Source organism: Thamnophis elegans, chromosome 9 (genome assembly GCF_009769535.1).
Source record: "Thamnophis elegans isolate rThaEle1 chromosome 9, rThaEle1.pri, whole genome shotgun sequence".
Lineage (NCBI taxonomy): Eukaryota > Metazoa > Chordata > Lepidosauria > Squamata > Colubridae > Thamnophis > Thamnophis elegans.
Window position 1 is genome coordinate 20315428 of NC_045549.1, and position 108185 is coordinate 20423612.

The 108185-nt window shown below is 39.5% G+C and overlaps 1 protein-coding gene across 1 annotated transcript; it reads right to left on the reverse strand.

Moving 5' to 3' along the window:
• Positions 1–1507: 1507 nt before the first annotated feature.
• On the reverse strand, positions 1508–78772 carry TSPAN5 (tetraspanin 5). Its single transcript, XM_032223864.1, has 8 exons — positions 78306–78772; positions 20921–20971; positions 15232–15378; positions 13391–13561; positions 11669–11794; positions 11089–11136; positions 10887–11003; positions 1508–9518 (listed from the first exon to the last, which is right to left on the reverse strand). The coding sequence occupies exons 1-8, from the start codon at positions 78384–78386 to the stop codon at positions 9453–9455; spliced, it is 807 nt and encodes a 268-aa protein (XP_032079755.1). The 5' UTR covers positions 78387–78772; the 3' UTR covers positions 1508–9452.
• Positions 78773–108185: the final 29413 nt, after the last annotated feature.

Consider the following 108185-nt stretch of genomic DNA (forward strand, 5'->3'; position numbering starts at 1 on the left):
TACTGTATCATACAAAAGCAATGCATTTATGTATGTATTGCTTTCTCATGGTTTAATCTTTCTGAAAAAGACTCAGTTTTAGACTATTTCTTTTTCTTGTTACGAAGGTAAGCAGAGAAAGCACTCACAATGCTGGCTATACCACTCACATACCCGGGCATTTTTCCATGGCAAATGACTGTAACTGAATTATCAAATGACTTGACATCATCCTCTTTCAGAATATCTGCAATTTCTGTGTCGTCCTTACTTAATTCTTCTGTTTCATCAGTTGCTTCCAGCACTTTTCCACTGGGTTCTACCTTGGTCAATATTGATTGGAAAATTGTTTATTTTCATTATCATCATTAGGGTCAGGCCCTGGATTGGGGTCTGGGTTAGAATTTTGCTTCTAAAGATGGACCATAGGTTTGTACTTTAGCAATGACTCTGCAGAAGCTGGGCTCGACATTGCATTTTGAATGTTTTTATTAGGCCTTGGTGGAGGGGTTAAATTTTTGATGTAGTGTTTGAAGGCAAAAAAATTGAGTTTCATGTTTGTAAGATGATTCACCTGGGGATGGCTAGGGCCATTTCTTCATTTTTGTTAGTACCTCTTAGCTACTCTTCAAATAGGGCATCAGTCGTCCATGCAGATATGTTATATTCCCAGGTGATGAAAAGATCTTTAGACTGTGTGGCTTTGCCGATTTACCAATCACCAAAGTTTTTAGCTTCTCTCTGGTTAAGCTAGCGCACAACAGAATTGTGAAAGGTTCTTTCCATTCTTACATTTGTCATCCCTTGTAACGAGGCTCCTGTCAGGTATCACCTTGAAAAAGAGTCCACATCAGTCAGCGTTAAAGATGTCATCTTTACTGCCAAATCAGAGTAAAAAGTATTGTATTATTTGATGTTCTTCTTGAAAGAAATTGACTGCTACCAATTCTGCATTTCACTTTTCTTGCCCTTGATGCAGACTGGACTCAAACTGGTCAAGTTATAGAGAGTAAATTAATACGGTAAAGATACAATTTACAGAGGTCAATATAGAGAGGTTGGTTTTCTATTATGTACAGTACATATAGTGTATGTCTGCTCTATGAAAATTAGGTGAATTTAGGCAACTATGGAGGTTTTACTGTACTATATTTTCTTTTGCCTATTTATACATTCAGTACCTCAACAAGCAGGTGATATGACACCTGTCAAATGTTTTTAACTTCAATTCCGGTAGGTTTCAGCCAACAAAGCAACCAACCAAGATTTCTGGGAGTTCTGACCCAAAGCTCTAATGGAATATATTTGCATTTATTGCAAATGAAAACAAAGATTCTTGGATCTAAATTATGTGACTTTTTCTTTACGAGGAGCTTTTATGACACACAGAAGCTCATCAGAGATTCATTAATCACATAAATGCAATATTTTATCACATTCCATCTCAGCATCTCTTTGTTTTCCCAAACACCCCAGTGAAATGTTTTAAGTTGAACTTTCATATATGTGACAACAAGGAACAGAGGCAAAGTGTCACTCCATTTTATTTGTAAAACTAATCATACTAACAAATTGCATATAAAATGATTTATTTCAAGTAAAATACAGAATACTGCACAACTAGTAAAACTATGTTCATAAATGTATTAAAACATTCTGAAAATTTGCTTTATTTAAAAAAAAGACAAAGAGCATGATGCATCCCACTTTCAATACCTTAAAAACTAACACAAAACCGTTGTGTTAATTTCATGTAAAAGTTTCATGCGAAAGCTGCACGGCTACCATATAACCTAGTGTGAAAGAAATGATAAATTAGGCAAAATATATCCACTTTGAGATCAAATAGGAACACGTGGGAGTGAAGATGACAAAATCTCAGTCAAGCTGTACAGGCATGCACTTTCTTTGTAACAGTACTTTCCATTATCAGTAAGTGTAATTGGCATTTACAATCAATTCAGCAATGTACAAGACTTTCCACACAGGTAAAGTACATTCAAATACAGTAAGTAGGGTGGGGGGGAACCACAACGGAAACTACAGTCATTGCCTTCATTGTGACATGCAATGGTTTAGAAGAAAAGGTTGGCAGTTAATACAGCATATCTAAACCTGACTTAAGTTAGAAAGCCCCATCCCCAATTTTCTGAAAATAAAACAGAAATACTTGTTCCAGGTAGATTTCTGCTAGGCACTGCAGTTCTAACTTTTATGGTCAGTTTACATGCTGGGTGAAATTTCTATTCAGGGTACCTCTGGGAATGTTGGAAAGGAATTCTGGGAGTTTAAAGACCAAGGCAACTTGCTAGGGAGGGCTGTTTTATCTTTTGATCTAAATTGATTTCATAAGACCGACTGTGAGATTTAAGTTATGTTCCCAAGGGAGGCCTTTCTGCATTTCTTGCTCTATCACTGCACACATAAGCTACACTAACATTTCCATTCCGACAAGGTGAGTCTGGGATATCCTGTACAATACTTAAGGATGCGTGTTCTCTTTCTGTGTTATATGCAATTAACAGGCATAAAACAAGAAAGCACAGTTACACAAGAATAATGGGCAACACCAGTATATACATACTGAAAAATCCATGTTTTTTTCATCCATGATGTAACCTTCTTACAGTGTTGGAAAAAAAGACACAGGAATAAGAATGGCATCTTCAACCTGGATTAAATTTCTGTAGAGAACCTAAAATTTTCCTGTAATGTTCAAGAGACACAACCTCAAGCGTACAGTCCAGCCATAGATGTTCATATATCATCTAATATAACCCCATTGGGAATAAACATGTAAAATGGGCTGTTTTCCTATCTTTTTTCAAGGATAACACCCCACTCTTCCTTTAAACTGTATCAAATATAGGAATTAGTCTTCCAAATGAAAATGGAGGATACAATTTCTGTAGTCCATTAAAAAAATTCACTGGTATTTTAAAAAAGAAGTGGGCTGCAGAAGAAAAATACGGGCAGGTTTGTGGAATAAAGGTAAGTGTGCCTTAAAATACACCTGCCCTTTGAAAAGATGGTGTGATATTTTTTACCTGTCTCCATGAATCAAACAAGTTGCCTTCCCTGTGACTTTCTCAGTCATAAAATGCACAGAAGAGTTATGTGCCAAAATAAGATAAGGCAGGAATGTGAAAACACCAAAACTGTACTCTATTGACACTTTGCTATAAAAGACTAAGGAAGAACTATAATTTGTCTACAAACATCAATAGCTGACACAACCACTGAAGAAACTGAAATAGCATATCAAGAGAAATCTGCATCCACAATATAAGATTTGGAAAAAACTCGCTAGCAAGACTTTTGTCTTACAGAACTAAGTATCATCAATGGAAAAGAGAAAAGGCACACAATACAGCAACTCCAGCAAAATCTTATGTGGCCCAAGATGAGCCCATGGCTAGACAGATACAAAAAATTAGGCCTCCACTGTTTGAACACTGAATCTCTCCCTACTGAACAAGATTATTGTAGGGGCAGAAAGAGGATAAAAACACAACTGTGGTAAATTGCCATTTTTTGATCATGGTGACCAGTGAAGATTTTTTTTTTTCTGGGTTACTGATTAAGAACAGAAACCATTACATTTGTACCAGTTACAGTTATATTCACTGCAAAAAATAATAATAATAGTCACCTGAAGTATTCAAAGCTGCTGAATTAAAGTAACAACAGTTAAACAATTCTTAATTCATTAAATTGCAGAAGTGCCCAGCAAACACTAGATGGCAGGCTATTAAAGCAGTTTAGGTTTCAACCAATAGATATGCAGAACTTTTTTTTAAGGGATGGGATTTTTCCATTTTCTCAAAATAAATACATATTAATATGTGTAAAGTTTAAACCTATGCAGGAATGATTACAGACATGCTATTATTTATATTTCCGAGATGTACACACCACCATATAATGACTATCTAATAGAAACAGGAATTGGCTCGAAGATGATAACAAACAAAACAAATGGATTTCCAGAGATTCAGACCAGAAGATATAAAACGGGAGTTAGAACATTTCAACCAAGGTGGATTTGGCAACACAAGACAGTTTCTAGACACGGCCGTTTCTTTAGCAAAAGCTTAGACCAATAATAAAAAAACAAAATAATCAACAATCTTTCAGAAAAAAAGATTTACAGAATTTTCTAGCAAAGCCACTCTCCAAAGTTGTTTCTGTTAACATAGGACCAAGCCATTACTATACAAATTTCATGATGTGATATGTAGGGAGATCTAGCAGCAAGCAACACACTGATACACGAATTCTTTAAAACATAATCTATGACATGTGCAATTTGTTAGGCAGGCATGAAGCACAAACTTGCTTGACGTGTACTGGTATCATTTGAAAGGATTCTTTTGACTTCTTGTCAATAACTACAGTACTATTTAGTACAATTATTCTAAAAGTGTGGAAAGGACAGACACGAACAACAGCTACAAACTTTAACTTCTTAACATTTGAGCATTAACATTCAACATTAAGCATTTACATCCAAACTGACACATACCAAAACTTGTAAAGTTCACTCTGGGGGAGTTGCTGCTTTCAAGCATTTTTTGTTCCCAAATACTTTCTTGGTTCTGGTTGCTGGAAACTCTTCTAAACTTCTCCCCATTCTAATAAGCATCTGAAAACTCTGCTGTTATTTGATAATGAATTCTCTTGCTCTTTTAAAAAAAAAACCCTCCTTTCAAAGAGGAAAAGGGGCACCTGAAAACATGAATAGTGTACATCTATTTAATGTAGCAACTTTAAGAACTGTGGACTTCAACTCCCAGAATTCCCCAGCCAGCCATGCTGGCTGGGAAATTCTGGGAATTGAAGTCCACAAGTCTTAAAATTACCAAGGTTGGATACCTCTTGTTTAATGGCAATGACTGTTGCCCTTATTCCATTTTGTTGATTTCTCCATCACTCACTATTTTACAGTGTGTCATTTCTGAGGCCAGCTGATTTGAATTGAGAAATCAGATTCTAACCCAAATTTACCAGTATATCACGTTGTATTGTGGGGCTTGGTCAGAAAATTCCCTCGGGCAAACGTGCTTATTATATGTGCTTATTATGTCATTTAATATGAATTTGCAAAGAAAGCTACAAAATATAGGTAGTCCTCAAGGTACGACAGGCCATTTACTTGTCTGTTTGTAAATTTTATCGGCCGCCCCGTCTTAGCTTTGGGTGGCTTACCAACTTTAAAAAAAAATAAAAACTACGCAAAACCTAAAAGACATAAGTAAAATACAGTAAGGATCCAATTGCTGAGTCCAATTAAAAGAACATTCATTTAATACATTTTCAAAGTTACCACAGCGCCCCCCCCCGCGCCTCCAAAAGGCTACACATGACCCCATGTCAAAGTTACAAGGGTCGCAGCAGCCCTGTGCTTTGGTGCTGTCAACACAAATGTTAATAGTAGTAATAGCAGCCCTGCAATAATTCACCTTGAATGACCCACCACAGGGGCCCTCCAGCATCCTTCCATCTCTCTGTCCTCCCATCCCACCCCACAGTGCTTGGACTTACATGACCCACACTAATCTTCTGAACCTCTCCAGAGCTCACATTGTGAAAGGAAGACACAACCGACCGCATGGCAGTGATCCAAATTGTGGCCGGGGTCAAAATGGCAGCCACCAGACAAACTGCTTCTTTTTACAGCAGACCTTCTTAAGGCGGCACAACAAAGCAGTTTGTCTTTGGGCCATGTAGTGGTGCCCCAAATATGGCTGCCATTTTGTCTTCACCCATTTGTGGGGGGAGACAAAATGGCAGCTGCCAGACAAATCGCTTCATTTCGTTGCCTTAAAGAGAGGTCTGCCGGCGCAGAAGCTTCTGAATGCGACAGAAAGCTTCTCTGGCACTGCATAGACCTAGTTAAAGGGGCAAAAAGCAGCAGCTTGTTTCCCCGGGCCCTGCAGGGGCGACCCAAATACGACTGCCACTTTGGAGGTAGGAGGAAATGACAACAGCTTTCGCAACCAGGTGGCCATGCAAAGAAGGTAGCCATTTCAGTCCTCTGGAAGGCCTCATAGGTCTTCAAAAGGTAAGTGAGGAGAAAAGTATTTGGTCTGGGGTATTTTTTTTTTGGGGGGGGGTCAGGCCGTATGGCCTGGGAGGACTCAGTGGGAATGAGAAAAGGCATGGGAAGTGGAGCAAGGGAGGCCTTGGGAGGGCCAAGGTGGGCCTGGGTCTGTGCTAGGCCTCCAAAGGCTTCCCCCATCCAGGAGGAACCCCACTCCACTTAAAGACCCCCACATTCATTTAATAATTCATTGGGGAGAGCAAGGAAAGGAAGGGGTCATTAGATGAGACATTTCACCTAACGCCTGCCAAAACATACAACTGTAATGGGCAGGCTCCATTATTGTCATACTTTTGAGGACTACCTATCATATTTCAACACTCTCAATAGACATATAATTGGCACCTATTTTATGACTTCAAAAAACTTCACGTTACCGTTGTAAAATTTCCATGATACAAAGACTGTAGCTTTACATTAGTTAGGGCCTATTATTAATTAAATTCTATTTGCCAGATGGAGCATCTCTGAGGTTAATGTTTGACTCTGGGGGATAGAAGTGTGTAGAACATTTCTAATTCAAAATATTTTAAGCTAAAAAAAAATCAGGATGTTTCATGCTTGAAATGGGATCATTTTCAGCTCTGAACCTTTTTGGTAAGATCATAATAATCGATTTCTATCTCTAAACATTTCACATTCAAAATGTTTTCCATTACCTTTTGGAATGAGCATTTGCTATGAGAAAGTTATTTGAAAACTCTCTCAAGCTCACCCTTGTTTTAAAAGCAAATGTGGATTCTGGAAGAAATATGTGAATTTTAATCATGCATAGGCAAATAGAAGGCAAATACATACCCGATCATTAAAATTACATTATCTATTTGCACCTAGGGACACAACCAAGACAAAGTAAGGGAACTAGTTTAAAAAAATAAGAGATCCTGATTTCCTGCAGGACTCCAAGAAATAAACATGCTTTGTATGCAAACAAAATGATTGCCATTTTTCTCTATATATAAAAATGTTATTAAGCTTATTCACCACTGGGACCAAGAAAACAACCTCTTAATGCTGTACAGTCAGTAAGATATTTCAACATCTTTTACCAAAAGATAGAATGATATGCCTAACCACACATAGCTTTGTTTCATTAATAAGAAAACCATATCATAAAATGATGGTCTACCCATTGATCAGTTATAAAACAGCTTGGTAATGGAAGAAAAAAAATATTTGAAAAAGAAAAATGGAAAACAAGTTAAGCATCTTTACTATAGCATTATTATACCTAAGCAAAAACATGGAAATTTTTCAGAAATGTACAACAGCAGCAAAAAGAAGGAATGTTTATTCAGTACATCTTACATCAGCATCTTTCATGTTTGGTTTCTGGAATGTACTACAACTAAGCTATTTAAGTACTAGAGACTCATAAGAATTCATTCAATTTTCATAAAACTGTATGTTTTATTCTGCATTGTTTGTTTCCTTCACTTAATCAATTCATTGACTAAAAACTAACAAGAATCTATTCACTGAATGAGACTAACACAAATATAACTTGCAGAGTTCTGTTTGTGTAAATGAACCTCAGTTACCCATTCTGGAAGCCTGATCAGAACTCAGTTCCCCAGACAAAACGTTGTGTGAAGTCATACTAGATGCAGTTAGAATGTTTAGCCCTGGGTACAAAACTGGAGTGTTGAACAAGACATTTATGCATTTACTTATTTTCCTTCTCAAATTAGGGCAACATTCCTCCACCTGGTGCCTATCAATGCTAGCTGTGAATTCTTGGAATTGTATCCCTAACACTTCTGGTGACACCAGGTTGGGGAAATTAATGTTTCTAAATAGCTACTGCACACCAGTAGAACCCAAATATTTATCTTTTCCACGTTCTACTTCATTTAGCAATAATTTTCAATCACTGCCAAATTTGAAAGGATTGTCATTTCTCCACTGCCAACCCTGAAAAAAAGAGTGGGATTAAGCCCAAACTCATAACTTTGACAGCCAAATTCAGTTTGTTTTTCACAGAAGCAGCATTGTACTTAAATATACATAAACACCTAAAACAGAGGTGTCCAACCTTGGCAATTTCAAAACTTGTGGACTTCAACTCCCAGAATTCCCCAGCCAGAGGTGGCTGGGAATTCTGAGAGTTGAAGTCCACAACTCATAAAGTAGCCAAGATTGAACACCCCTGACAAAAAAACCTAGATGCTCATGCATTTACTGAAAATAACGCACAATGCACTCATTGAAATACACAAGCACACACACTATTGCTGTTCAAATGTTGCTCCTGCTTGAAAAATGAGGGAGAGATACATATTTAATTAAGGATTCTATTTTAACTAGACAGAAAAGGAAATGCAATGGCAACTAAGTGGTAACGAAGTCAGCACAAAACACAAACCAAAGAATGCAAATTGGTCAGCATTTGTTGGAACTGGAAGCCCACTCAAATCGAGCAAATTAAAAACAAGTAGCAATTTTAAAAAGTTTATACCAACTCGAGGAAGAGGGCATAAGATATACTTAGGAAGGGTTATGTGACAAAAAGCATTTGCCCTACTACATGAAGTAAAGATATCAAAAACTATTCCAAACAGATTTGTTTCTTTACAATTCATTTTATCCATGAAACTGAATACACTGTGCTTGTTTCTGCTTCTAAGTTCATCGCATTTGTCAATCTCATCATCAAACCACCCAGCAGGAATATCTTCATCTCTTCATGTACATATTGCTAGCAACTAGTACAGATGGAGAATTATCTCTATTTTATGTCTTTCCTGAAGTTTGCTGATTCCACAGTCCAATGAAAAAAAGATTGCAAGAGGTTGGAAAATAATTAAAGCTGTTGTTATTCGACAGAGGACGTAATAGAACAGAAACTGAATTTCCTGTGGAAGAGTGATGATTTTTTTGCCAGAAAACAAAGCCTATGAGAAGTAGATAAGTAGTTGCCTCTTCGCGGGATTTCTTTCCAAAGAAACAATAGGTCTCTTGGTCTCTTCTTTAATGGCAAAAGGAAATTGCATCATTGAGGATCTGCTGCAACACATACAACAAAAGGATGCATCTACTGAGGTTCCATTGACACAGACCACTCCCCCCCCACACACACACACAAACACAAGAAACGGAAGAAATATCCTCCAGTTTACTCAGTCAAGGATACAGTAGAGACTCGTGGCTCAGTACATTTTGGACTGGCGGTTTTAATAGCATTCATCACAACTAGGTGGCTGGAGCTACTCGTTCTGGAATAAACAAAGGTGTGGTGCTCTCATCAGTTGAGAACTTAAAACTTCTCTGTTCCCCATTTTCACATAGCTCTGAGTCCATGTGGGTCGCATGGAGCTTTCTGAGAACTGTGGTTACCCACAAGCTCTTGCGTAGCTTACGTTAAAGAGTTTTACCAGCTGGCTCGGACAGCTTCAATATCACTAACCAGGTTTTGAGCCAAGCATATGCCAAATATCTGGAAGAAAAGAAATGCACACATTAAGCTGGAACTGACTTTCAAATGCAGTTTGAAATTTGAATTAGCCAGAGTTACCCACAAAATTTAACACAATGGCTAACATTTACCATTAAAGTTGAAATGGTTTTTCCTTGTTAAGCATGTTTCACTCAGGTTTTCTGGGACACATGACACACTTGGCCACAAATTAACAGTAGTGACTGGGTATACACAACACACTGGCCTCAAATATTGTATGGTTGGCCAGTTTGCAGTTGAGTGTACTACGCAAATACAATCACATTTACTGTGAAATATTAAGTATTCCAGCATGTAATAATTGGAGGGAGGAAAATAGTTTTTAATATGTGAGAGAAAAGTACACTATATCAGAATTGTCCTGGGAACAGCAGCTCTGAAAATGCAGATGAAGGTGATATTTTTAAGTTTTTAAAATTAAGTTTTATAGTTACCGTATTTTTCGGAATAAAAAAAAAGGCTGAAAATCTGGGTGCGTCTTATACACTGAAAACAGCATTTTTTTTGCCTCCCTTCACCAAAATGGCTGTGCATAGCTTTTTGGAGGTTTTCAGAGTGCTCCTGGGAGCTGGGGAGGGCAGAAATGAGCGAAAAACAAACGGGTTTTTTTTTGCTCAATTCCCCCCCCCCTCAGCCCCTCGGAGCACTCTAAGCCTCCTATCCATGCCCTTTTTTTTTTTGACAAACAACGGGCCCATTTTTGCAAAAAAACAGGCCATTTTTTGTTCGTTTGGGGGGGGCAGGAGCACTCTATAAGCCTCCTAAAGGCTATTCATGCCCCCTTTTTTTGAAAAAAAAAATGGGCCCGTTTTCACGAAAAACTGGTGGTTTTTGAGAGGTCTGCAGAGTGCAAAAACTTTTTTTTAAATTTGCCTCCTTAGTGCGTCTTATACTCCGAAAAATACAGTACGTTTTAAGAAAAGAGTTTAACTTTCAACAGCACAGGGTTTAAACAACAATCCAAATACCTGGAGCAAAATATTTTCCTACTGCTATGAATAAGAATAGGATACCAAGTCGAGACTATTACTTAAGTTAAAAGGACACTTAATTTGGTCTTTCAGCTTGCTTTGGAAGTGTACTAGAGAAACAGACCCACTATATTTGGGCAATCCAAAAGCAAGCAGCATCAATTCCATCATAATTTCCAGCAAAATATTTATAATTTATTCTGCATTATCCAAGTTCACTACAAGACTGAAATCAATGAGACCCAAATGCACTTTCTTTTTTTCAAAAATTAATAAATCAATTATTCTATACACAGAGATTCAATTTTCATTTCACTCTATGGAGTCTTTCTTGAGGATGGATTATACTCTGCAGTTTTTCAAAAGAACTGGTCACCTGTAATAATGCAATTCCAATGAATATGCCGGCCACTATGGTTAAGTTATCCTGCAGCCATTTTTCAAACTGTGGGACGCAACCTTTTGTGTAAATAACAAGCTGTTGATCAACTTCCTGCAAGAACAATAATAAAAACATTGAACATTTTTCTAGCTCTTCTTTCCCATTTCGTCTCCAAAAAGAAGTCTTGAAAACTTACTGGTTTTTGTCGGGCATCATAACCACACTGAGTATTAATGACATCTTCCTAAAATAAAAATACAGAAACAATTTCCAATAAATGTCTCCTTTTATTCAACAAAAAGTCTATCTCATGACCTTGCCTAGTTACTTCTAATTGAAACTAGAAACTCTGTCGCTTAGCATCACCATTGTAAAGCATAATATCATACAGCCATGCCAACTTACGATGGCAGTTGCAACAATCCCAGTTACTATCGGTACGTGAATCCCACACAATCTCAAAGTTCAAAAATATAGATAAACATATGTTTATTGCCATATTTGGCAATATGTTTCTTTATGGCCTTCAATATGAAAACTAGGCATTCAAAATTAACTTTTTAAACAGATCTCATAATAAAAATCACATACATTCTTCTCCATTCCAAAAGGATGGCCCATGTTTGTCTGCCACAGCACTGCAAAACAACCTTTGTGATACCTTAAAAGCAAATATATTTATGATGGCACTAGCCCAGTATAAGAACAATCCCATTGTGATTTATGGTCTTTTCAGGATGGAAGAGTAGCTTTGCCGGGTTTCTGTTCTGACTTACAGCAGGATCTTTAGTGCAGCAAGAGAAAGGCACTCCACACCGTTCTCGACTAGCATTGGAGTCTGTGCAATTGAAGTAAATGTTGAGGTTCCAGTCATCAGCCCCAAAGGCCCCACAGCACTGCCACTAGGAAGGGGGAAAAACAGAGGCATCACAGTTCTGGCAACTTGGGCCAGGCACAGCTATTCTTCTAAGCTACCATTCCAAATCACTCTATCAATTTATTTTGTACTGGAAATGCATGCAAAAGTTTTCAACTCCTTACTTTAGTGCTAGTTTCCCTATAACGGGTGTCAAACTCACAGCGTCATAACTGTGTCACGTGACATATCACAACTTTTTCCCCCTTCGCTAAACCGGGCGTGGCCAGCATGTGATGCATACAGTCCGCGGGGCGTGAGTTTGACAGCCCTGCCCTGTAACTAGGAATGGTAAAAGCCCCCAAGGCACTGCATCTCCTTCAATGCTCCAAACAGATAGAATTCCCCACCCTCCTTTATCAGTGCTTTTCCTTAACCAAATATTGTGGAAAATATAGAAAATCGCCACCCTTTGTGGCGAAACATCACACATTAATAATGTGCAATAGAGAGAGAATAACTAAAATGTGGAGTCTGTTATTTAATGCAACTTGTTTGTGGTGCTGATTTTGCAGGCCCTAGGCTTGAAATAAGACTTCAGACAGGATCACCTCAAATCACCTTTGCTGTGTATATTAAAAAAGCTTGTTCAAACTTTTCTGGAAATCTGTTCTGCACCATTCAATGGCACATCTTGTTCAAGCTTCTTCAGGGAGAAGATTAACTCAGACACAGCAACTAAATATGTCAGTTCACTTATCCAAAACAGATAGTTTATTATTGTATGTTGGCTGATTCAGCTTATTTTCCAGAGAGCTTCAGCAACAGTTAAAAATACCTTCGAACTCTAAGTGAACACAAAAGCTATGGCCACAAGATTGTTCAAAATGTTGACCATTTCCTCCAATTTTAAGAAAAACCATGTGTATCCATTTGCTGTGAAATCTGCAAAATATTTCTCAACAAATACTGCTGATTTTTACATTAATTACAGTTCAATGAGAAACATGCTTACAATCATCCTGAAAATGCTTTCAGAAAACATTTCAGAAATAAACAGATAAGAAATGAAACACAAAATGGGGAAAACTTCTTAAGTCAAGCTGGGCTTGACTTGTAGTAGCTTCATAATTTCATATACTTTTCTTAACAACAAATATGGTCATTGCCTTCTTCTAAGCATAGCCTGTATTCTAATTTACAACTCTGTATTTACTGAGAATACTTCTTACAACTACTATACTGGTCTGACTTTCTTTGCCTTTCTGAAATCAGCCAAGGTTAATGTTGCCACTGGCTGCAGATGTATAGCAAGAGTCACTGTCAAAGTGGGAAATTTTCTGGCAGATCTGTGGTTCACCGGTTATATATTTAATTTATTATTTATTTATTTATTTATTTATTTATTTATTTATTTATTTATTTATTTATCTATCTATCAAACTCATATGCCACTCATCTCAGTATTCAAATGACTGCGGGCAGAATTATAATGGCCCACCAGATGTTGCAGAATTATAATTCCTAGTCATTCCTATCCAAATGAATAAAATGATGGATGCTAGGGATTGTAGGATTCCACCACATCTAGTGGGCCATGTAGGTTCCACAGTCAAATCTTAAAGAAAGAAGGAGCTCTTACATATTCTTGGGTAAAGTCTATGAGGTTTTGCAAATCAATGTCATCTCTGTATGCTCGGATATTGTTGTTGATAAAGAAATACAGCTGGTCTTTGATCCAGTCTTTGAAAACAAATGCCAGAACTCCCGCTGTGAGTTCCAGGAAGAAGATTATTCCAAGGAAGACGGAGAACTGCAAAGAAGTAAAATAATTTATTGGCTTCAAGAAAACCTTCAGAACGAATGCAATATCAAAGAATCACATGGATAAAAACTGGTAATACTACAGCTATTTTTACTCATTTTACAGCTCATTATTCTCCGTAAGGCTGGCAGAAACAACAAACTATACACATACTTTACGCACAACACTTTTGGGTGTATTTATTTATTTATTTATTTATTTATTTAGTTATTTATTTATTTATTAGACTTATATACTGCTTCATAGGGCTTTCAGCCCTCTCTAAGCGGTTTACAATTTTTTTAGCAAATTGAGTCAGCAACTTGCCCCCACAGTCCGGGTCCTCATTTCACCCACCTCGGAAGGATGGAAGGCTGAGTCGACCTTGAGCTGGTGAGATTTGAACCGCTGAACTGCAGATCACAGTCAGCTAAAGTGGCCTGCAGTACTGCACCCTAACCACTGTGCCACCTCGGCTCTTAAAGTATACATGAGTACAGTTTGTTGTTTTTGCCAGCCTCATTGAGAAACAATTACAGCAAAAACCATATCAGAGGAATAATGAATTACACATGTATTATAGCATGAAGACTACCTTTTCAAATAGTTCCATATTTAATTTCCTTTGGAATTAGTTTCCAAGTTTTCAAACAACCAATGAGACTGTTTTACAGCAATATATTCATCTAAATCATGAGTGGCCAATTGCAGCCTTTGGTATTGCAGGGAACCAGACATGCTTTTCAAATGATAATATGATTAGCAGGAAAATGGACTGCTAAGGTCCTGCGGCCAATTAATGGCAGAAAACTAACTAATCCAGCTAATTGTTTGACCAACTGGTTGATATGAGCCAGACTGAGACCTTTCTGTTGCAGATAATTATTATTACTTTTTAAGTTATCTATCAAATTTATACTCCCTGTAAAGGAAGTCACCAATGACTAAAATAAACATTTACATCTCAGAATTGATGCTGAAACATCCCAAGACTCAAGATTGAGTCTCGAGATTGAGTCTTAGAGCCGAGGTGGCGCAGTGGTTAAATGCAGCACTGCAGGCTACTTCAGCTGACTGCAGTTCTGCAGTTCGGCTGTTCAAATCTCACCGGCTCAGGGTTGACTCAGCCTTCCATCCTTCCGAGGTGGGTAAAATGAGGACCCGGATTGTTGTTGAAAGCCCTATGAAGCGGTATATAAGTCTAACTGCTATTGGTATTGCTATTGCTATTGTAAACACAAAAAGCATGAAGAACATGCATAAATTAATTGGAACTATAGGCAAAGGTTCGATCTTCTCAGTGCCTCAGTGTGTCATAATATTTATTTATTTATTCATAGTTGTTTCTATGTCACTTCTTATAACAATAGATTACTTAAAATGAAGGTTAAATAGTAAGATTTAAAGAAAGAATTACCAGTGGTTCCATTTAAAGAAGTACTTATCAGAAACTCCACTCAGCATTAAGCTGGTGAGGCATGATCATCCCATTCTTTTACTTATGTTTAAACTTCCCATTCAAATTGAACACCTGAACTGGACTTTAAGGTACTTTTTAAAAAGACAAGAATCTCCAAAAAAAAGCTTGAAGTAAATTTTTAAAAGAACTAAAACGATGCACATTTGTACAGGGGGGGAAAGGCTTATTCTCTAAGGAAGAATTTGGTAGAGTTACTTACAAACTTGAGAAGGAAAGTATTCTCCCGCAGAGCACCGATGCATCCTGCAAAGCCCAATATGAACATCACTCCTCCAACCACAAGGAAGAGCCAAACTGGATCAAAGCCACCCAGGTCAGTAATGGAAGAGATGTTGGACAGCACTCCCTTTGGCAGTGAATGTAAAGGAAGAAGAGGTGAGAGAGTGGGAAAACAAGGAATACAAATATATCACAGATGTATCCGGGTTTTTACTGTCACTCCCCCTTCCCTTTCAAGGAAAGAATGAAGGAGCCACTCTAACATTTGCCATTTCTGTCGAGGAGAGATTAATAACATTCTGTACAAACATTCTGATTATTTCCTGTAAATTCTTTCTGGGTTGACATATATTAGTCAACCAATGCAATCAGGCCCACAGCCACATCCTTTGTGAAAAAGTCATGACATGTCCTTTAGCACAAATGACATTCTGACCAAAATGGTTTATTGAAAGGTTAGAAAAGCAATAATGGAGGAGAGACACTAAGAACATGTAGCAAAGCTAATCTTTAGATGCTCAGCCTGCCCTTTTATCTCCTAATTACATCCAAGTATGTCCATACACATTACTAAATCTCAATAAAATGTTAATCTTCTAAAAAACTGAAAAATGAAATAGCTTATCCTTTCAAAACAGACTTGCGTAACCTGAAAGAAGGAATATTTTCTCTCCCTCATTATTACACTACACACAGCAGAAGAGAACCAGGATATGCAATATCTGATAAACAGCCTCATCTGTAGTACTGTATTAATATTAACCCTGTAATATTGGACCTCAGCAAGACAGGAGATATTACCAATTTACATCTTGTGACCTAACCTAATGCAGAAAAACATACGTAATATTTAATGACCACCTTTATTTATTATCCTGGCATTCTAGGAATAAAAGTTGATATTTGAGGCTGAAAGCTGGATTGGCAATTTCCCCATCACACAATAAACAACACACTCTAATATGTTCAGGAATATTAAACTACATTCCAAACAAGAGTACTGGTAGCACAGTGGTTAGGATGCAGTGTTGCAAGCTAGTTCTGCTGACTGCCAGCTGCCAGCAGTTCAGCAGTTCGATTCTCACCGGCTCAAGATTGTCTCAGCCTTCCATTCTTCTGAAGTCGGTAAAATGAGGACCCAGAATGTTGGGGAAAATATGCTGACTCTGTAAATCGCTTGCAGAGGACTATGAAGCGGTAGCTGAGTCTAAGTGCTATTGCTACTGCTATTTGGATATCTATCTATGAAAATCTTTGGATCTACTTGCACCTAAATAATTATATAATCACATGTTTTTGGAAAAACGCTTCTGGACCAGGTGATAAAATATGTACTGGTTGATGAAATGTGTTAATTCTCAGTCTGTAGACTAGACCATCTGAATCTGTGTTTGATTTATTGTACAATATCTGAGTTGTAATTTTCATGTCGCTAAATAATTATTGCTATATTTATTTTTTCTATTCTTGTCTATACTGTGTTTTCATTTGTATTCATCTGTTTTTTTTTTTTCCCTTTTTTAGCTGTATTAATACTATGTAATGTTCTAGCCGAATCCCTTTTCAAAAGCCATTCAAATTGGCTGCCATTACTACATTGCTGGCAGCAAATGCGCTAGATAAAAATGTATTTTATCAGTCCTGATTTCTGCATTTAATTCTAACAAGTGAACGAGATAAAATAACTTTTTTCTGCCTCATTAATGATTTTATGTAGTTCTTTGATTATCCTGCAGTCACCACATAACAAATTCTTAAGACAGCATTTCTCTCCCAAAAGAAAGAAGTGCTTTGCTTAAATTACAGCTACATGAGATAGACCTGAGCGCAAACCAAATCCATTCAAGTGATTTAATGTACTAACTCAGTCTTCCCCAACTGGTTTCTTCCAGTTTTGTTCATGGATGATCTCCTCTAATCCTCAAACAAGAGGACCAAATTCCATGTTGCTAAGGATTACAGAAGGAAGGCCATTCACAGCAGTCTTTTTAAACCTCAACAACTTAGGTATGGTTTAGGTTTAGGTTTAGGTTTATTCGATTATATGCCGCCCTTCTCCCAAGGACTCAGGGCGGCGTACAACATTAAAAGAAACATATAATACAAAAGTTAAGAAGAAATTAAACAGGATATCCCAAACCCAATTAAAATTGACAATGAGAATTCAAATTAAAATTAACAGTAATCAATAATTTGATTTGTTTTGTTCAGGCCAGGCTGGCTTGCTGGAAAAGCCAACTTTTAGGGGCGTGTCGGAAGGACTGGAGGTCGGGGATTATACGAAGCTCCGGGGCAGCTCATTCCAGAGGGAAGGCACTCCCACAGAGAAGGCCCTCCCACTGGGGGTCAGTAGCCGACACTGTCTGGCCAACAGCACCCTGACGAGGCCAACTCTGTGGATCGCACTGGACGATGGAGGCTACCAGTGGCAGTAGGTGGTCTCGCAGGTACCCTGGCCTAAGCCATGGAGCGCTTTAAAGGTCATAATTAGTACCTTGAATCGAACCCGGAAGACAACCGGCAACCAGTGCAGGCCGCCTAAAAGGGGTGTAACATGGGAGTACTGGGTGCCCCCATGGCAGCCCGTGCAGCCCGCATTCTGGACCAGTTGAAGCTTCCGGGTGCTCTTCAAGGGCAGCCCCATGTAAAGAGCGTTACAGTAGTCCAGGCAAGAAAGGGCGAGGGCATGAGTGGACTATGCACAGAGCATCCCGATCCAGAAAGGGGCTCAACAGACGTACCAGGCGAACCTGGTAAAAGGCCCCCTGGTCACGGCCGTCAGGTGTTCTTCTAAACTAAACCGTGTATCCAGGAGGAGGCCCAGATTGTGGGCCCTCTCTGAGGGGGCTAAATTTCTCCCCCTATCATCAAAGATGGAACAAGATGCACAAATTGGGATGACGGAAACCACAGTTACTCCGTCTTGGAGGGATTGAGCTTGAGCATGTTCCTCCCCATCCAGATCTGCACAGCCTCCAGGCATTGGGACATCATGTCGAGGGCATCGTTAGGGTGGTTTGGGGTAGGGATGAAAAGTTGGGTATCATCAGCATATTGATGATACCATACCCCAAAACCACGGATGATCTCACCCAGTGGTTTCATATATATGTTAAACAGGAGGGGTGAGAGAACTGACCCCTGGGGCACCCCACAAGTGACGCGCCTCGGATCGATCCCTGCCCTCCAAATCAACACAAACTGCGATTGATCCGACAGGTAGGAGGAGAACCACCATAAAACGGTGCCCCCAACCCCTCGAGTCGTCGCAGTAGGATACCATGGTCGATGGTATCGAAAGCCGCTGAGAGATCTAATAGACCAGACAGAGGAACAGCCCCTATCCCGGGCCCACCAGAGATCATCGACCAACGTGACCAATGCCGTCTCCATGCTGTATCCGGGCCTGAAACCCGACTGAAACGGATATGGACTTAGTCAGTGCTAATATAGCTACAAAGAATTCTGGGACTTGGGAGTCCATACCTCTGTAAATTGCCAGATTAAGAAACACTAATCTACAAAGACATTAGTGTTTAATCTATTTGGAGATTATCAATTAAATCAGGGATAGACAACACAATCCCAATGTTCTCAATTGCAACAGAGCATCCAACATCAGAAGGCCCACACATTGTCTCCCCTAAATTAAATCAAGCAATCTTTTATAACTACTACAAGCTTTAACATATATAAACAATTCATTGCATAATAAAAGATTTGTGAACTGAACTGAAGAGAGGGATTTCAATGATACATATAATTCTAACAATTCCCTGCAATTCTTACTTTCTTAGGACAAGAACTAGGCTCTTCCCATCTTTAATATGTCTCTTTCAAACTTCATTTTCTCTTATATCTAAGACTGTCATCTCATTTACAGAAAATAAGCCATCCAGGTTTTAATTATCTGAGTCTGAAAACTGCCAAAATAAGGGTAAAGATAAATGCATGTCATTTTTTAACAGTGGAAAAAACAAGTCATAACAACCATCATTTTGAAGACACTCCTTGTTTTATAAAACAGGGCAGAATCACTCCAAGACACTGTCTATTTTAACCAGTTCTTTCATCTATATTAACACTTTAAAAGTATATTGCACAACGTATTTCTGGAAGCAATTCAAGGTGCAGTTTTGATTTTAAAAGCACGCTATCAACAGGATGGGCTCCTCCAACCTGAGTCAACCTGTCCAAGGCAATTCTCTTGGGTTAAGCCGCAGGTGATCCCCCATTTTTTCTGACATGACAGCTGAAGCCAGAAAACCATATGTATGTTGTATGTATGTTTATTCTACTTGTATGCCGCCCTATTCCCGAGGGACTCAGGGCGGCTAACAAACAAAGTGGGGAAGGGGAGATACAAAAACAAACAAGACAGAAACAAGATACAAAAAACAGGTTAAAAGCTACACAACAATCACAACAATTCAAGTGGGGCTGGGAACTCATCAGCCCCAGGCCTGCCGGAACAGCCAGGTCTTGACGGCTTTGTGGAAAGCCTGAAGGGTGGTGAGGGTCCGAATCTCCACGAGGAGATCGTTCCAGAGGGCCGGAGCAGCCACAGAGAAGGCCCTCCCCTGAGGGGTCGACAGTCGACATTGGCCAGCTGATGGTATTCGGAGGAGGCCTAATCTGTGGGATCTAATTGGTCGTAGGGAGGTAATTGGCAGGAGGCGGTCTCTCAAATACCCAGGTCCGATACCATGTAGGGCCAACATCAGAAGGGCCAATATCAGATATATTTTCCTGTGATGTCTTATTTTGTGGAACAGCCATTGTGCTTTTCCAGAACCGAATCCTTGGCATCTTTCATTTTGTACAGCATATTTATAATGTTTATTTATTTTTATTACTGATTTTCTTAGAATACACTATTGTTTTATGTAATATATTTGTTAAATTTATTTATTTTTGTTAGATGTATATCCTACCTTCCTACATGAGTTGAAACCACTATACATAATGGTTTCCCCTGCCATTTATTCCTCAACAATTATTCTGTGGATGGAAAGAATGACTGGACCAAAGTCACCTAATTCTATTATGTCTGTTTTTCATTGCTGTAAACCACCAGGAGTCTAAAAGGATTTACCGTAATAAAGAAATCTAATTAAAAAATAAAGTGAGGATACAATTTGAGTAAGCCCGAGAGTGTATTAAAAGTGCCACTCTACATGCTTCTTCTAACATTTTGGGAGCCCTTTTCCTACTGCCAGGATATGTCAACTGGTTGCTTAGCAACCATTTGAAGTTACAATGGACCTTCCCACTACAAAGATACTTAAAACCAGAATTCAAAGTTCTGGTGGCCATGACCACCCTCCATCATGTGTCCACATTTTGATAGGCAACTTGCTTGCAATTATGGACATTGCAACCATGGTTTGATGATTGCAATTTACAACATTTTGCCAGAACCTAGTGTTTCCTTCTGGTTTCTAGCAAAAAAAATAAATCATAAAATTGGGTGGGGTCATATGAAGACCCATTAATGACCATCATGACCAACAACTCACTGCAATAAATTGAGTACTACTTGCAAACTTTGTGACATGTAGAATGTGTTTAACAAAGTACATTTAAAAAAAAGAAAAAAAAATTTTTTATCAAATATTGGGAGACCTGTTTAAATTTATTTGGCGTACAGATTGCTGTTATTAACTTACTTTTTCATTCCATGCCCAAAGTCCAATTCCAAGAAATGCTATGCCCAGGAACTGCAAGAAAAAATGAAGAAGAAGAGAGAGAGAGAGAAAGCAAGAAGTAAGATTAGTAAGCATTTGAAGAGATTTCCCTGAGTACATCCCCTATGTTCATTTTACAATAAATCCAAACTACATATATAAAACTTGAACCAACTGAAATACATTCTAATAGGCTCCCTAAAGATTAAAAGTGCTTCATAAACAGTTGGACCTTTACTCTTAATTACTGTAGTAAATTCTGATTCTCTCAATGCTCATAACTGGAAGGTGGGGACAATTTTAAAAAACAATATTCTGTTTTGAGTGTACACGAACCATCTTACTACAAATTAAGTTCATTTCACCCTATTGGGACATTTGTGAAAGTGAGACAAGACAACACCCAAGGAAGATCTTATTGCATTCTTTGACAAAGTGACAAAATTAGTGGATCAGAGGAATGCCGTCGATATAGTTTACTTGGACTTCAGTAAGGCATTTGATAAGGTAGACCATAACCTACTACCAGTAGAAGAATGTGGGTTGGACAGCATCACCACCAGATGGATTTGTAAGTGGCTGACCAACTGCACTCAATGTGTAGTCCTCAATGGAACTGCATCTTCATGGAGGGAAGTATGCAGTGGAGTACCCCAAGGCTCTGTTTTGGGCCCAGTGCTCTTCAACATCTTCATCAATGATTTGGATGAGGGAATAATGGAGAACTCATCAAATTTGCAGATGACACCAAGCTGGCAGGAATAGCCAACACTCCAGAAGATAGGCTTAAGATACAGAAGGATCTTGACAAACTTGAACATTGGGCACTATCTAATAAAATGAATTCAATGGTGAAAAGAGTAAGGTTCTACATTTAGGCAACAAAACGAAATGCACAGGTACAGTATAGGTGGTACCTTGCTCAACAGTAGTAATTCTGAAAGGGATCTTGAAGTCCTAGTGGACAACCATTTAATATGAGCCAGCAGTGTGCAGCAGCTACCAAAAAAGCCAACACAGTTCTAGGCTGCAAAACAGAGGGATAGAATCAAGATCACATGAAAGCAGGGGTGGGTTTCTCGCCCGTTCCAACCGGTTTGGTTGGAACGGGGCCGGCGGCGTCCTCGTGCCGCGCGCGGTACACACATGCGTACTAGCGTCTGTGCAATGCTCCAGCTGCTCCTGGAGGATCGCGCAGGCGCTGTATGCGTCCTGCGCATGCGTGGAAGCGCAGAACTCGTCAAAACCGGGTAAGGAGCGCGGGCGGGCGGGTGGGCCCTTTGCCGTTCCCGGACGTTACTTACTTCTGGGTTCGCCGACCAACCGGTTCGCAGGGACCGCCACGAACCGGTTGAAACCCACCCCTGACATGAGTGTTTATACCACTTTATAATGCCTTGGTAAGGCCACACTTGGAATACTGCATTCAGTTTTGGTCACCACAATGTACAAGAGATGTGGAGACTCTAGAAAGAATGCAGAGAAGAGCAACAAATATGTTAGGGGACTGGAGACTAAAACATGAAGAATGGTTGCAGGAACTGGTTATGTCCAGTTTCATGAAAAGAAGGACTAGGGGAGACATGATAGCAGTGTTCCTATATCTCAGGGGGTTGCCACAAAGAAGAGGGGGTCAAACTATTTTCCAAGGCACCTGAGGGTACAACAAGAAGCAATGGGTGGAAACTAATCAAGGAGAGAAGCACTTAGAACTGAGGAGAAATTCCCTGACAGTTAGAACAATTAATCAGTGGAACAGTTTCCCTCCAGAAGTTGTGAATGCCCCAACACTGGAAGTCTTTAAGAAGATGTTGGAGAGCCATTTGTCTGAAACGGTACAGGGTTTCCTGCCTAGGCAAGGGGTTGGACTAGAAGAGCTCCAAGGTCCCTTCCAACTCTGCTATTATATTTTAAGATACAAGGCAGCTCCCCTTCCCCCCAAAATGCACCTAGATTAAGACCAAGATTAATACCAGATTAACAATCAAGCAGTAACAATACCCTAATTGAGGAACTACCAACACAAACAATAAGAAAACAGAAACAACTGTTTATTCAAAGAACCATCTTGCTAGGCAAGCCATTGGTATATAAACAGAGAGCAAACTCCTTTCTAGCACTGATGTTACCTAGTGGCTAATGAAAAATCTGCAAGAAAATACCCAAGTTCAGAGAATACTAAGAACTCCACAGTTCAAATATACTAAGCACAAATATTCTCTTCCAATAATAATTGTAGCTATAGTAATAAAGTACTCTTGTCCATAAAGATTTTGTCACAAAAATTGCCCCAGGGCAGATCCAGATAGGTTTGCTAACAATTTTTTTGCCTAAAATCTTAGGTTTTTCCACAGGGCTGCAAAAATCTGGACAACCACTAGATATTTGTGAATTCAACACACACACACACACACACTTTCTCTTATAGTTCTCCAAATTTTTGCAATCATGGTCTGAAATCTGTTACATGATGTCCCTCAGCAAACAGCATTTACAAGATACCTACACTGAGTGCACTGTTTCCAGCAATAGCCAAAGACGCCTGAAAATAAATTTATACAAATGCAAATTTGCTAGTGAGAATGGCTGTGGAAGGTGCCTTATAGGGATAGCTATCCTGACTGGCCACCCTGCCCTTCCTTACCCCCTTGCTCCTGCCTGCACAAGTTCCCTTGCTAGGGGTTTGAGAGGGACCTGGTCTACCGTCAGGGGAGTCACATGGGCCAGGATGCTTCATGGCCTGATGGCACAGACTTCAGACAAGAGGCCAATTCAGGTGGAGGTCAGGAGAGGAAGGAGACTCTGGTGGCTGGTGCTGGATCAGATGACTGCAGGTATTGTGGAAGCAGGAACAGTTTGTGGAAAAAGGTCCAGAGGAGTAAAACTGGGCTCTGCAATGAGCCGAATGAATCGAGTCAGTGTATGACCACCAGGTGGCCAAGGCGCCAGTGCTGCTAGGGTAAACGCTGTGGGTGGAAATGACCCAGCCGGAGACCCGATCAAGGCCAGCTAACCACCCTGCGGCTATCTGCAGAAACGTGGGTGAGCAGGAACGCCAGTGAGAGAAACAGCGCGAATTTAGGCCCTCCCAATTGGTCACCACTCCGGTGCGAGGGAGAAGGTGGAGGTAAAGATGGCCTCATGAATTGAAGTGGCCACGCACCCCTCCACGGCAGGCTACACCCTCCGAAGGGCAAGAAAATCGCAAAAAAACAACAGTTCCAACCAAAAGAGAAACGCCGGTAGACGCTGGAAGCCTTACCACTCCTGCCACGCTTTAAAGCAAAAGCGGCAGCTCTCTGCTGCCATCCAAAGATGGCGTGGCAAATGGAGCACCCACCACCACCACCACGCCTACCTCCGAGTCCCTAGGAGAATTCAAACAAAGTGAAACAAAAAGGGGAAACAAATGAACTGTTAATTATAGACAAAACAAATTAAGGAAAAAGAAAAGGGAAATACTAGAAGGAGAGTCCAAGCCTAGATAAATTACGCTGGAGCTCACAAATATAAGTCCTGAACGGGCAGACTGAGGAAAATTCTGGCGCCAAGGAACACAAGGAGGCGTGGCCAATGAAAAAGATTCCTCAGTCCCAGGGCAACCAGACTGATTTAACCCGTCGCTTGGACTCTCCAAGCGGTGCACAGGAAAAGCAGACATTTTTCAAACAACTCTAAGCAAAAGACACCAACTTCAATTTTCCTGTTAGCCTGAACAGATTTATAAATGTATTGTCATTAGTGGACTAAGTAGAAGGACAGCTGATCTTTCACATTATGCTCTATTCTTATCTATATTCCATTACCATTATAACATTCTACACACCTATAACTGCTCTCTCCAAAAAGCAAAATAGTAGTGATGAAGCAGTCTTATACAGCTAGTCCTTGACTTATTCCTTGACTTAGACCACAATTGAGCCTAGAATTTCATTGCTAATCAAAACATGGAGTTTTGCCCCCATTTTACGATCTTTCTTGACACATTTGTTAAATAATCACTGCAGTGGTTAAGTTATTCATACGATTATTAAAATGAACCTGGTATCTCCATTAAAACTTTGCTTGTCAGAAGGTGGCAAAAGGTGATCACATGATCTGAGACACTGCAATTGTCATAAATACATACCAATTGCCAAGTGTCCGAATTTTGATCATGTGATCATGGGGATGCCGCAATGGTCATACGTTTCAAAAACAGTCAAGGTCACATTTTTTTCAGCGCTGTTCTAACTTCAAATGGTCACTAAGCAAATAGTAGTAAGTCGAGGACAATCTGAGCTATGCAACATGTCTTTCCAGAGAGGCTGAGAGGTATGGCTCAGCAACATCTAAGACAGTGTTTTCCCAATGTGACCAACCTTCCAAATATGTGAACTGAAGTCATACAATTCTAGCAATGACCATGCTACCTAGAAAATTCTGGGAAGTGAAGTCCATGTATCTGGAGGGCACCTAATTGGGAAAGAGAAATCTTTAAAAAGTTACAGAACTGATTCTCCATAATGGGATCAAAGGTATTTTCAGGATGAATTTACTAAGAATGAGCATCAGTCAGATCAAGAAGTCAAGAACATCTACATGGAATTAGCAACCAAGGAAAAATATACCTTGTTTCCCCGAAAATAAGACAGGGTCTTATTTTCTTTTGACTCCCAAAATAAGCTCTTGGCCTTATTTCGGGGGAGGTCTTATTATTTTGAGGTGCAGGAGGCGCCGAGCGTGGTCACCTCATGGCTGCTGCTATATTGCAATATTTTCAGGGAGGCCTTATTTTCAGGGAACAGGATTAACCTCTAATTTGATTTAAGACTAGTTAGGTATATATTTCTCAGAAACTGTATAAAACCAGTCCTTTGTCTAATCATAAGCTATAGTCCAGCTTCTGGGAGAAAACAGGTATCTTTCTAAATCTTATCCTTCAGACACCTTTTCTGATAATTTAATTGGTTTACCATGAGCCCGATGTAATTTAAATGAATTATTTTTGTTTTGTTTTATATAATGTTTGTAGTTTTTCAACACATGTTTTCTGTCATGTTTTCTTATCCTTTTTTTTAATCAATACCAATTATGTACATTTTATTCCCCAATACAGCATGCTTACAAGCAATTTATATAGGCTTTTTTCTGCTCAATGGGATTTTTAATGTGAGAATTCCACCGGAAAACTCAGAGGAACACAAAAAGCAGAGGTTTTTACTTGTTCCTCTTCATGCACTCCTACCTGCAAACTGCACGTCCTACTTTTAACTAAGGTTAAATAAAAATCAGTACAGTTTAGAGCCTTCAATATCTAGTGTTGGACTGAGAACAAAACTATAGCTTGCAGTAATTTGGAAGCCATCATAAGTTCCAGTTCATCATTAACCAGAAAAGGAAAGGAAAACTATTCTGAGGGATGCTATGAATCCAGGAAGGTGGTTCTAATAAGTATGATATAATTAAAGATGGGTTGGTTTGAGGATCCTCAAGTCCAGGTTGGTTTGGCTACAAAAGCATAACAATGCTAACCTCTAAAACTGTTTCAGTTCACACATCATTCTAAATTAAGTCTGTGTTTCCAAAGCTAGTTTCCCACTTAGTCACAATGCATAATTTCATCAATACATTCTGATAACATAGTGTAGATTCTCCAAATTTCAATAAAAGGTAATAATAACAGAGGACTCCAGAAGTTCAATATAAATCATACATTAATTAATAAGTCTACTATTACATTCAATGCCAGCAGGTAGCCAAGACTGTGAAGATGAGATAATAATGATATTAACTTTCAATCTTTATCTATAATAATATTTTGGAATTAATATTAATCCTGTAATGTAGAGGCTGCATCCATTAGCCCATAATCTACTCTGTCCTAAAAATATATACCTTTTCCTTTTGCAATGTACTGTAAGCTCAGTTTACAATCAATAGCATCTTCCAAGTACTGAAATAAGAGAGGCAGTAAGAACTAAAGAGTACCAAAGTAAACCTAGCACAGATCGCTGTTGGAAAATCTGTGAAAACACTCTAAACTAGGCACCAAAAAGATTTTATATTACACACTCACTGACCTGGTTCACATGTCAAGCAATGGCACAAAATGGCCTTGTTTGGTTTGACTAACTATTGTACAAACTCAGCCAGCTGTGGTTTACTCAGTGAACACAATTATGCTTATTGACCTAATACAATGGCTTTGCATAGTTTTTAAATTCTACAGCGTCATGACCTCATCAACTGACAAGGATATGAATAATGTAGCTCAACAACATCAGGGAGGGCCCTTCATGGTATTGGACCTGGGTACTTGAGAGACCGCCTGCTGCCAATTACCTCCCAAAGACCCATTAGATCACACAGATTAGGCCTCCTCCGTCTACTAGCCAATGTCATCTGGCTACTACCCAGGGGAGGGCCTTCTCTGTGGCGGCTCCGGCCCTTTGGAACGAGCTCCCCGCAGAGATTCGGACCCTCACCTCTCTCCAGGCCTTCCGAAAAGCCGTTAAACCTGGCTGTGTCGGCAGGCCTGGGGTCGATGAGTTCCCTTCCCCTCTCGAATCGTGTGGCTGTTGGTTGTTTTAAATTCCCTGTACTTTTTGTTGTAGTTCTTGTGTTTCCCTTCCCCTCCTTTGGGTTTGTGCGCCACCCTGAGTCCCGCCGGGAATAGGGCGGCATATAAATAAAATGAACCTTGAACCTTGAACCAAGTTTGTGGCTGCTCAACCTGTGAATATGTTATTCTATTCGGGCTAGGAAACATATTGCCCGTTGTCAATAATCAATTTTAAGTGTTCTGGTCTGGACCCCTGCAAGACTACATACCAGCCTTCTCTGTGAAGATCTGACACAAACAGCGGACCTGGCTCCAGATGTGTAGACCACCAGTTTCTACTACTGGACCCCTACAATATTGTACTGTATTATGAGACCTCTCCTCTCTGTGCAAAGAGCAGTCCACTCTGGGCTTCCGTAACTTGTAGGTACAATACATCGGACATTTGCCAAACCATATTTCAACCCTGCAAGGTAAACACTTGGTCAAGCAATGAAGAAATGAGTTATGGCAGTTCAAGCTAAGCCCCAAAACATTGGGCTTAGTCTATTATATGAACCTGAAAATATATTTACAGGCACACACACACATCTCATCTGATAGCTCAGGATCCTCACCACACGGAAGTACTATTTACCCTATTTGGTATCCTACAAATCCTTACACTGCTATAGGAACCAAAAACTGGAGTGTGTTAAGAACTTTGTATTCCCCAATAAAATAGTACTCATATTGTTAGACTGCTAATTATTGGACCATGGACAATTATTTCTTAGAAGATTGATCACAGCTCTCTACCATGAAAAAAACAAGCTGTGCCTGGCATCTCTTGAATTCATAGACATTTACAAGCTATCTTGTAAACATTTTACAGCTAGCTTGGTATCCAATTCTTTGTCCTACCAACAGCTGCCTGTGAGAGGCCTCATTCTAACTATTAGTGAATTAAACACAGTAACTATTTAGTTAAGACTTGCCTGATTTATATCACCAAAGAATTTGCCTAGGAGACTTTAGTTTCTGGATGGTAAATCCCTGATATCATTTAACAGACATTAAAACTAAATAATAATGATTATTAGAAAAAAATGTTCAATGATTTCAATAGCAACGATCCTCAGCTTGCTGGATAGCACTTTTCAAAACCACTTACACAACCATTTAAATAACACAATGTGTTCCAGTTCTGTATAGCAAACCTTGACATAGGGAAAGCACACAGAGCATGACTTCTAAATTCTTTCCTACCCCTTCAACAGTGGTTATACTTTGTGATCATTTGTGCACTGGGAAACAATGTAACCAGGCTGCATAGGCTACGCTCTGGATCACATTGATCCATTTGGCTTAGTTGGTGGAGTTGGTATCATTCTGAGACGCTTCCCATCTTCTTTTTCCATAGGGATGTGTTACAGAAAAAAGGATCTGGAGAATTTTTTCCTATTTACCACTCCAGTAAATGCCAAACAATAGGAGAAGATCTGAACAATCATTTTATTAAGGCAAGTAACACTGAATCCGTGTATCCTGCACCAAAATGGTCTAAGTTCAAACTTCCCTACAGAGATTTTATATAAAATACTGGTCAAAGGCAACCAAAGCCGACGTGGAGCTAATAAACCCTTCCCTTAATTCCAAAGAAAACTATTTACAACTGTATGATAAGGAAAAGAAACATAGCCATTCTACAAAGGCTGAAGAGACACTACAATAATCTTCTTTGAAATGCAAAATAGCAACTTTGAAATAGAAGAGGTGCCAGTGTTGTAATTATTTTATCAGTGACCCTGAATTAACTGCAAGAAGGGACAAGATAAAGAAACAACCTCTACACATCTTTGAGTCTGGTATTTCTCACCAAGGACATACATTCCTTGAAGAATGCAAAGCAATAATAAGATACTTACAAGCCCTGGAATAATTTTTTTTTTACTCAGAATAAATAATTGTGGAAAGCTTATGCTATTGCTGAACTCCCATATAATTCATATAATATTCAAGTTCTCAAAATTCTACAGGCTCTTGGCCTGATCAAGTCCACCTATATGAATTTGTTCCTGTATCTGGGTGACGTTATTTCCAAATTCACTGTCAGAGTCAGGCGATTTCACATGTTCTTCGGGATTCCCCTCTTATTGTGATGGCATATATAATAGAAGAAGAAGAGAAGAAGAAGAAGAAGACGAAGAAGAAGAAGAAGAAGAAAAGAAGAAGAGAAGAGGAAGAGAGAGGAGGAGGAGGAGGAGTAGGAGGAGGGAGGGAGGAGGGGGAGGGGAGGAGGAGGAGGAGGAGGCTAGAAGAGAAAAGGAAGGAAGAAGAAGAAGAAGAAGAAAGAAGAAGAAGAACACAACACACAAAAACAACAAACAACAACAACAAACAGAGGAATCCAAAGACCAACTTCAAGTCCAAGACATTAAAAAGTCTGTATACATTTATATTTAAATTCCTGAATGTCTGATATTAACAGACCACCGGCATTGATACTTTGAAACATGAATAGAGAAGAACACATCTAAAATTGCTCTGAAAACTTTTCTGAAGCATTCAACTTCTCATGCTTTGTTACTATGTCAGATGCACTTATCCAGAGACAGATAGTATATCCATGGTTGGGTGGAGGAGAAAGCAAGAGGGGAAAAAAGAGTAAGTTCAGAGATAAGTGAAGCAGAGAGGCTTGTGGCGACAGACTAAATTCAATTATTCCTCTGGGAACTGATTAAAAACAATCAATTATCCTTTCTTCCTTCTTCCTGTACTATAGATTAAAAACAAGTGAATTATTTAAAAAAGCAATAAAAGTTGAGCAGAGACACGAACATGGATTCTTAATTGTATATAATAAACTTGCATGTAATTTTTTAGGAATAACAAAGAGCGTGCAAAACTGAAGGACATTAAAGTAGATAACTTTGATCGCCATCAGACTTGGCAACATAGCCTGCAGTAAGACGATACTTTAGTAAAAACAAAGACAAAAAAACAGTTTGTCTAGAGACCCCATGGATATTTTTTAAAGTATCAGAGGAATATCTGACGAGCGCAACCATTGGGAGGCTGGCAAGAACAAGGTCTGCTAAGCCAGCAACCCTTTCCAAAGGGGTATTAGAAATTCCTCTCCTGATTTGATCTTTCAATAGGGATGGTCATGTTTCTTCAGGGAGGGAGGGAGGGAGGGAGGGAGGGAGGGAGGGAAGGAAGGAAGGAAGGAAGGAAGGAAGGAAGGAATCTTCTATTTATTTTACATCACATACCATGCAACCGGCAAAAAATTAATTTCTACTAAGTTTCTGTAGGTTAACCTAGAAGGCTCTGGAAGCTAAAGAAACGAGGCTGGATTACACTGCCATCTTTTAAAAAAGGGTAGAACGCTTCATATAGAAATTAGTGTTTAGGGACAATTGCATTCATACATCCAATCACTCAAATAGGGGGATTTGAATATCACTCACGAACCTTCAAGAACAACAGATGGTTCACACTGACAACACAGATGCAAGCTAATGTCCACAACAAGTAACTGGTGTGAGCAAACAAAACAGCAGAAAAGGGGAAATGACCTATAGAAAGTATACATGACCAGGCTGGTGGTAAGCAGTTGGCTGAGCAAATGGTTTTTGACGTTAAGATGGATTACAACAGCGACCTGACTTAATGCAGCAGGTCAATAGCAAGAGTTGGCCTTTGCAACAGCTTCTTTGGGATAGGGCCAAAAGGACTAGCACATATGTCATGTTTTGTACAAGAGCATCAACAGCAAAAATAAGCATTTGGCCTAGCTAATGAGAGGAAAAAGTTACAAGAGAAATAAATGAAAGGGTATCTATTTATTACTTGTGATTTGAAGAAACATTTACTCCAGTTGGATTAGTAACTTTGCACGTGCTCAAAATGGGAAAGCAAAGCAAAGCAAAGGATAATGCTGCATATTGTCCTTTAAGATGAGGGGGTGGAAGGAGAGAGAAATAGAAATGCAATGTCTGCCGTTTGGGGGGAGGCGATCTTGCCTTTCATTCACAAATGAGTGATAAATGCAGCATTCTTTTCTCCATCCTCCCATTTTCTCCATCAATAATTTGGTAATCAACAAAACTTAGTCTGATCTGAGAGAGAGTCATTGGCCCCAAGTCACTGGGGACTTCCACTTGCCAGGATAGTTTTGAACCTGGGTTTTGTCATTTCTTGTCCAATAACTGAACCAGAATGCCACACTGATAGCCACAAACTTTGGTGTGCTGAACTAGAAATCCTACATATCCATATTTTCTATCAAGTTGGCTACAAATTCCATTAACTACAGACCTATCACATATGAACATAATTATGTTGGGGAAAAGTGCCATTGATGGTTGAGCCCATACCATGTCTCTATTCTACTTTAAACTTTCCTTTAATCAAAGTTATCCAGAAAAACATTTAAGGTTAGTAGGGTAAGATCACAGGCCTCCTGATTCTCAATTGGTACAATGGCTTGGGCAGCAAGTAAGAAATCCAAAAGGCTTTCCTCAAATCACTAAACAATCACAAAGAAGAGGGGGTCAAATTATTATCCGAGGCATCCGGGGGGCATAAGAAGAAACAATGGTTGGAAACTAATCAAAGAGAGAAGCAATCTTGAACTAAGGAGAACCTTTCTAACAGGAAGGACAATTAACCAGTGGAACAGCTTGCCTTCAGAAATTGTGGGCACTGGACAGCCACTTGTTTTGAAATGGTATAGGGCAGTGATGGTGAACATTTTTCTGCTCAGGTGCCAAAAGGGGGCATTGTGCGTTCCCACACCCGTAATGCAATGCCCTCCCCTCCGCACATACGCACACAACCCCCCTCCATGCTCCCCCCCTCCGTGCATGCGCACAGGCCTCACTGAAGTCTCGGACTTTTGGTAGGCATATTGGGCCGTTTTTTCGCTCTCCCCATGCTTCAGGGAAGCTTCCTGAGCCTGTGGGTGGTGAAAAACGGGCCCAACGGGCCCACCGGAAGTTCAGAAAATTATTTCCGAACTTCCGGTAGGCCCATTGGGCCTGTTTTTCATCATCCACAGACTCCAGAGGCTTTCCTGAAGCCTGGAGAGGCTGAAAACGGCCTTTCCCTCCCTCTGGAAGGCCGAAAAAACAGCTGGCCAGTGCACGCATGCGTGCTGAAACTGCCATAGGGCAACGTCTCACGTAGCCTCAGATATGGCTTTGCAAGCCACCTGTGGCATACATGCAATAGCTTCACCATCATGGGTATAGGGTCTCCTGCCAAAGCAGGGGGCTAAACTAGACGACTTCCAAGGTCCCTTCCAGTTACATTTTATTCTCTTTTAATTACAGTTAAACTGAACTAAAAGTTATTTACAAGTGATTTCCAGTCCAGTTCAGCCTTAGCCAGACAAGATATTATACATATTTTAAGCAGTCTCAGAAATAAGTACTGGTTTCAATAATATTCTTGGCGCTATCCAAACAATTTTGTTTTCAGCAAAAATCCACTTCCCTGTCTTGGGATATTCCTTGCTAATTAGCTAGGAATCCTTCAGGCAGTACTTGTTTCCTGAGCAGTAATGATTGCTTTGAAATAGTCAATATGCAGTATGGGCCTCCTTGTCCACAAGACACTAGCAAGCTGTTTTCACAAGTCTGGATATTCACACAGTGCAATATTCAAGAGGTACAAAGCTGAACATGAAGAAAAAAAAATAGGAGGCACTTCAGCACAGCTCAACTCTTGATCAAGGCAGTTTCTTTGTAGTTACTACTTTGTACTGGAAGTTGATTTATTACAGACTTCCATAACAGGGTTTCCTTCAAATATGCTATAACACCCAGAATTCCTGAGCCTTACAACAACATCTTGTGAATCCTACATTGGAGAGTGTGGCTTCTCATTTAACCAATAAATTAATAAAGCATTACTTCTGTAATAATGTCTTAATTGGTCTTGCTGTGCTCATTAGATACTCTTTTGATATATGCACTGTTAATTTTTAATAGACAAGCTTCCCTTACACAATAACAACAAAGTGTCTATTTACCCGATCACAATAACTATTCCTGTAATCTATCACAGAAAGAAAAATGAGAAAGCAATTGCACAAATGCTCAACTAGTTGCATGCTTGACAAAGAGCTCATCCACACATCCCACAAACAACAGCACAAAAATCTACATTAGTTCTTTTTAGAGAACATGTCCTCATGGTGCCTTCTTCTCCAACATGTTATAGGGGCAGCCTAAATTCATCCATACTTCTTCAATTTAAAGTAGTATTTTCCATCTTCTGATATATGTCTCAGTATCATTGATTTATGATGCCTCGTTTTTAAATTTTAACTGATGACAAAGCCGAGGGTTGATATCTGTTGAGTACCTATTGATAGGTTCAGACTACTTAAGTCATTTCCCCTTCCCTTTGGTTATTGACCGTCAAGGCCATTTCAGCTTTGAAAAAGCAGAATCTGGTTTGCATGGAGGCATCTGTCCATCTAATGCCTGATTTGCTTTTTGCAAACTACTGTCCAGATATAATTTGCCCCCCTTATATACACTGGAAGACTATTACAGCTGTTATTAAATATGCATTCAATGGTCAGTAAAAAAAAAAAAGCTACCAGAGTGACTTAAAGTGAGAAAAATATGTATTCCTGATTCTGCACAATGACTTTGTGCTGCTTCTGCCAGCAATGGGTTTTGTGTGCTGGTGCTTTCAATTGCTTTAATACTTTGGCAAAGAGACTATGCCATTCTATCTACCATATTTCCCTTCTCTGCATTCCATAGGTAAGTCCAGGTACTGCTGATGGTGGACACCCAATCATAAATATGTCAGCAGATTAAACCAATTAAATTAAAATGTAGTTGAGATGCAACCCCCACTTCATTTCCAAACTTTCAGCTGGCCTTGTAAGTTTTTGTTTTCAGCCTTGAAGAGACAAGGCTGAAAAGGAGGAACCAAAAAAACCGAAGAAAGAAACTGTCTTCAGACTTGCTAAAGACTTTGGAGGAGTGTACTGGTGAAGACTGCAGACCTTCATCCTTTTCTTCCTAAAGAACTGAGAAAATGATCTGCTCTTATAAAACAATTTACAAGGGAAAGCTACGTTAAGACACATATGCTCACTTACCTTGCTTACCGGTTCGCAAATGTCCGCGCATGCGCTCAGCCATCAACGCATGCACTTTGACTAAAAAAAGTGCCTAAATGGGTTGGGTGGGTAGTATCACCCGTGATTTCAGCTATTGTTTTGGGCAAATACCATCTCTGGCTTACTTACATATGTACATATGCCACAGGCATATAGATCAGACAACTTTATTCTGTCACACCTACCTTACAAATAAAAGACTTTCTATTGCACTGGTGCAACAGAGTGCATTAAGAGCAACAACAATACATTCATTTGCAATTAAGATTTGTTATGTATGAATTTTTAAAAATAACTGAGAAAAAAAAACTAAGCCTGAACTAAAGAAAGATGTCTTTAGCAGCAATGCAACAGAAGATCCTAGCACTCTCACCATGCTTTTTACCTTTCTCAAAACCTATGCAAGCTACCTTTTTATCATAGTCTGATCCTCAGAACTGGATCCAAAAGCAGAGGTAAGATCTAATTAGAAGATACCATAATGGAATGATTACTTCCTTGACTCTTAAGGCAAGAAACTGTCCAAGGAAGTGTTCTAGAGCAGGGGTGTCAAACTTGTGTTGTCCAATTGTCATCACGTGATGTATTGCGACTTTCCCCCCTTTGCTAAAATGGGGGTGGGCGTGGCCAGCGTGTGACGCATCTGGCCCGCAGACTGCGAGTTTGACACCCCTGCTCTAAAGCATAAGAAGGCTCTCTGGAAGTGGAGTGGGGGAAGTGTAAAATTGTGATGCCGTTTTGGAAAAACCTCTTTAGCAAATAATCAGGCAGGATGCTGACAAGGACATCCTAGATAAGGTGTAGATCGTTTCTACCACAGTATTCCAAAAACACTAACAGGAAAAAGCTGCTTCAAGAGGCATTTGCCAAAACTGAATCAGAAAGTGCAGGAAGGGTGAAATATTTTCTTTTCCAGCTTGCCAAATTAAACAGGTTGTTTAAAGAAGCACAATATCAAAGATGTAACAATCAATGGAAAAAGGCAAACATTTTCAGGATACGCTTGGTCAGCTTGCCAAATAGGATTCTACTCATCCAGTCTTAATACGGATGAATAGCTTTTGTTGGAGATTCCACCCTTTTGTGAAGTTGAGTCAAGGGGACCTGCACTAGGAAACAGGCCTTCTGACCGCAGATAGTCCTCAGTTTAGGACCATAATTGAGTCCAGAATTATGATTAAGTTGTACCAGTTAAGCAGGTCACCATGTGACTGTGAGTGTTTTTATCACCTTTTCTGACTTTGAGTTCAGGTCATAAGTAGTCCTGAGGACATCTGCTGCAACTTCAAACAGTCGCTTAGTGATTGGTCATAAGTCGAAGACTATCTGTAATAGCTGAAGATATCATCAGCTTCCTCATTGATCTAATTTAGGAAGGCCCTTAAAAGCACTCTGTTTCAAAAGACCTCTGCAAATAGGATGAGAAGAAACTCTTTATGTAATATTTATAATAATGTTTGATTGATTACTGTATTGTTTTTAACAGTTGAGATATTCTGTTTCTTGCTGTGCCCTTATAAGTTCCCAGGGTCTAGTAAGCTGAAATGGTTTATAAGTGCTGTGAAACAGATAAAAATAAACCTTGCTGTGGTTCCCTGTTATGTGAACTGTCTGAATCACTGTTAACACATCCACGGTGATAGCTTTTGATGCAATATATAGACGGGAATAAAAAGGTGACTTCACACCAAGTGAAGTCTAAACCAAGAGGTTTTGTTAAACCAAGAGATTTTTTCTCAAAAAGGCAAAAGCTTGGAAATGGACGAGTTACATCAAAATCAAATAAATTACATCATGCTTAAAGTTACGGCTTTATATTTGGGCTGCAAAAATGTAGATGCCTACCAGACTGCAGCAAAAAGATATAAAACTTTTAATTTCTGGAAGTCAAATAGGCAGTAGGTATTAGGCAATATAGGGATGTGGTGGCTCAGTGGCTTAGAAGCTGAGCTTGCCGACCAGAAAGGTCGGCAGGTCAGCGGTTCGCATCCCTAGTACCGCGTAATGAAGTGAGCTGCCGTTACTTGTCCCAGCATCTGACAACCTAGCAGTTTGAAAGTATGTAAAAATGCAAGTAGAAAAATAGAGACCACCTTTGGTGGGAAAGTGACAGTGTTCCGTGAGCCTTTGGCGTTTAGTGATGTCGCCCACACGACCACGGAGACGTCTTTGGACAGCGCTGGCTCTTCGGATTTGAAATGGATAGAGTTTCAAATCCTAGAGTTGGGAACGACAAGCACATACAGTATGTGCAAAGGGAACCTTTATCTTTACCTTATAAGGCAATATAAAAAGTCATATGATCTCACCTTTTGCAATAGACAAAGTCAATGAGGAAGCCAGATTCACTTAACAACCGTGTTATTAACTTAACAACTAAAATCATTCACTTAACAACTGTGACAAGAAAGGGTAAAATGAGGCAAAATGTACTTAACACAGAAATTTTGGGTTCAATTGTAGTCGTAAGTCGAGAACTACCCTATATCTTTGTAAAAATATAAATACATATATACCCGCTTGTAATTTCAATATCATTTTCTATTTCTCTTCACAGCTTATAAGCCAACCTTTACCTGTTTTTTTCACGAATTCAAATTTTCTTTGCTTTGCATAATTTTATTTTATTTCCACTTGTTTTACTGTTAACATAGATAGCTGTTGCTATAAAAAATCTTAATATGTTGGGAGATAACTTGTAAGAACAGGGTTAACAGGGTTAAAAGTCTAGTTTTACTACAGCTATATTTGCAGTTACAAGTTCTCCTAGAAATTGAACAATGTGTCCACTGTCTTCCATTTTTGAATGAAAACATGGCTAGCAAAATATGGATTTTAATGAGGTCTATTTATAGTATATTTCATTCCTATGTGACTATGTCCCCTTCAATAGGTCAAATTGAATCACTTGCAGAGCTAATTAACAAGGGAGTTTGTTAGTTTCTTTCTCAGTAAAAATCGAAAAACGTTTTTCAGAAAGTGCTATAGTCTTTTTTCCTATTGACAATAGTTAAAATCCAGTTAAACAATTGGTTTTTTTTTTTTCTCATTTCCTTTCAAATGAATGAAGTTGACACAATTTTTGTGGAAAAATCCTGTGAGTTAGAGTAATTTCAATTTCAGTTCAAAAATCAACTCTACAAAAACTTTTCACTTGGGACAAATATCCCTACATATTTACAAATTTAGGATTTTCTATACATCTATACATTTTAACCCTTCAATGGAAATAAAAAAGAAGGAAAGTAATGTGACAAAGTAAGCCCCAATAAATTAAACGTGCTGTTTCAAGATATTTTCAATTCAAGTATCAAACTATAAATAAAAATAATGGTCCATTATGTTTTATGTGTCCTTAAATGATAGTTTATTAGAATCTAGGAATGTTAGAATACATATTTATGAGGTGTTTTTCAGGTTTTATTTCCTGATACAAATCCTTGTTTTTTATTTATTGCTGGACAGAGAGTAAAAAGTTTTAAGAGTAGTTGTTGGAAAGCATAAGTATTTTGAGAAGAAAGGAGGGGGGCGGTCTTTGGTACAATAAAAAAAGACCATACTACCAAATTTACTCAGATCTCTACTTGAATCTCTATTGAATCTGTACCAGCAGTTGAGGTCAACCAAAAAATAATCATGAACAGCCATGAAATGGATCCACAACTAGAAAACATAAAATCATATTAAAACCACTCCATTCATTATTGTATTATAATGGCAAAAAGTTTTCTTTAGTCTGTTTTAGAATACATTTTGCAACAGATTATCTTAGAATAGATATCATCACTACAAGCAATCATCTGCTTCCCAGCATATGGAAATGAAGAAAAGAATTACATTTATAGGAAGTAGTAGAATATTTCTAATGCCATCATCTTATTGCACAGAATGTGTTCTTCTTGTAGAATAAGTGCAATATATGTAATCTTTGGTATGTAAGGTACTCCTGAAGGTTGTTTGTGCCCAAAAGGACACATCCCTGGAATGATCACACATTTTTGCCTAGAGGCAAATGCAGTAATATCATCCAGAAATGGCAAGTGTAACAAATCATTCCTGCGGAACAAGGACATGCAGTAGATAGTCCAGGAGTTAACATTCCATCTTCATAAATTAATGTGTCATGTCCTCCATTCTTCTCCCGTACTTATAATGAATAGGGGCCTTCCTTTCCCTCAGGACTCAAAGCCTTCTCTTTACCGAGTGTAAGATTTGTATAAAAAGAAAAGAACATCCACTCCAATAGCCTCTAAATTCACTCCATAGTGAGATCATGGATGGTTTGGGTGGCTTGGCTTAACACAATTTTTTTTAAAAAAATCTTACTTTTGCAATGGTTTATTGCGCACACATATTCTGGCCATGATGGCTAAGAATAAATGGAGCTGTAGCTGAAAACATCAGGAGGGTGAAAAGTACCAAATTGCCTTTAATGCAGTGGTGGGTTGCAGGCGGTACGCCCCGGTACGGGTGTACCGGTGCGTGCCGGGAGCACTGGGTACCGTTCCGGTATGGTGCTCCGGAGGGCCCTCCTGTCCTCCTTACCTGTATTTGAGCTCTTCAGCGCTTCTGTGCATGCGCACGGAGCATATGGTGCCTGCGTACGCTCTGCCAAGTAGCTGGAGTGTCACAGAGGCGTCGCGAAACATAGCAGGAGGTAGGGACGCATGCGTGTGCTGTACACATTCATGTGGTGGACGCCGGGCCCTGTTGCACCACACCAGTTGCACCAGGATCCGGAACCCACCACTGCTTTAATGGCACAGGTTTTAAGAAGATACCATGACTGTTCTTCATGTGACCATTTGCAATGGCAACCCTATCTCATTGCAAGAGGAAGCCAGTGTGACAAGCCAACATATTCATCTTAAAACAATCCAAGCACTTTGTCTTTTATCACAGCAATACAATAGTCCTGTTGTGCAAAGGCAGGCAACTGCATGTTCAACTGCTGCTGAATGAATTTTCATGGTGTGTAAATCACATTTCCCCACCTGCCACTTGGAGACTTTTTTCTCACGAACCTTGTCCTCTCCTCACAATGGCACAAACCAAAACACAGAACATTTTGGAAACGACTAAATATGATACAAGGCAAAATCTTACTTCTCGTTATAATTTATAGCTACCTTTCTCCAGTGTAAGAATGAAAAACAGGATGAAAGAGATAATTACAAAGGGTTTGAATTTAAGATATACTTCAAGCATAATTGGATACAAGCCACAATGAAGTTTCATTGCTTGAGATTTTAACATGTAAGTCAACCTCCCATGAAATTGTTTGCTGGGACTGTAGATTGTTAAAACTGTTTTTTTTTGTGTGTGTACTTTTTCCCACCTTACAATCATTTTCATATGGTACATGCAGAACATAATGTTTCACATAATAGGGAAGAATGTCTAAATCCTTTTTTATCTTGGTTTAACAAATAAGTGATTTCATAAGACAAAAATGCATGTGAAAAGTCATTTAGGTACCAGATGGGAAAGCTGAAGCATCAATCCATGCCAAACATTTGTTACTTGACATATGCCAAATCAAGGTCCAAAACATATAATAATACAAATAGCTTCCAAAAGTTTGTTTTATCCTAGTATAACAATCCTGAAAAATTTGTGAGGGCTAAATGACTAAGCAGCTGTCCTGCAAAAAGAACAAAATATGTAATTGAAACTGGCTCCAAGATACACCTAACAAAATAAAGAATCTGTTCTTATACTGGAACATTATATTGGTCTGTTCTCAATCAGTTTAGTTTACTTTGTTGATGCTGTTATTTTGATTTAAGCTCCAGATACAAAAAGCTACATCTTAGACTATGATAGTAGGGGAAGATCTTGGGGAAGTTACTGTACTATATTAGATAAATACTTTTCAAACCTTTTATTTATTTATTTATTTATTTATTTATTTATATTTATTTATTTATTTATTTATTTATTTGTCTTGCATGCCGCCCACTCCCGGAGGACTCCGGGCGGCTCACAAAAGACAAGGGAAAGGGGGAAAACGAGACAAAGACAACATATTAAAAACAAAACCACCATTCACAATTTCCGTGGAGGTAAATGCTTCTCAGGCCCCACCCTAGCCTGCTGGAACAGCCAGGACTTGGTGGCTTTGCGGAAGGCCGGGAGGGTAGTAAGGGTCTGGATCTCAACAGGGAGCTCGTTCCAGAGGGCCGGAGCTGCAACAGAGAAGGCTCTCCCCCAGGGAGTCGCCAGCCGACATTGGCTGGCAGATGGAATCCGGAGGAGACCTAACATGTGCGATCTAATTGGTCTGAGAGAGGTAATCGGCAGGAGGCGGTCTCTCAGGTACCCAGGTCCGATGCCATGTAGGGCTTTATAGGTAGCGACCAGCACCTTGAAGCGGATTCGGAGACTAATAGGTAGCCAGTGCAGCTCGCGGAGGATAGGTGAAAGGTGGGTGTACCTTGGTGCACCCACAATCGCTCGCGCGGCTGCATTCTGGACTAATTGGAGTCTTCGAACACTCTTTTTTTTTTTCCTCCTCTTTTAATACCTCTAAAGATTTTAATTGTAATACCCCCCTTTCCGAGGTAAGAAGCTGTCTGTAAGTAATTCTGTCCTGTTTTTGTGCTGTATTCATATTTTCAATTGCGTGTCTAGGAATTGCCCACATGGGTATCTTGTCATTTAATTTATATTGGTATTTCTTCCAAACCCGCAATAAAGCATTTCTTAAAATATGACTTTTAAAATTCTTATCCAATTTTTGTTGAATAACAGATAAGCATGCCAACCAAATACCAGATCGTGTCCCTCAATATTCAATATTCTATCATTGGTTAAATGAATCCAATCACTAATTACAGATAATGCCACTGCATCATAATATAGTTTTAAATTAGGTAGTTTCAATCCTCCTCTCTCACGTACATCTTGCATTATTTTCATCTTTACCCTCGGCTTCTTTCCTGCCCACACAAATTTGTTGATACCCTTCTGCCATTCTAAAAGGTTCGCATCTTTTTAAGTATAGGTAACATTTGGAAAAGAAATAAAAATTTTGGTAAAATGTTCATTTTCACTGCCGCTATCCTACCCAGCAAAGATAAGTGCAATTTCTCCCATTTTTTCATCTCTGTCTGTATGCTATGCCAAAGTGGTTCATAATTATGCTTATATAATTTCCCATTTGAAGTTAAAATGTTAACTCCAAGATATTTGACTTTTTTAACTACCTCACATCCTAGCATCACTCCTAATTCTTCCTTTTGTTTAATATTCATATTTATAGCTAATATTTTGGTTTTTCCTAAGTTTATTTTAAAGCCCGACACTTGACCATATTGATTAATCGTATTCATTAAAACCATACTGGATTCCTGCGGTTGTTCCAATATTATGACCAAATCATCCGCAAAAGCGCGGACTCTATATTCTTGCTGCCTAATCTTGATCCCTTTTAAACCATCCAAGCCCCGTATTTTATTCAACAATACTTCCAAAGTTATAATAAACAATAATGGGGACAAAGGACAGCCCTGTCTTGTACCTTTTCCAATTTGAAAAGAGTCTGTTAAACTTCCATTGACTATGATTTGTGCTGTTTGCTGTTGGTATATTGCTTTAATTGACTGTAAAAAATTATCTCCTATCTGCATTTTTTGCAGTATCTTCAACAGAAATTGCCAGTTAACTCGATCAAAGGCCTTTTCAGCATCCAAAAATATAAACGCAGCAGGGATCTGGTTGTTCTTTCCCAAATATTCTAATGCATTAATAATTAATCTAACATTACTTTTCATCTGTCTCCCTTGTATAAAACCTGTTTGGTCCGTATGTATCAATTGTTGAGTGACCAACATTAACCTATTTGCTAATATTTTAGTAAAAATTTTATAATCTACATTCAGTAATGAAATAGGTCTATAATTTTTGGGTTGAGTAGTATCTTGATCTTCTTTGGGTATCAAAGATATAAACGCTGTCTTCCAAGATGGAGGGACTTTACCTTCCGTTTGAATCATATTAAATAATTCTCTAAGAGGTTCTACCATTTCTAACTGTAAGTTTTTATAGTAAACCGCTGTCAAGCCATCTGTACCTGGTGCTTTCCCTGACTTTAATTGCTTAATTACCTGCAGGATTTCCCCCGAGGTTATTGGTTGATTCAATTTTTGCCTGTGTTCTTCTCTAACTGAAGGTATTTTCTCTTTGTCTAAATATTTGTCTATGTCTAAACCATTAATTTTATCCCCTTTATACAGTTCTGTAAAAAATTCCCAGAAAGCCTTTTGAATCTCTTCCTGTTGAAACACCTCCTTCCCTCTGTAAATCAGTTTAGATATATTTCGAGTTTTCCTTTTTTTCCTAATCTGATAAGCTAACCATCTGCCAGGTTTGTTTGCATTACAAAAAGTATTGTGTTTTGCATATAATAAATTAGTAGCTACCTGGTCAGAGATCAACATGTCAAATTGAGATTTTAATATGTTAATAGCTTCCTTAACCTTTGTATCGTCTGGGTTCATTGTTAACTCCAGCTCTTTTCTCTTAATTTCCTCTTCCAGTTCTGTTCGTTTTAACCCTTGCTTATTTCTATGTGTTTTATTTATATTCATCAAAACTCCTCTCATATACGCTTTGCTTGCGTCCCATACAAATTCCATAGATGTACCCTTATTCATATTCAAAACAAAATATTCAGATAGTAATTTTTTACAATCATTAATATACTTTTCATATCTAAATAAGTTTTCATTCAATCTCCAAGACCTTCTTGCCTGCACTACCCTTCCCAACTCCATCCAAACTGGGTTATGGTCCGAAAGGACCCTAGCTGCAATCTTTGTTTTCTTGACCCTAGAAAGCAAATCATTAGTGGTTAGAATAAAATCAATCTTTGAGAGGGATTGATGCCTGTCCGAGAAGAAAGTGAAGTCATATTCCTCTGCATTTCTTTCTCGCCAAATATCTCTCAATTCAAAATCATCCATAATGTCAAAGAAAGATTTGGGTAACTTTGCTCGCATCTTGGTATTTAGGCGGGAAATCTTCTTATCTCTCTTAGTGTCTATCACTCCATTCCAGTCACCCAATAGTATACAGGAACTATAGTCCCACTGTACTAATTTAGCATGAAGATTTCTATAGAATCTATCTTGCTGTTGATTGGGAGCATAAATTCCCAAAAGTAATGTCTTTTTCCCTTCTAAGATTAAGTCTAAAGCAATATATCTTCCGAAGGGATCTGCTTCTATTAATTCAGCTTTCATATCTTTTCTTAAGTATACAACTATACCATTCTTCTTTTCCATAGCAGAAGCTGCAAAATGTTGACCAAGTTTTGAGTTGATCAAATATTTTTGATCAGTTGACTTGATATGAGTTTCTTGCAAACAAATTACATCGTTCTTAAACTGTTTGAGATAATGAAATATTTTCTTCCTCTTCTGTGGAGAGTTCAGTCCGTTCAGTCCCATGTTAAAATCTTAGTTGTCATCTTTGGTTGGTTGAAGCATTTTTAGAGCTTCCTGCACGGCCTGTTTAACCTTAGGTCTAGCTCCTCCCACTGCTTCCAGATTTGTTATTGTAGTTCCTTGATCGATGGCCGATGATTGTTGATGCTGTTGCTTTTTAGCTTGTTTCTCCATACGTCTAGTAGTCATGCGGCTAGGTCTTGGTTCCATAGCACCTTGCACTTCTAGAGAAGAGAGATGCTCCATCTTGTCTGGTGGTTGTGTAGTTTGCTGTCTATCCTGTCCTTCTTGTGGTCTTTCTCTAGGTCCAGATGGTGCAGGGTGTCCGGCCTTCAATATATTATAATAAAAATCTCGGGCTTTCCATACAGAGTTGAGGCGGTACCTTTGCTTATCAAATGTAAATATGATGCCGAATGGTGCATCCCATCTATACTGTATCTGACGATTTCTGAGTTCTTCGACCAAAAAAGCGTAGTCTCTCCTGGCTCTTAACATTTGAGGTGGTATCTCTTTCAAAACAGCCAGGTCTTGACCGCCAATTTGAAGCTTAGTGTTATAAGACGCTTGCAGTACCATATTTCTAAGCTCTCTTGTAGTAAAATATATAACGATGTCTCGAGGAAGCTGCTTCTGCTTTGCCAGCCAGGAGTTAACGCGGTAAGCTTTGTCAATTTGCCAGTCTTGGTTGGTCCCTGGTCTTCCCATCAGGCGGTCAAAAGCTTCCGATAGGATCTGTTTCAGGTTCTCCTGTTTCTCCTCACGCAGCCCCCTTACTCTTAATGCGAACTCCATTTGTCGGTACTGTATCATAATAATTTCTTTTTCAGCATTTTCCACTTTTTGTTCCACCACCTCTGTTTTCAATGTCAAGTTAGCATTGGCATCATTAAGAACCTCTAGAGTATCTTCCACTCCAGAAATATGTTCTGTTAATACAGTTACAAGACTCAGCATATCGTCTCTAATTTTATCAACCTTAGCCTCAAATTTCTCATACAGCTCCTGTTTAAGTCCTTTTATTTCACTTTTAATTTCTTCTTTCATTTCTTTTATTTCCTCTTTTCTCTCCTCTCTATTATCTCTAAATTTATCTTCCATTTTAATTGTCTGTGCATTAAGAGCCTCGCTTAGATTACTCAGGAAAAATTCTTTCGTTAACACATCCCCAGCAGGGGGCGTAGGAAGCGGAGGCTGCAGCTTTGTGCCAGGCACTGAGGATGTGCCCCTGGAAGTAGAGGGTGACGACTTCAAGTTAATATTTGGTTTTGAGGCCATTTCAAAATTTATCTGCCTGCAGTTAATAAAACTCTATTGCCTGAATATGCAGCTTTAAGTAAAGAGGCTTTTATTTTGAAGTTTAAGGCTTGGCAAAACTTTCAGTGAGTAAACATTGTAACAAGACCGTTCAGCAGATTCATCACCATTTAACTTCCAGATAAGCAAGGTTAATGAAGGAGTAAAATTCTTCTATTGTGAAACCAAAACATATGATAAGCAATCTCTTTTGTTTTGAATTCTTGTGAGGATTAGCAAAAAGTGTTCGTTATTACCGGAGAAACCAGCCTGCTCGGCACCATTTTAAAAGCCTCTGAGTAAATAATTTTTCAGAGGAGAAAAAGAAAAGAAGCTAAAATGTTGATAAGCAATTATTGTCCACGCAGTAAACGGATTCAGCTCGTGATAAGATTAAATCAAACAAAACTTTGAGCAGAGTGGGGGAAACCTACTTTGTCCTGCACAAGGCAGTTTGAAGTTCCCAGCACGGACAGCCGTTCTGCCTTGGGCTAGCCCCCCTTTCCTTGCAAGCACAAAAGCTGCAAAAATCGAAGAGCATTTGCCAGCAAAACAGTTTCTTCTTTCCTTCTTGCCTGAAGGATAAGAAAACCTGATAAGACGTCAGATGGAAGATCCTCTAAACAGGTACGTAGCCAGGAATTCGGAGGCAGCTGATTTTTTGCTGCCACCACCAGTAGGCTCCTCCCAGGAAGTCCGAGTCTTTGAACACTCTTCAAGGGCAGCCCCATGTAGAGCGCATTACAATAATCCAGTCTTGAGGTCACAAGGGCGGTTTTATGCTTTCAGGAGCTGCAGATAATATAACTAGTAAAAATATCAAAATGAAAATAAGGCAACATAACCAAGAAGACCCAAAAGTCAAGTTCACACTTAACATTGGAGTTCACTGGATTACCTTGGGGCCAATCTGGCCACTTCCTAGATGGAGACCAGCAAGGTACCAAAAATAAAGATTTATGGAAAACATTTTAATTGAAACCTCAAAACATTTATTTTCATTTATTTCAATTTGGTTTATGTTCTGTTTGGAAATTACTGTATTTTGAAACCTATCATGAATGTTTTAAAGTTCTTACGTCATGTAAGCCATCAAGAGTCACCCTCTAACCTTCCCATGCAGGGAGTCCTGATAAAGTAATAGTGCACTAGAATAATTTGAAACACCGGTGTACTAGATCGCTGTATTAGAAACACTGGTTCAAAGTAGTTTCACCCAATCAAAAAAGAAAGAAAAAAAGCAACACGATACACACAGCTGCTAAATATCCTCCGTTACAAAAATTTGCACGCATATATAGGTTGCTAAAATCTGCAAGAACATCTCCCAAGTCTGCGTTGCATACAATTTTAGTTTTTGGCACTTTCTATAGTGAAAAGGTGCATGGGAACGCCCACCCAAACACTTACAATTCTAATGGTGTGAATTAAGTAGAATGTCAAAACAAAAAGTGGTAAAGGCAGTTTCATATTTTTATATAAATATTTTTATTGTACATTTTTCTTTATAATACATCACATTTCCAGTTTTACAACAGCAGTGTACTGGCAGTATCCAGTCCTTTTTGAGTATACATAGTTTTATACAACTGATTATAACCAATATGCTCTTAATCATACATTTATAGTCTCTTTTAAATACATAATGTTGTACATCATAGTTATAAGCATTATTTTCATAATTATACCATAACATACTATATATTTATCCCTCTCCTTTCCCCTCTACTTCCTTCTCCTTCTTAACCCTGGTAAAGGCAGTTTCAAATGATCATCTATTGTGATGATAAGACTGGTGCACAGTCAATTTTTTGGCCATGCCACCACCTTTATATTTTCTTGCCTCCCTTCCATTCTGAAAACAATGGCACAATTTTTGCCAAATATAGACCAGTTAAATCTACAACAAAGGGTACTGCTGAAATGTCACCAACCAGTGCATTAGGCACACAATGTTCACGCTGGTTAAAAGTTAATCTGGAGAAAATTGTCATGTTACAGTTCAAATTCATTCTTAGGGGCTGGGAGTAATGAGAAAATTCTTTTTTTTTCTTTCTCCTAGCCAAGTGAAGTGGTTGCTGGGAACAGAGAGAAGAGGAGGAGCACCAAACTCATTTGGCAATTCATGAACAACTCATTCATTTACAATCTGAGTACTTTCTGCACAAAAGGAGCAACATGATCTTAACCAATTGGCTAAAGATGAACCTGAATGTTTCTCTTTGCTGAAAAGGAACATTCATTATTGCTCTCAAAACTGGTTTTTTTCCAAGGCACATGAGACCAAGGATGCGAACACAAGGATTTCTTTGGCCATCGTATTGCTCAGGGAAGGTCCTTTATTCATTTTCATAACATGCCCATATATTTGATTTTTGAGGAGATTCAATTTTAAGAACTTCTGCCTATCATTCTAATTCTCCCCCTCCAAATTATAAACAAGTATGATTGAAGAAAGAAAACATGAAATAACAAAAAAATAATATCGAACAACAATGCATCTATTATTTCCCAGAACCACTGAGCAATCAAACCAGCAAACTGATCAACAGGAGGGACTCAAAACTCACAAAATCTATAAATATAAAAGCGAAATACCACTCACGCATCATCACCAAAACCATAAAGGCTACAAACTTGAAATTTGGCACCTATGTTCCTCTTGGCTTCTAGGCGCTCGCTAAGAAAGGATTTCTTGAAATGACCATAAGATCATTAGTATTTCTTATGTTATTATTAACACGCTCTGATGCTAAGGAGTTAGACATTCTACTCTCTCTCCTCACCTGAAAAACGCTTGGATGCTAAGGAGTTAGATTGAGGGAGAGAAGGGGATAAGATAGGAGAGGCCTCTGTGGAGCAAGCCTGGGGGAGAGGAGAGGAGAGGCGATCTAACTACTCATTAATTTTCAAGTGTTGATTTACCAAGGCCGATCGCATAGTTTTGTAGCGGAGCACGGGTATTCAGCTAGGATTCATTATATAGTGGTAAAGTCTCCCTAAAGTTGCATTGAACTTCTGGTGACGTTGCCTTGGTAACAATATAAAACCACGTCATTGCCTTTTCTCAAATTTATTTTTAAATTTTTCAGCTCAGCTAAAACTCCCATATTTCCTAAGGATCACTCACCCACGTTCTAACCAAGCCTAACCCTCTTTAGCCCAAGCTCAACATTACCTCATGAGGTGAGGCTACAACTGATTTTCCTGAATGGAACACAACTTCTGATGACCATATCAATCAAAGTTTGGAGTAGCATTTCAGGAGAAGTGGTTTCCATCTGCCTTCTTCCAGGATATTGTTCTTCCCAATTTAGTCCAAAGTTGTGAAATTCCCCAGAGCACTTTCATTCAAATGTTAGACCAGAATCAATCCTGCTTAGCTTCCAAGATCAAAGTAAATCTTTTTGATACTGTCACCTGCAGAAAGTTATTATTAGCAACTATCAAACATCCAATACCTCAAACGAAATTATCGAGTCTCACAGAGCTAATGCTTCTCATCCATTTTGCTCTAATCTTTCCAAAAATACCTATTACCATGAAACAATATGATACCCAATCTATCATTGGGCTAAAAGAAACCAGCAGCAAATTCGTGTTAGGAGATCAAGGAAGAGGAATAATATTCCACCAGATAGCACAGCCCCAGCACCACCTCTTTTGTACTCCTGATTTAAGCTCTTTCTTACCATGTAAAACCATAATTTAGCTTAATACCTGATTACAGCCAATTATTTATTAGGGTAGGTTCAACTCTGACTTCAGTGTCTCTAGTCTAGGGTCCTCTCGCAGTATCGAGCATTATGCAGAGATTAAAGAAATTCTTATCCAAAACACAGATATACAGACACCCTACGTTGAAATCATCTGACAATCTGGCTCTGAATCTAACAGTGACAATCTGGCTCTGAATCTTAATCACCAGTAAAGGTTTTTAAAAAAATATAAATTTCAAAATAAAACATTTTGATTGGTCTGGTGTCGCTGTGTGTGTGTGTGTGTGTGTGTGTGTGTGTGAACGCACATGTGCGCACACACACACAAAGATAGCAGCTGAAAATGTGAGCATTTGCTTCAGTTCATTTAATCTCTTGTATAGTTCCACCCCCCATTTCAGTGGGGGGTACTTTTCCTTTATGTTCAATTCAGCTTTAGTCTAATAATACCTCAATACTAAGTAGATTGTCTTTCTAAAAAGATTTCTTTTCTTTTTTTTTTGCTTCAAGTTTATTTTGCAAAAGCGGCTTTATTAATAGCACATGGGAAAACAGGACACCTAATGTCCTAGCAAAATAAAAACGTCAGCCTGCTTTGTTAGAAACCGCCTTCCCCCCTACTTTTGGGGCCTTTTGTCCACAAATGAACAATGTGTCACACACACAGCAGCCTCCATATAACTCCTAGCCAACATGAAGGCAGGGGTTTCCTAGGAAACCAGCATTTAAAAAAATAATACAAGCATAGAGTCTGACAGAATTAGTATGTAAATGAACTGGGTCCAGTCATATATTTTTCACTGAGAATTGAAGATCCACATTATCTCCTGACAGCTACAAACAATTTGATTTGGCCCTAGTGTGACAGTGTCATCTCTATCTATATGGCCCCAGAACCCTTCATGAAAAGATTTGTTTATAATTGTGGAAGATATTGTATTATTATTGTTCTTTATTACATGAATAAACCACTTTTCTTCTATAAGCAATCAACTTGGCTGACAATATTACATCACGATAAAAAATTGAATCAAACCCATTAAAATTAGCTTAACCGGTAAAAGGTTATTAGAATCAGATGTGTTTTGACCATGTTCCTAATATTAAGTTTTAATATTTCAAAAAGGCAAAACAAGGAAAAGCATATAAATGGATTTTGTCATGGTTATTGTAATTACCAGAAGATTTGCAATAAATACCATTGAAAAATGAATACAGGTCCTGAAACTCACATCTTCTATACACATTTTCAGTGCCAAACACTAATATCAGTGTAGAACTGGCTAGAATACTATACTGCAGTATTGGCGAACCTTTTTGGCACTCTATGCTGAAACTGGAGCGTGTGTGCACACTGGGCAGCTGTTCTTCCGGTTTCTGGTGCTCATGTGTCCGTGAAGACCAGCTGGCTGGTGTGTATGCGCGTGCCGGAATCCAGAAGATCATCTTCCCGGTACGTGCATGCACACAGGGCAGCGGCTCTTTTTGTTTCTGGCTCTCCCCCATACACATATGCCACCTCTGGAACATGTGCCATAGGTTCGCCATCACGGCTATATTGCATTCTCAAATGTTCTATTGACAAGAATTGAGAAATAGGACTCACTAGTCACATTCAGTTTTCACCATTGGTTACACATAATGGAAAGGTCTTTCCCGAGGGTTTCATTTGCTTAGGTCTTGATGACAGTTGGGTAGAATAGATTGGACTGAGGAATACCTTACCTGCTGCTGATTTAAAGACGGAACACAATGCTACTGTACAGTGGATATTTTCACACATTGCATTAACCCATTAAGAAAAAACATAACAAAAAACATAACAAAAAAGTTGGATCAAGTGCTAGACCAAGTTGGATAGCCTCTTCAAGAAAAGGCATTTCATTTCCCATTTCAACGCTGACAACTCTTAATCCTTCCTCATATAGTACCACCATCTCCCAATCCAGCTTCATCTAACCACCCAAAAGAACCACGTTGGTATAGGTCCAAGTGCAACCCAGTGGTGGTAGAGCTTGTATTATATAGTACAAGTCTGTATAGACTTGATCTATTTCCTTCAGCTCTGTAAGATCTATCAATCTATTTCCTTCAGCTCTATAAAATCAAAAGAATCCCAAATCACATTGTAAGATGTTGCCCTCAGCTCTTCAATCTATTCTACCCAACAGTCATAAAGACCTAAGCAAATGTGAGGCACTTTTTGTACAATCCCACATACACTATATTGCCAAAAGTATTAACTCACAACTGAGTCTGATTATGTGGATGGGTGAGCGAATACTTTTGGCAATATAGTGTATCTCTCAGCTATCTGTACACACATGATACCATCCTTAATTCTCTAAGATATTCAGGCAATTCTGAATGGGGCAGCTGTACAAGAATCTATAGACATAACAATAACAGAGAAGTCTTCATGCAAAGTCTTTTTGTCAATGTCACCCTAAGTATCTCTATCTTCATTTCCTGGAGCTCCCCTATAATTCAAGGTACACCCTATGATTGATGACTGGAGAAAAGCCTCACACCAACACACTCTTCTAATGCTGCTATAATCTCCAGGCACCATATAGAGATTGTCTAGCCTACTTCAAGATCAAATAGGTGTCAAGAATGGATGATTGCAGGGGTAGCGCTCAATTTATGACTGTAATGGAACCCATTAAAGTCATAAATTGGGACAGCTGTAAAGTGAGCGACCAATCTGGTTTTTTTATCTTTCTTGCAGTAGTCATTAAGTAAATGCTACGGTTGGTATGCAAACCTATTGTTTGATACTGGGTGTTATTGGCCAAAACCAATTTTCAGCAAAATCATCATAATCATAAATCATGTGATAGCAGGACTCTGCAAATGGATGTAAAAGCAAGTCAGATGTGAAGCATCTGAAATGCAGTCATGTCACTGTTGAGGGGACAGCTGTCAGAAATTTGGATGGGTTGTAAGTAGCTTTCGGAGGGGCTGATGTAACTTCAGTCATTTAGTAACCAGTGGTAAGTTGAGGACAGTTGCTTTAAATTGCCTCCTCCACAAAGGCCAAAGAAATCAATTATCCAGTGTTTGCTTAGAAAGTGATCTGGACACAATAAAAAAACTGGTGTCTCTCCCCTCCATCTTCATATCACACACCATTTACCGTACTTCAAAGTAGAATCCTATGCAAAAATTTTGACTGTGGAGAAGATAACAATACAGAACTGTTGAAATCACGGAAGGCATTTTTATAGAACTTCCATTAAAATATATAAAATTACAGTGGACTAGAAAATAAGGCTGGTTTGCTTCTAATTAAAGGAGAAGTCTAAAATAAAGAGGGAGCAAGCTGCACAAAAACACAGTAAGTGAACTGTATAGAGACTGGGGACAATAAAACATTCACTAGTAGACAAAAAAAGGCAAAGTTGTTAGGTAGATTTTTCATTCTCCTCTAGAGAACAGATGACTGGTGGAATAGTACCTATTCTAGAAGTTACTCAGAGCCAATGTGTTACCTGGGAAATATTTCTTCCTGAAAATTCCAGTTTAAATATGAGGCTGAGGGGAGATGTTAAATCCCACTAGCTTCTCGTATTTCAGCCAACATCTGGTTTGTCTTTAAAAAGAGCAAAAAAATGTCCTAACTAGCAGAAAACGAGAAGTTGGGAACTACTTATTGCATATATGCTAATATTTTATGCTTCTGCCAGACGTATACATGTGTATTTGATGTTTGAAGATATCCTTCAATTTTGAAAATGCCTGGCAGTATCACAAGAAGGATTTTGATTTGACAGCAACTCAGATTAACAAGCCATCTAAAAAGGAATCTTTAAAATTCTAAAAAAAAAAAAAAAGGGAATATGACAATTATTCCCTAGGCAAGAAACATAACATGAGACAAAATAATCCATGCAATCAATTCCTAATATGCTGGGATGAAGCAGTATCATATTTATAACAATATATGTTTGTAAAACAGATGTGAAATTGCCTGTTAGAATCACATGCAGTCCAATAAATAATGTTAATGCAAGAATAGGATAGAATCTTTGAAACTGTGATATTAATTTCCTGCCTTCCTTTATCAATGAGTTTATTGGGGCAGAGTCTCGTTGAACATGTTGAATCTCTTCTTCTGGAGCTTTTTTCACCTTGGACCAAGTTGCTGCTTATGAGATAAAATGCGAATAAACTCCCATCTAATGGTTGTTTATATCTCTTGGCCTCCCCACTGTCCTTGAAAACACCTGTGAAACCCTTGGGGGGTGAAAACCTTCTCAGTAGCAGCCCTTTTGCTCAGAAACAACCTGCCTTCACAAAATTATGATGACTCTGTTCTTATTAAGATTTCAGAAGACAATGAGTTTCCCAGGGCGGAAAGTGCCACTTGAGCAAAAAGAACTATTCAAGATCAGAATTAAGCAACTTTGTGTACTGTGTAAGCTATTGCTTTGTTGTTACTGTTCAGAATGTTCGTCACCTGAAATCCATGGAATACGCAATATACAGATGTACAAATAAATATAATTTTTTTAAAAAGCCAACCAGCCCAAACTATGGCTTACCATTTGACGGGGCCTCCCCCCACCCATATGCATGTAATTTCTACTATGATGGTACCGTCATCTTAACTGTAGCCAACAAATGACTTAAGACTTAATTCACTCTTAGTTGCGCCTGAGATAAAATCGTATTTTCCCCATATTCCGATACTATTAAAGGGGAGTCTCAAAATGTATAAAATTTGTTATGCTTGGTTGCTCATTACCCTTTTGACTGCAGTTGTTTGAAAGAAGCAAATTAGGAAGACAAGGATCAAGAGTGGGAATAGCAAATGTCATGCCAATATAGTTTTCAAAGGACTTTACACAAAGGGATAAAACAGTCCAACCTATCAAAAACAGCACCACAAAAATCAGATTAGGAACACAAATTGAAATAGGGAAGAAAATGGTAAGTGAGCACCTGTCTACCCTACTAGACGAGTTCAAATCACCAGGACCAGATGGATTAAACCCCAGGGTTCTGAAGGAACTGGCAGATGAGATCTCAGAACCACTGAACTTATTTCTTTCAGAGATCCTGGAGCACCGGGGAACTACCAGAAGACTGGAAATGAGCTGATGTGGTTCCCATCTTCAAAAAAGGGGGAAAAATAGATCCAGGAAACTATAGACCTATCAGCCTGACCTCAATACCAGGAAAGATTCTGGAAAAGATAATCAAGGAATGAATTAGCAAACACCTAGAAGTAAACAAAGTAATAGCCAAAAGCCAACATGGGTTTGTCAAAAACAGATCATGCCAGACTAATCTTATTGCATTCTTCAACAAAGTGACAAAATTAGTGGACCAGAGGAATGCCGTTGATATAGTTTACTTGGACTTCAGTAAGGGATTTGATAAGGTAGACCATACCTACTACTATATAAAGTAGAAGAATGTGGGTTGGTACAGCATCACCAACAGATGGATTCATAACTGGCTGACCAACAGCACTCAACATGTACTCCTCAATGGAACTACATCTACATGGAGGGAAGTATGCAGCGGAGTATCCCAAGGCTCTGTTTTAGGTCCAGTACTCTTCAACATCTTCATCAATGATTTGGATGAGGGAATAAATGGAGAACTCATCAAATTTGCAGATGACACCAAGCTGGCAGGAATAGCCAACACCCCAGAAGACAGGCTTAAGATACAGAAGGATCTTGACGAACTTGAACATTGGGCACTCTAATAAAATGAAATTCAATGGTGAAAAGAATAAGGTTCTACATTTAGGCAAGAAAAACAAAATGCACAGGTACAGTATAGGTGGTACCTTGCTCAATAGTAGTAACTGTGAAAGGGATCTTGGAATCCTAGTGGACAACCATTTAAATATGAGCCAGCAGTGTGCAGCAGCTGCCAAAAAAGCCAACACAGTACTAAGCTACATAAACAGAGGGATAGAATCAAGATCACGTGAAGTGTTAATACCACTTTATAATGCCTTGGTAAGGCCACACTTGGAATACTGCATTCAGTTTTGGTCACGAGGATGTAGAAGAGATGTGGAGACTCTAGAAAGAGTCCAGAGAAGAGCAACAAAGATGATTAGGGGACTGGAGGCTAAAACATATGAAGGAACTGGGTATGTCTAGTTTAATGAAAAGAAGGACTAGGGGAGACATGATAGCAGTGTTCCTATATCTCAGGGGTTGCCACAAAGAAGAGGGAGCAAACATTATATGCCCCAACACTGGAAGTCTTTAAGAAGATTTTGGATAGCCATTTGTCTGAAACGGTAGACAGGGGGTTGGACTAGAAGACCTCCAAGGTCCCTTCCAACTCTACTATTGTAATTGTAAGATAGATGGTTAGATAGCATTTCAATTTAGTAGTAGGAAAAGGCCTATAAACTTGAATTGGCCACCACTTAAATGCAAATATGACATTTAGAAATTCAACGTATTTTATTACATGTGAACCAAGTTGTAGATATTATATCTGGAAGTACAGATGTTATGTCCATAATTTAACTTGCATTCAATTTTTTTTATGAGATGACACATTTATTTAAAGAACATTTCCTCCCGGTTGCTTTTCTTCCTTTACTCATTGTTACAGGGGTGTTTATAGCCAAAGTGTTCCAAGTTCTTTGCTTTCCTTTTACTTACTACCATTACCAACCCCAGCAAACCTTTGATTTTGGACAACAGAATCTCAGCTCTGATGTGCTGTGTTTATACTACTATGAAGAGGAAAAAGGATACTTATGCACTTCTCTAGCCATATCATTTCCTTCCATTCATCCTCTGAACAAAAGGCATGTTTGCCAGAAACTAAGATAAATGCTTAAGCAAATGAGGTGATGACTGCAATTATGGTTTTAAAGAGGAGTGGGAGACACACTCTTGGAAGATAGCCATCATAGCTACATGGTATTAAATGATCCAAGATATCCCTAAATATCAGATGCAAAGACCAATAATACAGTATTATTTGGGGGATCTTGGATGGTTTCTCCAGAGACACCGGACTGCAATAAACTTCTAAACTAAATTGATGTTCTGTTGAATCATTATATTTATATTTCCTCAATGTGTTATTCAGCTACGTTTGTTGAAATGTTTAAAAAGAAATTAGAATAAAATATGAATTCAGGAATCGTAATAATAGGTAATCTTACACAAGTACCATATATTCTTATGGATATATTCTTATGGATTCTCTTGGATGGTTTCTCCAGAGACACCGGACTGCAATAAACTTCTAAACTAAATTGATGTTCTGTTGAATCATTATATTTATATTTCCTCAATGTGTTATTCAGCTATATTTGTTGAAATGTTTAAAAAGAAATTAGAATAAAATATGAATTCAGGAATCGTAATAATAGGTAATCTTGCACAAGTACCATATATTCTTATGGATCAGCCAAGTTCCAAAACATATCCCAAAATTGGATTCAGCTTATTCATAGATGGATATTTATTTATTATGTTCATTTATTTATTATATTTTTATTATTATATAAGTAAGTCAAGTTGGCAAACATAGCTTATATTTCTTTCTCTTCTATTTTCCTCATAACAACAACCAGATGAGGTGAGGTGATTTGAGAGAAACTGATCCAAAGTCACCCACTCAAGCTTTCATGCCTCATGTCTCCTGATGAGCAACTTAAACATTATACCAAACTGCACATACATACAAACCAGAGGTGGTATACAGCCGGTTCTCTGGCGAACCCGTAGTGGTGGCTGCGGGAGGCTACGCCCACCCACCCTGACCTAATGCGCGACCTTCTGCACATACGCACACGCTCACATTTGCGAACCGGCAGGGAAAGTGACTCCCACCACTGATACAAACATATACATATACAGGATTTATATATGATATTTTTTTAAAACACCACATATACTCTTGCATGTCTATCCACCGATAAACTGACCTCCACATTTTTAAAAAAGTACCACCCACAGATAAGAAAATTGTGAAAATTAAAAAAAAAAATGACAATCTGGAGAGTCATGTATGTATGTGGGTTGCACATTTATCCATAAAAATCAGTTAACATATAACCACCTGATTTATTCAATCATTTGCTTTCTATTTTGTGTAAAGGATTAACTATTATATTATAGCAAAACAACTATGCAAAATCTGGTTACTCTGTGAAAGGCATCAAGAAAAGACCTGTCAGCCGACATAAACCTGTCAGCCGACATAAAACAATAGAACCAGTCTTTACTAAAGTATTCCTAAATGATGTATGCATAACAATGACTGTGGAAAAACAGGAACAATAGCCATAAATATGGCAACATAATAAGATGCATTCTGCCGCCTCATTTTCTCTCTTCCCATAAAAGCAAAAACACCGTTCATAAGGGAATTTTCAAATATTTGCATGGTACTAAAATTTGCCACTGGAATTCCCACAAACTATATTAAAAAGCCAAACAGTGGGATAAGCCTTCATTTGGCAAGCAATACTAATGATTCTCTCTACTATCAACAATATTTTAGAGGGCTCATCAACATATTACTGGACCCTATTCAAGCTTATTCAAAAAACAAGCCCTCTGGTGGGTTTTATTAGCAATACTCATGCATATGATTACCATGATAAATGCAGGTGCACATGACCTTAAATCATTTCATTGTTTCGCTCAGATAATGAATGCGAAGGAATTTGTTGTGGCATTTCACCCACACAGCATTGATCTGGACCACTGGTCTACACGGAACAATGACTATTCTATGTAATCACAATTAACTCTTGGTTCTCTCCATATCCCATCCTTCCATCTGATGTAGCTATCAAAATCTGTTTCATTTCCTACAGTTCTACAATTTTAGGGGGAGGAAAGGAAAGGGGGGAAAAGGGAAGGAGAAAGATTTCTGATGCTCACTGCCAGTTTTCCACAAGAAAGTTCAATAGGGAAGCCAAGAGGAAGTTGGAATTGTTTCTACACTCACTGCTTTTTTGCCCATCTGTGGTCATTCTCTCTCTCTGTTTTTAACAGGGATGTATTATCATTTCAGAGATATTAAAGAAATATTAAAGAAATATGTTGATATATTAAAGATGCTAAAGAAAAATCTCTGAAATAATAATCCAGAGGGTCACAAGTTGTCTAGTGACTTGTTAAGAATTCTCCAGCTATGGTACAAACAGAAAAAGCCATGAAAAAAGAAGTTATTACAGAAAATTTCTACAATTTGCATGAGTAGCCTCAGCAAGCATCTTAGTTGTTTTTATTGTTGCTTTTAGCCAAAATTATTTTTATTTCTCCTGACTAGACCAATGGAAATGGTAAAGACAGGATTGACACGCTACAAGCATTGCTTGGATCCTTGATTACACTATAATGTTTCCCTGGGAAATGAATAAAGAGAGGATCTTCCATGTGGGTCAGTGGTGGGATTCAAAAATTTTTACTACCAGTTCTGTGGGTGTGGCTTGGTGGGCGTGGCAGGGGAAGGATACTGCAAAATCCCCATTCCCTCCCAATCAGCTGGGAGGCAGAGAATAGATGGGGGCGGGGCTAGTCAGAGGTGGTATTTACCGGTTCTCCGAACTACTCAAAATTTCCACCACTGGTTCCTCCAGAACTGGTCAGAACCTGCTGAATACCACCTCTGTTGTGGATGTATGTATCATTCACTTATTATTATGAAAAATAAGGTGGGTTGGATGCTTCTGATTTCAATGCTCATTTTAATCCTTAAAACATTGCTTGGAAATGCAAAAACCAGAGGCCAAACCAAGTTCAGCTACTGTTTTTCTCTCACAGCGACATTGCTAAAAGGGTCCAGTCAATCAAAATTCAAAATGAAAATAATTTCTGTTTAATAATTCAGCAGAACATTGTGAACAACAGGAACTGCTAGTATGGGATTATCTGCAGCAAATAATCCAGAGGTGAAATTCAACAGGTTCTGGAGAACCGGTAGCGGAAATTTTGAGTAGTTCAGAGAAGCAGAAAATACTACCTCTGGCTGGCCCCAGAGTGGGGTGGGAATGGAGATTTTGCAGTATCCTTCTCCTGCCACGCCCACTAAGCCACGCCCACAGAACCAATAGTAAAAAAAATTGAATTTCACCACTGAAATAATCCCATTTCCTTGTCCTTCTGCTTCTAAATAGCACTGCAACATGAAAGTGAGGGAGGGGGGGAAGCTTCATCGGATTTTTTTTATTCATTTGTAATTCTTTGGGGAATTATGTAAATTTGAGTAGGAACAATGACATATAAACTATCATCCGGTACATATCCATGTATAAAATGCTCCATTGTTGCAATAAACAGAATAATGAACAAATATGATTGAAATTACAAACTCCAAAGCACTGTGTTAAATTTATATATATTTACAATATTTAAAAGATATTCTTCAGATTCTTCGTATTGAAAAATGTTGTGTGTTTTCTTGACACTTCCAAGTTTGAAGATGGGTGTACTTTATGACCTTTACTAGAACAGATTGGAACATTTAAACACGAGGAAAAATTCAGGAAGTGCTTCCACAGCAAATCTTTACTTTTTTCCATAACTTCTGCAGGCGATAAACGTTCTGCAAAGAATTCAGCAACAAATGATGTATGGAAATGCTCCTAAATTCGTTAACTTGCGGTAAAGGTAAAAGAAATATCCTCTTTTTTTTTTTTTTTGCTCTGCATTTTGTAAAATTAAGTGTTTTCATCTGATTTTTTTTCCCTTATAGCTTTTTGGACATTTTTCAAATCTTATTGAAAGGTTAATCTGAAGAGACTTGATATTTTGAAGAGGAAGAGTAAAACAATAAAAGACACTTGTTGGTGAAACTTCAGAGAGAGGTTTATTGAGGTGACCCAGGTGAAGTTCTGTCAGGAGTCAACTTTAATTCATCCCTGCCCTTTGGGAATTTAGAAGAAAAATCACCACCTTGTCACCAAAATCATAATTCCATGAATATGGTCCATAGATTTGTAACAATGCCTTGTAATTCAGAAAGATTTGCACGAGGTGAGATTTTCATTAGCTTCCTATTATGTTCTGGGATAGAACCTGGAAATCTAAACCAGTAATATGATGGCTACCAACTTCTTGGCAGTGTCTAACAACTTTATTATTTATTTATTATTTATTGAGGGGCGTGGTGGCTCAGTGGCTAAGACGCTGAGCTTGTCGATCAGAAAGGTCGGCAGTTCGGCGGTTCGAATCCTTAGCGCCGCATAACGGAGTGAGCTCTCATTACTTGTCCCATCTTCTGCCAACCTAGCAGTTCGAAAGCATGTAAAATTGCAAGTAGAAAAAATAGGAACCACCTTTGGTGCTTTCGGTGTTTAATCATGCCGGCCACATGACCATGGAGACGCCTTCGTACAGCGCTGGCCCTTCGGCTTTGAAATGGAGATGAGGACCTCCTCCAAGTGTCGAGAATGACCAGCACGCTTGTGCGAGGGGAACTGTTACCTTTAACAACTTTATCCTCCCAGAAATCCTAGGAATGGCAGCTTTTCAAACTGGCTTTAACAACATATTGCTTAAGCATTTAGGCCACCCAACTTTAATCATCCACCATGTGTTTGGAAGAGACTGAAGGCTGCTACAAAAATCAAATAATTGAACTGTGTCAGAATCCCGTAAAAACCTCTGCCTTCTTATCTATGTCCAAATTAAAACATCACAATTGGCCAGAACTGCCAGGTAACTCCCATCTAAAATTGGAAAGGGAATTATATGCTTATCAAGGACAAAGCCAGCTTTATCCTTTGAGTACGCAGACAAAGTGTTTCTGGCTAGTAGAAAGTTAATTTAAATATGAAGCAGGAAGGTGCACAGAGTTGAAAGCAATAGTCTTTCTTTTAAACCATGTCATATCCAAGCAATACATTTGATTGTTTTTAACTGCAACAAGATGCAAAGTTGGTTTTATTCCATCTGGAATCTGTACAGTTATATATATAAAAAGATTACCAAGAATATGATTTCTTGTTTGAGGGGAGGGGAAATCTGCCCCCTTTTATTTATTTAAACTCATTTTCTTTAAAAAAAAAATTCTCCTTTTATGTAGTTTATTCTCAGTCAGATAGCTTAAGTGGTGAGATACTTTAGCCAGCAGAGAAGATGATCTTGAAAGACAGAAAGGAGATCCATTACAAAGGCAAAATCAGATAAACGAAACCTGAACTTAAGATGAGATGTCTTCTGAAAATGCTTCCCCTTTGCTTATTGGCTGGAAGGTCACAAATGACAATCCCGTGACCTCAGGACATTGCAACCATTGTAAACATACGCCAGTTGACAAGCACAGCAATTTGATGTGTGTGTGTGTGTGTGTGTGTGTGTGTGTGTGTGTGTGTGTGTAATTGTTGGAAGAAATATCTTTCTGGGTTCAGTTCCAAGTGAGGGAAAAGACACTGGAAACATGGAGGCTGTTTGGAAAAATGGTTTAATGGTGGACAGGATCACATGCCTTGGAGCTCCTGGGTGGAAAGGGAAGAGATGCTGAGAATCCCTGGGTTTTATGCCCTCTAGGCTTTGAACTTCCCGGGGCACAGGAAGAGTATCTTAATTGGTTGCTGTCAAAAGTCATGGCTAGCCTTGTAGGTTGTCTGTGTTCTAAGTTTGGTTGAAACTTGATGGGTGGTGCAATGAAAGGCAATGAAATGGCTCTGCCTGAAGGGGCAGATCTTTGTTATGTAGAGTAGACTGGCTCAGGCCTTAGTGGCCCATTGACAAAAGTGAGGGGGGGGCTGAGTTTCTGCCTCCCTTTTAGGGGAGTTAATATTTCCTAAAATATCTCATTTTCCTAGGAGAGTGTTACGTGCTAACTTTCTACATAATGTTTGCATTATATAATTGTATGTAATTGTAACTATTTCTTGTTGTAATAACCAATAATTCCCTATTCTTTTTTTCTGTTGCATGTTTCTTCATTTATTTTGCAATTACGTTATGTATTTTGGGATAATATGTGTGTGTGTTTCGTTCCCTTTGTTTCTTTTTCTGTTATTAATTTCAAAATAATTAAAATTGTTTTTTAAATAATGCAGTGTCCTGTAAAGTTCCAAAAGAGAAGCAAGACTATTCAGATTTGTTTCCGAATAGGGACACCAAAAGGTAAGAAGCAATAGTATAACCTTTTTCCACGGTCATTACTAAAGAGTTATGTTATTGATGCTGATTTGTGACTTGAAGCTAATTGCTTTGTATGCAAGAATTAAATCATTTGGATGTAAGAAAACAAGTTGACAGCCTTACAACTTAAAGATTCCTCCAAAATAAATTCAAGGTAATCTAAAATCAAAACATGCTGTTCCTGCCAAACATGGTAACTAGGGAAAGAAACACCCAACTTTTATATATTAAGATATGTAAGTAAACAGAACATCAGTGTTTTCTTTCTTCCAAGCAATCATAAACACAAAGGCGTTGCTTCTCTTTTTTGACTATGGTTCTTAGTGGTTAACTCTTTTTTTTTAAAAAAATCTTCATTGAGTGAGATTATCTCCACGACAAGGAGGTAGAAATGACTAGAGAAAGGAGAGTTATGAGGTCTGGAAGTGAAGGACAAAACTATCATTCCTAAGACATGATCATATTATTACTATGTTTAGGTTTCAGGCCTAAGATTTTTTCCCCCTGGAATTTGTAGGTTTATTTTGTAGATAAGTCTTCTACACTCAGATTTTATTCTGAGTGTACTCAAATACTGGTTTTTACTATTTTTTCACATGCTTTTTGTCTCTCAAAGAGATTCTAAATGAATGAATGAAAGAAGAGTTTGCTGGATCTATTTAGTCCAGCAATCTGTATCTGCTTCTCCCAAGACCTAAGTAGTATTAGTAGGCCTTCATTGTTCTTTCATCTACCTTATTAACTGCTTTTGAATGAATTTTTATAACAGCCCCAAGGCTGATACATAATGGGATGACTCTCATACATCCCACTGTGCCAGTATGACACTACCAGTTTTTAGAGGTAGCAGTAGTTCTATTTCCCACCAAACTACTGGAGGCTCAGCAGAAATAAATTTGAACTCCATATCTAAAAGGGGGAAAAACAGAATATTAGTTTGTTTGACAATTGTTCTGTTTTTTTTAATTGGTATGCCTGCTGCCACAGAATTTAGAAAAATCAGGCTTTAGACCTTTCATTCCAAACAAAAACTTCTTTAAAGAACATCCTTCACTGGAATTTCAGACAATGGCACAAAAGCCCCAAGTTATTTTTCTCCAATTAACATTCATTTTGTTTAGACTCAGAAGGCAGATTTTCGATATAGCTTATTTGTAGTTTACTTTATATGGCCAGCCAGCTTGAATGTCTCCCACTTGCCAACATCTGCCTACTTCTGAAGCTTTCGTAGTCTTTATTTCACTGGATTATATAACAAGCTTTGCTACACACAACAAACGGGCATTAGTCCTATGACTATCCGGCGGTCAATTCTAAAATCAGCCCTACTTCAAGGAAACGAGAATGAATCGAAGTACCAGGAATACTTTATAGGGGAAGGAGTTTTAAGCATTTGCTGTTGCTGTGACTCTCAATTTTTTCCCACTCCATATTTGGGGTTCCTTCTTGATGTGAATAACAAGTACAAGGGGGAGGGGGAAATACCAGATAGAATTATTACCAAAAAAAACCCTTAAAGTCACTCTTTTCTCATTCTACAACTTGTCTTCCTTATCCCCACCAACTCTCTTCCAGTCATACCAGAAATGGTCCACATAATCACAGAGGGTAAAACCTTAAATACAAAAAGGAATGGTTACTTGAAGAACACAAGATGCTAATACCATATGCTCTTATGCAAGAAGAGGGTTTCTTTTAATCAATAGGATAACTATAATGAAAAGTTAACCCTGTTTATTTCCATGGGACCTACTCCAAAATAAGGAGGTGTAAGTTTGCCACTATATCTCATATTGTTATAAGTCTTTATAAACTGACTTTTTAAAAGGCATTACATTTTTAAATCAATGCCTTAGCCACATAAAACAACTCCCTATAAAAATTATAAAAAATATAAAACGTGTATTTACTATGAATATAAATTTATTATGTATGTTCTGACCTAGGCTTCCCAAAAGCATGAAGCCAATTCCTCTTTTGTTTAGTTTAAAGTGAATTCCTCTCCAGCAAAGTCCCAGCCAACAGTCGAAAGAGATTTCACAACTACAGACCTTTATCAGCCTTGGAGACTTGCCAGGCCCTTATCTTCCAAACACCACTCTGTAGCAGACAATACAAGAAGTCAGGAACAGATTTTTACTCTAATGAATTGAACTAATGTCTCCTGAAAACTCCACTCCCCTTTCCATCCTCTTTATTCCCCATGGGAGGGGCCATTCACTGTTCACCTGTGGCTTTACTCCTGAGTTGACCCTTGTTCCTTAGCTGTTCCCTTCTCCTGGCAGATCTGCACATGCGCACACTCAGAACAGGCTCCAGCTGTTCTTCTGCCCCACTGATGTCCGACTCTGAAGGCAGCTGATAATCTCTCCCTCTGACGCAGAGCACTCGTCAGAGTCTTCCCCAGGACTGGCCCCTGTTTCTCCCCAACCTCCTCACTGTCCAAATCTGCTGGCCGCTGGCAGGCCACAACACTGTAGATACATTATTTACACTATATTGTTTATACTATATTGTTTATACTATATCAATTATATCAATATAAAATTATGTACAATTTGAAAGTTCAGATGAACAAAGTTTCTGGATAGGGCATTCTAATACTTAGGGTCAATCACTGAAAGAATTAAGTTAAGGTGAGCAGCCTTGGAAATGCAAACTATTTTCTATCCCAGTTAAAGACCACAAAGCAAAAGACAATAGCCAATAAGCTGGAAATCTCACATTGCATCTAAGAATTAAGGAAACTGAAACTGAATGCATCTCTCAAAATTACAGAGGTGTCAATTACAACTCCCAGTGCAGAAGTACAAATGTAAACAGTCCTGAGTTATGCAGCCTTCACTTGAAAACATCTAGGAAATTAGGAATATTAGATTCCTCTTGCCTTTAGGAAGTTTTTCAACCGGAACCTATCTTCCTGTAAATTAAGTTAGGAGCTAAGTATCTTATTCTATGGCTTGTAATCTAGGGAGATATCAAACTGTTCTGTTCCTGCGATATCTTTTTCTTCTATGACACTCTTAAGTACTGGAAAATACCGTTAAAGTTCTCAAAACTAAACAATTTGCTTCATTAAATCCTTACAAGATTTAATTTGTTTTTTGATCATTCTCATTACACCCATTTCTAAATCTGCTCAATTTTGTCTGAATCTTTAAAATGGGACCACAAACAAAACTTGAGATAGGGCCCAACAAATGCACAGTGGAAACTGTTATTTTTATGTTACGAAAAGTGATGCAGTTTAAAAAAAATACTGATTTTTAGCACCTATTTCAAGCTGCTACCTCCTATTCATCTTGTCATCTAGTACAGAGGTTCCCAACCCCTGGTCCATGCAGGAACACCAGGCCAGAAACTGGGCCACGCAAACAAGTGTAGGCCCATCTACGGGATGCAGGCAGCACATGAAACCACGCCTCCTCCAGTCCGCAGAGAAAACCTCTCTCCACGGAACCAGACCCTGGTACCCAAAATGTTGTGGCCACTAATCTAGTACAAATACAAAGTATTTTCACAAATAATTGTTATCAAAGCCATTATCTTTCATTCTGTAGTTGTGCATTTTATTACTATTTTAAATGAACAATTTTACATGTTAAATGTCATTCTTTTCAGATTACTTTTGCTTTCGATCCAAATCATTTTGAATTTGATTTCTGTGTCCTCAAGTATTAAAATTAGCTCATCCAATATTGCCAATGCAAATTTGCTGAGCACTGCTTCTGTTTCTTCAGTCAAAGTATTAATGAAAATTTTGAAGTATGCCAGACTTAGAAAGAATTCTGGCATTCCATCTGATACCTCGCTCAAATTTGATGAGGATCTCTTAATTAGCACTCTTGACTATGAGTTTCAAGCCACTGTGAATCTAAAAGAATAGCACTCATACTCTAAAATGTATACTACCAAGACACTATTTAATTCATTTATTACCGTGTTTCTCCAGAAATACGACCTGTCCTGAAACTAAGGCCTTGCCACATTTTTCGCGTAGGCAAAAATATAAGGCTCCCCCTATGGCAGCCGGCCCACAACCATAGAGCACACTCCTAGATCAGCCCTATGGCAGCCAGCCCGCAACCATAGAGCGCACTACTCCCAGAGCAGCCGCTGCTGGATGAATCGGAAGCAGAGTTCTGGAGTTTGGAAGCCGGAGAAGAAGTTATGCTCAGAGCATGGCGTCAGCAGCGGCGGCGGTGCCCTGGCCCTACAGGGAGAGATGGGTCAGGGCATGGTCAGCTGGGAGGCATGCGAGCTGGAGGCAGAACAGGCGCTCGCGCAACCACACTTTCCAGCTGGGCAGAGTTCCATGCACTGACCTAGGGGGTATCCCGAATGTGCCAAGCCACAGGAGCTGGGGGGCAGGCAGAGCACCACGTGGCTTGGTGCCTTAGGGATACCCCTAGGTCAGTGAGTGGTGTTCTGCCCGGCTGGAGAGGGGGTTTGCCAAGTGGCTGCTCGTGAGCATGGTCACCTCATGGCTGCTTCATCCCTGAGGCTGTGCCCGGCTCTTCGGGAGCCTGTTCGCAAGGGAGATGCCACCCGGCAACCCCAAAACAATAAGCCCTCCCCTGATAATAAGACCCAAGCTATATTTTGTGGGTCAAAAGAAAATAAGACCCTGTCTTATTTTTGAAGAAACACGGTAATATGTGATATAGTATTTTGTTAAATGCTTTTTTGAATTCAAGATATATTAAGTCCACAACAATCCCAAAATCTATTAAGAAATATATATAACCAAATAATGAAGCCAGAGTAGCTTAGCAAGGTTTGTTCTTGGAAAATCCATACAGAAGACCTCAATTTACAACAGTTCATTTAATGATTGGTTGAAGTTATAATGGCACTGAAAAAAGTGACTTATGACCATTTTTCACACTTATAACTGTTGCAGCATCTCTATAGTCACATGATCAAAATTCAGACACTGGGCAATTGACTCATATTTATGACGGTTGTGGTGAGGTCATGGGATCACCTTTTGCGATCTGTTGACAAGCAAAGTCAATGGGGAAGCCAGATTCATTTAACAACCATGTTACTAACTTAACTTCAGTGATTCACTTAACAACTGCAGCAAGAAAAGTTTTAAAATGGGAGAAAATTCACTTAACAAAAGTCTCACTTAGCAACAGATATTTTGGGCTGAATTATACTCATAAGTCAAGGACTACTTGTATTACTTCTAGTAATACAGCATTGTCTAGGGCTGTGATGGCGCACCTATGGCACATGAGTCGTCACCCTCAGCTCCACCGGACATGTGCACACCTCTGCTGGCCAGCTGAATTTGAGGTCTCTGCCGAGCATGCACGGGGGGGGGGGCAGGGGGGGCACGCGCGTATGCATGTTGGTGGGGGAGCATGGAGAGTGTGGCACGCTCCCCTATGCCCCAATTTTGGTCCCAGGGGGTTTCAGAGAGGCCTGCCAGGCACAAAATGGGCCACTGGGGGGGTCGCATGCGCAGGGGGGACGGGGTGCACAGGGTTGTGTGTGCATTGCATTATGGGCGTGGGCATGCACACTTTCAACACACAACAACAAAACGTTAACCATCACTGGTCTAGGGTTTACAATAATTGCTTTAGATTCTAACTTGGAATATTCCCAGATATCATTGCAAGGTTGATTGGTCTCTAGTTCCATGGACACATCTTTTTTCCCCTCTCTTGATATTATATTTGCTCTCCTCTGATCTATTTCTTGTGTTGTCTAAGATTTTTCAAAAATACATAGAGTTTGATAAGCAGACCATGTCTGCAAGTTCTTTTATTACTCAGAAGGCAATCTATCTTCCAATGGAAACTGGAATTCATATAACAGCAGTAAGTATTCTCTCTATTCTATCAAACCTAAGCAGAATCATACTTCTTTCACCAGCTAACAACTGGCAAGAGTAAGGCGTATCCCCTTCCCTGATAGAAACAAAGGAGAAAATGAGTAGTTCAGCTTTTGTTTCTTATTTATTACCCTTTGCCTCATTCACTAAACTCTGGCATACTATTACTTTCTACTCTTTTGAACATCCTTCACTAACCTCAATTCATTCTTAATATTAGCCTTCCTGATACCATCTCTACAAATGCAGGCTACTGTACGTTCTTCTTCCCAGTGATTTCCATTTTCAGCATATATCTCTTAAATTTTTAATATGTTTCAGGACATTTAAATTCTTCTATTTTTCATTCAACTGAAATTGTGCTTTTAATAATTCCTTTTTTAAGGAATTTCCACCTATCAAGTTTCTCTTCCTCCTGGATCCTTTTGAGACAGAATCCTATATATTAGCTCACAGTTTATGAAAATCAATTTTATTTTTGCTTGCTATCAAATTCTAGGCATACCCTGTCACGCACCAATTCTCGGGGAAATTAGCTGAAGAAATCTGTTTAAAGCTATAATATATAGCTATACTAGAATACCTTCTCCAAAGCCTTGGCACCCTCCAAAACACTAGAAACTTCTGAATCTATAACCACTGCCCAGATTTAATTTCTTACTCCTGTTTACAGCAGTACACAATACAGCATCAAGAAAGCATGAAAATTAGATTGACTTTCAACCCCATAAGTTGTAGCTGGGGAAAATTAAGAGTTAAAACAAACTGTTCTTCCCTCAATAGGCTTTTCCAAGGCCTCCTCTTGATTTATTCTTTATTATTTGTAATTCCCACTTTTATTTTAATTTTTTTTGCATCAACTTCTGGAAGCTACTTTGTGAGGAGTACATTCTCTAGAGCAAAGTATAAAGAAAGAACAGATATGAGAGGCCAAGTAGTCTAGGAAGATATAAGTAAAGACACAAGAAACCTCTTGATAGCTTTCAGTCCAAGAAAACCTTCCCTAACATTTAGTTAAAGCCACTATCAGAGGCAGCATTATGCTTTTTCCCAGAGTTTAGAATAGTGCCTGGCAGGAATAGAAGACAGAGGTATCTGCAGGCTGGTAGAGGCTGATTGATTAGAAAGGAGACATTCTTTTCCTCCATGGATAGCCAAATTGAGACAAGAGACCTATTATATACGGCTTCTCTCCATCTATACCATGTATGGGTTGCTTAAGATACCAACCAATCCTAGTTGTGTTTCTTCTCCCATCCTTTTCTGCAAAGTATCTGGGGCTCTGTAATTTCCTAATGAAGCCCAAATGGGTTAATTTCATATGCCACATTAGAGCGGGCTATGATTTGTTTGATTTTGATTCAGCCCAGTCTGTGAATTCAGACATTAGGGTCTGCAAACCAGGATTTTTGGCTCAGCTGTATAACCTGAATCAAACAACTCATTACGCGAATACTTCTGGTAAATCATTACGCGAATACTTCTGGTATACCATATTGTGCAAAGCCAGCCAACTATTATTTCTTCAACACACTGTAGCTAGCAATTCCAGAATTACAAGGCACTGTGTGAATGTAGGGAATTTTATACCTACTTTACAAATATCGAACAGAGGCTCGAAGTTGTCTTATTAAAAGTTCTAGCAAAATTCCAAATGAAATGGTTCATAGCGTTTGTACACATTTCATTTATTGGTGGGAAAACAACTCCTTTTCTCTATTTCATTTTCTCTTGGATTTCCCTTCACATCAGAAATATTAGTTGTATACAGGGCATTATCTACCAAAGCAAACAATTGCCTCCTCCTTTAGCAAGAGAATCAAACTCATTCCACTGATTCCAAAAAAACAGGGAGATGAATCCTTCTTCCAGGAACCCCTTACCTAGCAAAGTTGTTTAAGAAAAGAAGTACATATTTAGTTCTACCTACAGTATTTGGAGGAGAGAAGTAAATGTTGACAAGCCAGAATAAATCATGACTTAGTAGTAGTCCAGTCTCAGAAAGGTAAAAATGGAATCGTTTGGTCTTTAGAACCATTTTTGCTAACTGATCTCATCTTTATCATAGACAGGAGCCAAACAAGGAACTTCGGATCTGTATCAAGAATGTGCCTTCATGCTTTTGTATATCTCCTGTGGGATCTGGGCAAGGAAATTCAAGAAAGGTTGAAGGGATTGAACTCCAGAACTTCTGCAAGATCATTTCAGAGTATTTTCCTATGCGGCCCGAAGAGTAGCAGTTGCATGTTAAAATCCTCAAAGGAAGCTTTCAATGTACAAGAAGCTAAAATCACAATAAGGAATGGCAGACAAATTAGGGTACGGACATGTAAATCTTCAGTTTTCAGCCATTGCATTTCCCAGCTCTTAAAATCCAGGACACATAAATCTTACACCGGGGAAGCTGCCAAGTAAACTGCTGTTACCATAGATTCCCATTTGCCACTAATGAATTGCCTCCAGACGCCGTCTGAATCCAGCACGCAGCTTATAACTAGAGATAAATATATCAGCTGCCACTCCATACAACAACCAAACCAGTGAAAGTGAACATGTGCATCCTCTATGATCATAACAAGGTGACAGGTCAGACCTTTCAGTAAGCTTTGAATAATATAACATTAGACTATATATATAATCTTGCACTAAAGAATAACCTTGGGTTTTCCTCCCACTTTCTGCATTCAAATGTTGTATCAAGAGACGTTTATAGCACCCTGCCCTGCTAAACTATGCACATTGCCTAACTCATTTCACTGCATGATTTAATCTTAATAATTTTCCTACTGCACTTAAGTAAATCTCCAAAGCTATGCACAGATACCCAGTGTAAGAACATATTAAAAGGTTTTGTTGTACACCCTTAAGTTATTGACTTGGACAAACTTGCCTTGCAGATGGGTGATGAGACTGCATTAGAGTTTTTAAGCACCCTATCCCTCTTTTATGGATGTATTCCAGACATCACTGTATGTTATGACAAGCTACAGAAGCTCCTGAATTTATCAAAAAGACGTGACACCTTTTGTAGCCAAGAAATGAGCCGTTCAGAGTACGAGTTAGCTTAGTAAGAAAAGGAGAACGTGGGGCTGCAGAGCTGGCAAAATAAGGCAGAGTGGTAGAAAACATCAATGAGAGGATGGAGGAAATGCAATGGCTGGCAATGGATCTAGATAAGTCAACAGCTTATCTAGATCCATCTTAAGACTGGAAGTCATTACATTTCCTCCATCCTCTCGTAGATATTCCTTGTTTTACTCATGTGATTAGACGTTTTACCAGGGGTAAAATCCAGCAGGTTCTTACAGGTTCTGGAGAACCGGTAGCGGAAAATTTGAGTAGCTCGGATAACCAGCAAATACCACCACTGGCTGTCCCTAGAGTGGGATAGGAATGGAGATTTTGCAGTATCCTTCCTCTGCCACGCCCTCCAAGCCACATGCACAGAACTGGTAGTAAAAACAATTTAATTTTACCACTGAATTTTACTAATGAGCAATACTGCTGGTGATTCTGAAATGGCCTGAGCAATTTTGATCCATGTCAGAAATGACGGAAGAATCCAGAGAAGCAAATTGAAGAGGACCAGCATGGCCCATAATCTACCTGGTGGAGTATGACCCCAGGGAAGTCAGAAGAGAGAGGAGACACCATGTACTGTCAGCCTGAGAGAAGTGTGCCAGCCAGTACTTTTAAATATTTTCTCAACTCAAAATAGAAAAAGTTAAGAGTCTTGTACAACACAGCAGTATACACACAGATTAAACCCAAATTACAAAGCATACACTATGCCATTAGAAAGCATTCAAGCTGCATAACATTGAGAAATAAAGGGCCCTTTACCATTCATTTTAAATTTCAAACTGTGGGGTTTTTCCCCTCATTTCCTGCTGTTTGTCAATAAAACAGTTATGAAAATAATGGACAGGTAGACTTTTGGCTTCTCTAAATGTAAGTCACCTTGCTAAGGAATATTACTGAAATGGAAAATATATGTGGTTTATCTTAACTAAACAGCAAAATATATATTCAAGAAGTGTTTTGCCCTATGTCTTTCATCAAATCCTGAAAGCTCACCAAAAACCCTGTAACCATGTTATTTGTCACAGAAGGGGAGACAAACTATTCTCCAAAGCACCTGAGGGGAAGGCTATATATAGCCGATGGAAATTTAACAGTGGAAATTAACTGAAACTTATGATTTGTGATGAACATATCTTTTCTTTTATGTACACTGAGAGCATATGCACCAAAGCCAAGTTCCTTGTGTGTCCAATCACACTTGGCCAATAAAGAATTCTATTCTATTCCATTATCAAAGAGAGATCCAACTAGAACTAAGGAGAAATTTTCTGACAGAACAATTAATATATGGAACGACTTGCCTCCAGAAGTAGTGAATGCTCCATCAGTAGAGGTTTTTAAGAAGAAATTGGACAGCAATTTGTCTGAAATGGTATAGGCCAGGGTCTCCTGCTTGGGCGCAGGGTTGGATCAGAAGACCTTTAAGGTCCCTTCCAAATCTGTTATCCTGTATTCCTTATATTATTTCATGGTTTACCTCCAATTCAGCTGAAATCTAGAAAGTAGCTGAGCAACTCATTACCACTAAAAATGTCCACTGCAGCTTCCCTAATCAAATGTAATTATCATTCTAATCTGTTTTATTAAAATATATTTTAATGTAAGCAAGTACTAACATTAATTGGTCTACAGAAAAGAATTAGGGATTTTTCCCAATTAGTTTCTCTAAGGCAATGTTGTTTTTTTGCTAGAGAAAGCAGAAAACAAACCCCCTATATTAGCTTCTGATTTGACTGGTTCAAAAGCGCAAGTTTTCTGCAGTGACCTGTTAAGAAAAATTCTAACTTTCTGCAGGGTCTCTTAAGCTAATATCCTACAGATACACCTTGGCTTAGAACCATTCAAGTTGGTTGTCAAGTTCCAACCATACTTTAAAAAAAATATTTATGAATAGTCCTCAGACTTACGAATATCACAGTTTTCCCCATGGTCAGATGATCAAAATTTGGTCACTTGGCAACTGGCATGTTCTACAACAGTTTCATTATCCCAAGGTCACATGGTCACCATGTGCAACCTTCCCAGCCAGTTTCAACAAGCAAACTTGATGATGAGATTTAGCTATCACCCACATGATTCATTTAACTATAGGGGGAAAACGTTCATAAAGTTGGATGTGACTCACTTAACCACCACCCTGATTAGCAACAGAAATTCTGGCCCCAATTGTGGTTATAACTCAAGGACAAGCTATGCCTGTTTTTCATCAGTCAGCATTTGACTGACATGGGAAATGGCAATTACGCTCCTCCCTTTCCCAAGCAGATCTGTGCTTGGTCTTCTTTCTCCATTACAAATGCAAGCTTTTTTCTCTCTAAGCAAATTTTAAACATAATGTACTAAAATAAAATGCAAAGACATCCATTCTTAGCTAAATATATTACGCACTTGCAAAGAAAATTAAACTTAAATTGAAAAGACAACCTACTTCAATCACCAGAAAAGAGGTAAACTAGAACATGAAATCATGATTTAATCCACATACTATGGATGTGTCACCTGGTACTGCTGCCAAAATAAAACCCTTCCCTGCTTATAGGCAGGCTTCTAATCACAAGATTTATTTCTTGTATACACCAGCCTAATTTTTCTAGTTAGTTGGGTATACAGATAAAACCTCTAATCATGTTTTCAGCACGGGGCAAGTAAATTGAGGTGAACGCAATCCTCTGACTAATACAATTATTTTAAGGTTTTAAAGGGAGCATTATTAATACAAGCACAGCAGGTTCCAACCTGTGAAGTCTGCACAAGCATTTCACTTTAGGATTAAATTATGTACCTATTCAAATGTGTCATTGCCCCTACAGATATAATCATCCTAGGACTTTCAAAACAAGCCAACATGCAGGAAGACCGTTCAAGCCACGATCATGGCAAGATTCATGATGACCTGTCTCTAACGTAAGTTACAGAGTCAGATTCATAACTTTGGATGCTACTAATGCTGAAGCAAATGATACATGAAAAAGTAAATCTAAATATTTACACTAGCCTCAGGTTAAAAGCAAATAAAATTTGCATATAAAATGTATTGTGCGTTTAAACAAGCTTGCAGAATGCAGATGAAACCATATTAATATAACAGAGACTTTTGGTTAACTTTGTAATTTACATTCTGATCTATTCCTTGACATCACAGCAGCTAAGCCAATCAGGAAGCAATTTGGCAGCCTATCAATAACGTCTCACCAGATTGGAAACTATAAATAGCCACCACCACCACCCCCTTTCTATTCAATCATGTCAATTCTTGAACACTGCTGGGATATATCCCTGCAGTTTTTTTGGCAAGGTTTTTCAGAAGTGGTTTGCCATTACCACATTTGCAAGGCTAAGAAAGTGTGACTGGCCCAAAGTTACCCACTTGGCTTTATGCCCAAGACAGAATAGAACTCATAGTCGCCTGGATGGGCACTCCATAGTCTCCCAGTTTCTAGACTGATGCCTTAAACAGGGTGTCCAACTAGATTTTACTGAGGGCCGCATCAGGCTTGTGCTTGACCTCGGGGGTAGTTGGGGGTTGGCTGGGGGGCATGGCCAGCTCAACATCACTTGTGTCGGGGGTGCCTGTGGTGGCCCGAGTATTCTGCCAACAAAAACAGAGCTCAGGAGAGCTGTGTGCAGCCCTCCCGTTTTCACTGGCAGAGGCACCACGGGCTGTTCCTTCACTGTTTCCAGGGCAGCCCCGCATGCCAGATCTAAGCACCTTGCAGGCCTTGAGTTTGATACCCCTGATCAGGGGTGGGTTTCTCGCCCCATTCCAACCGGTTCGGTTGGAACGGGGCGGGCGGCGTCCTCGTGCACGCGCGTGGTGCACGCATGTGTACTAGCGTCTGTGCGATGCTCCAGCTGCTCCTGGAGGATCGCGCAGGCGCTGTATGCATCCTGCGCATGCGTGGAAGCGCAGAACTCGTCAAAACCGGGTAAGGAACGTGGGCGAGAGGGCCCTTCACCGTTCCCGGAAGTTACTTCCGGGTTCGCCGACCAACCAGTTTGCAGGGACCGCCGCGAACCGGTTGAAACCCACCCCTGCCCCTGATGTACGGCATTACCGGTAGTGGAATACACGCGTAAGATTTTGAAGTATAGATGATCCTTGTTTAATGATTATTTATTCAGTGACTATTTCACCTTGCAACAATGCTGAATGAGTGATACTCATGGTCAACCTTTCATGTTCAGGTTGGAAGTTCAGGCCAGCGCAGAGCTTAGGTTAAAACTAGGTTAAGGACAGGATTATCATGGAGAAAAATCCATCTATGTGGCTGCTTTTGTGCTAATAAAAATTCAACAGTATTTTCTCAGAATTGTCTCTGGGGCTCCTTCTAAATTCACCACTTTCTTCAGAATGGATTGCACAGATACATGCACTTTCAAGGCTACCATCTTTCAAAAATAATTTCAGGCTCAATCTAGGACATTTTTAAATACAGTCATAAGGTAAAGTTTCCCCTCAAATATGTGTGCTAGCTGTTCCCAACTCTAGGGGGGGGGGCTCATCTTCATTTCAAAGCCAAAGAGCCAGCACTATTCGAAGACGTTCTCCGTGGTCATGTGGCTGACATGACTAAACACCAAAGGCTCATGGAACGCTGTTACCTTCCCACCAAAGGTGGCTCCTATTTTTTCTACTTGCATTTTTTACATGCTTTCGAACTGCTAGGTTGGCAGAAGCTGGGACAAGTAACAGGAGCTCAGTCCGTTACATGGTCCTAGGGATTCAAACCGCCAAACTGCAGACCTTTCTGATTGTCTTAGCCACTGGGCCACCGCATCTCCTAAACAAATTTATCAGAATACAGATTTAATGCAGGGTTGCTAGCACAGCTAATACTGTTCCTCAAAGCTGATATAAACAGCTTTGAAGACTTTTAGACTTGTGGAAATCATTTGGTAAATCCAGTACAGTTTTCACAAGACAAAGTGTCCTTGGCTTCTAGTAAAACCATGCATTTCTCTGCCTTTAAAGCATTAGGCTTCCTAGAAAGTCCTTGTACAAACCTTACCCTGGCCTTTGTTTTCCAGGATGAGACCCACTAACAAGCAAAAATCTTACAATATCAAAACATTACATTTACAAAAGAACAAAAGCTTTTTTGGACAAGAGCCCAGATTGTTAGATGATTGAAGGCTTTTTCTCAATGGGCAAATTGAATAACAACATTAACACCTTTCTCTTGTCTTAGGCCACTGGCCACGTTTCCATTAACTTTTGACCGGAATGCCAAAACTAATCAAAACTTGGCACTTCCTTCATTTCAATATGTAATAACACAGGGGAATAGCTTTTAATGAATTTCCCCATACAGCAATGGAAGACTTTGTCCAGATTGCTTTCACAATCACTCAGATGCAATTATGTGCACCCTTGACTATGTATGATTACTTAATGCAAAATCTATGTCTTTTATGTAATGCACCAGCCACTAGCCGATTTCATGGAATAGGGAGTTCTACAAGCCAAGTACACTGAACAAAACAACATTATTTGCTACAATTTTGGCACACATTCCCGACCTTCCAGATATGTTGGTGTACATTCTTATCACCTCCCCCCCCCCACCGCAAGATTCCAACCCACCCAAAATTTAAAAGCTAAAAAAATGATCTGATATGTATACCATCAATCAACATCCGTTCTGACATTTTGCATTAACTGTCTGTTTTTATAGCAACCCAATTTAGGGAACAATAATGGGCAAATATGTCTTTTAATATTTGTAAATGTAAGGAGGTAGTCACAACTATCATAAATCAAGGGAGAAAGTGTTGTGATATTTCAGCACACAGCACTAATTTATCATACAGCAGAGAAGCCAATTAAAGAAGGTCAGTTAGGAGGATAACAAGCTTGGCAGACATCTGATTTCCCAACCTGACACTCTCCAGATATAATAACAATCGTTTAAACTTGTGGCTGTCCAACTCTCAATGACTTTGATCAGCTACAAATCTCAGATTCACAATTTCCAATCAACATAATTTCCAGTTGTTCAATAAGATTATCCATGTGGAGTCCTTAGTCGTCTCTGAGCCTGGTTCTTTCCTTGCAGACATTTCATTATCCAACAATGTAAGTTCATCAATGGTAACACTATCTAACACATATCCGGAGGCTGCCTGATTAATAGATACTCATTGCCCCAAAAAACGCTTACTCTAAAAAAAATGCTACTTCTAATTTTGCTTTAAGGGACACAGTGGCTCAGTGGCTAAAATGCTGAGCTTGTTGATCAGAAAGGTCTGCAGTTCAGGGGTTCGCGTAACAAAAGTGAGCTCCCATTACTTGTCCCAGCTTCTGCCAATGTAGCAGTTCATAAGCACATAAAAATGCAAGTAGAAAAATAGGGACCACCTTTGGTGGGAAGGTAACAGTATTCTGTGTGCCTTGGGCGTTTAGCCATGCTGGCCATATGACCACAGAGATGTCTTCGGACAGCACTGGCTCTTCAGCTTTGAAATGGAGATGAGCACCGCCACCTAGAGTCAGGAACAACTAGCACACATATGCGAGGGGAACCTTCACTTTTACCTAATCTTGCCTTATTCTAAAATACACATAAATTATGCAGTAGCTTGGTAAACTGTGTTCCCTTCTATGACTCTTCCATGGAACTCATCAAACCTCTTTTTTACCTCCCTATGCATTGCATAACCCTTTCTTTAAAAAAAAAAAAGACTACAGTTTCTAGGGCTTCTTGATAAGAGTAGAATCTTGCTTTCTTCCAGGCGTATTTTTTTTAAATAAATCATAACTGGAAGCAACGAAGGCCTAAAATGGGGGGGGGGTGTGTGTGAGAGGGAAAGTCCACCCATTACCTCCAAGGTCTACCTGGTCAAAAGGATAAAAGAGCACCACCCAGGGATCGCTTTCAAAAAAAAAAACTTAGGGAAGAGGGGACGAGGCAAAGCAAACCCAGTTTGGAGGGGAATAAAAGGCTCTGTCCGGATTTCCTAAAGCGAACCTAGCCCCCCCCCCCCCCGTACCGATAGACAAAGACTTTCAAACGCCTTCAACCTGCCAGGGGCGATTCGCCTCGCTCCCCGCCACGCGCGTTTGCTCCCTCGCCCTCCCTCCGCGCGGCTCCTACCCCTTCCACGCAGAAACCCCACCACCACGCACAAGTAAGGCTTCCTCCAGCCAAAACCAAAATACAATTTAAATAAAATAAAATAAAACGAACGTCTTTACCCAGAAGATGACGTTGAAGCCGAAGATGAAATACTTAATGCAGCAGCTCACTTCGGGGCCTTTATAATGCTTCCCGGACATCCTCGGGGCTCATGAAGACAGTTTGCTCGCGAGCACCGTTGGCCGGGAGAGGCGGGGAGGAAGGCGAGGGCGCAGGAGCTGGGAGCGGGCAGGCAGGCAGACAGGCAGATTTAGAGGCAGCCGGCCGACTGCTGGCTTGCCGCTGGCCGCCCGGAGCGCGCAGGCAGCGAAGGAAGCCCGCGTCGTCGTGGCCGCCGCCGCTTCCTGCCTCCGCGCATCGAGGAGGCCGAACAGCAGCGGGGAGAGCGCGGAGGTCCTCAGCCGCGGGAAGCGGCGGCCAGCGGTGCCCTCAGGGCGAAGACGTTGCGAGCGGGGAGGCTCGACCTCCCCCTCAGGAGCCGCCAAGCGCTCGCCGCCCCTCTGACACCCGCCTCTCCTCCTCCTCCTCTTCCTCCTCCCACCGCCAGCGCCTCTCCTCCTCCTCGCCAGAAGCGCTCGCACGCCCAGCGGGGAAGGGGGGAAGGCCGGCGACTGGCTGGGCCCGCTTTAATGGAGAGGCGTCCTCGCCAATCCGGCGCGGCACGGAGGTCCAGCTGGCGGCGGAACAGCTGAATTGGGGGGGGGGGTCTCTCCGCCCCGCGGTTGAAGGAGATGGCGGCGGGAGGGGTGAGGGGGGTGCAGCTGTTGGAATCCCGGGCCGGCGTAGCCTTGTTTGCGGATAGGTTTGTGGAAACGGGCCGAGCCGTCGCTTGCTTGAACGTGCTTGCGGTTTAAGCCGGGATTTGCCCGGCTCATTGGCACGCTGAGGCACCAACCAGGGTTTCCCAATGACGAGAGAGGATCTTCTCCATGCGGGGCGTCCAAAGAAGACGCGCACAAATAGCCCACCGGACGACCGCGCTCTTCCTTTCCTAGCTTTAAAGCAACGTTGCGCATGGCGCACAAAGGGAGCGCGGAACGGAATAATGAAAAGGCGTGAAGTGAGAGCGCGTAGCTAAAGAAGACCTGGATGATTCTCTGTGTATCTTCTCTACCGGGGAAGGTCCTTGTTTCCAACGCGGCCATCTACGCCTCATGTATCTCGGTCCTTTTTTATTTCCTCAGGATCTCATCAGTTCCGTCTATCCCTGTCGGGTTTCCTTAGAATTTTCTTTTTTTTCTTTTCTTCCTCCAGATCATTTAGATATATGTATTTATTTATTTTATTTATTTATTTCGTCAAGCATGAATTAGAAAACAGGTATAAGTATTTGTGATATAATCATCATCCATCCCTCTCTGCAACCAAACCACTTCTGGTAACTCGGTTGGGTATTCGGTCCACATTTATGCAGCGCCCATTCATTCCGGACTCGGTTCTTTTTACGCGCAATTCTTGGAGAAACCCCTTCCTACAATGTTGGTGAGGCGTGTTTCTCCTGAAATCACTTCCCGTGTAACCAAGCCAGCAGAAGATTGGTCTTAAGTACGCCCATTCAGTTTATTTTAAGAAATGTTCCTTCTTCGTAACATTATATGAGGGAGATAGTCGGTTTTAAAATATAATAAAATGAAATAAATTGTCACTAACCTGCATACTTCCCCATTTTCCCCATCTTTAATTAACATTCTAAAAAATAGTTCAGCATGAAATGCAAATCCAAATTGCCCTCACCTGGGCATTGTAATGTGGACAAGGAGGCCAAATCAGCTTGGATAGTTGGGGAAACCTTGGGGGTAATAATAAGTTGGGCTTCTAATGATGGGTTATTCTTCCTGCCTTTTCAAATATATTCTCAAAGCAATTACTCTTATCAAAAGTAAAATCATAACATTCTGGATGCAAATTCCTTACCATTTGCTCAGAAGTAAACTCTCTTGAACTCAATCGAACATTTCTCAGGATTGCCAGGGATTGAAGTGGATAGGGTTGTGCTATCAGAAAATAAGGAAACACATTATGGTCTGGAAGAAAAGAGTACCCCCCAATTAAGATTACAATAGTGGTACTTGTATCTCAACTTGTTTTAAGTTGTACTGACAAAGTTCTGTGAGTAAATCATGGTTTTTAGGGTATGTTGACGCAGAAACAATTCATCCTGGTTCAGGGAGATATCTAATTTGGTGTGCAAACCTTACTTTTCACTAAATTATGGAACCCGTTTCTCAAATATCTAAAATACTTGTTTTGGCTCACTTATTTTTATAACAACCTTGAAAGCTAGACAAGTATTTTTATTTCTTTAATTTGTATATCTGCCCATCTCATGAGAAGTGACACTGGACTATGTACAATAGTCAATATTATAGTCCCTCTTGCAAATAAATTGCTGAGGTTTTAGTTAACTAGTAACCAAATTTTAAAGTATTTAAGTATTTGGTAGGACTATCAGAGTTGAGCTGCAAAAAAAGTCCAGGCAATCATTAAGTGGCATTAAAGAGATACAAAATGTATTTGCTTGTCTAAATATTTATAACTCTCATCTTATAGCCTTTTTTATGAAGTATCATAGTATTGTTATTGGTTTTGTTAATGTATAATTTAATCAATAATCATCTTGAGTCAAAGCAATTACATGAGATGGTTATTTTAAATAAAGAGGTTGTAGGGATTGTGTCTTTGCCTAAGACCTGCCAGGGATTGAATTCTTACATCACATGAAGTGATCATGAAATTCATTAATCTTTGATTTAGCATGTTGTGTGAATTCAGTCACTGTGGCTTGTAAACCATAATTCAGCTAAGACTAAACCAGAATTCTTTTTTATTATGCCACAATTAAATTGTGTGCAGTGTATGAACACATCAATGGCTACATTTAAATAAAACACAACTTCTACTTTATATATGATTTTTTAAATCAACCATAATGGTCTGGTTTGTACATAAAAGTACTGTAGGCCTTACCTCTTTGATGGCTGAGTGTGATACTATCAGTTGAAATATGAACTGGACTCTTCTCATGCCTGTTTCTTTTAACTGTCTCAACTATCACCAATGCAGCATTTGGTAATTGCACACTGAAGCACATATTGAAGCTATATTCACAAATTTAAGCCATGATTCAGTGAATAAATCCCAGTCATCTGGACCTCTACATGCTAAGTTATAGCCATGATTTAAATCTACAAGACTAGATTCATGCAACATATGAAGCCAAACTCAACAATCCATATCATACATCAGTGTGCTACATAAAAGCAGCCTGCAAGTCGTACTATACAATGAGTCATTTAAATGCAGCTATTCAGCATTTAGATTTTTGTTACTTTGCTGATACAAATAGTCTGGTTTCTATTGCCTTGTAATGATAAGGAATCCTATAATGACCATAAACACTGCTGAAAATGACTGGTTTCAAAATAATCCTACAGTCCAATGTTTACTTGAAAATAATTCCAGTTAAATTCAACTGATTCAAGCAGTAGAAGCAGTTCAGCTTATATGAAAGATGCTAATGGACAACTACTTAAGGATGCCTTAGCTATCTCTCACTGTGAAGATATTTTACAAACAGCCTACCAGATTCCCTCTTTGTTAGGCCCCCATTTATTGTTATGCTCACATGTTCAATCCTGTCATTTCTCTCTACTAGGGTTTTGATGGGCAGGGCATGATACAGTTGTTCCATACAATGGACTAATGCAGTATTTCTCTACCTGGGCAACTTTAAATGTGTGGACTTTTAACTCCCAGAATTCTGCAGTAATTCTCCGAGTTGCAATCCGCACACCTTACAGTTGCTAAGGTTGAGAAAGACTGCACTAATGGGTGGAGTTTTGACTGCTATTGCAGCCATCTTGACTTTTTAAAATGATCCTATCTTCCACCTTCACTCATGAATCTGCTGCAAGAGACCGCACTGGGAATAAGTGCTGGACCTCTGGAAGTATTTTCAGGGTGTAAGACCCTTCTCCAGAGACTTAATGAGAAAACAACATGTAAGAACCATATGCTCCAAATGCATGTATGTGTTATTAAAGCATCAAGTATAAAAATGTCGGGGGGCGTGGCCTGTTGCCGAGGAGGGCTCAACCGAGCTCCTCTCAGAGATCTGGTCTGTATATCTAAATAAGATCATAGATATCACCCCTTTTTGGCTAAGAAAGGGGCAGGGAGTAGCTCTGTGTGTTAGGGTCTATTCGTAATCCACAGCCTCTCTTTTTTTTGGCTGTGGACAGAGATTAGATCCAGCGGGAGCGGAGCTTTCATCTCCAGCCAGTTCTTCTCAGCTGCCTTTTTTGGCAGCCCCAGACAGGCTAGCCCCCCCCCCCAGGACAAAGCAAAGTTTTTTCAAGCTAGGATTAATACGGGCGGGTCCCACTCCTGTGAGATTTATGCTTTTATTACTATCTTAAATACCAGCACCATTTGTCTTAGAGACTTCTTTGTCTAAACGGACTCCAAAATGGCGATTTCTCTCCGTTGGTGATTGATAGGGGATGTACTTAGCCGGTTTTACCTTCCTGCAGACCGCTCCTTAACAAAATAAACTCTTTTTCTTTGGAAACAGAGGGGAGCGAAAGCGCTGCTTATTTGTTTATTTATTATGGCACCCAGGTCAAAGAAGCGTCTTGCTACAAATGTGCCTAAAGAATCTAAAGAATTTATACTGGAACCACAGCCTTTGTCTCCTATGCCCTCTACTGGAGAATTTTTAACACAGGAATTTTTCTTTCAAATCTTTAATGATTTTAAACAAGAAATCAAGGAATTTGTATTGGAACTATATGATGATTTAAAGTCTAAAATTAACCAAATGAAGGCGAATACGTTCGCAGCTGTGTCTGCCCTGTCAGATTATTCTGCCGAAATAGAGAATAAATTGGAAAGCTTGGAGAAGGCTAATTTTAATTTGACTACTAATATTCAAATATTACAACAAAAAATTAGAGACACTGAAGAACAGCTCGTGATGATAAATTTTAATAGGAAGGCATTTGCAATAAGAGTTAGAGGACTCCGGGAAAAGGAGCAAGAGAATTTGAAACAGACCTTTGCTGAAGCCTTCAGCCAGGCGGTGGGAAGACCGGGACTTAACTTTGATTGGCAGATTCGGAAAATTTACCGTCAGAACTCATTGGTAGCGGAACAGCGACAGCTCCCGAGGGACATAATTATATATTTCTCCACAAAAGAATCCAGAAACGCGATCGTGCAAAAGTTTCATAATAACAGTCTCCGAGTTGATGACCAGGACCTGATTGTCTTCAAAGAAATACCTTTCCAGATGTTGAGAGCAAGAAGAGAATACGCCTTTTTAACTAAAGAGCTTAGGAATCAACAGATTCGATACAGATGGGAGGCCCCTGCCGGCATTACGGTCACATTTGAGAATCAAAGATTTCGTCTTAACTCTGTTTCGGAGGCCCGAGATTTCTATTGTAGGACTTTGAAGGCGGGACTTCCTGACTCACTTGGAAGAGAGGAGAGACAAGCGGAAGGAGAAGGCAAGCGGCAGGCCGCGTGGCTGCAAGATGGAGGGGGTAGCCTTTCCTCCCTCGGAGAAGCAGAAAAGCGGAGATCGAGAATTTAGACATTTTAAAATATTTGCCAAAGTTGTGGACCGAATGGGGGTTTGCGACCTCTCTCCGGTAGAAAAAGCGGATTAATTCTTATTAGAAGGGAAAGTTGGGTGAAATTACTTTGAGCTAGATCTTAAACTAATGTCTGCATAAATTTGATAGTGGTAAACATCAGACAAGCAAGGGATGAGGGTAAAATATAAGCGGAATGATTTACGTTGTTTAAAGCTTATTAGAAGAGAAAGCCGGTTGGGATTATCTTAAGATAGATGTAAAATGAATGCGGAATGAATTACGTTGTTTAAATTTTGTTAGAAGGGACTACTTTAAAACAGAAGGTTAACTGACTTTTGTTGAAAGTATTATTTGAATATGTGGAATGATCCATGCTATTTAATTCTTATTAGAAGGGAAAGTTGGTTGAAATTACTTTGAGCTAGATCTTAATCTAATATCTGCATAAATTTGATAGTGGTAAATATCAGACAAGCAAGGGATGAGGGTAAAATGCATGTGGAATGATTTACGTTATTTAAATCCTATTAGAAGAGCAAGTCGGTTGGGATTATCTTAAGATAGAATGTAAACTGATTTTTGTGTAAGGTAATACTTGATCTACGCTGCTTAAACTTTACTAAGAAGGGGAAGCTTGGTTAGATTATTTTGAATTATTGTTTGAAAAGGAGGTTAAGAAAGATTATTTACGCTGTTTAAATTTTATTAGAAGGGAGAGTTTGATTATTCTTCTGTAAAGTAATATTTGAATATGTGGCATGAACCACGTTGCTTAAATTTTATCGGAAGGGATCATTTTTGGTTAGATTGTATATTGATGCCTACACAAATTTGTATAAATGTTTATCTGAATATAAGGTTTAGGAAGAGGAACGGGAGAGTCTACAGAAAGTTGGGGTAAATAACAAAGAAGTAAGAGACGAGAATAAAATATAGATAGAATGACTTATACTATTTAAATATAGATAAAGATGGGGGGCTGAGCTCAACACAAAGAGTGGTTTCTTTTTTTTTTCTTTTCTCTTTTCTTTTCTTTCTTTTTTCTTGTTTTTCTTTCTTTTGATATATTACTTTTATTTTTAATCCATACGTACACAAGATACTTTAGACAGAAGGTAGTGCCAGGTGTGGGCCCTGGGAAGTCGGGAGGATTAGGGATGGGGATTTATGGGGGGTGGGTGGGTGGGTGTTAACATAGTCTCAATAAGAACAAGAATGTATTTATATACGGTGGTTTTTTTTTTCTTTTCTTTCCTTTTTCTTTCTTTATATATATATATTTTTTTTCCCTTGGTTTATTTTACTTTTTATCAGATTAAACAACACTCGAATAAAGGCATACACCAAGGAGGGAGGTAGAGGGAAAGAAGAGGGAGGAGTAAGGAAGGAGTAAGGGGAATGTAAGGAGGGCGTGTGGGGAGTAAGGGGAGAAGGAAGGTTTGAGGGGAAAGGGAAGTAGGAGGGGAGTGTTAGAGGGAGAAAGGAAAGTTGGAGGGGGTAGATGGGGTGTATGGAGGATGGAAGTGTTAGGTGGGGTTGTGAATGATGAGTTGTGTTTTCTTTTTCATTTTGTTTTATTTCTTTTTTTTTTCTTTTCTTATAGCAAATACCCTGTATATAAGTGATTGCAAAATGGAATGTGAAAATGAATAAAATATATTTTAAAAAAAAAAAAGTATAAAAATGTCATATGTTAACATTGGTGGATAACAATTTCATGGATAACAAAACCCATGTTGGGTGCTCCTCATACCGTATTGTACTGGTACGGTGGCCGCTGCTCCCGACTACTACCGGTATGGCCCACCACTGTTGCTAAATGTAGCATAGTACAGTTGTTGCTGAATTAGTTTTGTGCAGAATAACAGTTGGAAGGAATCTTGGAAGGTTTCTAACCCAAACCCCAGCTTGGGCAGGAGGGAGACCCTGTATCATTCTGGACAAATGGCTGCCCAATCTCTTCTTGAAAAGCTCCAGTGATGGAGCACTCACAACTTCTGAAGTCAAGCCATTCTGTTGGCTTATTGTTCTTACTGTCAGGAAATTTCTCCTTGGATTGCTTCTCTCCTTGATTAGTTTCCATCCACTGCTTCTTGCCCTGCCTTCAGGTCCTTTGGAGAATAGGTCTCTTCTTTGTGGCAGCCCCTTAGATATTTGGAGCACTGCTATCATGTCACCCCTTGTCCTTCTTTTCATTAAACTAGACAGGCCCTGTTCCTGCAGCTGTTCTTCATATGTTTTGGCCACTAATCTCCTAATATTCTTTGTTCTTTCTCTACTCTCTTTCTAGAGTCTCAACATCTTTTATATATCATGCAGACCAAAACTAAATGCCGTATTCCAAGTGTGGTCGTACCAAGGCGTTATAAAGTGGTACTAATATTTCACGTGGTCTTGATTCTATCCATCTGTTAATGCAGCCTAGGACTGCATTGGGGTTTTTTTGGCAGCTGCAGCACATTGCTCGCTCATATTTAAGTGCTTGTCTACTACTCTACTAGAACGCAAGATCCTTGCAAGTTCCCTTGAGAATAGTTTGTAGATTGCAGCCAATGCTGTATGAATATTAGAGTCCTTTCCTGAAGACAGTTAAATGTTCAAATGTTCCACTTTGGTTGCCTGTTCACTAATAGGGCCGAGCAGTGCTTCAGATGGAAAAAGTGCACAGAAATATGAATGCAACAGCTATGTGTAATTCATTGAAGCTGCCGTATTGTTTTCCAGAAACACACCGCTCCTGCAGGAAATATGTTTTATGATAAGGCCCCAAACATTTCAGAAGAAATTGTTTAAATGATCTCTTAAAGGCCTCCATGCCCTTTACATTCAAAGGATGATGTTCAGCCAACTTAGCAATTTATAAGCATACATTTTACTTTGTGACAATCCTAATAACTGAATAGGCATATGATTTTTATAGGCCAGTTGGATCTGTTAAGCCCAATCCAATGAGCACAACGCATAACCACGGCCTTCTTTGCAACATTCTGTAGAGGATTTGTTTGTTTATTGTTTATTTATTTGTATAGCTAACCATTTTATCGAAGCAACTGGGCAGCTCACAACTGGTAAAAAAGACAAACCCAATAAAACAAGTTAAAAATTATCATACAAAAATATGAAAACCTATCGTAAACAATTTAAAACAGAAAATCACAATCCACTGCAGAAATCATCCTACATCAGTTCAACACAGCCATTGTAAGAGCTCCCCTTCATTGCTGGATGTACACAAGCTATTTTACAGTTATTTTGTAGTGCGTGACCATACTTGCTTATTTTTAATACTTTTCTCCCCCACAATGGAAGGAGTCTTTAATCATGAACAGAAATCTAACCTGTATCCTACCAGTCTCTTTCCATATATCCCCTACTTCAGGTTCAGGCAGGTCAGTGGATCCCAGAGCAAATTAAAGCCATTTTGGAAGTAGATCACAATGAATCATCCAAGAATCACTCTACTTTCCCATGAAACAAGAAGAGGCCGCCAACAGGGCGGGACTGGTTCTATGAAACCTGGGTTGAACCAACCATTGCAATGTTAATTGTGTGCAAGCAGATTGTGCAAATTGTGATAGTTTTGCTGCTGGTCTATCTTGCTTCATGAATCCTGAGCGTATCGTTTAACTATGCCTTATTTCAATGTGATTACAGGTGATCCTTAACGTATGACCACAGTTGAGCCCAAAATTTATGTTCCTAAGTGAGAAATTTGTGAAGTGAGTTTTGACCCATTTTACGACTTTGCTTGCCACATTTGTTAAGTGAATCATTGTAGTTGTTGAATTACTAACACGGTTGTAAAGTGAATTTGGTTTCCCCATTGATTTTGCTTATCAGAAGGTTGCAAAAGGGGAACACATCACCCAGGGACACTGCCACCATCATAAATGTGAGTCAGTAGCCAAGCATCTGAATTTTGATCACGTGTCCATGGGGATGCTGCAACGGTCCTGTGTGAAAAATGGTCATAAGTCTCTTTTTTCAATGTCATTGCAACTTTGAGCGGTCACTAAGCAAACTGTTGTAAGTTGAAGACTACCTGTATAAAGCCTCATAGTGGGAGGGAATTGTGTCATTTCTCTCTGGATTGTGCTTACTTAAATTATACTATTAGTTCCAGCATTTGACAAACGGTAGCAATGTGGAGGTTAATTGATAAAACAGCTTTGTTGTTGTTGTTAGTTGCAAAGTCATGTCCGACCCTTCGCGAACCCATGGACAACATTCCTCCAGGCTTTCCTGTCCTCTACCATCCTCTGGAGTCCATTTAAGCTCTCACTTCCTGCTTCAGTGACTCCATCCAGCCATCTCGTTCTCTGTCATCCTGTTTTTCTTTTGCTCTCAATCATTCCCAGCATGAGGCTCTTCTCCAGTGAGTCCTTCCTTCTCATTAGGTGGCCAAAGTATTGGAGTTCCATCTTCAGGATCTGGCCTTCTAAAGAACAGTCTGGGTTGATTTCTAGGACTGACCGGTTTGATCGCCTTGCAGTCCAAGGGACTCGCAGGAGTCTTCTCCAGCACCAGAGTTCAAAGGCCTCCATTCTTTGGCGCTCAGACTTTCTTATGGTCCAACTTTCACAGCCATACATTGCAACTGGCAAACAGCTTGCAGTCATACAAAAACATTTATACAATCTTTATTATTCCTATCAATAGAAAAAGAATGATATTTTTTTTCAGGTAAAAGTTGAAACAATCACTTTGTCCAAGGGCAGACCAAGCACAGATTGTTTAGTCTGTAACTGAACTGATTGCATAGAAGAATTTGTGCTGCTACGTGACAAATTGGAGTCAGTTACAGCCACAACTGGGATCGTATCAATTGACTCATTCAAGGAAGTACACTGCAGTTTTATTAAATTCCATAAGCCATTCATTCTTGTATGAATGCCATGCTAAGCAAAGATGCTTGGCCAACAAGTACGTGTGCTGCCAACTTCATCTTCCCTTTCGTGACATTTTAACTCAAAACTATGGCTTGTTTGGGGGCAAAACAATAGCAACATCATGAGGAACAGAGCAGGAAAAAAGAGCACCCGGGATATGTTAATGCCCTGTTTAAGTTCAAGTGGAGATATGCCTTCAGATTTGCAAAACAGTTAATTCTCTGGCCGCGTCTAAAGAACATGATCTAGGGTTTCACGTAACAAAACATATGATACCTCTGAACAGTTCATACTCTTCTTTGTCACTATATCACAGTTTAAAAAAATAGATAGTTTTCTTCAGCTTTTCTTTGGTCATTCCTCTGTTACAAGACTAACAGCATCTGCAAAAAATAGATTAATAAAGAAATTGTATAGTTATTTACTGGGTACAGAACTGGCAGAGGAACAAGTAAAAGAGGCAATGATAATGTAGGCGAAAAATGTTGGTCATGTGATAGAATTAAATAAAAGGCAGAAACTGTGGGATAGAAATTATAAATCAAAATGTCAACTGCCTATAAAGAGAATTTATATAATATGTTTTATAGATGGCATTTTCCATTGGCGAGTTTGGCAAAGATGTTTAAACAAATCAACTAAATGTTGGAAATGTCACTAGTTACCTGGATTTTACTATCATATGTGGTGGATATGTGGAGAAGCAAAGAAGTATTGGACTAAGATAAAGATGTGGTTGGAAAGGATTATAAAACAACGTATTGAGTTAAAACCAGAAATATTTTTGTTGGAGATATTACCTGAAACCTATAATAAAGACAATACATATTTAATTATTCATATATTAACTGCAGCTAGAATTGTATTTGCACCATATTGGAAATGTGAAGAGATTCTGTCTGAAGAGAAGGTGATTAGGAAAATATTAGAATGTGCAAAAATGAATAGACTAACCTTGGTAATTAAGGAGAAAGAACAATCTGATTATTATATGATATGGAAGGTATTTTATCAATGGTTAAGAGAATAAAAAAGGAAACTGGAAATAAAAGAAGATAAAAAGAAAAATAGAAAATGTATTGATAAGAATAAAATGATAATTGATAGCATGATTATGATGAAAATAACTATAATCAATGTTATTATATATATATATATTAGAAGATACATTAGAAGGTATGTTAAGAAGGAAATGAAGAGACTTGCAAAATAATTGTATAATAATACATTATAATTTATAGAAGAATGTTGCACAGATATTTGTGCCCAGCAGTGGTGAGTTTCAAAAAAATTTAGAACCTCTTCTGTAGGTGTGGCCTGCTTTGTGGGAGTGGCTTGCCAGCCACGTGACTGGGTGGGCGTGACCAACTTGTAAAATGTGGTGACTTAACAACACTCTTGCTTAGCAACCAAAATATTGGCTCAGAAACTGGCATTTGAAGCACGCAAGTCTTGAAGCTTCAAAGTTACAAGACCCTTGCACCCCTAACCTTTAGGGGAAAAAACCCAGGGGTGTTCAAACTTGACAGCTTTAAGACTTGTGTACTTTAACTCCTAGAATTCCTCCTCTCGCTCTTCATCTTGATGATGTGCGGACAGGCGGGGGGAACAAGCTGGAACCGGTTCTAAACAGCACTGTAGATGTGTGGAACTTCTTCTATGGAAGAGGTTAGAACTGGCAGGAACTCACCCCTGGTGCCCAGACAACACACTGCTTAAGAAAAGATGGAATGTATGTATTTTAAAATTGAAAGATAAAAAACTTTTACCAAAAAAATTATAAAGTTTTTTCAGCTTTTCTTTGGTCATTCCTGTGTTACAAGAATAGCAGCATCTGTGAAAACCTTAGAAAAGGTATGTGTTATCATAGCTCTTCTAGATTGCATACTTTTAGGGCAAAGATGATTGGAAGCATCTTGTCACCAACAATATTGAGAAACATATTTTTTGTATGGCTGTCCAGTACCACACTGTAAACTTCACTATCAGTCTGACTAAGTAGCATCTGTATGGTTAAAATGTCGCAGTAACCCATTTGATCCAACAGTTTTTAAGTCATAGAAAGTTGCAGTGATTGGACTCAAGTAGCTTTAAGTAAGTTACAATGTGTTGCTGTATATTCAGTTTAATGCAGCATGTTTAGCTATTGGGACTGATTTAATGAACCATAGTTAGCCTAATCTGATGCAGTCAATGAATTAAGCTTTTTTTTTAAATGATTTTTAAATGACAGCTATGCCACTGGGACATGTTAGAGTTTAATTAAGACTATTATCTGGTTTGAGAGGATAGACAATCACTTTACTATTTTCAGTGCAATTATGTGCATTATAATTTTATGATGTGAGGTTTTCAGTGCAGTTGTTTGCATGTTTATAAATCTAAAGTATACATTTACCTAGAATGTTTCTGACATATATACACAAAAATCTTATTCTTCCTTATGAATTCCTTACAGGGGAGAAATGAGGTTCTATTTTATGGCAAATACCTACAATAAAATCAATACAATATGAGCAAACATCTACACTAATTAAAATTACCTAGCCTACTCTGCTCAGTATTTAATCTGTTTTGCCAAACAACCACACATACACATTCATTCATATGCACATATATTTCTTACTTCTCAGAAGCCAGAGGTTAATTTTTAGATGTAATAAACAAGTAGATTTTATTTGTCCCATTTGTTACAACGTCCAGCTCAAGAAAAAACTCTAGTGCAGCTCTGAGTTCATAAAATACCTTCCAGATTGAAAGCTGTAGGATAATTCAACCTGGTTCTTCAGATCTTCCCAATGCACCATTGCCCACAGCCCCTGTAAATAGGCCCAAATGCTTTACTGTGATTGTCATCGTCTTCTTGTAATGACAATTACAATGCATGTACTTTACAAAGCTACACTACAAGTGCTCATTGTTCCATTACACAGTTAGTCTTAATATAGGTAGTCCTTGATTTACAGCCACAACTGAGCCCAAAATTTGTGTGGCTGAGACATTTGTTAAGTGAGTTTTGCCCTATTTTAAGACCTTTCTTGCCAGAGTTGTTAAGTGAATCACAGCAGGTGTGAAGTTGGTAACACAGTTGTTAGGTGAATCTGGTTTCCCCATTGACTTTGCTTCTCAGAAGATTGCAAAAGATTATCACATGTCCCCAGGACGGTGCAATTGTCATAAATCTGAGTCGGGTAGCCAGTGTCTTGATTTTGATCATGTGACCATGGGGATGCCACAACAGTCGTGTGAAAAACAGTCATAAGTTATTTTTTTCAGTGCTGTTGTACTTTGAACGGCCACTAAATGATTTGTTGTAATGTTATTTGGTTGCATTTTCTCAGATGGTGCTGTAATTCTTCAAAAGTAATGGTTATAGCATGTATTAAACCTCATTAAGCCTCAAATTTTCTCCAGCAACCAGAGTGAGAACTTAAATTACCAGCCTATTTTCTCTGATCAGTAGCTTGAATACTTTTTGCGGTTGGAACAGGACTTCAGTTCGTGCAACGCTTTGCAACGAAGGTGCCGGTTTCCTCTTTCTTCCAAGTACAGTAGAGGTTTCTGTGTGCATGAATACAAAAGCAATTAAAGAACTGGAAGGCCACCAAAGAATCATTTGTGGTTGGAGGAGCGAGAAAGAATCCTTCCAAGTTTACAAAGCTTTGTCAAAATAGAAAGTGCCATATTCCAAGGAAATGGCTAAACTTGTAAGATGAGTAATTTTTTTTTTAAGGGAAGAAAAAATACTAGGAGAAAAGAGGCAATCTAAACTGTAGTTAGCCAAACGTAAGAGCCAAGAACTTTTATTATTCGGCCATAAGTAGAGTTTACTTGCCAGTACACTACAAACAGAAGGGAAGACACATGAGCCATCTAGTGGAGATGCTCACTGCAATGTGAAGTGCTCTGTGATCTTTTCCTCTGTGCATGAAAAAAGACAAGGGAAAGGAAAAGTATGTTTTGTTCAATAGTAGAAGAGCTGTAGGACATCTGAGTCTGATTTTGTCCCTAAGCAGAACAAAGAAAGAGAACCAAGAGGGGAAGGAAAGAAAAATCCCCTGCACTAGTATTTGTATTTATTAGTTTGTCAAACATGTACAAGATGGCAGCTAAAAATATAAACATGATATAAACAAAAGAAATGAATACAAATAGATGGGAACAGTAGGACAGGGACGTTAGCCACGCTGGTGTGCTACGGACCTCTAAAGAACGGGGTGACATCCACCATAGATAGTTTAAGGTTGAAGCTGTGAGTGTGAGGATGTAACAACAGAGATAGGTAGAGCATTCCAGGTGTTGACCACTCTGTTGCTGAAATCATATTTTCTACAATTGAGTTTGGAGTGGTTTATCTTGAGTTTGTATTGATTGTTTGCCCATGTATTATTGAGGTTGAAGCGGAAGAAGTCATTGACCAGTAAGACGTTGAAGCAGACAATTTTGTGTACTGTGCTTAGATCATACCGCAGGCAGCAGAGTTCCAGATTGTCCAAGCCCAAAATTTCAAATCTGGTGGCATAGGGAATTTTATTGTGAGTAGGGCAGTGGAGTACTCTCCTCTGGACCCGCTCAATCATATGAATGTTATTAATTACTGTTATTAAATTACTGTTATTAAATTAATGTTATTAATATTAACTAGATACAGCAGAGACAAAAAAGAAGTAAAATGTGGTTCTTGTAAGATGAAAACTGACAGAATGGAATAATTAAATAATAGTAAGTATGAGAAGCTGGCGCACTCCAAATCTTGCTGAATGGCACTGTACTGTTCCAGTTACTGTAATGAAGGGTGGGCAATGATGGGAATCGTAGTTTAGCTGTAGTGAAGGCTAAGTTTCCATCCTTACGTCTACTTGTACTTCTACTGTACTCAGGAGGGAAGAAGCCACTCTGAATGTTCAGGGAAGTCTTCACTCTCTTGAACCTGTCCATATACACAACCAGCAGAGGTATGATTCTGACATTGGTTTTTCTATGCCATTAGAATTTCTTCATCAGGGTAGAAGCTACAGTGTAAAGCAAGGTTCTTATTTCCCATGGAATGTAGCAAAATGTAGCAAATACTCACATTTTATTAGCATTCAAGCCCAGCAGATACAGTACACAAGCTAACTAGTTATGGGTATTTAATATATTGCATGTTTTATGTGGTGCATATTATGTGGTCTATAGACTGCACCCTTTCTATCCTCTTAATAGTTCATTTTCACACGATCCAATTACAGTACATGTCATCACGTTATTGAAAACTAGTTGGCAATGGAAGAGAAATATGATTCTGCCTTAATGGCATATCATTAACATGCTCAGTCAGAGACTTAATTATGAATCTTCATGATAGTTTCCCACCAATGACATTAAATAATTATAAATTTCTGGCAAACTACAGTATGTAGCTTTTTCATGTAAAATAACTTTGTAAAAATAAATACCTTCTAACATGATAAGATTCTTCTTCTTGTCCTGAATTGTCATCCTTTCAATATACTGAACAAACCATTAATTAACCTGATCCGTTACCGAAAATGATCACATATTTACATAAATGTATACCTTTAAGTGAAAAGCATTGCTAATCTACAGTATTCTCAATTCTGGATGATTAAGGTTGCATGAGTAAAACATTACAAGTATTGCAATATCCCTTTTTTCCAATTTGCTAGAAAAAAAAAATGAAAATAAGTTAGGGATTCAGGTATATAGACCTTCTGCTGGTTTGCCCCCAACATTTTTATTTCTATCATAAATTCACTAATTTTAAATTAGTGCCTGTCTAGTTTAATTTTACTAATTAATTAACAAGAAAGCCAGTAGGAAGCTACCTTGTTGTAGCTTCCTGACAATAATGGTCAGTCATAGCTTGCTGAATAAACCACAATTGTCTGGGTCACACAATGTGTTTATTTTATTTCATTAAATTTAGGTGCAGTTCAATGCCAAACTACTCTTGGCAACTTCTAGCATAAACATTTAAATACAGAATAAACAAACAAAATGAGCTGCTGCTCAGTATCATCCAGCCTCATCCAATGAGGGTCTCCCATCCACTATAACCCAAGGTTTAGGAGACTGGCCATGTCCTTAAGATCGTCCGCAATGCCACTAAGATGAAACTCATGGATAGGATCTAATTCTAGGGCAAGAGTCTCCAACTTTAGCAACTTTAAGACTTGTGGACCAACTCCCAGAACTTGGGAGTTGCAGAAAATGCAGCAGAAAAATACACTGAATAAACGGAAAAAATTTATCAATGCATACAGGGTAAATGGAAATGTTCTAATATTTTTATTTAAAACATTGAAGGAAAAAAATAAATGACAAAATAAGAAAAAAGTGAGAAAGGGCATAGTGGATGGAAAATAAAATACCATTTTTTTAAAGAATTTACAATTTTCCTAAAATTTAAAAATCATTAACTAAATAATTAATTGAATATATAAAACTACACTCATCTTGAGAAATAATTACAAGTTATTACAAAATGCTAAACATTAATATTTACAGTGATATCTCCACTGTTTATAATTATCCAAAATAAATGTACATGATTTTATGAAAAACAATAAAAAATAGATGCTAAGGCTATCAGTAAGAAAAATATTAAGTTCTAGATAACCTCCCATTGTACTGACTTTTGTTTACTTCAAATTATTAATAAACATTACTAATGTTTCAGGTTACTATCTTTATATCATTTTTTTTCCTTTAAACACCATACTCTCATTATCTGAGTTTGCCTTGTTTTGTAACATGTAATAAACAAGGAAATTCATTCTTCCTTACATTTAGTCAAACTTCTATTATTGATGCATATTGTTAGTTTTACCACATACTGGTATATTCCTCAAGTATAGTCCTCATTTTTAAAAAATAAATCTTATTCAAAAGCAATAAAGCAAAAGCATTATTATTAGATTTTTTTTAAATCTAAGAATAAATCAAGATCTCATAACTTTTGTACATACTAGGATAATCAAAAAGAATAATTTATTATTGTTTATTGTACAATCAGCCAGTTTTTCAGACTGTGTTTGTCATTTTTATCTATCTACTAGCCGATAAGCTGGCGTTGCCCGAGTATTTATTTATAGGTTGAAAATGTCCCGACCAAATGTAATTTCTAATGTTGGATTTTTCCCCTTACCACAGGGAGTCCTTGAGTACTGTGAAGCTGTTACCATGGCAACTCCACTGTGCTGTACAATAGAAGCCATTTTAGGACAGTATGGCACATCAGGCTGTATCTTAACAGAACACCACCCCCCAAAGTGTGTTAGGGGTGTCTTACCCCCATAGTATTTTTATCCAGAGAGTAAGTCATCTATGTACAAATCTCACTTTACGTCCTGCCTTAACATAGCATTTAACTCTGTACCACCACCACTCCCATTTTCCCACAATAGAAACGGCATAGTAGAATAATAGAAAATGTGGCAGGCCAAAGATCCAAAAGGGAAAGTGGTTTGCTCCTGGAAGCACGAAGCCTGAAGATGACGAATGAGACTTCGTCGAAACGTCACCAAGACACTTCCAATTTTACACGGGAGAAAACCCAAATAACCAAAGACATACATACATACATACATACATACATACATACACACACACATATACATACATACACACACATATACATATACATACATACATACCTGGGATAGGCAGATGTTGATGTTTGATGGTCTTAATAATATCGTCACAAGGTGTAAGCTCTTCTGAGCAAAGCTGACTTTTTCAATTGACTGATGGTGATTTTGTCAATGCCGATGGTGTTCAAGTGGTGCTCCGGTTGTTTTTGGATTGCACCCAAAGTGCCTATTACTATTGGTACTACCTTTGCTTGCTTGTCGGTTGCTGTCTTCACAATTCTGGCTTTGTATGCATTTGTTCTTAAGGCTTGCTCTTGTGCAACAAGAATTAGCCTGTCTCTCTCTTTCTTCAACTTTCCTGTTTTCTTAGCCATTGCCAGATCTTGTGATCTGCTTTGCCTGCTATTTTATTTATACAGTGGCCATATAATACTTTCTGTTACTCGGTCTCTTTTCTGTTCTTCATTTGTTCTTTCTTGTAGGTCAGTTTGGTCTCTCCAAGAGTCAGTAAGCCTTCCTGATGTATTAGCTTCAGACAGTGCATCTTCTTTACTATCCTTCAGATATTCTTCCAGTGTCCCCTTTTTTCCCCTTTAACCATCTGATGAACTTGCAATATTTCATGACCACCGATTTTCCTCGGTAAAGAAAGTCTCCCCCCGCCCCCACCAAACTGAATCAAATACAACTTTTTGGTTCAGCCCAACACACCCAATTTTTTATGTCAATTTTCCCATTACAACAATTGTTCCTATCTTTAAATACTACAGAGCTAATGATGGAGGCCTCTGCATTTTCTACTATATTTTTTCTACTATGCCATCCTTGCAGCAACCATCATGAATTGAATGGCTATATTTTTGATTCTTTGAGTTGTCTCATTAAATTATCATGGGAACATAACTAAATTTTCCAATGTCCATTTTGTTAATCTCTCTAATCATCTCGGGCTAGAATATGTGTACAACCTTACAAGACAACTGTTCATGCATGTATCTTTTGTTTCATCACAGTTCCAACAGCGTTATGAGTTTTTTCCAGTAATTTTAATAACATTATGTGGGAATAATACTATTTATGAATCTTCAAGAATTCTTCTCAGATTTTTTCTAATACAGATTGCAGTGTAAAGTTCTTCCAAAGTGTAGCCCATTGTGTCTCTGACACAACTGAAACTGATTTTCATGGTTCTTTGAGAGATGTCAATCCCATTCCAGCAACTTCTAACAGGATATTTTGGATATTGAATCTTTAGAAGACTCAGAAAGTTATTAACATAAGATTCCCAAAGACTGTTAATGGTTGCATTGCTATCATCTTACTATAGACCAGGGGTATCAAACTCGATTTCATTGAGGGCCACATCAGGGTTGTGTTTGGCATCGGGGGATGGGGTGGGCATGGCCAGTTTGACATCACTCGTGTTGGGGGGCATCTGTGGTGGCCTAAGTGCTCTGCAAGCGAAAACAGGCTCCCGAGCTCTGTTTTCAGCTGCGACAGCCTCCTGCCACTTTCTGCCAGCAAAATTGGAGTGGGGTGTGTGTGCATGTGGCCTTTCCTGACTCTGTTTTCGGCTGTGATGGCCTCCTGCCACCCTCTGCATGCCCCCCGAGTTGTTTTTGCTAGCAGAGGGTGGCAGCCAAAAACGGAGACTGTGAGGGCTGTGGGTGCCCCCCCCCCATAGCTCCATTTTATCTGGCAGAACCACTGCGGGCCAGTCCTTTGATGTTTCCAAGGAGGCCCCGCGTGCCAGATCTAAGAACCCCACATGCTGGATCCAACCCGCGGGCCTTGAGTTTGACACCCCTGCAGGTAGACCTCAGCTTACCACCACAATTGAGCCCAAACGTCCAAAGCAAGACAGTTGTTGAGTGAATTTTGTCCCATTTTACGTTTCTTGCCACAGTTAAGTGAATCACTGATTAATTATGCAGTCACTGAATGAATCTGGTTTCCCCCATTGAGTTTCCTGCTGGCAGCCAACTGTATAACAGCTCTCAAGAAATCAATAACTTTAGGGCAGCTTTTTTGTCTAAAATAGATTAAATAATGACTGTTCCCTAAGGTGTTTTTTATTGATTACACCAGCCGGTTATAGTTTAGCATTCCTAGTTTACTAAAGGTTTTTGGAATATTAATTCCTAAGTATCTCATTAACATTTGACAGATTTTGATGTCATATTGCTTGCAGTCTCTTGCTCGCAACTGTTGGTTATTAGTATGAGGTGGCCACATTCACACATCATACTTAATCATGCTCAAATAAAAATCTATCATTGAATTTACATAATCTGGTAAATATGAGGGAATTTTTTGTTTGGTCTTCAATTCTGTATATTATGCAATCCTGCCAAAATTCCGTAAATGGGATAGTCCTGGCAAATGACCTCAGGCAATATGTAAGGAAGAAAATGTTTTTGTTGAGATTAGCACAAAAATTAGTCTTTAGTTAGTGTAGTCTTTAGTACTAGCATAAAGGTATGCTTTGCACTCTTTGTACAATTATAATCTCACCATGTTTACAGACATTCTGGATCAGAATGAACCAAAAATTAAACTTTATAATTCCAATCTTGTAATCATGAAATGCTGGAGCTCAAATCACTTGAGAGAAAAAAAGAGAATATTCTGAGGTTCAAATATAAGAGTTGTTGAGGGATTACTGGCTTTCAAAAGTGATGTTTATGCTACAAGCTTTTATTTTCCCAAGACAACAGATGTGGGAAAACATCATGTTTGGGAAACAGGGTGTTTTATTTTGCTATGAACAGAGGGACTAGATGGCTTCTGACTTTCCTGGTTTCCTCAGAAGTCACATCCCAGAACAGCAGAAAATAATTAACACAAGAACTTGCACACACCCCATTTGATAGTAGAATAGAGTGTGCTGCATTTTAACATTATTAAGAAGTTGAAGACGTCACCTTGCTTCCAGCAAGTTTCTTTCCATACTGCTGGGTAATTTGCTACTTTCTAATGTAGAGGCACAAAACCTGAAACTTCATGATTGTGCAAAGGCGTCTGGAATAGTTGGGAGCAACTCTCACAATGTTTCCTCTGTTTCGAAGCATACAGGAGGGTATAACTAAAACAAGGACGGTGACTACAACTATGCGATCAAAGAAGTCTTGTCCTACTTTTTTACCTGCGTGGCAAACTTTTTTTGGAGTTTTTGACATTTTAACTTTTTTGACCTCTACTTGCACCATTTTGATAACTTTCATGTGACAGAAGAGGAAGAAGCTACATAGGTAAAGGTAGAGGTTCCCCTCGCACGTATGAGCTAGTTGTTCCTGACTCTAGGGGGCGGTGCTCATCTACGTTTCAAAGCCGAAGAGCCAGTGCTGTCCGAAGACATCTCCGTGGTCATATGACTAAATGCCAAAGGTGCATGAAGCACTGTTACCTTTCCACCAAAGGTGGTTCCTATTTTTCTACTTGCATTTTTGCATGCTTTCAAACTGCTAGGTTGGCAGAAGCTGGGACAAGTAACAGAAGCTCACTTCATTGCGCGGCACTAGGGATTTGAACCGCCAAACTTTCTGATCAACAAGCTCTGTGTCTTAGCCACTGAGCCACCACATCCCTTAGAAGCTACATAGGCAACATTAAAATTTATATATAAATTACATGATGAATCTATGATTGTAAGTAACACAAAATCCACTATTTTGAGTCTTTTTCTTTTGTCCCACTTATTCTTCTTTAGAGCGCTTCCATCAACTGGCACAACTTCAAAATGCAACTCTTATGTTAGTTTTACCCTATTTTATTTATCATCTTTTTATTCCATCCTTCCAATTTTGGTGAAGGCAGCCTCATACCATAGTTTTGGCTTTACAATCATCATAAAAGGTAACTTATTCTAATTTTCTTCAGCAAATCTGAAAGAAAGTCATATAACAAGAGTTCCCGCAAATTTCCGGCTTCGCGGACTGGCAGTGTGTGTGTATGGGGGGAGGGGATGGTTCCACACAAGTGGTTGGAGAGTGCGCGCACGCACACAGCTCCATTTGTGAGAGCGGTGGGCACGTGCACCTGTCACTCATGCAAATGGAGCACACCCGTGCACACTCTTGCCCACTGTTTGCACAAGTGAGTATGTGTGTGCACATGGTCGCCGGCCGTTTCGCAGCCCGGTTGCAATCCCCTCACACGGGTTGGGGACCCGTTATATGGGATCAAATAAATCTAGATATGAAAGAAAAGAGTTTGTTCTTCTCTGGCCTAAATGTACTGTATATGAGAATGTGGCAGGTATATCATCAGACGGATGAAGGTCAGCAATGTAACCATTTTTTATGAATGTGTGTGGATTTGTCCCTAGGTAAAGTAGATGTACTAAGCCTGTTATTTTTATATACCTATTTTAGTCTATTAGAAGAAACATGCGAAACATAAGACCTCATAGTGAATATTAGTAGCATGATTCTGGATGTTTCTAGGCTTAACGGGTGTCTAGCCAGAAGATATATACCAGGCGTGTCAAACTCAATTTCATTGAGAGCTGCATCAGGGTTGTTTGATCTCAGGGGGGGGGGTAGTGATCAGGGGGCATGGCCAGGGTGGGTTTGGCCACCTCAACATCACTCGAAGCTCTGTTTTCTACCACAACGGCCTTCTGCAGCCCTCTGGCAATGAAAACGGAGCATGTGGTCTCCCCGAGAGAGTTGAGGAGGTTGTCGTGGCGGAAAACAGAATCCAGGTGGGCTTTGTGTGGCCTCCCTGACGGGGGTAAAATGCTACCGGTTCAGGCCAGTTTGCCTGAACAGGTAGTAAAAAATGCTACTGTTTCACAGAACTGGTAGTAAAAAATACCATGGTGGGGGCTTCATTTTTGCTCCCAAAATTTTTGCTAGGCCAAAAATGGGGGTGGGGGGGTCCGTTTCTGCTCCCAGCAGGCTTCCCTGAGGCCTGCTAGGCCAAAAACGGGGTATGGTGGGTGGTGAGAAGGAGAGACAGACAGACAGAAAGAAACAGACACAGAAACAGAGAGGGAAAGAGAGAAGGGAGAAAGAAAGAAAAAGAAAGGGAGGGAGGGAGGGAAAAAGGAGGGGAAGGATGGATTACAAACCTGGCAGTAGACGCAGCTTCAGAGGATAATCCAGGGCTGGAAGGGACCTGGAGGTCATCTAGTCAAACCCTGCTCCAGCAGGACTTTGTTAAAGTGGTTTTCTGTCTTTTTGATCCTCCACTTACATGACTACGTAGTCACAAGACCCCACCAAGCCACGCCCACAGAACCAGTAGTAAAAAAATTAGATTTCACCACTACTCCCTGAGCTCCTTTTTTGCTAGCAGAGGCACATCGGGCTGTTTCCTGGGTGCCCCACGGGACAGATCTAAGCATCCTGTGGGCTGGATTTATCTCCCGGGCATTGAATTTAACACCCCTGCCATATACAGTATGTGAGTTAGCTACTCTTTGCTTTGGATTTAGTCAAGACTAAGACTTTCTCTCTAATGACTGATGGCTTTGTGACAAATATCAGCAAGAGCATAATTCTGCTTTTAAATTATACAGCTAAAATTTCTGGGAACAGCATTGTCATCCCCCCCCCAAAAAAGCAGGTGAACATAATATATTATCTGAGTGATTAGTAAGAGAGGGAAGGAGTGGTTGGACAGCTCAGCTTCTGAACAGCCAGCATTTTCTATAACCTCCTGAGAAACTGGTATGCCAAGTCAAATGTCTCAAGAAGAAGAAGAAATGGCACACAGGCTACTAATCACAGATCACCACCTAATTATAGATGTTGATACAATCTTTCGGGCTAGCCAGGCGTCAAGGAAGGGAAAAAAATAACTCGGGAACCCTCTGTACATCACCCGGGGTATGAAAGGTGTAGGATTATCTAGGTTATATCCAGAGTGGCTCATGTTCCTGGCATTCACTTCCAGGCTAAGAGGAAGGAAAACTGCTGGATAGCAGTTTCAGTAGTTAGATATAGATATAGATACTTTATTTGTATGCCGCCCTTTTCCCTGAGGGGACTCAGGGCGGCTCACAATTCAGGGGGAGGGAGGACAAACAAGTTACAAACACGAAAACAATACATCATTAAAAGAGCACAACAGTCATACTATTCGAGTGGGGTTGAAATCTTTAGCCCCAGGCCTGTCGGGACAGCCAGGACTTAAGGGCTACGTGGAAAGTCTGGAGGGTGGTGAGGGTACGAATCTCCACGGGGAGCTCGTTCCAGAGGGTCGGAGCAGCCACCGAGAAGGCTCTCCTCCGGGTAGTTGCCAGCCGACATTGGCCAGCTGATGGAATTCGGAGGAGGCCTAATCTATGGGATCTTATTGGCCTAGTGGAGGTAATTGGCAGTAGGCGGTCTCTCAAGTACCCAGATCCAATACCATGCAGGGCTTTGTAGGTGACAAGTAGCACTTTGAAGCGCACCCGGAGATCAACAGGCAGCCAGTGCAGCTCGCGGAGGATAGGTGTTAGTTAACTAATATAATGTCATAAGTCTGACAAATTTCTCATTCATGAATTGGATGTGGCACTGAAATTTTCACGTTTGGCGGGGCCTTTGTTTGGTGCCCTTTCTATGATGATAGCATGATTTATGGGTGTATTTCCTCACCATGAACGAACGTCTGCATTTTGGAGGCTGGCCTAGTTCTCTGACAAAGGTTGCAGTCCTAAACACACATAGACCTCACCAGTTTATGTTTGCTGATTTCCCATGTATAGTCATGAATGAGCATCACAGAGACATGAGATTTTCTGAAGCAGAAGAAAATGATAAACACTAGCTTAGATTACTTGGCCATCTCTGTGATATTTCGTGTAAGTGGTAAGAAGCCGTTTTCTGATATTTTCCTTGCATCAAAAATATTCCATATGACTTAAATTTGGAGCATTTTCTGGATATTTCTGAATTGTTGAAATATGACTCAAAAACTGAAGTGAAAGATGGTGTGATCAAATGGATACGGAACTGATATACAACAATAAAAATTTTAAATCAAGATGAATAATAAATATTATACCTAAAGAAAATCAGTGTAGGATATTTCATTTGCAACATATTATTCCAGTATTGATTACCAAAACAGTTGATATTCTAAAAAATGTTGGGAACAAAATGATCAGCTTGGATTTTTTTTTCATATTTGATGGCAATGCTATAAAGCTTTTGGAATAAACAGAATAAACGTATTTTAAAATTCCATATCTCTTCTGATTTGCTATTTTTATTATATATTACTAAACTAGCTGTAGCCGGCCATGCTTTGCTGAGGCCCAGTCTAGTTAAATGAAAAAGAAAGAAAACAGAAAGCGCAAGTTTGTAATATGTTTAATTTCACAATGCTTGTGGGTATACAATATTTTTTATTGTTCCATTGTCTGTGCAGATATAGAGATTGTCTGGTTTGCCGACTCTAGAACACGCAACATATAATTGTCCAAGTGGGAAACAATTTTCAATTGCTGGAAAGACGTTGGACCGGGCACATTTACCAACAGCATGCGAAGAAAAGAAACATTTCCAGGATGGTTCCCTCCAGGGAAGGTCATGGCGTTGCCAGCAGCGGCAAGGTTCGTGAGGGTCTTGCCTACCTGGCGGGCCCTGCCACTCACTGCACAGGCCACGGCTCCCCCAGCAGAGGTGGCCCCCGCATGGAAGTGAGCTGCACTGGTCCCTGCAACAGCCACGGAGGACGCTATTACAGGCCCCGGCCTGGCGCTGTTCAAGCTCCCTGTGATGGGCAGCCTCCGGAATGAGGGTCTGGATGGAGCCCCTCTGGACATGGGCAGGAGGGACCCCAGCATGGGAAGGAGGCTGATGGTATCCCCTGTGGGTGTAGTGGGGCAGCGGGTGGGCGCTGTCATTGGTCAGGCCTTGGGGTTGGGAGAGACGGCGCCGGGACTGTTGGCCTCGTGGAAGTTGTTGAGCGTCTCCTCAGAGGAGCTGCGCTCGGGCTCCCCCAAGTCAGTGGCCCAGGAGAGCGAGACGTCCAGGATCTCGGAGGAAGAGAAGTCCTCAGTGTGTGACTCATCCAGGTCATCGTAGCTCTCCGTGTCTTCGGCGATGCTGTTATTGGAGCTGAGGCTGGCCGAGATCTGTGCCGGGGTCATGCTGGTGATCTGGAAGCTGCTCTTCTTCTTCAACTGGGCGCCCACTGGACCGCTGACGCATCCTCCTCCCTGTGAGAGCAGCGCCAGGCTCTGCGGCGGAGGCACCCCGGGAGGGCAAAAGGAGACCGAGACAGAGGCGGCGGAGGCCAGGGGAGGCGGCGTCGGCTGGGCCAGCAGGCCAGGTGGGAAGTCCTCCAAGCTAGTGCTGCTGCTGCTGCAAGGCCATCTTCTTCCTCTCCTGCGCCTCCGCTACAGAGTCAGACTACTGCTGCTGCATTGGGGCCGGTGGGAGGAAGGCCCAATGCCATCACTGATGATGATGCCTCCATCAGGCGCCAGCCCAGTCGGGCTGAGGAGGAGAGGTGGAGGAGGAGGCCCCCCCCCAACCCAACTTCCCTCAGCGGCGGCGGCGAGAGGAGGCGTCCGGCGTCCCCTGAGGAGCAGGAGGAGGGAGCCGCCCCTGGCAACGTGGACACGAGACAGCCCCTGCCTGCTGCGACCCCACCAGAGATGCTGCTGCCACTGCAGCTACTGCCTCACGGGACACCCAGTGGCCAGCCCAGCCCAGCTGCGCCTCAGGCTGACACCACCGCCACCCAGTCAGAGCCGCCTTGATGAGGCCATAGCTGGCTCGCTGTGAGGGGGATAGAGAGTGCACGCAGCCGGCCGGGATGAGGAGACGCTCCACCTCCTCTGGAATTCTGCTGGGCTGGGTGGGGGGAGGCCGGCTTAAGGGCAGGGGGAGGCGGCTGAGGGATGGTGCAGGCGCCACCCCACTGCAGACAGCAAAGGCTCAGCGGGAGGGGATGGGAGAGAGGGGAGGCCAAAGGGTTTTGGCTCCCCTTGGTGGAAATGGCTGAAGCTCATTGGAGGAGGGGTGGAAAGGGGAAAGGGTGCAGATGCAGCCCAGCCACACATATAAAGGGATCGTTGGGACGAAGCTAGAGAGGCCAAACAGTTCCGAATATAGTATACTCATGAAATGAACGCTATGGTAAACAACGCAGTTCAATTCCAACACAATGTCACACGAAATAATTAAATCAAAATGAAAATAAATAGAAATCTATGATAATTCAATATAACAATGCAATTGGAAACATTTAAATGGAATCATGAAATATTTAGTATAGTGTGTGTTGCTTTTACGTGCAACATATGGTGCTGGTTTTCAAAAAAGCATGTTTTTACCTGTCACAAGTGTGACATCTATATAATATAGGTATATAAAAACATGTGCGTATTCGAATGCAACGTTGTGTCAAAATTTCAAAGCAATCGGTGAAGAACTTTCGGAGATTTAAATTTTTGAACAAATGAACATTTACATTTTTATTTATATAAGATATAATATTACTACAAAGTATAGTAAATGAACTTTGCTGTACACTTCCTATTGGAAAGTGCATTTGATTCCTTCGGGAAATAGCTAATTAAGCTATCTCGATATCTAAAATAACTTTGCGTTTTAAAAGCAAATCTGGCAAGAATTGAATTCAATCTGGAAATCAGTTATGGATTATAACTATATATGGGCTATACCAAATCCAAAATTTCAGTTTCTCTTAACATATTTTAATTACTGTTAGAAATTACAATAATTCTTAAACTCATGCAGTAGTTTATACTTTATTTCTGTTGATATTTAGACACTATTCGAATTTCAACAATATTGTTGTTTTTAAAATCAGAAGAATCACAGGGCTGTAAGGTACCTTGGAGGTCTTCTAATTCAATCCCCTTCCCAAGGCAGGAAATCTTATACCATCCCAGACAAATTGTTCTCCAATCTTTTCTTGAAAGCCTCCAGTGATGGAACACCCGAATGGGGCAGTTTATTGAAAAAATTAACTTAATTCTATGATGCTTATAAATTCCCTATCTACTTTATTTGTCCTTTTTAACCTCTTCCCCCCTTTTGTATTTTTTAAATTTTCCCTTGTACATGTGCGCCAACCCCCCCCCCCTGCTCAATTTTGGGCCTAGCAGACCTCCCTGAAGCCTCCTGGGACCAAAAACAGGGTATGGGTGGGCAGCACACCCCACGAAGTCCCCCCCCCCATGCATGTGCATGCATCTCCTGCAAGCATGGCAGACCTGAAATCATTTGGCTGGCGGGAGACTTGTGCGCATGCGCAGTGGAGTTAGCTGGGGCGATGGCTTGTGTGCGGGCAGAGAGGGCTGTGCATGCCACTTGTGGCATGCATGCCAGTTTTGTCATCAAGGGTCTAAACTATGGATTCATTTTGTTTTGTAATAGAAGTAGAGAAGTAAATAAATATAGAAGTAAATAAATGTGCATTTTGTTTTTGCTTGCAGAAGCCCAGTTCCACAACACCCACTTTTAAAACAGAAGAGCTGTTTTGCAAAGCAACTCCAGAGTCTTCCGTCTGACAAACGCTGGAAAAAAGTAACCATCCGTAAAACAAAGTCCCTTCTAGCATCTCTCTATGTTCGTACAAGAACAGGATATATGTTATGACATTATGCATTAATAGCAGGGTTACTTTTCCTAGCCTTTGGCCATCAGGTAGTCACAGCTGGCAAGAGCGGTTAAGCAGCAGAGGCCGTCAGGAGCTGCTGAGTCATAGTTTCGTATTCCTTTGGTGTCTTCTCCCATCCCTATATTTTCACGGGGCATACTGTTTTCCTGTCACTTTTCAAGTGCTAGGATTTATATATCCAGCAAGGAGGTTTAGTATAATCCTATGGATGACACTAACCACCCTGTGCCGTCTTCCCAGAATAAAAGCAGAAATTTGCAATTGCAAGTGGCTTCAAACACCATCGTTCCGTGTATAAGCATTGCCTTCTAAAAATTAAGCATTCAGGCGCTGCCTTGCTATGTACAGTATGTTTATCGGCAAGTCCTGCTACATTGTCACACCTACTCGCAATTTACAATGCGATCTCTTGAAGCTCTTCCAACTCTATTTAATAATGTTCTCTCCTCCCCCACCCCCGGCAGCCAAAATATTTTTAGGATGATACGTTGCAGTTCCTTGCTCTGCTTATTTATTTAGAAGTGCAATTCACTGAATTCAGTGAAGCTGGTTTTCAAAAGCTGTCCTCATTCTGCAGTCTTTTAAAAGATCCTTGAAAGATGGTCCTCCCCCGCCCCCACGCTCTAGGAAATATCCAGATGTGTTCACCCGAAGTGTATTGTGTATTTTGGTTATGGTTTATGTTAGTTCCCTGTTACGTTTATCCTTTTCCGTTTGGTTTTAGTTAAATGACTTTAAGTTGCACTCTGCACATAGTTAATGTGCAGCTGGGTGGCCTTATAAATTTAAAATACATTATAAATAAGTAAGACTGAAAAGAGAGTCACCATTCATCCAACCAGCTTCAACCTTTGCTGGCAGACATTTCATTACCCAATTAAGTATCATTATCAATTGTTAATAAGTATGCAATTTGCCTTGAGTAAATATAGGGTTTTGTTGCCCAACTAGAATGTTACCTAGTGCAGGGGTCTCTAATCTTGGCAACTTTAAGCCTGGAGGACTTCAACTCTCAGAATTCCCCAGCCAACTTTGCTTCAACTCCCAATTCTGGGAGTTGAAATCCATCAATCTTAAAGTTACCAAGGTTGGAGACCCCTGACCTAGTGAATATACCTAATGATTCCCAGTGAAGAAGGAAAATCTACTGTATATGGCTATGGGGATATTTATTTGGTAATTTTTTAATACTGCCCAACTCACATTTGTAACATATGATAATAGCATGCCATAAACAGCCATAAAACTAACTCAACTGCAAG

Bases quoted from the DNA above. Each gene is read 5' to 3' on its own strand.
- TSPAN5 (XM_032223864.1), bottom strand. From the start codon at position 78,386: ATGTCCGGGAAGCATTATAAAGGCCCCGAAGTGAGCTGCTGCATTAAG. The intron at 11,137-11,668 runs GTAAGTCAGAAC...TTTTTATTTTAG, and splicing joins GCTGCACTAAAGATCCTGCT to GAAGATGTCATTAATACTCA. The intron at 11,004-11,088 runs GTAAGTTTTCAA...TTGTTCTTGCAG, and splicing joins ATGATGCCCGACAAAAACCA to GAAGTTGATCAACAGCTTGT.